The sequence below is a fragment of the Peromyscus maniculatus genome, chromosome 12, assembly GCF_049852395.1.
Source record: "Peromyscus maniculatus bairdii isolate BWxNUB_F1_BW_parent chromosome 12, HU_Pman_BW_mat_3.1, whole genome shotgun sequence".
NCBI classification, from domain to species: Eukaryota; Metazoa; Chordata; class Mammalia; order Rodentia; family Cricetidae; genus Peromyscus; species Peromyscus maniculatus.
Window position 1 is genome coordinate 81860630 of NC_134863.1, and position 113607 is coordinate 81974236.

Consider the following 113607-nt stretch of genomic DNA (forward strand, 5'->3'; position numbering starts at 1 on the left):
TGAGCAGAGAGAGAAGTGATTTTGGAGCCACTTGTAGGAGAAGAAGAAGACTAGAAAGAAATCACAAGGTGGGCTTTAGCTCAGCCTTAAACAAACCCTGCGGATGAATGTTATAGATACCATATGAGAGGAGCAAGTATGTGTGTGTGTGTGTGTGTGTGAGTGTGTGTGTGTGTGTGTGTGAGAGAGAGAGAGAGAGAGAGAGAGAGAGAGAGAGAGAGAGAGAGAGAGAGAGAGAGACTATCTTTATGGAAATGAGTCTGTTCCTGTTGGGAAAACAACAGAAACAACCAAGTCTTGACTTGTTCCGGGTCTACGACGTCTTTTTGGAATCTCGGTTCTGCGCCTTGTGATTACTTATCCCATACGGCAGGGCAGCACCATGGCGGCTCAGAACTTCGCCTCCTGTCACTGATCCACTCGGCTGCCACCTCTGTTTAATCTTGCCTACTATTTAAACAGCTAATCTAGTGATGGCGACTTCTTAACGGCGTACAGGTCACTGAGTGGCTCCGAAGCGACCCGCACGACCTTCATGACTGTTTACTGCTGTTTCTTTAGTGGCCCCTTATAGGACTTGCCCCTTGCTAATAATTAACGCATCTGCTGCAGTAGTCGCCAAAGGGAAGAGGTAAGGATCTCTGTGCCTAGCACATCTCATGACATTGTCTTGCCCCCTACATGGTAAAAATCAATGGAGAAAAGTTGTTTTAAAAACTAGTTCAGATTGATGCATAGGAATCTGAAGACATGTGTGTACTTATTTATTCAACACATTTCTCCCAAGATCCTAACGTGTGTGTGGTTCTGTTCTAGATAATGGTAAATAAGAGTCCCTTGTCGTCATGGCAACAGCATCACTGTGGGGTGAGATAGGCTAGATGTAATAATAGGTGTTATACTGTACATCAGAAGGAGATAACTGCTAAAGGGAATGTAAGATGGAGAAGGATTCCAGGGCACAAGAGTTGTGCTACACCTCTTATCAACACCAATAACAAGACCAGAGCCCAGGAGATAAAGTAGCTTGTATATGCAGGTCAGTCATCCCCAACCAAATGGGCTTTGTTAACCTGGTCTTTCTCCAAGGGCACAGCCAAGACTAACACGAACTCAGTCAGGCAACAGGCTGGCCTGGGCTGTGCCAACCCTACGAACAATTCAACAGTTTCCTGGAGATACTAGCCCTCTTATTACCAGGACATTTGTACCCAGTGGCTTGAGTTAAAGTCTATTAACTACCAACTGACACAGGTGTGGACCCTCACCCCACTGTCCTGTGAAAGGAACGGAGAACACTGGCTCTGTATTAAGAAGCTTTACATGTGCTTAGGCTCACAGCTGTCAAACCAGTGCAAATAAACCTAGCTACAGTTCTCAGCGGCTCATATCCACAATCCCTACTTACACCCAGAAATCCCCCAATGGCTCCAAACACTGCAAGCTTTTGGGGGACACTCACCTGGAAGTGAACCGGTTTGACCAGCATTCATTTGAGGGTGACCTTTAACTGGGTGTGTATCTGAGGTTATGTATAGCTTTTACATTTATTTTTGGTTTTTAGTGTGTGCATATACATTTTGTGGTATGTGTATGTGATGTGGATGTGTGTCATGTAATGTACGTGCATATGTGTGCACGCACACGTGTGTCCACACATGCAGAGGCCAGAGAAGGGTATCACGTGTCCTGCTCTCTCATGCTCCACCTTATTCCCTTGAGACAGGGTCCCACTGAGCCCAAAGCTGGACTGGTGCCCAGCAACTCCCAGGAATTCTTCTCTCTGTGTCGCCCACAGTTCTGGGCTTACAGGGGCATGTGTGGCCACCACACCTGACTTTTTAGGTGGTGCTGGGATCCAAACTCAGGTCCTCATGCTTGCACAGAATGTGCTCCTACATGGTAAGCCATCTTCCCAGCCCCTGATTTTTCTTTTTTAACATTCCTCACATAATGTGCTATTTATCTGTGTCACTGAGAAACTATTTCCACATTTAATCACAGGGCAATGGGTCATATATGTCAAGTAATATATGATGTGAGAAATCATGCAATCATTTCTTTTTTCAGAATTCTCTTCTCCGCAGTACATTTGGTCCTAAATTTTTATGTAAAGGAACATAAACAGATGCCATTGCTGTTAGGATCTCATTTCTGCCTCTGTTCTTCTCTTAGAGACAGACATGAGTGATGGATGCTTTCTTGCTCTGGAGAATGTGTCAGGATTTTCTTTCTAGGTATCTGGAGCCACCTAGGCTCTACTCAGCATGTCCATTTCTCTCACCGGTGTGGGTGACATGCCTTGAGTAGTTGTTTTGTGGCATCTGCTCTAAGCTGTGGCTTCTGTCCTATTTCCTCCTAGGCAGAGTTCACCTTGGAGGAAGGTGATATGAGGTGCATGTCATGGGGCTTCTGTCCTGTTGTCTTTGTTTTGTGCTTCTTTGACGGAAGATCATAGACTGAGTAAGGAATTTCTTACTCACAGTTTTGGGGGCTGGGAATGGCAATATCAAATATGTTAGCCTCTCATAAGTACTTTCTTGACGCATTGTCCTGTGGTAGAAGGTGTTTCTTATCTAGGAAGAAAGGTCAAGAGGGAAAGAAAGGAGAAGAAAAGAGAGACAGACACACACACAAAGAGAGAGAGAGAGACAGAGAGAGACAGAGAGATAGAGAAACACACACACACACACACACACACACACACACACACACACACGAGGTAGGGGGGAGAGTTAGTATATGTCTCTCTTCCTCGTCCTAAAGCCACTAATGCCACCATGAAGTCCTTGACCTCGTGCTCATCTAACTATAAATACTCCCCAAAGGCCGCCTGTAAATAACATTAAATGTGAAGTTCAAGATTAAGTTTTTAACACATGGATTTTTCAGGGACACATTTAAAACACAGCTCTAGCCATCCATCAGTGATGAGCAGTGGGAATTCGGAGGAAGAATTTGGGTGAATGACTAAGTGTACCACTTCAAGATACATCCCAGTCTTGTAAAGACAACAGAATCCTCTGGATGTGATGGCTAAAACCAGTAAGAGCCTGACAAGTCAAACTGGAATCCCCACCGTCCCACTGTTTTTAGGCAGCATCCTCTTGGGTGCTTGCAAGTATGGAAATCTTGGGTTCAGTCTCCCGAATTTTATAAAGACTTGTCAAGATGGTGTCTGTAATCTCAGCAAGGCAGGAGGGTCAGAATTCAAGGTCATACTCAGCTATATAGTGTGCTTGAGGCTAGCCTGGGCTACATGAGACCCTGCCTCAAAACTAACCAACTTCTATTATGTTGAGCTATTATTATCTTTCTGTGTAAAAATGTCAAGGCTTTTATTATGAAGGGATGTTGAATGTTATTAAATGCACTGTCTGCACCTACTGAGACGAAGACATTTTTAAAAAGATTTATTTTATTTTTATTGATTTGTATGTATGTTATGTGTGTGGGTTTGTGCACGTGAGTGCAGGTATCATTTGAAGCCAGAAGAGGGTGTTGGGTCCTCTGGAACTGGAGGAAGTTGTGAGCCACCTGATGTGGGTGCTGGGAATCAAACTCAGATCCTCTGAAAGAGCAGCACCCACTCTATCTCAGAGCCCTCTCCCCAGCCCACATACACTGTTTTAAAATGCATCCATTTTGTTGACATGATGAGTTGCATCTATAAATTTGCATGTGTTGTCTCATAATTGCAACCCTGGAAGGGAACCAACTAATAGTTGTGAATGGTCTTTTTGATATGTTGTTATATTCAAATCCTTATGTTCTGATAAGAATTTTTGCATCTACATTCATCAGGAATATTGGTCTATAGTTGATGTGTCCTTTGATAAGAGGGAAATACTGGCCTCGTAGAATAATTTTGGGAGGGCTCCCTCTCAATTCCGTGGAACAGTTTTGAGAAGAACTGGTGGTTTTCCTTTTAAACCATAACTCCCTTCTCTTTATGGGGAGGTTCTCTGATGGATGATCCTGGGAGATTCCTAGCCCAGAGAATTCCCGAACGCTTCCTTCTTTCACATTCTGAATTTTCTTTTCCCACCTTCAGCTCCAAACAAACCCCTTACCACGAAACTGAGGCCCAAGCACTGGTCATGAGTTAGAAAAGCAGAGTCCGAGGATGCAGATTCTTAGCGTCTTCGGGGGAAGTAAGAGACATAAAGTGAGGAAGTCTTTCCCCTGGTAAGAGCTCAGCTGACCCCCTTTGCTCCTTTCCATAAGCTTCTGGAACCCACGGACACGGGGAGTCAGCAGGCTCACGTCCCTGATCCCTCCCTTTAGGGTTTATACTTTTGCTGTAGAACCAGAGGCACAGGTGGGTCTATTCCACTCAGGACCAGAGGAGTCTCCTCCATGATGAGGTAAGGTGAGGTAAGGTGAGAATTAGGTACTGACGTATGTGATTGTGATTTAAATAGCCCTGAAACTTGAAGCTGTTCCAGAAAAAACGCCAAAGTGGCCAGTAAACTCAGTCTTCTCCTTAAAATCCACAAAAGCCACAGAAAGGCTATATCATTGGCTAGATTCCCAGGCCACCCAAACAGGCTGGGAGGTGGGGAAAAAACCCCGCCCAAGTCCAAGGAGGGTAGAGTTGCCTCTGAGGACTTCTGGTCAACTTCCGAAACCGCAGGGAACCAGGCCATTTCTTCCAAGGATTCAAGAGGCAAGCTGTGGTTCTTTAGCCTTACACCCTAGCCTGTGCATCAGGATTGGGGTCCGGGTGCGAATCTTGGAGAAGCGCGAACACTAGAGGAAGAACACAAAGATCTTAAGCCAGGGGAAAGGACATAGCTCTCGGGCCGGCTGGATTTCGCATCAAGCGAAACCTTCACCTCCAGAGCCCGGAGTGGGGTGTCCTCTCGGAGGGGGCTAGGCAGCCCCTGTCCGTCATCCCCGAGCAGCTTCGAGGAAGGGTGTTTCACCATGGCTGAGGCCGAGGAGCCCAAGGGGGTCGCGGAGGTTGCTCCGGGCCCCCAGGGACAACCTGAAGGTGCGAGGATTGAGGGACGAGGAGAACCTGGGACTGCAGATCTGGAGGGGCGGGAGGCGAGGAAGGGAGCTGCAGAGGCGCCCAGGGACCAGGGGGCGGGCGCAGAGGCGACTGCCTCGGGGAAGGAAGAAGGAGGCTGTGGGCAGGACGGAGGGATCGGGGAAGCGCAGGCGCAGGACCCGCCGACTGGCCCGGGAACCGAGACTCCCAGCAGAGCGCAGGGTGAAGCCGAGGCTGCAGAGCGCGACCCGGAGGGCGCGAAGCGCGACCCCGAGGGCACCGGGGTCCTGCAGGGAGCGGAGGAGGAGCCGGACGCCCAGCAGGTGCTAGAGCCGAGCCCCGGGCTAGGCGCGCAGGGTGAGGTCCCCGAGGTCCCTGGGGACGATCGCCAGGAGCCAGAGGACCCCACAACCTCAGAGGCGCGGGAAGAGGTAGAGTCTAGTCTGGAAGTGCAGGGAGGAAGTGCACCAGGGTTGCAGATCAATACAGAAGCCCAGGGACCTGCAGGGGACAGAATGGACGCAGAAGCACCCGCAGGAGAGGCACACGGGTCAGAGGGTGAGTCCCAGGGTGGAGGGGAAAGCAGCCCTCAGCCCCAGGCTGAGGCGACTGAGGTCGCAGCCGCAGAGATCGGAGGACACGACCCCGGGGAGCTGGCGGGAACTCCAGCCGCAGATGCCGCCGGGGAAGAGGGAGCCTTGGGAAAAGACGGGTCGGTAGAAGCAGCTACAGGGGAGGCGAGGGTAGACGATGGCGAGAATGGGAAGCAGGGCGGGTCCCAGGAAGAGACCGGGGAGGAGGAAGCGAGGCCAGAACCGGGGTTGGAGGGACGCTGTGAGGAGGGCATCCAGGAGAAGCCCCCCGACGGCAGCCCCGATGAAGAGGAGGCCAAATCCACCACCGGGCACGCGGAGTCCCAGGCGGAGCTCAGCAACCACCTGGCTGAGGAGCCCAGCGCCCAGGGCGGAGAAGAATTGGAGCGAGTGAATGGCCGCAGAGAGAACGGCCCGGCATCCGAGGTGGAGGACCCAGGACAGGAGCACGACATCACCCTCTTTGTCAAGGTAAATCTCGCGTCCCCAGGCCCAGGAGTACACTGCCATTCTAATCTAGGCCGGCGGCGCAGAAGCTAAACTGTGCACAAGCGCTTCCATCCACCGGCCGGAAGGGACCCCTAAGGATGCTAGCTAGGGTTGTGGATGCAACTCAGCGGCAGAGCATTCCTAGCATGGGCCACTTTCCATCCCCAACACCGCAATGGTCTGCGGCATGCGCCTGCAGTGTAAGGTCTGGGACTCAGGGGTTTGGGGGTGGAAGTGTCTGGAAGTCAGGTCTAAGGGTGCTACTAGTGACGCCCCACGGTCCCTCGTCCTGAACATCCTAACTGGCCCTTCTAGTCCCAAGGTTATTAAAGAATTAGGAGGAAAACAAAAGGTGATCCGCCTTGTTGGTCTTCAAAGGATTTCTGCCAAAGGAGCCTTTAATCCCCGAAGTGAAAAAAATGTGAGCAGGTAGGTTCAGGGGAAGAATTCTCAGACTTAACTCCCAGAGGCCCAGGGCTGCCCAACATTTTCAGTGGCAGAGCACATAATGTGTGTTCGGGAGCGGGGGGCAGTGGAAAGTCTCTTATGTGCTGTCTCGTTTATTGAACACTCTAAGATGGACTTGAACATCACACTCTGTGTAGTATTCAAGCCTTTACTCAGGAAGAAAACCACGATTTCGTTTTTTGAAAGAGCCCGTAGACACACGAGGAGGAAGTTTTGAGTGTAAACAGGCATTTTTTTTTATAACAAGGCTTCAAAGAATGGACAAAGTCCAGCAGTAGCTCACACCAAAAGCTTTGTTAAAAAAAAAAAAAAACAAAAAAAAAACCCAAACAACAAAAAACAAAGTTCTTCCTGGGACCTTTGGTCAGACCCCAGGAAGCTGGAGATAATAAGATGAAGAATGTGTTCCTTGTAGAACCCTAATCCTTCAGAAATACTTTCAAGCTTGTAGGAGCCACTTAGCTCTAAACCTCCTTGGCTGAGATTTTAATAAGTAAAAAGAAAAATGTTCCCAGGAGATCAACGTCAGGATTTAACCAAGTGTCTGGATGGCTAGGATCTGCGGTGTTTCCAGACAGTGAGGCTGTTTCCCATGCCCAGCACTGTTTTAAAGACCCAGGAGAGTGGGGAAAGTGATGGGGTCCAACATGTGAAGGCCCAGCCCCAGGCTGGCCCTGTAGGGACTGGAGTGCAGGAGCTGGGTGATTACAGTCTGGGGGAGATTCTCCATCGTTCTGGTCACATGGCTGTGTGATTCCAGCCAGCCTGCTTGGGTCGCAGTTACGAAGTGAATGGCAGCTCTGCCTGGGTCCTCTGCTTCACTGCTCCACAGACATAAGCTACACATGTCCTGGTCTCCACCCCCTTTCTCTCCGGCCTTCCCTTAGCATGTGGGTCCCATGCCAGCTGTAGGAAAGCACTACGCACGAGGGGAGAACCATATTCCTGGTCCTCCCAGCCTTGAAAATGGGCACATACTTCTGCCAGAGTGGAGTCTCCCCAGGATGGCTCCGACCTTGCCTCCACTGGGTTGTCAGCTGCACGCAGGAGGTTCCCTGCGGTCCTCATGTCCTCTGTGCCCTTGGCCTCTTCCCTGGACAGACCAAATGCGTCATTACATCTCCAGTGCAGAGGCAGGGGTAGAAGTGATGAGGCTTTGGATGAGGAACTGGCCAGTGGGTCTGGACCGAATCCTGGCGCTGTCACTTTCTTGATACTCGCTGTTTAATTTCACATCACGGTACCTAGGCTCGGAGGTTACTATGCAGTCTGGGAAACAGATCACGTAAAGCCCTTGGAGTTGTGCAAGGCTCTGCACTAGCATGGTGTCAGTGAGTGTGCTCACCCCGCCTTTGCCCCCTTCCCTCCCTCCAGCTTTCTTTGCTAGGGTGCTTTCCGCTCCTGCCATTTTCAAAGGGAACCCCCCTCTAGGTATTGAATTTTTCTTTGCTATGGATTAGAGTGTTATGAACACTCAAACGATGTATCTTTGTGGGTATTGTGGTTGGTGTGGGCAAAGGTTAGGGTTGCACTGAAGGTGGGTAGGTGTACATAGGATATGGGTTGGCTGACTCCAGACTCCCTGTTTGTCTTTACTCTTCTTTAAGAAAACAAAGAGATCACCCAGGCGGTGGTGGCACACATCTTTAGTCCCAGCACTTGGGAGGCAGAGCCAGGCAGATCTCTCTGAGTTCGAGGCCAGTCTGGTCTACAGAGCAAGATCTAGGACAGGCACCAAAACTACACAGAGAAACCCTGTCTCAAAAAAAAAAAAAAAAAAAAAAAAAAAAGAAAAAAGAAAAAAGAAAGAAAGAAAGAAAGAAAACAAATAGATCTCCCAACAGTGAGGGCGGATAGCTTCTGAGGGTCACTTAAGACCTGCCTTGGTTTCTGCTGATCCTACTAATCATTCTCTCTGGAAAAACAAAGAAAGAACAAAGGCACCCAAAGGAAGGACAGCAGAGACCTTTGGTTCAAGATGTCTTCTAGATTGTCACATTGTATTGGGAAAACGCTGAAACTAGGTTAGAATTACATTTTGTTACCAACTCGGGCTTATCTAAGTTCTTCTGGGGCCTCCTTGCAGATGGACTCTGTAGTCCACAGTGACAGGCTGACCAGCTTTGGCAGTGTGTAAAGGCACATGCTCATGGTGGTTCTCCTGGGCCCAGCTGACCTGTAGAGATGCTCTTTGAAGTCTGGCATTCAGCTACAGCAGTATCCTTCCCAACACTACACTTGGCCTGCATTCTGCCCACAACCTTTCCCTTTTACTGTTTTTCTTATTTTTCAACAAAGAAATATATTAGCGATACCACTTTATATATTATATGAAATTTTATTTAAATAGAATTGATTATAATATACACTAGAAGGGGTCCTAATGACATGGACTAGTGATAACCACAGCCTGAAGTCAGCCTATGATTTAGGCCAGCTGGTAGACTGTATTGCTCACCATTGTGAGAGTTACCATGTTAATACCTTGTCATTTGCTCTATGAGTATACAAGGATGTATTCTTGTGAAGGAGCTACGGCCATGGGCATCATGTCAAGGCAGATTCCCTTGAGTTTTGTGTTTCAAAGTAATGGCTAATCATTAATTGCTAATCTTTTTTTTTTCTTCCCTTAAAGAAGAGTTAACTATGTCACCAAGTTATAGGGTGATCCCCAAATATATTAAGTATGAGAGATGTTTTTCTTTCTTTCTTTCTTTTCTTTTCTTTTCTTTTTTTTTTTTTTTGTTTTTTTGTTTTTTTGTTTTTTCGAGACAGGGTTTCTCTGTGCAGCTTTGCACCTTTCCTGGAACTCACTCGGTAGTCCAGGCTGGCCTCGAACTCACAATGATCCACCTGGCTCAAGGCGTGCATGCGCCACCACCGCCTGGCGAGATGTTTTTCTTTTTTACTCAGGACTAGGAAAGAACTTCAGGAGAGCACATGCTGGTGGGGGCAGCAATCAAGAAACTAAATACCCACAGTAGTTTAACAGCCAAGGAAGGCTGGTTCACAGCAGGGTTTCTTCAAACCCAGCCCATGTTCTCTGAAGCAGGGTTAGGGATAGGGGAGTCGGAGATAAGGCTTTTCTGACAAATTTTACATGACGTAAAAAATCCTCCATGTAAGTGGATGACCCTGGGCCAGAGTCTAAGCGTTCTCAGGTTGTATTTTCCACAACTCACATTCAACTAGAACACACAGGTATAATTGAGCCTGTGGGTTTGTCTGGATCATCAGATCTGGATTTTTTTTTTTTTTTAAAGTGAAACTGAAATCTGATGAAAGTGAAGTAAAACTTAAGGAAGATGTAGCTTCTGGCTATGTGGTCAGAAGTGTGAAAAATAAATAAGCTAATTAAAAGGCTGCCACGCACGGCAACACTACATGGCTGGCCAGGACTGTGCTGGGACCTGCTTCTTAAAGACTACTGGTCAACCAGTAGGCTGTTGCTCCCTGTGAACATTCGGCAGAGAACATGTTGAGACCTGTTCTGTGGAGCTTGGTCTCTAGGGAACCTCCAGGGGAGATGTTATTTTCTCAACAATGTGAGTATTATGTGTTCTGAAGGGAAATGAGCAACACAGCACCCCCACATCTTCAGTCTTCTCACTCAGGGGTTTCTGATTTTCTTCTAAAACTGCTTTGAAAATGACAGTGTGGCTTAGCAGTGTGGTTTTGCTCCCCCCCTACAACTGGACACATGGACACTGCGGTGGGGTGGGGGAGATGGGTAGCCACACCCCTCACTAATCTGAATGAGATGGGGCCTCCTGGATTCGACCCTCCAACCTGGCCCTGCAATGGGCTCCTCATTCAGTCCCTCATTCGGTGAGGGTAGGTGAGTGCTCAGGTTTTGATGGTGTCAAGGTGACTAACAGTGAGAAGCAAGGTCTGTAAACAATCCTAGGTCCCCATAATCCCAGCCCAGTGTCTCTTGGAAGAAGAATAAGGCTGAATTCCCTCTGAGGACATCTTGGCCGCAGGGCTATGGATGCTGGGGCTTGGGTTTGAGGCATCTGTTTTTCTGCCCTGCCCTGTGCACACTGCTCCTGTCACTGAGCCTTATGGGAGCAGTTGTGTCTCTCGCCCTTCTGCACAAGCCCCTCCTCCTCACTTGAGGTCTCCTAGGGCCCAGATTTCACACAGCCAGCCTTCCTCGGTGAGGCATGCTCAGCTGCTCTATCTCGGGGAACATCTGCAACAATCAAGACACAATGCACTAGATTCTTTAAGTGGCCCACCCTTGCATTTTAGATACATAGATGTGACCTAAGAATTGAAGGACCCCGAAAAAGCCCAGATTCTGGTCTGTGTTTGGGGGTCAGGTGATATGCAGGGTTTCAGGATAGTCTGTTAACTCAGGATACACAAAGTACTGTATTTGGACACTGGGTTAGCATCAGAGAGCACATTGGTGCATGTTTTAGATGCTATAAAAAAAAAAGACCTGAAGTTGCCATAATAGGATACTGGATGCTGTGTTATTTATAAAGCGTAGATGTTCATTTGGCTCATGGTTCTGGAGGATGGGATCAGGAGCATGGTATTTGTTTCTGGATGGCTGTGTCATGACATGTCAGGGGTGGCACTGGATGGGGCAACAGGTCTAGCTAAGGTCTCTTTCTGCTTTGCCAATGTTGTCGTGAGTAGCTCACCCTCACGACCTCATAACCCTAACCATCTCCTAAAGATCCCACCCCCAAATATACCAACATGCGAATCTGGAGACCAAATTCCAGCACTCAAACTTTGGGGGTCACATTGATACTGGAGCAAAAAAGCAAGACCAGGAAGGTTCTCTCCGAGCTTATGATGGTGCATGGAGGAGGGGATGCTTAGCAAAGCTGTATGCTGTGCAGATGGAAGAGCTCTGCTGGCCTGGAAGCTGAGGTGAAAGACCCAGGAGCTTTTGCTTTCCTGTCTCAGCTCTCAGCGCATCATGCAGCACAGGATGGCACCCAGTGGGTGCTGGTGTGAGGGGAAGGAGGCTTGAGGATGGTGGGTGAGGTGCAGGCGTGCAGTGTACCAGGACCTGAAGACACAGCTGTCCCTACTACAGAGCTACCTATTTAGTTATGTTTGGCGAGACACCATCATTTCCTCTCCACAGATAACAGGAGCCCTGATCATCTCCAGTACAAACCCTTCAAGGTTTTCTAAAGTGGCTGGCCTAGATTTGAGCAGCTGCACCGGGCCAGCAAAGCTTTTCTTGCCAGCAGAGCTGACCCACGGTGACTGATGCTGAGAAGGAGCACCTGGAGAAACGTGCTCGGGGCTCACTTGCAGTTACAGGGGGCAAAAGCAGCTTCCTTTTCTTCTTATACAGGGAATAGGAGGCAGCAGTGGGCAGTGCCAGCAGGAGCAGGGCCTGACGCTCCGCGTCCCTTCTCCCTTTGTTGTGGGCAGACGGCCTCTTCCACCTACATCTGACCTTCAGAGAGGTCTCAGCCTTCTCCTCAGGCCCACTCCTCATTCCTTTGACCTGGAAGTGGATTTCCCCTGTGTCCCGCTGGCTAGAGCCGACTAATAGCCCCTTCTCCTCCAGCCCTTTCCCAGGCACAGGGCGGTGAGGCGGCAAGTTGGTTCTGTATCTGTATATCTGAAACCTAAGACTAGCTATTCACTTCTACATGGCTGAAAGTATCGAAAGAAGAGTATTTTGGGACCATGAGAAGAGGTGAATTGAGGTTTCATCAGAACCCATAAAGGGTTTCAGAGCCAGCTGTGATTATCCCCAAATGACCCGTTTATGACTGCTTTTATTCAGTGACATCAGAATTGAGCAGTTGTGACGGAGACTCTGTATACTTCAAAGTCTAAAGTATTTGCTGTTGGGCCCCTAAGAAAATGTTTGCTGGCCTGTAGGAACACCAGCTCTCGGTTGGTGCCTGAGGCAGACATGTTTTCATCTGCACAAAGCTGGGGTTTGGTTTAGGTGGAGAAAAGGAACCAGACTGTGGAGAATAAAGGACCCAAAGGTTCTACCAGAGTGAGCAGGAAACGTATAGGACACTAAGCATCGTAGGTAGTATGAGAAATGCGTTTTCTGTACAAAGTCTATAGTTTTGATTTCAATAAGGTCAAAATAAAACATAGATTAAATATGTTCATATGCAAATCACAACAGGAGGTGTGTGTAGTTTACATGGCTCTTCTATAAAATGTTCTCTACATTTTTTGAAATGATAAAAATTAGCAAAAAGGAAAAAATGAACATAAAACATATAATATAATGAAAAGTGAGTCTTCTTCCACCTCTGGGTATGAGCTTTCCAGCCTTTCTCCCTAGAGATAACCATTAAAGTTCTTCCCAGAGACATCTGTGCATACCAAACGTGTATGAAAATCCCCTCAGTGGATTGGCTATTAATTGCTTTGTAGAATTATGCCAAGACTTAGAATCCTTGACCTTCAAACAATGACGCTCAGAATTACTCGGGCTCAGGAATTTTGGAGCAGCTTGGATGTGTTGTAGTCAGGATACTGGCTAGCAGGGAAGGATTGAAGGAAGCAGAGAACCCCCTTCTAAGATGGCTGACTCACTTGCTTCCTGGTGGGAGGTTCAGCTCTTCACCACGTGGGACACCATGGTGCAGTGTTCGTGTCTTCCAGCCCACCCTGTGGCTGTCCCTAGAACAGGAATCCAAGGGGAATCCGAGATAAAGCCATAATGCCCTCTCTGGTTTCATTTCAAAGGTTACACAGTGTCGTGGCTGAGACTGTACCTTTTAAAGGGAAAGTCAAAGAATTTGTGGACACATGTTACAAACACCAAATCTAGTTCTATTGATTCTTACAGAAACACATTGCTCGCTTTGTTTCAATATGTCAATGCTTTTTTTAGAAACCGTCCTTTATGCTTGTTAAAAACGTCTTCGTAGTCTCATGGTGGATATTCTCTATGATCGATCCTTCTCGCATATGTAGGTGTTTTTCTTTCTTGATACACTAACCAGCACTGCACTGAACGTCCTTCCGGTCAGGCAACAATACCTGGAAGTTAAGTTGTTAGGCATGGCGTTGCTGGGAGAAAAGGTGTGCATGCCTAGAACGTGATAACCTTTGCTCATTTTCCTCCTCAAAGATGAGTTACGTGAAGTTCCTCTGACGTCCCGTCGGTACTCAACTTTCCCCACGGCGTCCCCACTCCGGTCGTTATCAAACACTTTGAGTCCTAAAGGTGGAAAATGATGGTGTTGTTGTTGAAGTCATGTTTCTGTTTATGATGCAGCCGGGGGAGGCTGAATCTCCCGCCTCCTGCTTCCTGTGGCTGAGTGTGTAGGTCCTTTGTCTGATTTTCAAACAGGCTTTGGTCTTATTCTTTTCTCCTGGAGGAATCGATGTCTGTCTTCCTATGTGCTCCACTTACTTTCATGGGAATGTGTGGACTGTGGACAGGGGTGACCTGATCTCATGGTCATTTCTTGTCATCGGATACTTGGGAATCAGTGTAGGCTACTCCGGCCTGGATGTCTCTCATTTCATTTGCTGCAATATTTAAGTACTCTTTGGTGCGTTATACTCCGTAACTTCTTAAATGCCTAGGGGTTCCCTCTTCCATCCTTGATTTCTCCATTTGGTTCTAATTAGCACCTAATTAGAATATTGGACAAGCAGAGGGGTGGGACTGGGGTGATACCCGGAGCCACCCTGCCGAGTGCTTGATGCTTATGCTTTGCTCTCTTTTTTCGGACACGGGATCCAGCAGCCCAGCAGGGAGAAGTCCACTGTGCCTCTTTACCAGTGTCCTGGGCCTTGTCTCTGGTAGGACCCCTATTGCATCTCAAGCCACAGTAGGATGAGGGGAGGAGATAAGGGGTCAGAGCAGGGTGACCGCTGTTCCCATCCCGGAGTTGAGGCACACACAGTGCTCTGATGTGAATCTGGAGTAATGGGCAAGGTACTGGCTACATCACAGCCATCAGGGGTGTGGGAGCTTCCTGGAACAAAGGCGTGCTTGGTCTGGATATGCAGAAAATTAACACTGTTTCTGGTGCCTTTGGTGTCAGGACCTTGGAGGCCAGTTCAAAGAAACCTGGGAAGATGTGATCTTCCCCCCAACTTTGTTTTCTTTGTTTGAGCTCCAAGCTGAAGGCCTCCTATGCTGTTCCCATGAATAATCAGACTGGATGAAGTCTTAGGTTGCACTCAAGGGCTTCTCGGCAATCATTGAATTCTCCGAGCAGAATTCAACACTTAAGAAAACTCAAAGGCAGCAGCAATCAGATCTGAGGGGCCAGTCTTTGTTCATTGACATTTTAACCAATATATTACGACTCTGAGTTGTAAGCGGTAGCCATGATGGGAGATTTGCTGCAGATCGTGGGGGCTGCTAAGGTGAGAGCTGTGTATGTAGCTCTTCCCATCACTGGATGTGAGAACACAAATCCACCACTCTTCGACATTGCTCTGCTGTGTTCAAATTAGTCAAGGGCTGAGTCTGTGAACTCTTGTAGTGTGGTGGATTAAATATGACTCATTACCTGCCTTTTTCTTTTAGGCTACCAACCAGCTCCCAAATCACGACACAGAGACTTATTAGTTTTGAATGCTCGGCCTAGCTTGGGCTCGTTTCTGGCTAACTCTTTTAACTTAACCTGTTCTCTTTATCTACCTCTTGCTTTAGACTTTTTACCTTTGAAGGCTTTTTACTTTCTTTCCTTCTGTGTATCTGACTTTCACTGCTTCTCACGTCTGGTTGGCTGGCGGCTGCCTGGCTCCTGGCCCCAGGTGTCTCCCTCATTCTCTCCTCTCATTCTTTTTCTACAGAGCCTAGATTGCTCTGACTTTTTCTCTCTGCCCGTCAGCCCCGCCTATCCTTTCTCTGCCTAGCTATTGGCTGTTCAGCTTTTTATTAGACCAATCAGGTGCCTTAGGCAGCAACACATATTTTCATAATTAAACAAATGAAACATAAAGAAATGTAACACGGGGCTGGAGAGACGGCTCAGAGGTTAAGAGCACCGACTGCTCTCCCAGAGGTCCTGAGTTCAATTCCCAGCACCCACATGGTGGCTCACAACCACCTGTGATGAGATCTGGCACCCTCTTCTGTATACATAATAAATAAATAAATTTAAAAAAAAGAAAAGAAATGTAACACATCCTTGCCTAGTTAAATATTCCACAACATGACTCTGTATTCCGCGGTGTGTTGGCTACTGAGAAGTAGGAATTGGTTTACCTCCCTCTGAATCTGACTGGACCCTTTTAACCCACATGGTGACTGGTAGAATATGATGCCTACAATGCTGTCGTTGGCAGTCCAGGTCCAGCCTGGGTGTTTTGTTTTTGTTTTTGTTTTTGTTTTTTGGCTTCTTAAAGGAATTGAAACAAATGCTCAAACAGATTGCAAAAGTAGCCATGAAACTATTACAGTGGACTACATGAGTGAGGGTACGCAAGGGCCATGATTATTGTTGGGGCTTCCTTTTTTGGGGTTCAAGACGATCAAGTGTTTGGTTGCTACGGGGTGTATCATGGGCGGCTCTCTATTTTGATTGATGATCTTAGATTATGTAAACCTTTGCCCACTGTCCCTTCCCATGATGCATCTGATGTCCATACTCTGCACATCCAACTATGCATAAGCGTAAGATAAATAAACATGAGGCCAATAGGAGATTCTCCTAAAAGTTTGCTCAGATAACACAGTTTGTCTTATATACACACCAGTCTAGGCCAGGTTGGCCCAGTGTCTGTAGTTCCCATGTTTGTTTTAGGATGCTTTGAATAGAAATGGGGCATTATCAAGGAGCTGCCAAGGGGGGAGCAACTTACTTCCATTGTGAAAACCAGATATACATGTAGCTCAGTGCAGGTGTAGATCAGTTCAGGCGGGGTCCTCGGTTGCTAAGGGGTTGCTAGGCACATTGTTCACAGAGAGGTATGTGCATTATGTGCAGGTAAGGGTCGAAGGCTGCCAGATGCATTTTTAGGAGGTGGATGTGTGCACAGCCCAAGGCAAGGGTAGCCCCAGGTTGCGGTTCCCGTATCTGACTATCTCAGGGCTAGCTGCTTTGTTACTGTCCAAAGCTGCATCACTTCCGCCCATCCGCTGGCACTCCTGAGGTCACCGCACTGGAGAGGCCCCCTTCAGGCAGTCCACTTGACGGTCCCAGCTGAGCTCAGCCTTACAGCTCCATCCACGGGGCACCGAGCACCCGTGTGGAGCTGCGTCATCTTTCCCACAAGTCGTCCATGCACCCACCCGTTGCCTGCTGAGTGACTGTGTCAATGCCCGGTTGGGTGCAAACGTCACTTGGTCAGCTGCGTCTAAACCACCTAACAGGACTAAGGAGAAGACTCAGAGAGTAAGAAAGCACTTGCTGTGCGAAGCTGGAAACCGGAGCTGGATGTCTGGATCCCACCAGGCGGCAGGGGAGAACTCCAGAGGAACTGTCTCCAGACTTCCGCGTGCATGTGTGCACAGTGCATACACAAGTACTAGTTCTAAACTATCAGGAGATACAGCAAAACAATCACTTTAGACTCCTAATTCTAGGATACTTCGTCACGTGGCAGTTGGTGATGGGTACGTGTAAGCTCACGTCTTCTCTAGGCTGGTCAAATATGAGCAGATAAAGAAGGCCGGGCCCAGATGGGAGGGCTGGCATGGGCAGGGGCAGTGGTGGGGCGGTGTGCAGAGGGGGAGGCTCCCTGCCACAGTCAGCCTTTCTATTTGGTCTCTGCATATTTTCCCCTTGCAGTCAGCCTAGGGATTGAAACACCCTGTCACTCAAGAACTTATAGCAGAGGGTGTGTAACAGCGGGCTGCATTATGAAGCAGGCTTTCAGAACAAGGTGTTCCTTTGTTGAAATAATTCCTTGTGAGAATTTTACAAGGAAATAAGCTTTCCATCTCCATGTAAAAGCTCTGGCTGGTATTGGGCCATATTATTAACTAAGGATTAAAAATAGCCCTGCGTTCTCCGAGCTTAATTCATATAAGGAAAAAAAAATGTCAAGGGACATTTCATTTGTTCGCTTGCTTTTCATGGCTTGGCTTTACTTGCTGTGACAAGGAACCCCAGCATCACTGAGCATTTGAGGGCCGAAAGCTATGTGGTTAGGTGATTAAGCTATGTGGGTCAACTCCTTGATCTCACTAATAATGAATTAATTGTTACAACAGTTGACACGAATAAATACCATACACAGTTTAGAATACATTTAGGATTAGGGGGCTATTTGAAAAGGTAATGTCTGGGTCTCGTAGTCTTGATGTCTAAAGTGTATTTAGGAGTGGAGTAGTGCTGAATGGAACCAGTTCTGAGTTAAATGGGGAGGGGTCTTTTGTCCTAATAGAGCAGAATTCCTGAGTAGCTGCAGACACATTTGACCAATAGTGAATAGATGAGGCACCAGGGTCCCCTACAGGGCTGGTTCACTGTGCAGACTTTTATTTGAGGGGAAAAAACAAAAAACACTACACTTGTTTTTTTTTCCTAAAATAAACCTTGCTTACTTAGGACACTTTTCCCTTTTATGGTCTTAAAAGAAGTATGACCCATAATATTTGTGTCATAGTATTGTCAAACAGGATAGTCCATAATATTTGTGCGGTGGGATCGTCAAACAGGATGGTGAACAATATCGAGGGTGTGGGGTGGATCTGAGGCCACCGCGGCCTTTCCTTCCCCTCCTCCTCGGGTGGCAGGTGCCTGCCCATCCAGCTATTAGCTTCCTCTGTAAGGAGCCTCATTTCTACCTGGGTTTGGTTGGTTGTTGTTGTCCTAGCTGGAGTAGACAAGGGACAGAGGGACACAGAGCCAACCAGGTGGTGTCTGCTGCTGTTAGCCAGGGTCCCATCCGCCCGCCTCTCTAAAGAAGCCAGAGACATTCCAAGGTGTCTGCAGACTTCTTCCTGTGCCATGCCCCCCTTCTCAACTTCAGGGTGGCCTGCTTGGGTCACCCCAGGCGCTCTATCCTGTTCCTGACCGAGGAGGGGATAAGAGAGTGGAAGGTGCTGGTGCAGACTGTGGAGGAAGGTGGAGATGGTGCAGAGCCAAACAAAGCTGTGGTAGAGGGGACCATGCCCGAGAGGAGGGGCCTTGGTGGGGCGCTCTCAGCAGTAAGGCCGTGGAACGGCTGGCCCTCAGTCTGGATGAGACTCACAAACAGGGATTCTAGGACTTGATCTGAGAAATCACATTCTGAGGGCTGATGCCAGCATCTCCCCAGAGCCCTGAATTGATTTCATGGTCCCTGTAAAGGTGTTCTTGTCCCCTCCAGCAATGGTGAGCTTAGTTGGTGAATGTAGACAGTATGTATAAGTTGTTGCTGTGGACCTTGTCAAAGAAGATAATTCTCTACAGCGTTGTCTCCATGAAGAAAGTCAGTACATGAATTCTACTCATTCCACTCATATTGGATTATAGATCCTCTGCTAATGCTTGTCTCCTAAGAGGCATCCATGTACACTTCTGTGTGAGAGTTTAAGCCTGAAGTCCCGATTTTCAGCACTCTAAGCTACAGAGCACCATACTTGGGTGATTAGCTTTTAGATTTGTTAACTATTAATAAAACCTTTGCTGCTTGCACCAATGGTGTCTCAATAAGCAAATGAGAAGAATGATAAACCTTCCTGTTACTATTCAGTTCACTCACAAGGACAAGTTCATAGACTGTGTTTGGCTGTTTCTCGAACATTCTCCACCGTGGGTGGGAGCTCCGGGTGTTCTCAAGGGGACCAGAAACCCGGTCAGGAAAAGAGGAAAGCAAGTTAAATTCCAGAAGCTGATGCTCTTCTGAGTGGGCTTGCCCTCTCTGCAGAAGCCGATGCTCTTCTGAGTGGGCTTGCCCTCTCTGCAGAAGCTGATGCTCTTCTGAGTGGGCTTGCCCTCTCTCCGGAAGCTGGCGCTCATCTGAGTGGGTTTGCCCTCTCTCCGGAAGCTGGCGCTCATCTGAGTGGGCATGACCTCTCTTCCGATGCTGCTGTCACTGTCCCCTTGACCTTGAAGATTCGCTGATAGTGCCCAGTGTCTCTATCCAGAGTCCTCAGAGGCTGGGAAAAGGCATTGAATGGCCAGATCCAGAGTTACAGACACTTGGGAACCTCCATGTCGGTGTTGGGAACTGAAATCTGGTCCTCTGGGAGAGCAGCAAGTGCTCTTAACCACTGAGTCATCCCTTCATCCTCTAAAGCTTTATTTTTAAAAATAACGAGTATTTTTAAAATAATGTGGGTCCAAGGGAAGCGTTGCCTTCACTCTTGTCCTCAAAGCCGCCTTGCTTCCTTTCTTCCTTCCTTCCTTCCTTCCTTCCTTCCTTCCTTCCTTCCTTCCTCCTTCTCCTCCTCCTGCTCCTCCCCCTACTTTGGTTTTTTTTTTTTTTGTTTGTTTGTTGTTTTTTTTTTGAGACAGGGTTTCTCTGTGTAGCCCTGGCTGTCCTGGAACTAACTCTGTAGACCAGCCCCATCCTTGTTTTGTGAGACAGGGTCTCCCCCTGGGACACGTGGCTTTTGGAGCGGGCTAGGGTGGTTAGCCAGTGAACCCCAGGGATTTGCCCCTCTCCACCTCTCCAGCACTGGGTGTGCCACTGTGTCTGGCTCTTGTGTGGCTGTTAGGGTTGAACTAGGGTCCTCACACTTGAGTCTTCAGTACTTGATGGACAGCTGTCACCCTAGATCCGTACCTTATATTTTCTGAGTAAATTTTCTTTCGTTGAACCAGCTTGGGGATGAGACGGGGCAAAACCATGCTCACCTCTGCGCTCCCTTCTTATGATGCCTGTTGGGGGAAGGAGTCCTCTGGGGCAGGTCCTACCGATGACGGTGTTACTGTGGGTTTGGCCAGAGACTGGCTCCAGGCATCCAATGTGCTCAATGGGATCAGAGGATGTACAAGGCCAGGCCGGGCAGGCGGAGGTGTGTAGCCCACTGTAAAGTTACCAGTCCCTAAGACCAACACTCCACCTTGAAATTCCTAGCGAATTCTCATTTTCTGTCTACGTGGATGCCTTTATTTTAGCGACACATTGACGTGAACCCTTCCAGAGGTACACAAACAAGGAATTCACTATTTATTCCAATAGGATCTTCCTTTCCAATAACTCAAGGCTTTCCGTGGGCATTGGGGGTTGGTAAAGTGGGGGCAGTTCTTTTGAGGTTCAGAAGGAGAGTCCAGGGTCCCCTTTGTCTTCTTTGGTCCAGGGAAAGCTCTGACCCCGCCCCCCTCTCCCCCTGGGAGTCTCCTTGGCCCAGGGAAAGCTCCGCCCCCGCCCCCCTCTCCCCCGGGGAGTCCCTTGTTTCCTCTACCTGTCCCTGGGTCTCCCTGTAGGGGGAGGGTAGACTGGGAGGAGGGCATGGACTCGCTGGCTCTCCAGGTCCTTTTTGGTCTCACACAACTCCAGTGTCATAGACCGACTTTTGAAAAGATTCCCCCCACTTCTCTCCACCAAGTCCCTCCCTGACACCCCACCCCCTTCCCCTGGATCCACTCCTCCATTTCTCTTCAGAAAAGAGCAGGCCTCCCAGGGATATCAACCAAACATGGTGTATCACGTTACAGTAAGACTAGGCACATACCCCCATATCAAGGCTGCATGAGGCAACCCAATAAGAGGAAAGGGTCCCCAAAGCAGCTAAAAGAGTCAGAGACACCCCCACTCTCGTGGTTAGGAGATCCCCAAGGACACCAAGCTACACAGCCATAACATATATTCAGAGGACCCAGGTGAGACCCAGGCAGGCTCCCTGATGGTCACTTCAGGCTCTGTGAGCCCCTATGAGCCCTGGTTAGGTGATATTGTGAGGGCCATGTTCTTGTGGTGTCCTTGACCCCTCTGCCTCCTAAGGACAAAGCCTCTCTGATGACCAGTATGCTAGGCCTAGGGCAAAGACACTCTTACAAAGATGGTTCCAGTCCTGAACCCAGCTCCACACACGTTTTTTGACGGGCACCACCCTCATTCACCAGCACAGACTGGCTATGAGCATGCCCTGTGGTGTGCCCCATGGTGGCTGGGGCCTTCTTCTGGGGGCTGTGGCTGCTGGAGATTTTTTCCTCTGTATTTGCTTCTCTAGGTTTGGTGGAGGTTTTCAGATAAGAGCCTGTCCCTGTGTCTCTGTCATTTCCTCGGAGGCCCTGTCATCTCTGATGCCCCCTTTGCACAGCACGAGAGCATTCTCTTCCCTACATCTGCCACACAAACACATCTGACAGCGTTGTGAGCTGTCCAGGGCAGCTCTCGTGGGTTCAGGGAGCATTATGGAGGTGAGACCAATTCAGCTTCCTGGCCCCATTAGAAAAGACTCTTACGTTGTTTTCCAAGCCTGTATCTTGTTGAAGGTCCCAGAAGGAACATCTCCAGGGGTGTCCAACCTTCTGATATTGTCACGTGATGTTGACATTCACCTGTAGCATGAATCTTAAAGAGTCTTGTTAATAAAAAAAAACCTGGGGCCAGGTATTGGGGTGAATGCTGGAAGATCAGAGAAGCAGAACAAGCCACAGCTACCTCACCTTGCCAGTTCCTCAGCTGATCCTGTTTCCTCAGACTGGAAGCTTCTGAGTCCTCATCCCAATGGATCTCAGCTGAACTGATACTGCTCGAAAGCCTGAATGCTTAAAAGCTTCTAGTTTCTGGTCCTCACGCCTTATATATCTTTCTGCTTTCTGTCATCACTCCCTGGGATTAAAGGCTCACTTTCTGGGATTAAAGGCATGAGTCACCATGCCTGGCTGTTTCCAATGTGGCCTTGAACCCACAGAGATTCAGAGGGATTTCTGCCTCTGGAATGCTAGGATTAAAGGTGTGTGCTACCACTGCCTATCCTCTATGTTTAATATTGTGACTGTTCTCTTCTCTGACCCTAGATAAGTTTATTAGCATGCACAATATTTTGGGGAACACAATACCACCACATTCACCAACCTGTTGGCCTGCGTGCATAGCTATCCTGAGATTCCTGGGTACTGAACACCATGGTTGGATGTATATTTTTGCAAACAAAAGATACTTCAGGGGGTTGAGGTTGGCATGAGCTGGGTCCTTTGTTGGCCCAACTCCCAGGCTCTGTGGGTGAGAGTACAGCACTGTACGACACCTGCCTGTGCAGCAGCTTCTTGGGTGGGTGTGCCATCCGATCACAGCCAGGGTTACCCCCACATCCGATCACAGCTGGGGTTACCCCCACATTCCATCACAGCCGGGGTTACCCCCACATCCCATCACAGCCGGGGTTACCCCCACATCCCATCACAGCCGGGGTTACCCCCACATCCCATTTCCCTCTTGGAACAGACTCTGTCTCTCCTATGTGATTATTTTCTGCTACTGTATCTCAAAGTATTTGCAAGTTGTTCTGAGCATGAAGTGAGATTTCCCCCACTTTCTTTAAATTCTAGTTCCCCAAGACTTTTTGATAAAAAAAAAAATACCTGGAAATAATGGTGATTCTTGGGAAGTGGACTCACCCGGGTTGAAACCAGGATATGGAACAGATAGGTCTGGAAAATGGCAGCCCTCACCTCACAGGGTATCCATGTGTCTATTTGCACGTGGAAGTCAAGGTAACTCACTGCCAGACCCTGGGCAGCTGTAACCGCTTCATGGTGCGCAATGAGTTTGAGGCATGGACGCCTAGTATGTCATCCCGCTTGGAAAACATGCATCTTGGCATGGTTTGCTCCATGCCTGGGTTTCAGACAATGATGTCAAGCTGATCCCAGGTCAGGGGAACCCTGAAACAGGGTCAGCCCCTTCCTCCTCTATTCCCAAGGATGAGGGTGGGGATGGAGGGCCTGCCAAAGAAAGCATGTGACATGGAGAAGACTTCCTTCTGGCTCAGCCAGTGTGTGAGCTGGTGTGTGTGTGTGTGAGTCAGTGTGTCAGCCGGTGTGTGTGTGTGTGTGTCAGCCGGCGGGCGTGTGTGTGTGTGTGTGTGTGTCAGCCGGTGTGTGTGTGTGTGTGTGTGTGTGTGTCCGCCGGTGTGTGTGTGTGTGTGTGTGTGTGTGTGTGTGTGTGTGTGTGTGTCAGCCGGCGTGTGTCAGCCGGTGTGTCGGCCTTGGCCAGCTCGCTGTGTTTCTCCTTGTTTAGCACCAGCCGACCCCACTGGGCCTGAGCCAGGCCTTCTCCTGGTGTCGGTCGAGCCAGGCCAGTGGGGGGGGGGCGGCGGAGGAGTGAGCTTCCAGATAATTCTGTATTGTCTGAAGCGTCCTGAAATGCTCCATTTGAACCGTCAACACCTACAGAGTGGTGCTGTCTTGGCTGACAAAGAACTCTGAAGTCTTGTGTATTAGTCATCCTGACCCAGAACCCTTGACTGTACAAGGATTTAACTATTGCAAGAGGTCAAGTGACATTTGACTGTTAAAAGTGGAAAAACACTCCTCTGGGATGGCGTTCTAGCAGCAGTTTGTGGTCGCCCCTGCTCCCAAATACCATACTGTTTTTGTAAAAGTCACGACTGATTTTCTGCTTTGAAAGCTTACCATCACCTTCTGGAATATTCTACCTGACATGATGTCACCCTTGCCAGGTTGACCTCTGCTCCTTCTCACCAGGAGAACCACAGCGGGTTTGTTCCTAAAGCTTGTGAAACCTGGCATTTCGGCTTAGTCAAACGGGCTTCTTTGAAAATCTGAGTGTCAACGGACACAAGGTTGACACAGCCTGGGGTTCTGAAACGTGAAGCTGTAGACAGACGTGACTAAATTACATGGAAACAGAACCCCACCTCCCCCTGATGTCACCAGGCTTGGGGTCACACAGTCACCTCTCTCTTCCTTACCATCATTCTGTTAGCACTCGGAGATGTTCATTTGTTTGGGGGTTTTTGTTTTGTTTTTATTCTGGTCAGAGTTCTTCCATTAAGGAAGACAACTTCAGGATAAATTACCCTATTGACTTGACATAGCTCTTGTTCTAGCCATTGAAACGAAGCAAAACTTGTCAAGGACGACGCCCCTCATGAGCTCCATTAAGAACTTCAATCCATGCCGGGCGGCGGTGGCACACGCCTTTAATCCCAGCACTCGGGAGGCAGAGCCAGGAGGATCTCTGTGAGTTCGAGGCCAGCCTGGGCTACAGAGTGAGATCCAGGACAGGCTTCAAAACAACACGGAGAAACCCTGTCTTAAAAAAAAAAAAAAAAAAAAAAAGAATTTCAATCCAAGGAGCAAATGAGCAAATAACCGCCCGTGCTGCTGAACTTATTTGGTGACCGTCCTTCAGAGTTCCAGTGACCAGCTGCAGTCATTAGCACACGGTTTCGAAATGCTGCGGCACAGTTTGGTCAGGGATCTGGCAAGTGTGTCTCTAGAAAATGGAATTTATGAAGAAGGGACGAGAGTGTCCACCCGTCTTCCCACTCCCTAACACCTGTGATGAGGTGGCCTCTAGGAGGGTGTAGAGGGGTCTTGTTTGCTGCATGTGCGAAGAAACTCACCGAGACTATCCTCTCCCAGGAACATTAGCACCCTTATGTGAGGGGGCCTCCGGAAAGCCACTGCTCGGAAGCATCATTTTTCTTTCTACATAGCTCTCCGAGATTCAGGCTTGCACACCAGGTTAGAGGAACATGTTTTAGGTAGATTCTTCCGAATCTCACAGATTTTTATCATGTCGGTGATCATCGCCTCCTACACAAAGAGTTAACAACAGAGCACTGGTTTCTACCATCTTTTCACACTAAACAGAGAGCATTCCTAAACCCACACAGCCCCAATCCAATCCCTGCCACCTATAACTTCCCTTAAGAACCCTTAAGAGACTTCTGATTTCCTGAGGAACAAAGGTTGCTGTAGATTCGCCAGCTCCCAGCGGACAAGAACTTCATACACTGGCCACTGAAATCAACCCGAGTACCTTGGAGGCCCCTGGTCCTTTTCCTTCTGTTAATAAGAAGCTCTGGGCCTTTCATCTGCATAGAACTTGTAAACATCACAGAGGAAAATGGAGAGAGCAGGATCCCCCCCCCCCCCCCCCCCCCCCCCCCCGCCGACTCCCCGGAGCCGGAAGCTATTCATGTCTGAGGAAATTTGTGAATGAGCAAGGAAGTTCTGACCAAATGGAGAAAGCTGCATTTGAAGACAGAGTTTCTGTCATGTGGTATGCCCTGCCCAGCATATGGCCCGTCCCTCTGTGCTGGTCTATGCTCCGCCCTGTCTCCACCCTCCAATTTCAATGAGAGTCAAGAAATAATGAACAAATCTGGAACTGGTATTTTCTTAACAAACTGTCCACGATCCACCTGCTGGCCTCAAGATATATTTTTAATAGCACACTGTGAGGGCCCAGGTGTGTCTGTGGTGGGGTGTCAACAGCATGGAGGACAGAAAGACTATGTCCCTTTGATAGCTTTCAGCAGAATATTAGAAGGGGTGTTGGGTAGGGAGGGCATTTTATTCTAGTTTTTCTGGACTTTCTGGATTTATTATTTTTTTCCCTATGGGTCTGTGGTATAGACACATGTACCTGTGTGGTGTATGCCCTTGCCCATGGTGCCATGTGTGGTGTGTGCCCTTGCCCATGGTGCCATGTGTGGTGTGCACCCTTGTCCATGGTGACATGTGTGGTATGTACCCTTGCCCGTGGTGATATGTTTGGTGTGTGCCCATGGTGCCATGTGTGGTGGTGACGTGTGGAGGCTGGAGGTGGTCATCAGTTTTCCTCTATTGATCTCCTCTTTATGTTTTGAGAAGTGTATGTGCTCACCGAACTTCGAGCTCACCGATGTGGCTGGCCACCGAGCCCCACATACCCGCTCATCTCTGCCCCCAGCACTGGGGTTTGTGTGTGTGAATGGATTCCAACTTTTCACGTGGGGATTGGGGACCTGAACTCAGGTCTCCATGCTCTCACAGTGAGCCCTTTACTGAATGATCCGTCTCCCCAGCCATACAAGTGATTGTTTAACACTGAAATCCTGCGTAGAAGGACACTCCCCCAAGTTCTGAGGACACCTGGGTGAGCAGCCACCTAAAGGGGTTAAATCCCAGCTACATCTCCGGTCAGGGCCATTTCCTGAGGGCTGTGGTGCAGTCACGAGGTACACATGAAAATATATCTTCTCACCACTAGGGGGCACCAATGCCCTTCCGGAGCTGTCCTGTGGCTAGGTCTCAGGCTGTGAATCCAGCTAGAAAATCCATCTTCTTCCAGAGGGGATGTGGAGGAGCAAACAGGTCTCCTGGGTGGACACCAAAGCAGTTTTGGGAGTTCTGGAGTTCACACAGAAGGGCTGGCCTCTCAGCTTGGGACCAAGGAAGCTTGCTAATCTTCCTTGGCGCCTGTGGCCATTACACAAATCTCTGGAGAGTTTCTAGAAACAGGCTAAGTTCCCTCGCTGTCACGGGTTGCCCTTCTCCCTGACTTACTGTGGCTCACCTGCCAGACTGTCTCTAGCAAAGGTTTGGATTTCCGATCGGACGTTCAGCCCTAGAGCATTCGGCTTCTGTCGTAACAGATTCCCAGGATCCAGAGAGCGTAAGCAAGCCCGGTTTGTTATCTTACCGCTTTGCTGGTCCCAGCATGATGGTGTTTTGTTGTTGGCTGTTTTTTGACTCTTTGTTCTTTGGTCTTTTGGGGGCCCACCACCCAGCTCCCAAATAAATCACACACGGAGGCTTATTGTTTGTTATGAATGCCCGGCCTTGGCTTGGCTTGTTGCTAGCCTGCTTTTCTTAATTATCCTGTCTACTGTTTACCTCTGGGCTTTTCCCATTCTCTTACTTCTGTATATCTTACTTTCACTCTTACTCCGTGGCTGGCTGGGTGGCTGAGTGGCTGGCCCCTGGCGTCCTCCTCTCCTTATTCTCTCCTCCTTCTTCTGCTCTCTTTCTCCTTCTATTTATCCTCTCTGCCTGGCAGCCCCACCTATCCTTTCTCCTACCTCACTATTGGCCATTCAGCTCGTTATTAGACATCAGGTGTTTTAGACAGACAAAGTAACACAACTTCACAGAGTTAAACAAATGCAACATAAAAGAATGCAACACATCTTTGCACCATTAAACAAATGTTCCACAGCACAAACAAATGTAACACATCTTAAACTAATATTCCACAACAGCGTCTGGCTGGCATCAGAAGGGCTGGTTTCCTTCGAGGCTCTAGGGGACATTCCACATTCTTTCTTCTCCAGCTACTGGAGGCCACTGGCTCTCCCGGACTCGTGACCCCTGCTTCAACACGTTAGAGCTAATAATCTCATCTCTGACTCTCCTTCCCTGGTAGAAACTCTCCTCAAACAGCCAGAGGAAGGCTGCACTTGCAGAAACCCACGTGATTAGATTGGACCATCTTAATCACGCAGGATAGCTCCTGCATCTTAAAATTCATCACGTGGGTAGTGTTCACACAGACCTCTCTGCCTAGCAAGGTAATGTGTTCAGAGGTGCTGTGTATTAGGATGCTGGCGTCTTTAAAGGGTCACCCCCCCCCCATCTATTGTACCAGTAGATTGTCTTCCAGCTTATTTTCCCACATTTTTGTCCTTGTCAATCAATGGTAGAAAGAGTGGTGGCCACCTGCTTGGAAAGCCAGTTGGGGAATATTTCCCAGGCTTCTCTTGGAATTGAGGCTGGCAATGGATGCTTTCTCAGATATAAAATGGGAAGGGCAATCTGAAAGGTCTAGGTTAAGGAATGACTTCGTTTAGTACCCAGTACTCTTTCTGTTTCTACTGAACACACTTTTCCCCTCCTGAGACAGGGTTTCTCTGTGTAGTTTTGGTGCCTGTCCTGGATCTTGCTCTGTAGACCAGGCTGGTCTCGAACTCACAGAGGTCCGCCTGGCTCTGCCTCCCGAGTGCTGGAATTAAAGGCGTGCACCACCACCGCCCAGCCTACCGAACACTCTTTATGGCCAGTGGGGCAGTGGTTTTACTTGCTTTAAAAAAACTTCAGACCCAAACTCCTTGGCTGGCCACACGAAGGATGCAGCCCCAGGCTGTGGTGGCCTGGAACGGAGCAGACTCCACGGGTGTCCCTGAGGAGACTGTGTCCTTGCCTGCCCTGTTGGAAACTGAGTGGGGACAGGGGCACAGCTTTTGTAGGGCTCCCTCCTCTTTGCTTGTGGTGCCAACCCTGCAGGGTCAGTTCCCACATGAGAGTGTGGGGGTTCCATGTTAATCAAGCAGGGACACTTGCATCCAGGGGTGGGGGTGGGGTTACAAAGTCGACCTCATTGCCCTTTTCCTGGCTTGTGAAAGTTTCCTGCTGAGGGCAAAGGGGATATATACCATTTATGAGCCCCAAAGTGCCCACCAGGGCTGTCCAGTGTCTCCCTCCCACCGTTTCAGCACACAGGATGGCACAGCTGAGCCCTCTCCAACTGCAGCAACCTCTGAGCATCTCATCTGCTTCTGATATGTTCTCTCTCTCTCTCTCTCTCTCTCTCTCTCTCTCTCTCTCTCTCTCTCTCTCTCTCTCTCTCTCCCCCGAGACAGGGTTTCTCTGTGTACTTTTGGTGCCTGTCCTGGATCTCGCTCTGTAGACCAGGCTGGCCTCGAACTCACAGAGATTCACCTGGCTTTGCCTCCTGAGTGCTGGGATTAAAGGTGTGCGGCCACCACCACCCGCCCGGCTTCTTATTGTCGCTATGACTCTTGCAAGTCACCTCCAATTCTCCAATGACAGGGATGAGGAAAACAATCCAGAAAGCATCACTCATCTCCAGAAGGGCGCTGGTGAGGGCAGAGGAAGGGACAGATGTCTTCCCCATTTGTCTAGCAGCAGGAGATGAACTGCATACCCACTAGCTGGGTCCTTTGATTCAAATCCCGATGCATGGCCCTGGGCAGGTTCCTCTCCCTGCGTCTTAACTTTCTCACCTATAAGTGGAAATAGCAAAAGTACCTGTAGCCACCAAGGTCCTTGTTAGGATCGACTGTTGTGATTTAAGTAGCATGCTTCAGTTAATGGGACAGAATAAGTGCCGCGTATGTCCAAGTCCCTCTCATGGTCACGGTCACTGCCATCACCATCAATATTTCACAGTGTGACTGTTTAGTTCATAATCCCATCGGTAAAAGACAGGGGTGGGGGTGGGCTTCTCAGGGCCTCAGGCTTGTTCGGAGGAGATGCACCTAGCTAGGCACCCTCTTAGGATGGAGGTGAGAGCTATAGCCCAAGGTAACCCGTGTAGCCGACACAGGTCTCCTGAGCCCCAGCTTCCTCAGAGAAGACACCTACCAGGGGGCTGCCTGTCTCTCACCCACTGCCAACAGTGTCAGGAACTCGTGCAAGCTTTTCCTACTTAGTGTGGACAGGGATTCTGGTTTAACTCAGGGAGCCCCCTGGAGGACCAAAGAGAAACGGAGGCCTTTGGGCTTTGAGAAGAGGGCCTCCTTCCCAGCCTGCTTGTGTGGTGGCCACCTGAGGGCTTGCTTCATTGGTCCAGCTCAGCAGAAGACAGGCCCAGAGCATGTGGGGCCGCCCGGAGAGCTGACTTCGGGTGAGCTTCTGTGCAGGCTTTGGCTGTTGTCCAAGCTGTCTGTTAAGGTCCTGCCTCCTTCCTGCACCCCACACAGGTCTCTCTCATTTGTCTGCTCACCCTCCGTGGGAGCTGATGGGTCCTGGCTGTGGAGTCTGGGGCCACCTCCTCAGCATCACCGTCAGCTGTGGAATCTGAGGTGTTCTCCCATGTAGATGTTCTGTGGGGGAGCGTGAAGGCCTGCTTCTGGGTGACCTAGGGGGACCTTAGTCACGCCCTCCCCTCAAAAATGAGAAACTGCCCAGGTGGTTGGGGGGAAGCTGTCCCAGCCTGCCTGGAACTCACAGGGGGGAGACTAATGATAAACTCAGGGCAGTCCTGGGTACACCAGCGAGCTGACTCCTGCTCGGGTTGCCCCGGTACTAACCCAAGTCACGAAGTAGACAAGCCTTTTATGAGCACCGTGTCACATCTTCCCTTGGGCTCATCAGTCCTGCCGTGGTCAAGGTGTGCAGAGCTCTGCACCTGTCCTCAGTGGACCCCGTACCAAAAGGTCAGGGTGACCTCTGACTTGAGTGCCAGCCCAGAGCCCCGCCTCTTGGCTTCCTGGCTAAATATTTACTTGTTTTTTTCTATTAAGGACCTTTGAATTTTCCCCCAGAGTAGGTATAGGATGGGTGACTTGTTCAGAGAGAGAAAAATCCGTTTCCCTAAGGAGGACGTGGGCTGGCATGAAAATCACACTAATTGAGGCTTGTTATGAAGTACCCTAAATTCCATAATTGTCTGTTCTGATGGGCTCAGGTTTGGGAGAAGAACGAGGCTGCTGCTGATAATAGCAGTAATAGCTCTTTATTGGGCCCCAAGATGTTTAAGCATATCAGTGATTTTATCCCTGCCCCCACCCGTGTGTGTGTGTGTGTGTGTGTGTGTGTGTGTGCACATATGAGGTGAGCACATGTGAACGTGTGTATGCATAGGTGTGGAAGCCCGAAGTAAACCTCAGCTGGTGCCTCAGGTGCTGCCTGCCTTGTTTTTTCAGATAGGATTTCTCATTGTTCTGGAACTTTCCAAATAGGCTCTCTGGCCTGCCAGGGAGTCCTAGAGACCTTTTTCTCTCTATTTCACAGAACCAGGATTGCAAGCATGAATTGCATCATGCCTGGCTTCTGAAATATGTGGGATCTAGAGGACCAAACCATGGTCCCTGTGCATTCAAAGCAAGCACTTTCCACACTGACAAAAATCTTTGTTTTTAAAGATGAGAAAATGAGCCAGGCAGCAGTGGCGCACGCCTTTAATCCCAGCACTCAGGAGGCAGAGCCAGGCGGATCTCTGTGAGTTCAAGGCCAGCCTGGTCTACAGAGTGAGATCCAGGACAGGCACCAAAACAACACGGAGAAACCCTGTCTCAAGAGGGGGAGAGAGAGGGAGGGAAAGAGGGAGAAAGAGAGGAGAGAGAGGGGGGAGAGAGAGAGAGAGAGAGAGAGAGAGAGAGAGAGAGAGAGAGAGAGAGAGAGAGAGAGAGAGAGAGAGAGAGAGATGCTCAAGGAACACAAATAAGTTGACCAAGGCTACACAGTCCTCAGCAATAGGGCTAAAATCTTTTGTTCCCCGCTCCGTTCCCTCTTCCCATCACTTTTGATCATATTTCAGAGAAACTTGGTGCTGCTTAGAAATGGAGATGCCAGGCTAGGGAGATGGATGGCTCAGCGGGTAACGAGCTAGCCATGAAAGCAGGAGGACCTGAGTTCGGATCCCCAGCATCCATGTAAAAATATGGGTACCACAGTGCACATCTGGAACATCAGCACTGTGGGATGCAGACAGACAGATCCCAGGGGCTCAATTAGTGAGGGACCCTGTCTCAAGAAACTAATGTGGGAAAGCCATTGAAGGAAGTCAGCCAGCGTCAACTTTTCACTATCACTTGTACACTTGCATGGGCAAGCCCACACACGTGTGTATGTGCACACACACACACACACACACACACACACACACACACACACATACATGGGGGGAGTAAATTAGAAACAAGTAAATTAGGATCACGAAGAGTATTGAAACTGTTTTCAGAATCACAGAACAGTCAAGATGTCTCGGATTCCAACACTGCAGCCATGGCCGTCACCGTTCCACCGGGAGCCGGGGGCTGAGGTGGCTCGGGAGGACCTTTTGACTGTCTCTCAGCCCTTTTGTTTCCTTCCCTCCCACCTCCTAGTCTCCTTCCTCGTGGTAGAGGTGACCCAGCACGCCACAGTTCTCTGCAGTGAACGTGTGTGTGGGTTTACACAGGCCCAGAAACTCACAGCTGTGGATGCGGCAGAAGGATCAGGGAGGCCCCTCGGGGTGCTCCCGGGGGGCACTGGTCCAACCACGTCACTGCCAGCAGTCTCCCAGTCACTGTTAGGAGTCCTCTTTGCTGGCCACTGCTAGTGCCTGTGAGAATGACCAGCACAAGGGACAGACAGGGTCCCTGGCTCCACCAAGGCTTAGAGGGACCTCAGCCCTCCCTGAAAGGCCCAGCGGGACAGTCCCCATGCATCCTGAAAGGCCCCCACCCAGGAGTGGGACCATCTTTAATGTCCCACAGAACAGACACACAGTGGGGTTCAGGGAGGATTCTTGCTCATGTGCTCTGTCTCTCTTGACCCCATAAGTGACGCTATCCAACATGTTCCGATGTAGCAAGAAGGTCCTCGGCAGGGGCTGGCACCTCCACACTGGACTGCTCAGCCTCCGGGACTATGAGAAATGAATGTTTTGACATTCTTCATGACCCAACCTCTGGGATTCCATGACAGCAGCAGAAAACCAACCAACCCAGCTAGTTCCAGCTGGTTTTCCACCTCACTCCCTCTGAGATGACTCCGATCAGCCGTATCAAACTTCCTTCCGACCTGTACCTCTTCTGAACACCCACGGTCTCTATTAAGCCTAAAGTTCCCTTGTCCCCTGGACAAGGAACGACAACCCAGTGTTTCTTATTATCTCTCTTCAGAGGCCTGCAAAGGAGCCATATTTACCCTCTGATCCCTCCACCTCACTCCGAGTCCCTTCTAACCCCTGTAAGGGCCAGGAGACCCCTGCATCCAGGAGACATGTGGCATCTGGGCATCAGAAAAAGAACGAGGAGGACATCAACTCACCAGGTCCTCTGAAAGCAGCAGCTGCCGTCACCGTGGTGGAAAATGGCAGTGTGGCTGCCACCTGTCCTGCTAGGGGAGCGGGTTCTCAACCTGTGGGTCACAAAACCCTTTAAGGGCTGCATATCAGATACGCTGCATATCAAATATTTATGTCATGATTAAAACAGTAGCAAAATTACAGTTATGAGGTAGCAACAAAACAGTTTTGTGGTTGGGGGTCACACCACATGAGGAACTGGATTAAAGGGTCGCAGTGTCAGGGAGGTTGAGGACCAGCGCTCTAGGGCATCAGAGAGGTCATTTGCTTAAAAGAAAAAAAGCTTACAGGGAGCAAACCTCTCTTTCCACAAATTCTGGGTAGAGAAAGTGTGACAGATTAGTGGGGGAGGATCTGGGTTTTGGAGGCTCTGGGGCAGAGAGGATCTGTTCACCGATGCATTGCTGGCTAGATCCTTCCTGCCCACACCTTGGGGTCCCTTGAGTAGATGCAGGCCAGGGACCAGAAGTGCTATTGCATCCCGAAGGCCAGGGCAGACACCATTTGCAAAGGAAGCTCCTGAGAACAGGCCGGAGATGTGCTTGCTCTGCTCCGAGACCTGCCATAGAAGATGCCCCCCCCAGAATGCAACCTGAAAGGCAAACAAGAGGCCGCTCTGGCTTTTCAGTGTCTGAGTCTTTGCTGAAAACGGGGCGGGGGGGGGGGGGGAGAAAAAACCACTCCAATTTCTCAAGCTACTTAATTTGATTTAATCAGAAATGTGGACCTACAAAAACTTCCCCTGCAGGCTGAGAACCCTGCTGAGAAATCTCAGCCCAGAGTGCAATTAGCCAGAGAGAATTACCAACATTGGGAAATAAAACTCCGTATGCTAGAGCCTCCCAATTATGGGGACACTGTCAGTTATTCACTCGGAATATATATGTATTTATCCCATCATCTTGTCGGGTTAATGACACAAGCAAGGCGGTCCACTCCCATTATTGCTCAATAATGGACCACGGAGATGGCGTATCTTCGCCCTTATTTTTGCTGGCACATCCTCGCACTGAAGCGCATTAAAGTAATAAAATTAAGCAAGGCGTCCTTGTCCCTCCCACCATGTTCCCGTAACCCCCTCATTTACAGCAGACTGAGCTAGAAAGAAAGTTTTAGAGCAATTTAAGATGAGGCAACGTTGGATATGTAAATCCTGTTTTATTGGCACTTGGGGCAGCCAGCTAAGATGCCTAGCAGCCTTCAGTTTATGGGCTCCTCTGGGTTGGGATAATCCAATGTCAAGGTCACACGGGGGATCATGGGTAGTTAAGCATTTCTTCATTGTCTTTCCACCATGAGCTTTGTGGCTGTGAGGATCATTCTCTCGCCTTCAGACTGGGTGTTTCGTCAGCTGCAAATCTGTTAGGGAGCCCCCCCAAACTTGAGGGGTTTTAAATTGTGTGTGTGTGTGTGTGTGTACATGCATGTGCAAATGTGTACATGTGTTAGCACCCATGGAAGCCGAAGGTTGACCTTGGTGTCTGCTTGGTGTCTTGCTCTCCACCTTATTTTTCCAAGCAGGAGCGCATGCTGTCCCTGGAGCTCACCATGAGTCCTGGAGATCTCTCTGTCTCCATCTCCTTGGAGTGGGATTACAAGCACTGGCCACTCTGGCTTCCTTTCACACGAGTTCTGCGGATCAAACTCAGGTCCTCACGCATGCACACATAGCAAGCATTTACCAACTGAACTATCTCTGTGATAGTAAAACCCAAAGTTTTTATGAAGTTGAATGACAAAGGCAATTCTTATATTTTTTAGAAATGTACTGTTCCTGGATATTTTATATTTGAATTTCCACCAAAGGCAGCAGCTGCCAGGGTTGAGGAAGAGGTGAGGACAATCCTGAGGGAAACCATGGGCGTGAGTGTGAGAGCACCAGCAAGAGGGGAGAGCAGATCCGCCTGTGTGATCCAGCTCTTCTCCAGGTGCTGTGGTGGGAGACGGTGCGGGCCAGAGAGGATTTAGGAACAGAACACATTGTCCTGTGAGCTTCAGACACACTATAGAACAGGAGGCCCATGGTTCGGCGGGGCTTTGCCTCCTTCACAGTGAGCTATGACCAGGTCCAGGGGCCAAGATTGGAGGAGAACCATCACGCCACGCCACGGAACTTCTAGACGTTATTGAGCTCAGTGGAGCTATTATAAAAATAAGAGGCTTAAAAGCCGGTGAGCAAGTCAGGGCTGGCCAGACGGCACATCCCTGCGCTCTCCTCTCCCTCGTCCTCTGCCTGGTCTGACTGTGCCCAAACCTGCAACAGGAAAGGGAATGGAGAACAGGCTTCCAGGCACCAGGCGCTGGGGATTCTATGCAGCTTATCTGTGCTGCAGAATAGAGAGTGGGGGGCCAGGGCAACAATGTGGTGGGGTCCCTGCAGGGGTGCCCTCAGGTGAGTGAGGCAGGACAGTGTTTCAGGGTCACGTGCCGTGGGATTGTGAAGAATACTGGGGGGGGGGGACTGTATCACAACGGCTGCCTTGTCAGTTACTGGACCATCAAAAAAATGTCACTGACTACCTGGGGGAGCTCCCAGATTCCAGCCTCCTAATAGGCAGAATAGCAAGTAAATGTCAGCTGCAGGAAGGGAGGCCTGGGCTTGGGCGGGCGGGGGGGGGGGGGGGGGGGGAGGGATGGATATAGAACCCAGGCATGGAGCTTAGGGGACTCCAGATTCAGCAGTCTGCGTCAGCTGGCGACTCTTGCTGTGACTTAAGTTCAGCTTGAGTGGCTGGTACCTTTAGAAACAGAACTGTCGTCCCTTTTCCTCTTAACTCGTGGGAATATCCATTCCTGGGTGTTTGCTCCGTAATTTACCATTGATAACCCCTCCAGGTGGTGCACACACAGAGTACTCTTACTTCTCTGGGGTTGTTCGGAGCCATTTTTCCTTTCTTTTCTTCACAACAAACAAGCAGCCGACTTCGCCTCATGCCCTCCATATACACGGCACTGTTTTCTCCTCAGTTTTCTTTCTTTCTTTCTTTCTTTCTTTCTTTCTTTCTTTCTTTCTTTCTTTCTTTCTTTCTTTCTTTCTTTCCTTCCTTCCTTCCTTCCTTCCTTCCTTCTTTTTCTTTCTTCTTTTTATTTATTTATTTATTTATTTTATTTTGGAGACAGGGTTTCTCTGTGTAACAGTCCTAGCTGTCCTGGAACTCACTCTGTAGCCCAGGCTGGCCTCAAACTCATAGGCATCCACCTGCCTCTGCCTCCCAAGTGCTGGGATTAAAGGCATGTGCCACCACTGCCCGTATTCTTCTCAATTTTCTTATGACTCTAGTTGGCAGAAATAGACCTGAGGGGTGGAATATGGCTATTTTTGCCCTTCAAGAGTAATTTCGCCAGGTGGTGGTGGCATATACCTTTAATCCCAGCACTTGGGAGGTAGAGCCATGATCATGAATCCTGGCAATGAGTGTTAGTCTATTTCTGTTGCTATAACAAAATATCTGAGGTTGGAGAGCATATAAAGACTTAACTCACATGCATGACATTGGCTAAAAGAAAAGTCCTCCATGGCTTTGTTACCATCTACTAGGTCCCGGATTTGTTTTTTGTACAAATTTTTAAAACAAGATTTATCTATTTTTATTTTATGTGTGCATTTGTCGGCATGTATATGGACTGTGTGCATGCAGTGCCCACGAGGGCCAGTAGAGAGAGCCTGACCACCTGGAACTGGAGTTATAGATGGTTTCGAGCTGTGTGGATGCTGAGAACTGTGACTGCTGACGTCTGTCATTGTGAGACTGGGTCAGATAAAAATCTCTTTCTTGTGCTCCCAGGCTGGTTACGACGGCGAGAGCATCGGGAACTGCCCGTTTTCTCAGCGTCTCTTTATGATCCTCTGGCTAAAGGGTGTCATATTCAATGTAACAACAGTGGACCTGAAGAGGTGAGACCAGGCTTCTGTGCCATCGAAATAACTGGACCTACTTCCCTGCAAGCAGCAACACACCCTGTCATGCACACACACACACACACACACACACACACACACACACACACACACACGCTGAGAGTCATATAATGGTATGCTCATCCTTAGTCAGGAGCCTGGATGAAGACCGAGCGCTAGCCCAGTGGTATGGTTTATGTGGAACTCGGGGGCTACAGGAAGGAGTAGGCGTTGGGGGCCAGGGAGGGCCTGCTTTTCCTTGTTACCCAGCAGCTGTGTGCCTCCCAGAAGCCTGCCTGAGCACTGTTCCTGACTGATAACACTGGCGAGTTAACTTTCCCACCTCTGCAGCCAGAAAGGGGGTTGCAGAGGGGTGAGTCCACCCATCATTTCTTAGGGCATTCCTTGGCTTTGGTCTTTAGCAAGCCACCTTGTTAATTTGGGGGCCACTTTGAAATCCTCAAGGGTTGTACCTCTTAAATGGTGAGGGCACAACTAAGCCTTGGCCATGACTCTAGATGCCCAAGACCATCCATGCCGACCGCTGTTCCCTTCTACCTAGGAAGCCTGCAGACCTTCAGAACCTGGCTCCTGGGACAAATCCTCCTTTCATGACTTTTGATGGCGAAGTCAAGACGGACGTGAATAAGATTGAGGAGTTCTTAGAGGAGAAGTTAGTCCCCCCAAGGTAGGCCTCCTAGAACGGACCCTCACGACCTTGCTGATGCGTTTCTCCTTGGTCATGCACAGTACACGGTACGTTTCCAGAGGAAACGGCCAGGTTAGACACCTTGAGTTAAGATGGACTCTGCTTCTGGTTTGGCTTCATTCCTGTCTCTGTGATGAAAACATCCTGACCAAAAGCAGCTTAGGGGAGGAAAAGATCTGTTTTCTCACAGTTCCAGGTCGTACTCCGTGATTGCAGGGTAGGATGTAAGCCAGCTAGCCACATCACGTTCACAACCAAGAGCAGAGAGAAGTCCATGCTGATACTTGCCACTATTATTCCTGCCCGACACAGTCCTAGGGAATGGTGCCTCCCACAGTGGACTGGATCTTCTTGTATCAATTAACAATCAAGTCATACTCACAGGCCAATCTGATCTAGACAGCTCCTCAGCTGAGGCTACCCTCTCAGGTGATTCTAGATTGTGGCAAATTGACGCTAAAACCAACCATCACAGCTTCGCCTCTTTGCATCCATAATTTGGCAACCAGGATGGTGTGGCAGAAGTCAGGGAGGGGGTGTTATTGTGGTGTGGGATAACTGTTTCCCATGTCTGACACTAGAAGCGTGTGGACCCTTCAGGAACCTTCTAGTCAAACACCTTTACTAGACCAGGGAGGAAATTAGATCAGGAACATCTGATTGACCCCTGTGTCCTAGGATGGGTCTTCCCAGGGCTAGAGACAAGGCAGTTCTCCAAAATCATGTTTTTACTAAACCTTGAGATTCATTGTTTACTAAACTGTTCCAGGGGAGCTTGTCATTTTAATGTCTGCTCAGAGAAATGTATTTTTGTTCACTGCATTATCCTAATCAGACTTTGCTCTTTTTGTGACCCTCTAATTTTGAACTCTTCAAGGTACCCCAAGCTGGGAACACAACACCCTGAATCCAACTCAGCAGGAAATGATGTTTTTGCCAAATTCTCAGCATTTATTAAAAACACCAAGAAGGATGCAAATGAGAGTGAGTATTCCCGTTCTGGGTTCTGTCCCCACACGGTCTTCCACGTGGCTGTGGAGAGACCCTGGGCATCTGGCTCATTTTAGGGGGTACAGATGGAAGACTGGAATTAAGGAAAATGCCCTCGTCTTTAACTCTGCATATGACTTTGGAGAAACTGTTTCTAGAGTTTGGGAATCCAAACCACAGCACTATGGTGGGGAAACATTTCAACGTCCAGCTGTCCCTACCTGCAATGCGGGAATTGCTTAAATGATGCCTCTGTCACTCACTCTCTGCCTCTCACAGGCTTCTCATACCTAGAGGAGTGGCCGAGTTTGGGCTGGAGGGATGGTGTGGCAGTTCTGAGCACACGCCGCTCCTGAAGTTTGGTTCCCGGTCCTGATACTGGGTGGCTCATAACCACCTGTAACTCCAGATCCAGGGCACCCGAAGCACCTGCGAGGGGGTATACATACACACAGGCACAGACACAGACACAAATAAACACAAAAGTTAGATTTCAAATATCTTAAAAGCAACCAGATGAGTCCCGGAAGCAGCGTAACTGTGTAGATGGTGCAGGGAGATCGAGTTCTCTCCACATCTGTTCGCATCCTTCTGGTCTTGCTGCTGACTGGCCCTGTCCCGGGAAGAAAGTACAGCCCCATCTCTCTCCTCCAAGGTAGAAAAGAAAGAGGCAGCCTCTTGCATGGCCTGTCTCAGACATCTCCTGCCTTTGTGTTTTAGTTTATGAGAAGAACCTGCTACGGGCCCTGAAGAAGCTGGACAGTTACTTAAACAGCCCTCTGCCAGACGAAATAGATGCCTACAGCACGGAGGATGTCACTGTGTCCCGAAGGAAGTTTCTGGATGGGGATGAGCTCACGCTGGCCGACTGTAACCTCTTGCCCAAGCTCCACATCATTAAGGTTTGTCTTTGCTCCCGATGCCTGTGCTGGGCGTATGAAGGAGGCTTTGTGGTCCTTTGGTCTGACTTGTGCTTGGGCTGGACACCGGAGCAGGCCAGGAACACAGACTTGAACTGAAATTTGGCGGTCTCTGTTCAAGGCGGCTGAGCTGCAGTGTTGAGGCACGTGGAACCAGGAACTCCAGGTGTTCTCATGAGATCCCTGTGAGCATGCTCCCTGCCCCACGCCCTCACTGATGTTCTCAGGGAAGCCTCGGCATTTACCGGATGTGGCTTGGAGATGCTGCACTGTTGACAATTGCAGGGATAAACGTTGTTCCAGGGACAATGGAGGAGTGTCCTGTCAGCTATTAATTTCATCCTTCCACTGCTAAGAGCAGTGATACAGCTCCTGGCTTGGCCTATTTTTTATATCTATAGTTGATACCCTGTCTTTCTAGGTAGTTCAATGTGGTAGAAGAGTCAATGGTCACATACACCTAGAATTATTTGAAGGTGTTTTTTTTTTTTTTTAATTTTTTAGATTTTAATTTTTTAATTTCAGTTCTGATGGGTCACCTGACCTAGTAAATCAGAACTTGTAGTGGCAACTCTAGGGATTCCCAGGCAGCCGGCCCCACACTTGGACTTCTGCGTGGCTTCTCTGTCCCCCCCTTCTCTGTCACTTACAGGCATCAGTTGTTAGGATTACGGCCATCACTGCTGTGTGTGTGGTCCTCAGACGTCCAAAGAAGAAGTCTGTGCCATGTATGGGGGCGGGGGGGCGGGGATCTTGATTAGTATTAAATTCTCGCTAGGTCTAGAGCTGGGGCAGGAGTGTAAAGGTGGGAAAAAGGAGACACAGGGAGATACACGCCAATGCCATGTTCTAAGTGTGTGTGCGATTGGCCGGTAAAATCACTCATCTGGTTCCAAGAGTCCATGGTGGGCTACCTGTCACCCTTGGTCACTCCATGTTATAACCTCGCCTTTCTCTTCCTGGACACCTTCTTCCTGCTCTCTCCCTCTCAGGCTCTAGCTGCTTCCTTCTTCCTTCTGTGAGGTGCTTCAGGGAGATCTACTTCACTAGTGATTCTTTGAGTTAATGTCTTCTTTAACAGCTTTGTTAAGGTCCCAGCATCCAAAGTCTAACAAAAGCTTCTCAGTTCTCCAACACCTAAATCGGGAAGTCATTTTCCAATGAGATATGTACGCCACTGTCTTTCGGTTTGGTCCCTTTCAGGAATGGAACTTTAGTCTTTACTGTGAATGATATAGCATCAGACAGGTTTGTGCAGGATGAAGAAAAAATTCTAGTTGCTCTGACAAAATGCTTGAGAAAACCAATGCAAGAGCAGAAAGGTGTTTTTTTTTTTTTTTGGTTTTTTTTTTTTTTTGGCCTGTGGTTTCGGAGGAGGTATAGTCATGATCAGCTGGCTCTGTTGATGTCAGGCCTGTGGTAAACAATATGGCTTGGGAAAGCAGCTCACTCTGTGGAAGCCAGAGAGCACCACAGAGAGGGCCTGGAGACAAGACCCTTCAAAGGCTCCTGGTGACCTAGGCTCCACTTCCTATTACCCAATCAGCTGTAATTAACCAATTGGTGAAACTATCACCAACTGGCGGAGGGTGGCGACCAAACCTTCATTATAAAAGTGTCAAATATTCAAACCACAATAAAGAGCAGGAGAAATGTCACAGCCGCACAGCACTGATCAGTGTGGTTTATTCATATAAAAAAAAGAGGGGGATGGAGCAATGGCTCTGTGGTTAAAAGCATTCGCTGCCCTTGCGGAGGACCAGAGTTTGGTTCTTAGCATTTGTATTAGATAGCCCACAACCACTTGTAACTCCAGCTCCTGGGGATCTAACCCCTTCGTCTGCCCTCTATGAGTCCTTGTGTGTAGGTGAACACATACACGCACACGTATGTGTAAACAGTGGAGAGGGTGAGCTGCAGGGGTGGGAGTGTGTGTGTGTGTGTGGGGGGAGATAAAGCAGTCCATGGTGCTAATATGAGACCTAGAAACAAAATCTTCAAAGCCATTTAGCACTTACGATGCTAAACTATTTAATGATCTTCCAGAACAGAGTACTTCTGAAGGAAATGAGAATCAGTCCAAGGGAATTATGGTAAAATGCAGGAGTAGAGAGATTTATAATTTATTTCCCTTCCTGAAACCCACTGAAAATGATATTAAAAATAGAGTATTGGCTTCATCTTTCACAAGCCTACAAAAGAATGACAGATCACCCACAAATGAAAAGGAATTTAAGAGACGGGCCTAGTGCATGATTTTATATATATATAGTCTTTTACACCCTAAGAAAACTGTCCTTGATCTTTGATTTGAGTCCATTCTTTTTTTTTCTTCCCCAAGACAGTGTTTCTCTGTGTTGCCTTGGCTGTCCTGTAGACTAGGCTGGCCTTGAACTCACAGAGATCCACCTGCATCTGCCTCCAAAGTGCTGGGATTAAAGATGTGTGCCACCCATGCAGCCAGAGGTCTTCAGAAGTAAACAATTCAGTCATGAAATAGGGGAGATCTTTGCTGTGGGGTGTGCCCTGCCAGTGAGGGAGAGATTACAGAGAACACTTCTGGGGTGAATCTCTAAAGAGACAGTTGAAGGAGGACTACACAGAGATGACATCTTTACGGCCCGTGCCCAGCCTGGTGCACTGGGGCATCCTGGAGGGAGGTGGGGTAGGAAGAGAGAAAGGATCTGCCATTATGTGTCACGGCTGCCGAACAGAGGGAAAGAGTGCCCTATTCTAATGCTAACTTCAGTGCTCCAATGCTAACCTCCGCCTCTAACCTAACTCTAGCTCTAAGGTGTCCCTGAGGGAGAGTAGAGGTCAGTGTTTCTCAAGTGAATGCTTGACTGGGAATACTGAGTTTGCTCTCCAATGGTCCTGTCTCACTCTCTTATTGCCCCACATAATTTCTAAGCGAATGGTAGCTCCAATATGTCTGCCTTGATAAACCATGACTAGCAACAAGAAAGAATCCACATGGGCCACCATATAGCTAGAGACAATAAAAGTGGAGGAAAATGATGGGGCTGGATCTGAGGACAAGTCGCCTAAAATCAAATGGACAGGGCCCAGATGTTAATGTTCAGAATGGGGGAAGAGGGGAGAAAAAAATGAAAGACAGGGAGGATGGGGAGGAGGGAGAGGAGAGGAGGGAGAGGGGAGGAGGGGAGGGAGAGAGAGGAGAGGAGGGAGGGGGAGGAGGGGAGGGAAAGAGAAGAGGGGAGAGAGGAAAGGAGGGAGGGAGAGAGAAGAGGGAGGGAGAGGGGGAGGAGGGAGAGGGGGAGGAGGGAGGGAGGATGACATGAGGTCCAAGCAGAGCATTACTGTAATTAAAGGGGAGCCCGGCCTCTGCCTTATCTCGGCTAGCCTGGACTGACTCTTTGTGCAGGAGATGACACCCAGGGACTTGCGCATGTTGGACAACCCCTCTACCACTGAGCCTCGTCTCCAGCCCTTGGTATTCTGAGACAGAGTTTCTCTGTAGTTCAGGCTGGTCTCAGTCTCTACACGAGTCCTAGAGCTACATGCATGCACCATCATATCTGACTGCTTTATGTTTACATTATTATAATTATTATCTGTAGAGGACCAAACCCACGCAAGGGCTGACACATCCCTAGCCCCAAACCTGCTTTCAGGGTCATGTCATGTTCAGGAAACATTCCCAGGAAAGTCAACACAGCGAGGCACCTTTGATACTTCACTGAGCTTCTGTAGCAGAACGGAAGCCTTTAACCACTGTATCCGCCCCTTTTCCATTGCTGTATCAAAACGTTGGAAGCAGGAATAAGCAGAAAACCCTCACAATTTTATCTCACAATATTAGAAGTTCAAGAGCATGAGTCAGCTCTGGTGTGGACCTTATGGCATTCCAATGTAAGTGTATATGGGGAGCTGACCATAGCGGAGACAGGAAGTGACCAAATGGTGAGACAGGAAGTGACCATATGGTGAGACAGGAAGTGACCATATGGTGAGGCAGGAAGTGACCATATGGTGAGACAGGAAGTGACCATATGGTGAGACAGGGAGCATCCAGACTTGCTCTTGTATGGCAGACTTCCCCACAGGATTAACCAGAGTCCTATGAGAACTACTGCAGTCTCTCCTGAGGGCATTGCCTCAGTGATGCCCTGCTTCTTGAAGGTCCTATCACACATTGTCCCATTGAGACCCAAGCTTCCAACACATGACCCTTGAAGGACTGTACTCAAACCACAGCAGTAATGATGACACAGATAAACAATAGAAACCTACGGGGAGAAGTTCACAATGGCCTTAAATATCCTCATGACATCAAAAATCGGAAAGCAGTGGCATTACCTCTAGAGAGGAAAGACTGTCTGGTGTGTTGTGAAAGAGTTTTATACCCCCAGTTATTATCCACCCAGACACCAGTCTCAGTGAAACAAGCACTCCTGAGCAGTGAAATTGCTATATGATGAAATACTCAAGTGATCGTGAAATAAGAACCCGAGACAGATGAGGCGTGTGTTGGAAAAGGCTGTTAAGAAACAGAGACCCTATCTCACCCTAACTTAGAGCACAGATTTGCTCAAAGGACACTGGCTTGCTCACGGACTATCAGAAGAGTGAGAGCCTGGGCTGTGGGCAACCTAACCACCCGGTCCCAACACACACAGCTCTGCTATTTACCTGTTTGGTTTCTCTGTTCTTATTTGTTTGGTGAACACATGCCTCAAGGGCTTAGAGGGAGGGAGGGATGTAATTACATTTTAATTAAAAATCAAATAAATTTATAAAACGATTCTGCAGCTGGACATTCAATAGGCAGGGACATGTTCTTCCCATGAGCTGCTTTGCTTGGAGTTGCAGCCCTTTCTTTGGGGAACCCAAGCTGACCCTAGCACAGAGACCAGACAGCAGCCATAGGCAGAGTAAAGAAAGTCAGGAGGTGGTGAATTGGATGTTGTCCCAGGCACAGGGTGGTGGGAGAGGTGGGAGGAAGGAGAAGAGCCAGAAAGAAGTGGAGACGCAAACATGCCCTCCTTTGTCATCACCAGAAATCAAACTTGATAGCTAATATTAGGGGACTCTCAGAAAGAATTAAACCACAGCCTCTGAGTCACTGAAAGGGAGTGTGTGTGTGTGTGTGTGTGTGTGTGTGTGTGTGTGTGTGTGTACGCACATAGGAATCAAATATTGCATCACCTGGGGTGGGGAGATGGCTCAGTTGGTCAACAGTTTGCTGCTGTACAAGCTTCAAGACCCAAGGCTGATCCCTTAGAACACACATGAAACAAGACAGATGCCGCCAGGCATTGTGGGTATTGTAGTCCAGCATAGGAAGGTGGAGATGGGAGAGCCACAGGGTCACAGGCCAGACAGTTCAGTCACATCTTCAAGTTCCAGGCTCAACAGGAGATCTTGTCTCAAAAATGAGGTAGAGGAAAGGGTACTGGGGTGGCAGCTCAGCAGTTAAGACACTTGTGCTCCTGGCAGAGGCCTCGAGTATGGTTCCCGCCGCTGGCAACCACCTGTGACTCCAGCGGCAGGGACTGCAACACCCTCTTCTGGCATCTAGGGACATCTGCACATATGTGTGCGTGTGCCCATAAGAAATAAATCTTTACTACAATAAGGTGGGTCAGGAGGGATGTGTCAGTGGTTAAGGGCACTTGGTGCTCTTCCAGAAGCCCTGAGTTCACCACCCACGGCCGTCCGCTCACAGTTGCCTGTAACTCTAGGTCCATGGGATCCAACACTCTCTGCGGCCTTCACAGGTACCTGAACTCATGTGCACAGCTCCACCCCTGTACATACATATAATTTTAAAAAGTAAATCTAAAATAAAACTTCAAATGTAGTCAGTGATCAAGAAAGTCACCCCATGTCAATCTGACCTCCACAGAGTGTGTGCACACACGTGCACACCATCATATGCAGATATACAGGCACATGGAGATGTATGCACAGAAAGAGAAATGATAAAAGCAAGAGTCCATGTGGGATAGGTAGTTATTTAGTCAATATCCTCATTAGTATTAAAATATCCAGGCCTGATGGTGCAGGTCTGCAATACCGGCTGCCTGGGAGGCTGATGGGAGTAGATGGCAAGCTCAACCCTGCCTGGGTTACAGAGAGAGTCCAAGGCCTGCCTGGGCGAGTTAACAAGACCTTATATCCAAATAAAGAGTAAAGAGACCTGGGTGCAGTGGTGGAGTGCTTGTGTAGCTTGCGTGAGACTCTAGGTTAAGATTTTTCAAAAAGGTCAAAGGTGAAGCAGGTGAGTGTCAATCCAAAAAGTAAGAGTTCTTGACATGAGCATCCTTAAGTCCGAATTCAGGTGAAGAACGACACACCATGCCAGATGCTTTCTAGATGTTCCTTGGTCCTAATTTGAGGCCACCCTGCTGGCTTCACAGTCCAATGAGTGAATACTAAGATCTGATTTGTGCTGAGTCTCCTGTTCATTCCAACATCCCAGAAGCAGTGGGGTGGGAGGTGACATGGCAGAAATGGCCACTGTAGCTCTGGATCCCTGTGGCGGGTGAAATCATGCTTCTCCCTTTCTTTTCTTTTTTTTTTCTTTCTTTCTTTCTTTCTTTTTTTTTTTTTTAAGATTTATTTATTATGTATACAGTATTCTGCCTGCATGTGTCCCTGCAGGCCAGAAGAGGGCACCAGATCTCATTACAGATGGTTGTGAGCCACCATGTGGTTGCTGGGAATTGAACTCAGGACCTCTGGAAGAGCAGTCAGTGCTCTTAACCACTGAGCCATCTTTCCAGCCCTGCTTCTCCCTTTCCAAGCACGTACGTCACAGTCCTAATCACTACTCCCCCAGGATGGGGCTCATGTGGCATTTGGGTCTTTGCAGACAGTTAAGTTGAAGGTGCAGTAGAGACAGCTGGACTCAACTCTAGTATGACTTGCTGCTGTCTTTGCTAAAAGGGGATTTAAGACAGAGATACACAAACACCTCAAGAAGACCTGAGTTGTCCTCCATAGACAAGAGCTGCGAGAAGTTAGGAGGGCCCGAGATGGATTCTAACTCGGAACCTTCAGTGGAAGCAGAGCCCTGCTGACGTCTTGACCTTAGATTTCTGCTTCTGGGACTATGATAGAATTAGCTTCTTGTTCTCGGTTTTTCAGGTGTGGGGCACTAGCCAAGTCACACACCCCTCATCATTGGACACTGTCCTTAGCGACGGATTCCCCACCTGGCCCTCCCCAGGCCAGGAAAGCATCTCACACTGCCGAGTGTCTTAGAACATCCACCCCACGTGTTACTTTCTTGCTTCCCCTGTCTCCGTGATGATGAGGGGCATGCTGTTCTGTTCATGCATCTGACCTTTGCACATGGTACATTCACGGTTGAGCCATCTGCTTAGGGCTGACTGACGGACTTCTGCAGAAATACCATGCGCAGATATTAGGGGTTGCTGGAGATGAGATTGAGCAAGTAGGAGAAGATACAGCTGATTAGGAGACCCCGATGCAGTCCAAGATGAAGATCTGTCATCTGCCTTCATGTGCCACATAACACAGCAGCTGAAACCTGACAATGCATTGTCACAGACACAGGGAGAAAGTCACTGGCATGCTGCACACATGCACAGTGGATCCCAAGGATCCTTTCTTGGTAACCTGGCGGGCAGGACTGCAGGGATCTCAGATTAGTTGTTATTGTTGTTGTTATTATTATTATTAGCTTTGAGAAAAATACAAGAAAAGAAGCTCAGAGGAGGAAGGTTGATTTCGGCTCACAGTAAACCCCTCACATCAGGAAGGGCATGGAGGCTGGAAGGGCGAGGCATCCGGTCACAGTGCCTCAGCAGTTAGGACACAGAGAGCTGTGGATGCTGGTGCTCGGCTCCCTATGCCATTTTGATTCAACCCAGGCCCCCAACCCATGGAATCATGTCTTCTCCAGTTAGAGTGGCTCTTTCTACCTCAACTGACTCAGTCTAGAGACCCCTCACAGACACGCTCAGGGTCTGTCTCCTGGGTGAGTCTAGATTCTGTCATAGCGCGATTGCACTGCGTCCAGTACTTCTGTCACCTTTCCTGTTCCCAAGGTGCGCTAGCAACGTTAAAGTGCCACCCCGGGCAGCCCACATGACCACAGGATGACATCAGGAGCTCGGCTATGCACCTCTGCAGACCGATTGTCTGATTAGACCCACGTGACCCTTTTGCTCATCATTTCCTCTTCATTTTCAGATTGTGGCCAAGAAATACAGAGATTTTGAGTTTCCTTCTGAAATGACTGGCATTTGGAGGTACCTAAACAATGCTTATGCCCGGGATGAGTTCACTAACACATGTCCAGCTGACCAGGAGATTGAACACGCGTATTCAGACGCAGCGAAAAGGATGAAGTGATGCCGGGTTGCTTCCTGTCTTTTTCTCAGACGAGTGAGCGAAGCCTCCAGGACAGCCTTCTTCGCATCTTCCCAGAAACAGCTTAGGCAGAGTAACTCCGACTCTCTCGATGCCGCCACAGGACACATGGCCTTGCAGTTCGTCTACTCATTCCTGCATCTCATCTAGGCTAATCTACGTCTTTGAGATTCAGGACTCTTGTGATCCGTGTCTAGGGCAATAGAGTTGTGTGCTTTGTTTCAAAGCACATTGGCTTTGACTCTGAGTCCCTCCATTTTAAAGAAGTTAGTCTTTCTTTGATAGTTTTAATAATCACATGTAGCTTGGTTTTCTCATCTTAAATATAAATGAAATGCTGCTTTATACTTACAATGTACTTTGGAACAGCATTAGAGGGTAAGAAGAAGGAAGTAAAAATCACCTAAAACTTATTCTATGTAGCTTCTGAAAACAAATTTGGTGACTATGTCTAGAATCTCCACTCTTTCACGCATGCCTGTGCACACACATGTGTGCACACATATCACATACAATTTCATTCACCTGTGGTGTGGCATTTGTAAGAGGCTGAGGAGGGGACCTCTTGGTGTCTCAATGTTCGTCACAGAAGACTTGTCCCCACTGAGCCACACAGGCACTGTAGGTCCCCCCTGCAGAGCCAAGGACCAGCAGGAACTAGGGTGATGGGGCCAGGGTGTCCCCTTCTGCCTCTGAGTCCAGGAAAGGTGTGGAGGAGAGGGCTCCCCCTCCCCCATGCCTTTGGTCTTAGCTTCCTTCCTGGTTCCTTCACTTCCTTCCTGCAGAGGGACCATACCTTCACGGGGCCTCTTCCTGTTAGCGGCAGCTTGGAGAATCTCCTTGCCTTATGCCTATGACGCCTGCTCATGGTGGTCCTCCAGGGATGAGGATGTGGTTGAGGCTAGCTCATTCACATCTACTTTCTATCTCATTCTGAGGCCAAACAGGAGAACCAAATTCCAGAATAAAACCCAGAAAGTCCGACTCTTGAGGAGTTCTGGAAAATGGCCCTTTAACGAGGAGCCGAGGAGTATCTGGTCTACTGTGGCATTCCCTCCACCACTCCTGTGTGGCCACCTTGCATTATAGCTTGACCCATGGGTGGGCTGCTGGGCTCTGGTCCAGTTGTGGATGAGAAGATGTGAAGTTGCTTAGCTACTCTGCAAGGCTTCTCAGGTGTATGCCTTCACACTCACACATCCTACAGGAAACATCTCTTGGACACTTGGCTGAGGCGTATAGTGGGCACTGGAACCCTCATGCATAGTCTACTCAGTGGGCAATTTGTTTGGGTGAGAGTGAGATACTTTGAAACAGGAAGATCCTCAGAGTGAGTGAAGAGTGTCTTGTAAGGACCCAAGTCCAATATGGAGGCCGCTTTATTTCCTTGTTTCTTGGAAGCACTGGCTTCAACCCAGCAGTCACTTTCTTTCCCACTTGAAGGAAGAAGGTTGTCAGGGTCGTGTCTAGCCCATGTCACCACAGTCCACGTTATTCCACATCTCCTTAGGAGCCAGCTTTTTAAACCTGCTTTTACAATGTGCTATTCATCCTTGGTAAATGGGTAGATGATAAGGTGGTAGTCCTGTTAATTCTGTTCTTTTAGATATTAAGATGATCACCAACTGTGTGCCTTACAAATTAAATACTTTCAATCAGTTTTGTTGTTTTCCTTTAGTTTCTTTTCATGTGTGTGTGTAGTGTGTGTGTGTGTGTGTGTGTGTGTGTGTGTGTGTGTGTGTGTGATGTGCCTGCACGTGTGCCTTTGGGTTTGGATGTGTGTGGCTGCCCGGGTACATGTGGTAAATACATGGGAGGCCTGAGGATAGTGTCAGGAATCTTCCCACCTTATTCTTTTGAGGCAGAGTCTCTCAATCAACCCCAAAGCTCTATATGGCCTGGCTCTCTAGACAGCTTGCTAATTTAGGGGTCCATCTCCACCTCTGAGTCTAGGATTACGGGTGTGCCACCGTGCCTACATGACATTTACCTGTATTCTAAGGGAGCTGAACCCTGGTGCAGCAAACAATTTAGCTGCTGAATCATTCCCCAGTCCTCAATAAAAACTTTTAAGTGAAATCAGTCTCTCTCTCTCTCTCTGCCTTTTTCATTTGGATTTAAAGGAATAAAATGAAGGCTATTGGTGTCTTTAAAAGGGTTGAGATCAAATCTGAACCAGAGGTCACTTGTGTTTGGGTGAGAGATAATCCATATATTACCTATGAACCACAGACATATTAATGGCCCCTCAAAGAGGCCTGAGCACATACATGTGACCTCTATGTCCAGGTGACTGAAATAGACGTTTGGAGGTCATTCCACTTAAACTGGTAGCTATAGGAAAGTGGCTCCTTGGGGCAGTCTTCGCCAGACCTGGTCCTTGTTGCCAGCCAGACTCTCTCCCTGCTCTGCTTCGAGCTCCACCTCCAGCACCACCTCCGGCTCCACCTCCAGCCCCACCCTCAGCCCCACTGCCAGCCACGCCCCCATACCCTAGCTCCACCCCCAGCCCCAGCCTCACCCCCACCTCCACCCTCCGTGATAAAATTCCAGAGAGACTGATTGTAACATTGGGGATGATACAATTCCTTCTCACTCTCAGTTGTTGTTAAGACCTGAGAATTAGAAAACAATTTTGATATTTTTATTAGAAAGCCAACTTTCCTCTGACTACAGACCCTCCAACAACAGGCTGAGCAAGAGCACTGCATGGCTCTCCTCTCTAGATCCTCCCAACAAGTGGGGATGGAATAGAAAATGTCACCCTGACAGCCCTTCACTCCCGACGTGCAGACCCATGGCATACATGCACACTCGCTTGCACACGCGTATGACATATGTTCACCGCACTGTAACACCCTCACACATTCCCACACACATTCACACTCACATGTACATGCACCGCCTCCCCCAACTCCCAGGGCAAGTGGAGCTCAGGGCTCCCTTCAGCATCTGCAGTCATGACTGGTGACTCCCTCCCAGTAGAGACCCAGCCGTCCTTAGTCCTCACTTTCGGTGGTTCAAAGTTATTCTTGAAAATAATTGCCTGAAAAATATTAGAATACCCCGGCCCTTCTTCACTTTTACAGCTAAGAGAACACAAATATGCTTCGTTCTAAGAATGTGTCATCCACAACTCTACAAAATGGACGAATTAAGTGATAAACATTACAAACTGGCAATAGTTTAGCTTTACCTGAAGTCAAACACCTTTCAAAGTTTGACTTTCTGATTAGTCTGTTACCATGCTCTGGGCTGGTCATTTTAGAGTGCCGGGTGGGTAGTTGTGATCCTGGCCACAGGGACGGGCTTATCTGGGACCTGCAGGTCCAGTCTGTCTCTCCCTGTCCTCTGTGTGCTTAGGAGGCCACCAGCGTCGCTGTAGTCTGGCTTGGGCAAGTCTCTCTTCTCACTGCAGAGGGTTCAGCTTGAGGTTTGGACAGCTGTTGTTTTGAGTGAGGCTGTACAGCCAGGGAGCGCCCAAAGCTGCCATTATTGGGTGTGCACTGGTCCAGGTAACGTGGTCAGGTCGTGGTCTAGGGGAAATCATGTTCAGAAGCGGTAAGCTGCACACGTGGATGGCATGAGATTCCGCCTGTCCAGAGAGTTAGGCCTTAGGTCAGCCCGCTAATAAGGTCTTATCCTAGCCACTGTTCGCTTCACTCATAACCATCCACCCGTCCTGGGCCACTCTTGGTGTTTCCAGGGTTTCTGGCTCTTCTGTGGATTTAACCACCCTCTCAGAAAGAAGTCATTTTCCTGAGGGAAATGACTCAGCCAGCTCTCACCTCTTCCTCAACCCTTCCCATCATACTCTTGGTGATGGGGCAAGGACAGTGGCACCAAGGGCTGGCCTGGAATTGTCCACAGTCCATCCGACCAGCTGGCTCTGTTTCCCTGACAGTGTCTTTCCACGTGGCTGCTGTTTGTGAATCCGGGCTAGCCGTCTTTCCAAAGCTTTGAGTTTCTATGTACCAACACCTCCCAGGGCCATGCAAGGATCTTCCAATCTTCCGACGTCTTCAGGCTTCAGAGTAATCTTGTGATAATCCCAACACCCAGAAGTGAGTTTGTCCTTTCTGAGAATGCACCTTGGTTTGAGAACAGGAAATGTTTTCAAATGACGTGAAGGTTTTCACTTGCTTGTTTGATCTTCCCATTCAGGGATTATGTACCGAGAAGTCCAGCCTATCTCCAGCTGCTTTCCCCAGAAAGGCTTTGGAGGCAGTACTGAGAAAACAAAAAACAAACAACAGCCAGACCCCGAGTAGATGTAAGGTCCTAAATATGAGCTGGGCGTGGTGGCTCACCTGAAACCCCCATCCCCCACTGGGGGAGCTGAGGTGGAATGATTCCCTGGAGTTTGGATCTAGCCTGGCCTGCAGACTCAGGCTTTATCTCAAAAAGAAAGTAAAGTTCTCTATAATCTACAACGTATCTGGCTGTAAGTCAATTGCTTTTTTAAAAAATGTACTCTTCGGATTGCCTAGTGCCATAAAATACAAGTTGTCAGAATGGATTGGGTATGGATTCATAAGCCTATAGAAATTTGATCCTTTGTCACAGGTGGGAAGCATCTATACTCCGAATGCTTGGCTCCCTACAGCACAGGGATGTTGGGATGGTGGCCACCCGAGTCTCAGCTGCCCCCTTCGGTCCCTGGGTGACTGGGTGTGCAGAGCTGGCCTAGGGCTTTGTCAGGCACACTGAACTGAGAACCTCCACAGCAGACTGGCAGCTTGACTGGGAAGCTATCTTGACTTGAACACACTGTTTTCAGTTGTCTAATATTTGCAAGAGACTCAAAGAAATGGAAAAGGTGATGAATCAAGAATAATCTCCTAGCCGGGCGGCGGCAGCGGCGGCGGCAGCGGCGGCAGCGGTGGTGGCGGCAGCGGCGGCGCATGCCTTAAACCCAGCACTCGGGAGGCAGAGTCAGGTGGATCTCTGTGAGTTCGAGGCCAGCCTGGTCTACAAAGCGAGTTCCAGGAAAGGAGCAAAGCTACACAGAGAAACCCTGTCTCAGGAAAAAAAAAGTCTCCTGAAAGCCAGAGTCCTAGATGTCCACAAGCCAGGCTCTCCTCACCAGTAGGTGGCGCTTCCTCTCTTCCTGAAACCTCCTCCACCCTCCACTGGGTTGGACTTGAAGTACTAGTTGACCATTCCAGCCTGATGTGGCCATAGATTTGAGATGTCATCTAAATATAGCCCAGGCCTCTGGGTGTCTTCCTAGGTGACTAACCTGTCAAAAGGTGGCCTTACAGGGCCAGAGAACAAAGAGTGAATTTACCCTGTTGGTCCCAGGAAGCCAAACCCCAAATATTGTTTTGTTGTTGTTGTTGTTGTTGTTGTTGTTGTTGGTGGTGGTGGTGGTGTGTGTGTGTGTGTGTGTGTGTGTGTTCGTGCACTGAAGAATGACCAAGGGAGGGGGCATTTTGCTCAGTCCTGTAATTTTCTGCTTTGTCATGGAAGTACCAGGGACAAGAAGCTCTTGGTTATACCTGAAACCAATGCATGTGGGACAGTGGTGTGATGCAATCAAGTGTATGGATGACTGATGGTGTGGCGAGAGATTCAGGGACATTTGAATCCATCTCAGGAACTCAGAGACCCTGCTAGAGACTCATGGGTGTCCCGCTGACAGAAGGGGCCTCATCACCCGACAATGTGCAGTGTCTCATGGTACAAGGGATGTCCCAAGAGTGTCTGCCTACTTACCCCACCCCACCCCACTCTTTCCCCCTACAAAAACAGGTGGATGAGGCAATATCTCATATGCAGCTGGGAGCTGAGATCGTCATCAGGCATTGACTAGATGTCCTCTAAGGTCATCTCTCCTTCAACTCTGATTTCGGAATCCTGAGTTACAGCATCATATGGTGTAGCGATGAATGGTATTGCTGGGGGGGGGGGGACCCTGCAGACGATAAGGGTGGCTGTGGTTAGCTTTGAGTACACACACACACACACACACACACACACACACACACACACACACTCGTGTGTGTGTGTGTGTGTGTGTGTGTGTGTGTGTGTGTGTTTTAAAGTGTTCTCTCAAAATTCCCAGTGACTTAGAGCTGCAGAATGTGACCTTTCAAAAGAGGGTCTTTGTAGATGAAAACAGTTAAATTCTCATGAGGTCCTGTTGGTGAAGCTGGTCCCTAATTCCGGTGTCACTGATGTCATCATACAGGGAAGGGGCTGTGTGCAGGTGGGGTGAGAGTCGGGGAGGGTGCAGCAGAGAGCCTGGGAACTCCAGGGAAGGCTGCCACCACCAGAAGGTGGACGAGGCAAGGAAGCGTCCTTCCCCAGAGTGCTCACCTGGAGCTGGGTTCTGCTGATACTCAAACTGAAAGTTGAGTCTCTGGCCGAGTGAGAAGGTAACAGGTTCTGATGACTTAAGCACCACCCACTGTCTTCATGATACTTTGTTACCGAATCCCCAGGAAAAACTCCGATGCCTGGGCGGCTGTGGGAAAGAGCTGTGTTAGTTACCCTTACTGCTGAGACAGAATCCACTGACCACCGGAGGAGGAGGGGCTTGTTCAGAGTCATGCTCTGGGCAATACTACAGCCCATGCCTGGGGCGGGAAGGCTTGGGCCGGGAGTCACTCCAGGCTGCGGCAGTGGAAACATAGGCCGTGGGTTATGTTGCCGTGGCCGTCAGGAAACAGCTCAGACCAGAAATGGAACCAGCCTCGAACCCCCAGGTCCTACTCGGAGGGCCCTACATCTGCCTTTCAAGTCCTCATGCCGGAAGAAAAGTGGCAAAACAGTGGCGGCAGTTGGGGACCAACCGTACAAACAGAGTCTGTGGGCGACACTTTGTATCTGATACAGCAGCAGCGGATCCTCCCCAGCCTCACTTTCCCTCTCCCGTCAAATGTAGGGATTGCACAGCGTTACCTTCTGTGCCTTTTCAACCTCTTCGGGGCTCAACCCTGACTCGGACTGATGGGCTCAGCCCCAGTGATAATATTTGAGAACAGTCTCCAAGCATAGAAATGCATACTGTCTCTGTTAGCCACTGACTCATCGCTGTGACCAAACAGTTGACAAAGTCACTTAGGGGCCAGGGTTTATTTTGGCTCGCAGCCTGAACGCACAGGGAAGTCATGGCGACAGATCCATGGCAGCTGGCCCTGCCGCCTCCGTGGTCAGGGAGCAAAGCGAGAGAGATGGATGTTAGTGCTCAGCTTTTTATCCAGTCCAAGACCCCAGCCCACCGGGCAGTGACACTCACAGTGAGAGTCTTTCCTCCTCAGTTAGGTCTCCTGGAAACATCCTCAGAGGCATGCCCCGAGGTGTTCTTCCACCACGGTCACCCCCGTCAGGTTGACAGTCACAGTGTCCATCACAGCTCTTACCCCAGGGCAAGTTCTTGGCTTGGGTATTGCTTACCACCTGCTTTAGGAATTTTTGGTAGATATTTTGCTTTCTGAAGGGGCCACTCGCCACGTTCTGGGCATGTATGATATCTATAACTATAGGTGTGATGTCTCCTCACCTGATTCTTCTTAGGAGGTCAGCAGCCATTGCCCTCAGTGAGGTCAGTGGGATTCCTTCCCACAGAACACCTCCCATACTGTCATTACAGCCTTCAATGGTGTAAGCAATAGAAGTGATCCCCATAGGTTCCTAGGGAGCAGCACTGTTAGGTGTGGCCTTAATTGGAGTATGTGTGGCTTTGTTGGAGGAAGTGTGTCACTAGGGGGTAGGCTTTGAGGTCTCAGAAGTTCAAGCCTAAGTAAGCTCAGTGGCTCACAGTCACAGGAAGACCTACTGTTTGTAGAGAACTCTCGGCTCCTTCTCCAGCACCACATCTGCCTGCACACCACCATGCTCCCCACCATGACGACAATGGACTGAACCTCTGAACTGTAAGCCAGCCCCAATTAAATGCTTTCCTTTATAAGAGTTGCTGTGGCCACGGTGTCTCTTCATAGCAACAGGAATTCTAACTAATCCTTCCTCCATCCACACCTCAGCTTGCTTCACCAGTGAGTAACACACATGCTTTGAAAAGAAGTATGTCAGAATACACAGATGTAGAGAAATGCAGGCATGTTTTTCCTCTGTGGTACCTAAGGTGAAGCGTTTGTTTTAGATCATGATGATCAAGGTGATGATAATGGTGTGTGTGTGTGTGTGTGTCTGTGTATGTGTCTGTATGTGTGTATGTGTCTGTGTGTGTATGTGTTTCTGTGTGTGTTGTGTATCTGTCTGTGTGTATGTGTGTGTTTGTGTGTGTGTCTGTGTGTGTATGTGTGTGTGTATGTGTCTGTATGTGTGTCTGTGTGTATATGTGTCTCTGTGTATGTTGTGTATGTGTCTGTGTGTGTGTGTGTGTGTGTATGTGTCTGTATGTGTGTCTGTGTGTATATGTGTCTCTGTGTATGTTGTGTATGTGTCTGTGTGTATGTGTGTGTGTGTGTGTGTGTGTGTGTGTTACATACAGAGGTCAGAGGGAGCCTTCTACTTAGTCTTGAATTAGTTTTCTTCTACACTGTGTAACAAAGGCCACACGTTTATCAGCTTAACACACACAGCAACTGGCCACGGCTCTAAGCCCCTGAAGCTGCACCCCTAAATCTTTCCATTTAAGCTGATTTTTTCCCAGGTGTTTTGTCTTGGTGACAGAAATCTGACTAATCTACAAGAAGTTGTGTGTTCCACATCTGACTGTCTTGTTCAGGGTCACAGAGGCCAAAAGGAAGGTATTAACTGAAGCTGGATCCCCATACAAGGTTTGAGGTCAGCTCCTGGTGTCTAAACCACTTCAGCTCTCTGACTTTCCTCTCTAACTTAGAGTCTTTCATTTCAAGGGATCAGCTGATTAGTCCAGGCCCATCCAGAGGACCCTCCTTTACAAAGAGCTGATCCAATCAAACCTTTACAGAATGGAGCCCCTGCACTCAAATCAATCGCTGAGGGACTTTCATGGTATATTCCAACCCCTTCACCTTTGTCCTGTCATGTGACCCAAACACAAGAATAATACTCTATTTATTCTCAGGTTCTACTCAGCCTCAAGGGTTGGGGCATGTGTACCAGGGCCTGGAAATATCAGGAGCCATCTTAGAATGCCGTTGCCATAGACACGCTCGAGCGTTTGTGATGATCACAGGAAGTTTCCACCAGCGATGCACAGCCCCTGGCTGAGGTCAGCAGAGGTTGCATTGCCAAACCTGTTAGTGTTCCCAAGCCAAGCCGTGGCATCAGATGTCTGCTGCCTATCTTCTTGGCGAACTTCCTCCAGACTCTCTTACTGTTAATCCTCAGGCTCAAACACCGTGGGGCAGGAAGGTCTGACATTCCCTCAAGTCCACTTGACCTGATTCCCAGGTTCCTCTGACAAAGCAAGAGTTTGTTGACCTCTACATCTTGGCACTAAGTGTACTTATTTACTCAGATTTTTTCCCCCAAAGGGTGGGGAGAGAGGGTGGAGCTGAAGGAAGGGTTTTTTTGCAGTTGGTCAATGAAAGGCTTTGTTATGACTTCTCTCCATGCTGAACAGGTGGCCAAGTGTCTCAGTACAAGGTGGACATGATTCTCCTCTAGTCCTCAATTCAGTCAAAGGCAGTTATATAAATTAACAACAGCACTAACACCAACAAAAGCCAAGCCAAGGCTGCTTCTTTAGTCAGAAAAGTTGATTCTAACAGAGTCTGGCAGATACTGTGTATGGACACTGAGAGGAAAAGTCTTCCCTATTCTCTTGGTTTTTAGTTATCAAGATGGTCAGCTTTAACTGTCAACTTGTCACAGTCTTGAGCCACCAAGGAAGACACATTCAAAGAGGGATTGTCGGAACTGTGGACATACATGTGACCTGTGGACATATATGTGACCTGTGGACATACATGTGACCTGTGTGTCTGTAGAGCATTGTGTTGGTTGTACAAAGGCCCAGGCTCAAAGTGGGCAGTACTTGGGTTTGGGTCCTGAATAGTCTAAGAGCAGAGAAAGTGATCAGAGGAGAGGGTGTACACACCCATCCCTGTCTGCTCCATATCATGTGACTAGGGGGTTCAAGTTCCTGCCTTGACTTACACACAGTGACAGGCTGGATCTGTGAGCTGAATAAACCCCCTCTCCCTAAAGGCTGCTTCTGCTGGGGTGTTCTGTCATAGTAGCAGAAAAGTAGAACACACACACACTTGGTACTTCTATGTCAAGCGTGGTTTTGACTGTTGGATTATCCATTCCGGTGGTCACAGTGTCTCAAATGATGCGAGCTGTAAAGGCGATAGGCCGGGTTCTCTTAGTTCTGTTCTAGAATATGGAGAAGTCAGAGGCCTGCAGCACTTAGACCAAAGTGTGGTGATATATTGTGTACCCCAATAAAGCTTACCTGGGGATCAGAGAAGCAGAGCAAGCCAGCCACAAGTTCTTACCTCTACGAAATCCTCAGCCTCAAGAGAGAGAGAGTTCCTGTTTCCTCACACCTTATATAGCTTTCTGTGTCCTGTCACATTACTTCCTGGGATTAAAGGTGTGTGTCACCCACTGCCTGGTTCTATTTCTCTCATGTAGCCCAGTGTGGCCTTGTGCTCACAGAGATCCGGACGGATCTCTGCCTCCCAAGAGGAGTGATAGGATTAAGGGTGTGTGCCACCACTGCCTGACCTCTGTGTCTAATTTAGTGGCTGGCTCTGTCCTCTGATCCTCAGGTAAGCTTTACTGGGGTACACCCTGTATCACCACACCAGAGGGAAGGGCAATCTCTGTCAAAGTGAGAACATGAAGGTGGTGATTGCCTCCTGTGGGTCTGAGAGCCAAGCAAGGCCTGCTTGTGTCATGGCAGGTCACCAGGGCAGATGTGACATGGACAGAAACCTGGTCCTCGGGTTCTGTGTGACACATAATTGCCCACGTGACCTGAGCAGCTGTGTCGTGACCTCCCAACTTTCAGAAGAGCCCCTTCCAAGAAAACGACGTTTGTCACTGGGAGAGACTGAAAGATGGCTGGCCTTAACATTTGGTTGATTTGGTCTCTCTGGGAAATTGCATTCTAGTGAGAGATATCATTATTTGTTTAATTAAGTTGATATTTTAAACAGTATCGCTTACTCTTCTGATTCTTGGGTTTTTATGTCCTGTTTTCCAGGCAAGTTGGTTTTGTTCTCAGACTTCCTTTAGTCGTGTTGGAGGAGACAGCAGTCTCCTAGGTAAGAAATGAATGTGTAGTCTTCCCACAGACTGTCTTCACAGATGACATGCTTGATATCCTTGTCAGGAAGCAGTTTCTGGGGATTCTTGGGCTCCCTGCTAATGTGATTGTTATAAAGACACACTCCCATCTTGTTCTGAAGGCCAGATCCAAATCAATGCTCCTGTGAATTTAAGAGTTAACTTGGCCTCACAAGAACTCTCTAGAAAACAGTGGCTTGCTCTGAAATAGCTGAGTTGGAGGAGGTGTGACATTTACCCCCAGGACATCTTGATAAAGAAACATCTCATCTCTCAGAGACATCTTGGGGTTGCCCTGTCTGCGAGGGCCGATTAGCTTACCGGTTGACCTGGTAGCAGCGATCTCCCTTCTGAGAGAGATTCTTTCTTCGCGGCATTTCAGAGATGGCTGAAGATCCATTTCACTTTTCTAAGAGAAGTGTGAATGGCAAGGTCACTCACAGGTAAAACTTGAAACGCTTTCCACAAGGGCCACCACCTTCGTGCCTTCGCAGAGCCTCTAACATCCTGTTACCGTGACACCCCTGTGCTTTCTGCCTGATAGTCAGGGGCTCAGTGTCACAGCAGTGATTCTCCACCGTAGGAAGTGTGGCCCTCACAGTCTGGGATGCAAAAGGTGTTCCCAGGGTGCTCAGTGGTGGCTGGCCAGTCTCAGGTGTCTCCCAAACTAACAACTGCCAAGTTGCTTAACTCTTATCTAGAACTCAGAACATCATTAATAGTTAATGCCCGAAGCTAATTTTTGTGGAACCATGTATCACAGACAAGATCAGGGGAATGACAGTTCCCAGCAACCCAGGCCTCTCTTCCACTCGCCCCATTCTGTCCTGAGATTTTCTGGGGTCCCTCTGGTGCAAGCACGCGTGTACGGCAAGATCAGTGACGTTACACAGATGCGGCTTCAGATCCACTCTTCATGAGAGGGAGGGAGCAGGAAGTTGATGTAGATGAGAATCAGGGGAGGGGGAGGGGCCGGCCAAGCTAGGAACGAGTGTGATTGCTCAAGACTTGGAGTTTTAATCAAGGGATCTTAGTAACGAACAATATGTCCTTTGTTGGCCACAAAAAGAGAAATGCAAACCAGAAGCCAGCAGAGATTTAGTAAACAGAGCGGTCTATAGGCCCGAAGGGGCATGCGTGCACAATGGTTGTTTCAAACTCTGGTAGAGACAGACTTTGGATCAACGGTCAATGCCGGTCTCCTTTGGCAATGCCTTGCATTGACCCAGGAGTCAATGCAGAACATTTTGGATTAACTTGGGTGATTAACGCTCGCAAACAGTAGGCCTACAGTGCTTATTGTGTTCGCTGAGCTTTACCATAATAAAAAGGCTTATTTGGGATAAAACCTTCCTCCCGGATCCACTCTCAGAGTTGTCATCAGTCTGTTTGGATGAGGGACCTCAGTGTGGTCACCACAGGCACCGGGACTCCCAGACAGTTGTCCACATCCCTTTAAGAACAGCCACCTCTAGATGTTTCGTTTCCCACCGTCACACTGTTGGTCTGTGATTTCTTTCTCTCTGGGATCCAGACAGTTAATTATGACTCAAGATGACTGGGCAAAGGCTGCATAGCCCTGAGCAAGGTATTTAATTTTGTTGAATTTCAATTCGCTCATCTGTAAAAGACTTTTTCCACTCCGCTCTTGGAACTCTGATAAGAATGCTCATGAAAATGCATGAAAACACACAAAGCTGGAAAAGCAGTGGTCAGCTTTCTCCCTGGGTGCTGGGGTAGGTTTTTGTAAATAGCATTTATTTTTGTCAGACACAATGGATAGACACCAAATGCAGAGGGGGGTATGGATTTGGACAACCCTTCAGATGTGAAGAACTAGGCCACAAGAGGCTGACCAGAGCGTGGTGGGAAGTTAGGTCGCTGCTGGTTGAATGTGAAACAAGCCACCTCTCCCCTCCAAGTCATACACCTGTCATTTTGGCTTTGCAAGAAGAAATGGGTGTGAAATCATTTTGACTGTCAACAAAGCAGTATTGTGGATAGCTACACAACTCCAAAATAATTCTGGCATTAACTGCCTCGCTCTGTCCCAGACGCTCTCAGTCCCTCCCCTAAAGAAGCCCCTTTGACCTGCAGCTTGAGAAGAGGTCCCATCTGAGTCCAGATCACCTCAGAAGTTGTAAGTAAGTGCAGGGCTCTCACATCCAGCCTGAGTCACTTCCTCCAGCCGAGAAAACACGTGATGAGCCGAGCAAGGCACAAGCCATAGTTCTGCTGTCCCTGCTTCAGCTGGTTTCTGTCTTATCTTCTAGATAGTGAGCCACCATTAAAGGTGACCACAAATCTGAAGAGAAATCCATCTCTTGAAAGCAGCCAGAATTCTGGGAGACTCTGAAGAGGAAGGACAGAGAAAACGTCCATTATGTTGATGGTTGTCTCCTTAACCACTGATCTTCTAAATTACTTCAATTGAGAAACTTTTAAAAGACCTGGAAAAGAGATGAGAAATGCCTGAGAGACTGAACGACTCCATCCCTGCTTTGTGTCTGGCCACTGGCAGCCCCACCCCTCCACCCCTCGAGGATGGATGCTTCTCACAAAAATCTGTGTTTTTGGTTCTTTGGTCATCAGTGTCCCTACAAGTTCTAAGGCTTGGTCTCGATGGCTGGCAGAGCTGGCGGGTAGGCCTGAGGCTACAACCTGGAAATCCTGAATCATCAGTCAACCGACAAATGAATCTTCTATGAAACATCTAAGTGCCAGTTCCAATAATGCTGAAGTCCCACTTTTTAAAACTTTATTTTTAATTGATATATAATCGTACATACTTTTATGGACACAGTGTGAGGTTTTTGATACATGTTTATATGACATAATAATCACACTAGGGTATTTCACTTACTGATCATACAGTTGTTATTTCTTTCTGATGAGAACGTTCAGAATCGTTTCTTCCAGGTGTTGGCTGTGTTTGATGTGGAAGTTTTAGTCAATCACCCTTGCTGTGCACCAAAGGCCAGAGCGTATTCTCCCTTCCCATTTCTAACTTCATGCAACTGGCTGGTTACCATCCTCTCCCTCCACCCTCCTCAGCCTCTGCTGTCCACCATTCTAGAATCATCTTCTGTGACCTCAGGGTCTTTAGATTGCACACATGAATGAGATCCCAAGGCATCATTTGTCTTCCTGTACCTGGCTTGCTCTTGTCTCATCACCTCCTGAAGATCACCGTGGGGGACATGGAGGTGGCATTCTGTTCTTTGCTCTTTCCCTTGAGATTAGAAAACCAATCTTAGTAAACCTTCCCACTCGAAGGTGCCTGGGAACTGACACCTCCTTGTGAGATCTTATGAAGGGATACCTGCTGCTTTGTGATGCTCTGGGCAAGTATCTGAAGGTATCCCAGAGGCAGGGAAGAACCATGTGGCATTGAGATGGATCTATCGCTGGCATGTACAGAGTCTGACACTGTCACCTTTTAGGGGCTAGTGTCCCTCAGGGGCTGGAACTCAGGAAGTCATCCCAACTCAGAGCCGGCTCCAGTTCCCTGTGAGAATCTGGCCTGGCTTTCTTCAAGTAAACTTTCCATACTGACTGGTATATTGTCTGGCCTCTGTTTCTTCCTCTCTTATTTAGCCCTTTCCTTGGGGGCCAGCATCAACTGGAGTTGACCTCCATGAGTTCAGGATGTGAACACGGGTCACGGTTCTGACTGGATGTGAACAGTGGTCACGGTTCTGACTAGTTCCTTCCTCACCTAAGGTTTCATCATTGAAGATGACCCAAGGGTCTTCTAAGGACGGGAATTACTTGTCCCTATTCCCTTAGCTGGTCACTCACCGTGGATGACCTTGGTCATGGCAGGCATTCTCCACCTGTACTCCTTGGATAGGCAGAGGTGGCACCACATTGACATTTGTTGGAAATAACAATTACCAAGGTGCACTGCAAGCAGGCCAGGTTAGAAACTGCCATCCTCATCTATTTCAACTCCTTGGAGAATTCATCTGCTTGCTAAAGTCTGGGGAGCATTGTCAGTGGCCTATTGGATCAAGTGTTTGGGGGCGGGGCGTGGGGTGGGGATTCATTTTTTCACCATTCGCAGAAGAACTGAACACCGAGCTGTGCTTTTTCTCTCCGTTCCCTCTTTGACTCATTCACACACTCATCCCTGGACACCCGTTCTCAGATGCCATTTGGGACAGGAAGACGCACTAGGTTTAGACTTTCCCTCAAGGAGGTCTCAGGGCATCGGGACATGGGCAGGGCAAGCTCCTGCTCTGAGATGAAAGCCAGCGTGTGATTGGCTCTCTGAATGACGCGGCCGGGAAGGGTGGGCAGGAAGGGCGGCACGTGTTTGAGGACACTGTAGGGGGTAGAGACGAGACTGAGAATGTCATTGGGGAGCACAGGCAGCAGGTCAACGGGAGAAGAAGACTAGTAAGTTCTAAAGAGAGTCAGGAGACAGGTTAGGTTAGAGCAGTGAGTGCCTCTCAGGAGACCTACGAGAAGTTTGGGGATTCCACTGCCCCCAAAGTAGTGGTCTCAGAGACAGAAAGGAATGGACGGTTGTCCCCAGATCACCACACAGTTATTGACTCTGAAAGCCTCTATCTGATGGGGGGAGGAGAAATATTTTCAGGCTGCTCTACGGTACAAGCCTCAAGCAATTTGGCATGAGTCAGGCTGTTGGGAAAGAGCTGGGCTCCTGGGACAGCCTGACATGTCACTCCAGCAGCCTGCTAGGGCCAAGCTGTTCTTTTAAAGGAAAGACTTGGAGCTGATTCTGAATTTGGAAGAGAGTCCGGCAAACAGCAGGCAGCAGCAGAAGCTCGAGTCACATGACCTCATCAACTCTGCTCGGCACGAGGAGCTTGGATGGGCGTCTTCACACCGCAGCGCACAGTTCTCCCTGACCCATCCCGGCCACCACTCATGGGAAAACATGCTGGAAGTGGAGCTAATAGTTTTCCCCTTCCTCGAACTTTCTAAAATGAGCGGGACAATGAAAACACCCCCGAGTGACACCTGTCTGAATGGAGAACTTCTCCCAGAGGACAGAATCTTTGAATGAACTGTGAGGGTCAGTGCATTCACAAGTGTGGGGACTAGGAAACAGATACATTAGGAAACAGATACACTGTTTCTCTCACTGTAGCAAAACATACATCACATAAAATTTACAACCAGTCACCTTCAGTTCATTCAATACCCATGTGACCATGACAACCTCCCAGGTCTAGATGCCCAAGAAGTCTGAAGGGGACTCTGCCTCTCTTGGGTAGTCATTCTCTGTGCCCGCCCCCCCAAGACCCTGGCACCCACGCGCCCATCTCTTTAGACCTGTCTATCCTGGATATTTTCCCATGAGACTGATGTGTTCCTTCATGTGAACTTTCCACCACCCAAAGCACTTCCAAACACAAAAGTCTGCAATGTTTCCCTTTCTTCTAGCCTGTCCCCCATCAGCACAGCTCCCCTCCTGCCTACAGACACCAACCATCTTTGTTTGTAGATTCTTCTAGATAAGGTATAGGACACCTGCCACCGATCTCATCTCCTATTTCACGGCCAGTGACGTTCTGCACACAATATAATGTTCCTTGTTTTCGGTCCCTTACCAAAACAACCCGGAGCTGTGTCCACATCAGCACCAGACAGCTTCCTCATTCCTTCTCATAGTTTGTTGTTCAGCTGCCCCATGCCTTGTTTAACTAAGCTTTTCTTGATGGACGTCTGATTTTATTTCCAACTTCCAGCCCTTGCCAGTGACACTGTGAGGACTTGTCTTGCCCCCACGTCACTTTCAGAACATCTGGTGGCACAGACTCCCGGAAAGTGGTGGGAAGGGTCAAAGGGAATAGGTATTGATTTTTGTGACCCTTCATGTCTACTGTTTGTCAACCTCACCGAAACTCACCAGTCAGCATCTTGTTCACGTTCATTTCTTCTCTAGGTAGACAAGGCTCTCCTCTGTGCAAAGCCTCTCCCCAGTCCTCAGTGTCTTTATTTACTGTTCTCAGAATAGATTGTAACTAGAGTTTTCCTGCCTTGCCCACAGTCAGGATAAATCTTTGTCACCCGCCAGTCCCACAGCTGCTCAGGCCCAACCAAGTAAACACAGAGACTTACATTGCTTACAAACTGTATGGCCGTGGCAAGCTTCTTGCTAACTGTTCTTATATCTTAAATTAATCCATTTCTATAAATCTGTACCTTGCCACGTGGCTCATGGCTTACTGGCATCTTCACAAGCTGCTTGTCATGGCAGCGGCTGGCAGTGACTCCTTCTGCCTTCCTGTTCTTTTTTTTCTCCTCTCTGTTAGTCCCGCCTATACTTCCTGCCTAGCCACCGGCCAATCAGTGTTTTATTTATTGACCATATAATTTGACCATGTAATTTGACATACAGACCATCCCACAGCAATAGATTCTTCCTTGCCACATCTATGCACAGCTCTCAGAAAAAAGCTGTGTCTCAGTTAGGTTTCTATTACTTTTATAAGCACCATGACCAAAAGCAACCCATGGAGGAAAGGGATGTTTATTCTTACAATTTTCAGGTCATAGTTCATCATGGAGGGAAGCTAGGGCATGAACTCAAGGCAGAAACCTGGAGGCAGGAACTGAAGCAGAAGCCATGGAGGGCCTATGCTTACTGGCTTGCTCCTCATGGTTTGCTCCGCCTGCTTTCTTGTACAACTCAGAACCATCTACCCAGGGGTGGTAAGAACCCTCAGTGGGCTGGGCCATCCCACATCAATCAAGAAACTGTCCTATTGATTTTCCTACAGGCCAATCTGATGGAAGCATTTTCTCAACTGAGGTTTATTTTCCCAGGAAACACTAGCATGTGTCAAGTTGACAAAAGAACCCAACTAGGACAGGTTGTGAGGTTGGACCTGCTAATTCCAGCCCTGCAGTAGGCACTATCCAATCCTTCATTCAGTTCACTCCTGGTACCATGCCTGGGCTCCAATAGTTGATTTTAAATTATTATGGAAGCTGGAATTGAAAAATGTGTATGGGTGCAGGGCAGAGCATGGGCTTAAAAATCTAACTGTACTTGTTCATCAACTTGGGGATTGTCCCTGCCCCCCAAGTTTACCTCTTGATGATGATGTGGCATCAACTGGCAAGTTCCACACTCTTGCCTTTTGATTGTTGCCTTTGAAACCTCAAAGGTATTTCAGTCTCTGAAGAATCTTATTTCACCTTAACTGAGTGTCAATTGACTTACTGAAAGGCACCTGCTGTGGAATGTCTTTCTGTACGCTGTGAATGTGTTGCTCTGAGTGGTTGATAAATAAAATGCTGATTGGCCAGGAGCCAGGCAGGAAGTACAGGTGGGGTGAGCAGCCTTGGAGAATGCTGGGAAGGGGAAAGGAGTCAGGAATCGCCATCCAGACACAGAGGAAGCAAGATGACAAGGCAGAACTGAGAAAAGGTACCAAGCCACGTGGCTAAACATAGATAAGAGTTATGGATTCAAAGTGTAAGAGCTAGTCAGTAATAAGCCTGAGCTAATGGCTGAGTAGTCATAATTAATATAAGCCTCTGTGTGTTTACTTGGGGGACCCCCACCCCAGCTTTCTCCCATTTGATAGCATGGCTTTGGTGTGGACATTCCTTTCTTTGCTGGGGTGGAGGAAGTGGCAGATTTTACCTCCTACCAACCTCTCACATTTCTAAATTTATAGAGCTCCTTCTCTGCACACACACACACACACACACACACACACACACCAAGCATAGGTTGGTAAGAGCTTGGGGAACAAGCTGACATTGTACAGGAGGCATGTTCAACATTCAACTACCCAGGAGGGATGGCCACGTGTGTGTGTGTGTGTGTGTGTGTGTGTGTGTGTGTGTGTGTGTGTGTGACACCCCCATTTATCATTTCAAAATCAGGAAAATAGGTTTATCTCTCAGGTGGGGTGCAATACAAGCAAAAGGCAAGCCCTGCTATGGGAAAATCCTTTTCCACACTATGAATATGTATTACTCTCATTCATTAATAAAAAGCTGACAGGCTGGTAGCTGGGCAGGAAGTTAGGCAGGAAAGCCAAACTGAGAATGATGGGAAGAAGGAGGGAGGAGTCACAAGAGATGCCAGCCAGCTGCCCAGGAAGCAGGACATGCTAACGGACAGGTAAAGCCACAAGCTACATAGTAACACACAGATGAATAGAAATGGGTTAATTTAAGTTGTAAGAGCTAGTTAGTAATAAGCCTGAGCTATCAGCTGAGCATTTGTAATTCATGAGTTGGTTATTTGGGCTGGGGAGTCAGGACAGAAGACGTCCGTTTACAAAGCCCCCTGGAGGCTGCCATCTCTGGAGCAGCTTGGAACCCGGGACCCATGCTGCTTCCCATCATGGGAAGGAAGTTTGAGTGACTTTCTGGATGGTCCTTGAGTCAAGTGTAGGTGGGAGGTTTCACACAAGGTGGCTGGGTGGTGTCAATGCCCCATGCTTCTGCATCTGCTGCTAAGTGTGTCCCTTTTATCCTGTAACTGGGAAAGCACTGCCCAGTCTCTCCTCCTCCTCTTCTCCCCTGTATCCAACACTCCTTCTGTCATCCACCCAGGCTAACCTTGGACTTCCGTTCTCTGTATAGGATTCTGGTGATGGAAGAGACTGGAACAGTGTCCTGACCCATCTTCCATTGTCTAACAAAATACCTGAGTCAGTGTGCTTAAAAAATATTTAAATCTTTTAAATTTATTATTTTTGTTGTTATTGTTCTTTAAAAAAAAACTATTATAAAAAAGTTGCCAATAAAAATTCCTCCTTTGAGAGCGGCTCTCTTCACCAGGCCAGACTTGACAAGTCATGACACGTGAGAACAATGGTTAGAGAAAGCATGGCCGCTGGGTTTGGTGGTACTGACTTGCGATCCAGGACTCAGGAGGCTGAGGCAGGAAGGCCACCAGCAAGAGGCCAGCATGGCCTACATCGTAAGCCCTGTCTCAAGAAACAAGACAAACTATGGCTGCGTGGCTTGCGTTGATCACATGTAACCTGTCACTTTGTGTTCCTTCATGCGTTCACAAGACGTCCCAGCTCCAGCCATGAGGTATTTCCAGCTCTTTCCCCAAATCTGACTCGAAGTGGTTCAATCCACACCACACACTGTGACCCAGAGACCAGGCCACGGACTCTGGATTGCAGAGAAGGCGGCTGTAGCTATAACACTCTGCCCTCTCTTCCCATTCTGTGAGGGCAGAAGGATCCTGGGATGGTAAGCTGGACCCATCCCCCAGCTTTGTTCCCAATCTGCTACCTGATCTCAGACAAGTCCTTCCCCTCCTCGGGTTTCATAGCTGTTAAGCAGGAGCCAACCCAAGGATCACTGGGTAAAGATCACCATGTCTCTGGAAGGACTCTACACATCCTTGATGCTTAAAGTCTAGTTTCTATCTTTCTTCTTTCTTTCTTCCTTTTTCTTTCTTTCTTTCTTTCTTTCTTTCTTTCTTTCTTTCTTTCTTTCTTTCTTTCTTTCTTTCTTTCTTTCTTTCTTTCTTTCTCTCTCTCTCTCTCTCTCTCTCTCTCTCTCTCTCTCTCTCTCTTTCTTCCTTCCTTCCTTCCTTCCTTCCTTTCTTTCTCTCTCTCTCTTTTCTTTTCTTCCTTCCTTCCTCCCTCCCTCCCTCCCTCTCTCTTCTTTTTATTTTATTATTTGTGATAATGCAGTTGCTGAGACTGGGTAATTTATATGGAGAAGAACTATATTTAACACGTAGCCATGGAGACTAGAAGTCCCAGACCTGGTGGCCACACCAGCCAGGCTTCGCCGAGGAAGGCTCTGCGCTGTCCCGAGCATGGCAGAAAGGGCACAAGGCGAGGGACATTCAGAAAGCATGAGAAACGGGTGCACATACAACATGGCCAAACCATTCTTTGGAGAGAAGCGTCAATTCCTCCAGGAGAGATTGACCCTGCACTTCCCACTTGCGTCCCAGCGGCGACTCAAGCACCAGCATGAGCTCTGTCTGGCAAGGATGAACACCATCTAAGACGTGAAGCTTCCTTCTCGGCCAGGAGTCATAGAATCAAGACAAACTGAGGCCAAACTGGGTTGTCCGTGATGAGCCTCCCACACCTGCCACTCACACTTCCGAATGATGCGATTCTGCACCAGAAGGAACACTTAGGGTAGATTTACGCTGGGCGTGGATGTAGGGCTCTTGCTGTTTCACTACAGCCCCCTTTTTTTAGCAGGTGTGTGCCCCAGTGCATGCCCATAGATCTTGGGGGGACATTTGGGTGATTTGGGCAAGCAGCTGGAAGCCAAGCTGAGTAACGAGTCTCCAGGTATCACCTTAGCTTCAGGTCTCGCTACACAGAGCCCAAGATAGACCAAACTATTCTGTTCCTCACAACTTCACTTCCTTCAAAGCTCCCCAATAATCAATTAATCAATTTTGATTTTGATTTTGATTGTAACAAGTCACCATGTCTCTAGAAGTCTCCGTCAGTGAACTTGCGGAAGGATCATGATAACGTCAGACAGATACAATGACAACACGAGAGCCCGTGTGTGGAAGCGGCTGGTCGACAGCTCTCTGCAGTCACCACTTTCATGAACACGGACTTCTGTTAGAGCAGTTCTCCTGGGACCTTCCCAGGCGTGAAGGCTGATCTGGTGTCCCAGTGGGGCTAGAGTCCCGCCCTTGGGAAGGCGGGAGCCAGCACTTTTAGGGGTCTCATCTAAAACATAGTCTCTGAGTCCACTATCCCCATGTACCAGCCTGGGATAGAGTCCTGGGTACTGACACCTACCTGATATGGTGTGTTGAGCATCGTTTTAGGAAAGACACATGGACTCGGAATCTAGTCTTAACACCCATGGGAGGTGGTCCAGGGCAAAACCCTCATCTTACAGAAGAAAAAGCCCAGAAAGGAACCTTCTCCATGATGCAGTAGTAGATACTCAGTTACAAGTTAAATCTAGGGCCTGGGAAATAGCTCAGTGGGTGGGACACTTTCCACATACGCACGAGGACCTCCTGTCCTCCACCTCCAGCACCCATCTAAAAACCCAGCAAGGTGGCTTGAGCTTATAGTACCAGCACTCGAGATGTTTGTTGACTGAGTTGGGTCCCTAGTCTTGCTGACCAGCTAGTATACCTTAATTGGTGAGCCCCAGGTTCCAGGGAGAGACCCTGTCTCAAAAACGGGGGGGGGGTCATGTCCTAAAGAATGATGCATGAGGTTGACTTTGGCCCCCATGGGTACAGGTATTCACATATACACCTGTTTACCTTCACACACACACACACACACACACACACACACACACACACACACACCACAAATAATGTGACTCTAGACTCTCTGGGTCTTTGCTCCGCTCTTCAGGACCCCTTAAGTCAACATCTATTAGAAATAGTGAGGGTGTCAAAGAGATCCCAGATGACCTGGCTCATAGGCTGCTCCCCAGAGAAAATCCACTGGGGCTGGGTCTGCTCCACAGGGTACTTGTTTCTTGTGTTCCCTTTAGGGACAATGGTATGTTTACTGCCCGTGGCATGCTTTACCACAGGACACCTGCAAACACCGTTCTCGGGATCCATGTCCAAGCTAACCTAAGGCGGCTTGGCATGCTTTTCATCACTGGAGGTCCAGGGCCAGCCGGCTTGCTAGGCTTTACTGGTTTGTGACAAATGCAGCAAGGAATCAGCACAGACCCAAGTCCAAGAGGAAGGCTTGGGTGGGCTTGATTCCTTCTGAGAGCTGTTAGGGATCTTCTAGGCTCACACGGAAGAGGGAAAGGATGTGGAGCCAAGCGGATGGCTAGCAGTAGAGCTGTACAGATCCTGTGCCAGGTGATGTACACATATCTAGTTTATGTCTCAGCCAGGTCCTCAAGGAAAGTGCTGAAGACCCATCCTCATCATCATATGTGATGTACACATATCTAGTTTATGTCTCAGCCTTTTCCTCAAGGAAAATGCTGAAGACCCGTTCCCATTTTGCAGATGGAAAGACCAGAAGTTGCTTTCCAGATTTCTGTCTGGAAAGGTGTCTGGGAGCGTGTCCAGGGCTGGTGGAGAGGCAGAAGATCCCACAGGGTGATGACTGTGACTCACACTGTGTCTCCTCCCGGCCCATGTCAGGTCACAGGCCAAGCCCACTGGGAACAGGGAATTTGCAACTTTCTCAACTCTGGTACCCTAGTGGGCATCCTCTGGTGCTCTGTGGATGGGCCTAGACTGTTCTGTGGAGCTTAATGCTCTAGTTGTGTTTATATCCCCAACTTTCTCTTCCCCAGTAACCAAATCTGAGTTTCCTCTTGGCCCATAATGGTTAATATTGACTATCAACTTGACAGGCTCTAGAGTTGTCTGGAAGATAAACTTCTGGTCATATGTATTTAAAGGGCTTTCTAGGTTATGTTAATTGAGGAAAGACCCACCTTGAATGTGGGCAGCACTATTCCGTGGACTGAGGTCGTGGATGGAATAAAAAGGAGCTAATGAGCAGAATACCAGTGTTCATCATCCTCCGCTTCCTGACTGTGTACAATGTGATCAGCCACCTCATGCTTCCACCCCAGGATGGACCGTACCCCCATAAACTGTAAGCCAGAATAAACTCTGCCCCCTTAAGTTGCTTCTTGCCAGATATTTCATTACAGAAACAAGGAGAGTAACTAATATACCTCTTTTGATGAAAAGTTAAGAAAAATTGGCCGGGCGGTGGTGGTGCACACCTTTAATTCCAGCACTCGGGAGCCAGGTGGATCTCTGTGAGTTCGAGGCCAGCCTGGGCTACCAAGTGAGTTCCAGGAAAGGCACAAAGCTACACAGAGAAACCCTGTCTCGAAAAACCTAAAAAAAAAAAGAAAAAAAGAAAGAACGAAAAGTTAAGAAAATTTAAATTAGTCTTTTAATATTGCACCTGATATAAGCCTCAGGTAATTCACATTACAGTTGAAAAATAAATAGGCAAAGAGTAAACAATTTTCAATCAAAAACCACTAGACACAGATGACATGGCCAAGAGACCTCTGAGTCCCCTCCATGATCACGCATGACAACCCTGCCCTCCCCCCCAGTGTTCAGCTGCTTTTAGAAGTGGACATGAATGGAGTGAAAAGAGCAAATCTCAAAGACTCTGGACCTCAGAAATGTGCCTCAACCGCGGGGGGAGTGTTAGCCACAGACAGGAAAACAGGACTGATGTCTGAAAGGACAGTGGTTCTCAAGCCCACCCTTCCCCCAGCCTAGGTCTAGAGCTGAGAAGGGAACTGTGGGGGTGACTCGGTGGGAAGGGGGCTGCGGCAAGGAGAGCGTTGCATCAGGAGCCTCTCCCCTCACGGCTATTTCTCCACCCCAGCTGCCTTCCAAAGGGGCTTCTTCTCTCTTACGGTGTGGCCATATTCCCTGGACCCAAGGCCGCTGCTCCTTCCCAAGCCTACGTCCTCTTCCACGGCGCCCTGCTCTTTGAGTGCTCATGACCCAACAGTGAATACACTCCTACATCCCTTGCTCCCAGGGATTGCTCTCTGTGGGGCTGAGCCCGGTGAGCACACCGTGGGCTCAATGAACACCTACCTGTTCTTGGCTTAGACAAAAATGTTTCAAATAAATGAACATTTAAAAGGCACACACACACAGTATTGTGTCTCGAGCTTTGTATATTCTTTTCATTTGACAGAAGTGGAAATGTCTACCCAGGGAAGGCCGGAGTCATAGAAAATAACGTGCCGAGAGTGGGTCTTCAGTGGCCTCTGGCATGAGCTCCCAGCTCCACGGAGCCTCCTCGCCGGTCCTCCCACTTCCCAGGGTGACCACCATCACTTTGCCATGGTCGTTCCCCAAGACCGTCTCCAGATAGCATGCTGGTCATTTTGGCTTTCATCACAACCCTTGCATGTAGAAACGGAGAGACAGACAAATGGGTTCAAACCTGCGCTGCTATTACATTGGGAGCTTAGGTAAGTCACCTGACTGGCGCTGTGCCTCAGTTTCCCCACTTGTAAAACAAAGACTATAATGGTGTCATCCTGTAGTTGTGCATAAATCGACTTCTATCTGAAAAACGTTTGAGCAGCAGCCGGCTGTGGCATGTCACCATCCTCCCAAGGGGGTGGGGACCTCGCTGGGGTCACTGATGACAACGTCTGCTGTGTCCTGTTCTAAGTTTACCTTGGCTTGGCTTGTTTCCATCTTCAGTAGAAAATTGAATTTGGATAGACTGCAGCCGGACTTGGCTGCTCTCTGGGTCTTGGCCAGTGAGCCCTGAGTAACTGCAGACAGGGTGGGGTCACTGGGATTTGGTTATTGTATGCCCCGCCCTCCCCACGCCCCACCCCATGGTTTTGGTTAAGCCTTTTCCAAGACAGCCTGTTATACCATCTTAAAACTGGACTTTCTGGAAGAGTGTTTGGGTCACTCTGGTGTCAGCTGGAAAAAAAGCTGTTCTTAGGGCAATGCCATCATCTGTTTCAGGAGCTGCCTCTCTTGGCTTGGCAGCGTGGCTGATCCACGTCTGGGTGACACCCAGCTCCAATATCCACCGCTTCACAGGGCAACTGGTAGTGGTACTTCCATCTGCTGGGTCCCGACTCCTTCTGCATCATCTTGTTCTTTTCTAGCCCTAAGTACCTTCTCCAGCCCCATGTCTCACTAACCTGAGCTCCCTGGGGAGCAGAGGGAGAGCTCCGGTCCGCCATGTTTGGCTCAGGCCACAGGGTAGATCCTTACCATGCACACCCTTCCACCAGCTCAGGCTTAGCCAGTGTGCCTGCTTCTTGGCTGTTTCCTCACCTCTCTTGGAATACTGTTGACTGACTCTCAGCCCGGGGATCTACTGCAGACCAGCTCTCAGCCCCCGTGACTCCAGGCTGGGCTAGTAGAAAGTTCTGTACATCTACACGTCTGTATGTACAAGAGAGTACATACAGCCTGTACACATCTTGAGTGTGTGTGCCTTTTGAATGTTTGTTTACTTATTTATTTGTCTAAGTCAAGAAGTCCTTAGACATGCCAGCCCGGAACACTGAATCATGAGGACCTCAAAGTAGAACCCAGACTGCTCACAGGCTGGAGATGCCAAGAGTGGGGGTGACCAGGCTATCACCAGTGATGTAGTAATGACACCCTGTCCTGAGCCCTTTGTACCATGCTGGGCCATTGGCGTCAGATGCAAAGGGAGTCGATAATGCTGGAAAAAATCTGCCAGACAATTTACCCCACTGGCACAGAGCCTAGAATTATAATCAGATCTTGACTTCTTCAAAGCCTCTTGCTTTGGATTTTTCCAAATCAAAAATAAATATTGAGGGCAATTACCTTCCTTTCCTCCTCTGATGTATGAAGGGGAGTTTTCACCCATTAATTCAGGAGTCCTCTCATTTTACTCTGAAGGCACTAGCCCTTGGAACTTGTTAACGCGGTATCAACACCGTCTGTCTAGGCTGTGGCTGAAAATAGAGAGGAGTTATTGTGCTCCAGGTTAGTATTTTCCTCTTTTTACGGAGGCTGTGAACGGCCAGACACTTCTTCATAGACGAAACGGCTGTTTGCTTCCTATTACTGGAGGCATTGTTTATGTGGATCCATTTTCTTGCTGTTATCAGAACACCCTCCAGGGGGCAGCAGACCACAACCTCTGCGTGCGCTTCCTCCGCCTTCTTGCCCAGTTTAAACTGGTCTGAAGTGGAGGTCTGAGGGGTTGGACCCTGGCTGTCTTCTCTTGGCTTCCCTGGGCTCCACGAGAAAGCGTGTCTTCTGGAGGAAAAGCAAAACCTCAACAGCCTTATTTTTGGAGCGCTGTGGACATGACCAGACCTATTAATTACTTAATTGAGGCACAGAGCTTTGAAGATGAAAAGTACCGGGTAAGTAAGTGGAGAGAATTCGGTGGCTTCCAGCCCAGGAGCATCTTTTCAAGGTATTGCGTTCACTCTTGGTGACCTTTGCCTGCAAGCACAGACACCCTTACCTCCATTCCACGCCTCCCCCCCCCCCCACAAGCTGGGGACCAAGGGGGCATCTCCTAATCAAAATTTCTTTGATCTCAAGCCACACCCCTTCCCCAGGGCCAGCAACTAATTCTATCATCCCTACATGTGGCATTCACGCATGCCCTGACTCTGTCAAGGTCCCCAAGGTTATGGAGCCAAAGTAAAATGGGTACTCAGGAGCCTCTATAGCTCAGGCACTGGTCACTAGCCAGGCAGGACCTCTGAGCATGAGGCCAACTGTCGGGAAAATTCTTTTATTTGGGAAATGTAAATGATGTCCACTCCCTCCTTATAAAGTCCCAGTAACAAACTCAAGTACAATGTCCCAAATTCAACCGTGGGAATCCATGATTTTATTGAGGTTAATTATAGAGCATGGGTGAGGGGTTTGTTAGTCGTTCTGGGTGGTCTGGTCTTCTCTCAGCATGGATGATGGAGACCCTCTCAGTTAATCCCCTCCAGTTTGTATACTCTGGTACCTCTTGAGAGATCACATAGAGCTGGGGCAGCAGTGCATACAAATGGCTGGAAGGAGTATCCAGACTCTCAAATGAGGATCCATGTCCCTCCCCGCCCCTACCCCCTTCACCAAGGGAACATCGGGGCCAATCCTTGATGGTCTCTTACAAGCAGATGCACCTGACTTGAGGAATGTGATGGCTGTTTGGCTTTGATGACCCTTTGGACAAGACCGACTCTTCCTGGGTGGCGTCTACATCACATTACTGTCTTGGAGAATAAAGGACATGGGGAGATGAGGAGTGGCCCTTGCAAATGGAATCAAGACACAGGTAATAAAGAAAACACATCAAACGCAGGGTGGATGTTCTAGGTTACAAAGAACTTTTCCTCCTGTGTAATCTTCAAGTCCCTCCAGAAGCCTGAGGGTGTGGGAGGAATGGGTACGAGGTGGTATGAGGAGGACACAGGATGGAGTGGGGCGGGGCCGGGGACCGGGGGACCAGACAGGACCAGGTTCCTGTCTAAAAGCCCAGTGTCGATGGTTCCTTCATCATTGGTTTGGGGATTATTAAACAGGCAAAACCCTGAAGGCCAGAAACTCCAGGTGGCAGTCCAACCTACGATCTGAGTAGCTGTTCCTAGCAGTAGAGAGTAACCCTGTGGTTTGATGTCTGCTATGGAAAAGAGAAAGAAAATATCAAGGTAGAGCCAGGCTTTGGATATGCTGTGCTCTTGGTGGGTAATTCTTGGGACATAGTAAGTCTCCTGAGCATCTAGGCTGTAGTGCCAAAGGAGTCACTGAAGAAACTCAGAAGTCTAGACTCACTGTGAAAGGCTCTCAGGGAGAAGAGAAACCCCAGACTCATCCTGGGCCCCAATCACCAGGACATGTTCTTCTTTTCAATCAGGGCACATGGTGTGTGTGTGTGTGTGGTGTGTGTGTGTGTGTGTGTATGTATGTGTGTGTATGTATGTATGTGTGTGTATGTGTGTGTGGTGTGTGTATATGTGTGTGTGGTGTGTGTGTGTATGTGTGTGTATGTGTGTGTGGTGTGTGTATATGTGTGTGTGGTGTGTGTATATATGTATGTGTGTGTATGTATGTGTGTGTATGTGTATGTGTGTGGTGTGTGTATGTAGGTGTGTATGTATGTGTGTGTATGTGTGTGTATGTATGTGTGTGTGTGTATGTGTGTGTGTGTGTGTGTGTGTGTGTGTGTGTGTGTATGTGGAGGCCAGAGGACAACCTCAGCTACTGTTCCTTAGGTGCCACTCACCTTGTCTTCTGAGATCAAATTTTTCATTAGCCTGGAACTTTCCTTGTGGGCTAGGCTGGCCAGTTGCAGGCTCTAGGCACCTGCCTCTCTGTCTACCCAGTGTTAGCATTGTGAGGACATGCTACCAAATCCAACTTTTAAAAACATGAATTCTGGAGAACAAACTCGGGTCTTCGTGCCTGCAATCACTTCACCAACTCAGCCTAGGGCTTTTATCTACCGTGCCTAGCCTTGGACATATGGGTGGGTCCTTATCTACAGTGCCCAGCCTTGAACCTATGGATGGGTCCCTTTCCTTCAGTGTAGGGGTCCAGTGGGTCCAGCTTCCTTGACTGGATTATTGTGATCATAAGGACAAGACTTTCTTCTTCTTCTTTTTCTTCTTCTTCTTTTCTTTTCTTTTCTTCTTCTCCTTCTCCTTCTCCTTCTCCTTCTCCTCCTCCTCCTCCTCCTCCTCCTTCTTCTTCTTCTTCCTCTTCTGCCTTCAGCATGTTCCCACCCACGCTGACAGGGGGAGGATATGCAGGAGGGGGAGGGGGAAGGAGCCAAGTTCACCACACAGCTGGGCAGGGGTGAAGATCTTCTGTGTACAGTCATGAGCACGGACTCCACCTGTGTTTGGTAGCAGTGTAGTTAAGTGGGAGGGGAATGGGAGTCTGGGTTTCACAGGCTCAGAAGAGGCATGGGGCGCTGTCACCCCTTTTGTGCCCTCCTGTAACCCAGCTGTCCCGTGCTTCTGGTCTCACTGATGGTTTCTTCCACACACGTTGCTGCCACAGGCCCTTACCACAGTCCAAACAGATGAAGCCACTCAATCTTAAACTTCTAGCCTTCAAAACTGTGATCTAAATATCAGAATACATTCCCTAACTTTAAACAGCACTCCAGCTCAGTTCCTTTGCCATAAAAAAACAAAGATGTCACCCATGATCTGCCATCCCAAGAGAGAATGATCGATGTTAGTTGATGCCCTTCAGAATCTGTCTGTCTAGCTATCATCTACCCAGGTCCTCTGTCCATCCATATGTCTATATCCACCTTTCATGAAGATATGACTATAAGGAGCATTTTGTGTTATGCCTTGTTTGCTATTTCCTATTCCATTAATTTTTTAACTTTGAAAGTTTATTATTTGATTTTATGTGTGTGTGTTTTACTTGCAAGAATGTCTGTCTGCACACTATGTACATGCCTAATGCCTGAAGAGGCTAGAAGGTACTAGATCCCCTGGAACTGGATTTACAGATGGTTGTAAGCTGCCACTTGGGTGCTGAAAATTGAACCTGGGTCTTCTGCAAGAGCTGCAGGTGTTCATAACCACTGAGCCATCTTGCTGGCTCTTCTTCCCTTACTTTTAATGGGTGTCTAGAACATTCTATCTCACACATGAGGCAAATTTACATAATCTAGCTTTTAATCACTCCCGTGTGCTCAAATTTCCATACTGTTCTAAGCAATTCGGAGTTAGAGAGCTTTGTAAAAGTATTTTTGTGCATCTCTTGGCTTCTTTCACAGGTTAAGTTTCTGTCCATGAAATTGCTGGTGTAAGAGACAGGCATTGTTTGAGTTTTTAGGATTACTCTTTTGAAATATCATTCTATATGTCTCTCACCTGCCCCAAATAAGAGTAACACTCAAATATATTTATAATTTATTTTCCTATTACTGAGGGATTAGATGACATTTTACTATTGGTTTGATATTTTAAGTTTTAAAAAATATTATTTATTCTATTTTTTTTTTTTTGGATACAGGATTTTTGGCCTCCTGCATCTTCCTCTTGAGTGCTGGAACTATAGGCATAAATTTACTTTTTATTGGATCTAATTTATATAAAGTGAACTCATTATGTTTACCACACAGTGGATTTTAATGTATAGAAATGTCCATATAACTACCACCCAAATATAGATTTCCAACTCTTCTAGAAAGTTCTTTGTTAGCCTCTTCTAGATAATTCCCCCCACTTCCCCTCTTAACAGCTTTGCCTGTCCACGACCCTCATATAACTGGGGACACCCAGGACCTATGCTGCGCCTGACTTCCCCCTCCTTTTTTTTCATTCTTTTTTTAAAAAAAAAATTTGAGTCAAGGCTTCTCTGTGTAACCCTGGCTGTTCCAAAACTCTCTCTGTAAAGCAGGGTGGCCTCAAACTCGGAGTACTGCCTGCTTTTGCTTCTCCGGTGCTGGGATTAAAGGCGTGCACCACAGCAGCCCAGTTTGCGCCTGGCTTCTTACACTGTGTGAACTCCTAAGAGGCTAAGAGAATAAGGAGTCAGCAGCCTAGGCCATTGAAGTCACACAGTTGTGGCCAAGGTCAAAGGTCACCAGTTTTCTACTGCTCTGGCTGTCTCCTTTCCCTTCCCTCCCCACATCCCTCTTCCCTCTGTTCCCTTATTCCCTTCCTCTCTCCTCTTCCTCACCCTCCTTCTCTTCTCCCCTCCTTTCTTGCTGTCGGTCAGGAGCAGTGGGTATCCTCAGGCAGGAACTCTGTGTCTGTCAGATCCACCCACACTGGTGACGTCTCACTGTGCATGTTACCCGCGCATGAGCAAACCGCTGTTCACTTACCCATTCTTCTGTGGAAGGGTATCCTGATTGCTTCCAGCTGATTTTGCGATGCCTGGGGGGATGTAGGCGTTCACATCCCAGGCGAGGACGGAGGTGTGGGTCACTCTGTATATTTAGCTGTGGTAGATACTTCCAGATATTTTTCTGAGTGGTTGTATCAACTTACCCCACGAGAAGCACTTGAGAAGTGCAGGTGCCCCATACCCTTGCCAGCCATGTGGTATTTTTAGTTCTTTAAATCCAGTGGTTTTGTTTGTATTTTTATTATTATAAAGTCAGTTGCTTAAGGTCCCACACCCTTTGTTGTTTGGATTTCTATTGTTTCCCTTCCCCTTTATTCCCTTCTTACTTTTCAGGATGGGGTTGAGACAGGGTCTTGTTATGTAGTTCATGCTGGATTTGAACTTGAAATCCTCTTGTCTGTGCCTCCTGAGTGTTGGGGTTACAGATGTACCCCATCACACGCAGCCTGGGTTGCTCCCTTTCTGGACTAGCTTCTTTGAGGGGGCTTCTGTCTTTCTTTTGTAGCAAGGCGGTTGTATTGCTTATTGATTTTCAGGGTTATTATTATAACACTTAACTTTTGCGTCTTGTCTTCACATCTGCTTATCCTTAAACAAAACAAGACCAAGTGTGGATCAATGTAGAACCATTCACATGGGCTGGGAGCTACCTGAGGCCTCTCTAAACAATCCCACCAGCCCTGACATTGGCTGAAGAATCTAAGAACAGATATAAAAGAGCCCGCCATGAGTCTCACTATTCCTGACTATCAGAGGAATTCAGACCTAAGGGGTAGACACCAGAGGGCCAGCTTTCAACCGCGGATGCCCACCATCGGAGTAGGTTCTGATGGATTGTGGAATCTTTTCTGGGACTGTTTTTGAAATGGTGGCTTCACCCTATTGTGCGGGGGTTTCTGTGTGGATTAGGTGGGAGTTCTTATCATGACTCTCCACAGCAGGGGACACCAGGTGACCTAGATTCCTCATGCACTGGATGATGATCTGTGGAGATGCCTTTGGTGGCCACTTACAGGTCCTCACCCAGGCTCATGACCCCACTTCCCCAGTGATGACTCTTCAGTGTTTGCCTCGCCACCTGCTAACACCCTTGCCACCTGGCGGGCTGCGCCGGTGCCGTATCGTGCCCATGGCTTGGGCCTAGGCCCCATCAGCTCAGGCTTTCAGTGTCTGCCGAGCTATGTGGCTTCGGGGATGAGGCTGTTGTTCATCTTTTCAGTGCTGTCTTCCGGGTAGGCCCACTTATGAACACCTGAATTTATCTGATCGTCTTGTACACACACGTGATACATTCTGGTCACTCACACCCATCCCCTCACCCCCTTCTCCTCTTCCCATCCCACCAGGCCCCTCCTCCCACCAAGTCCCCATCTCCCTTTCATGCTTTTGGTCTTGTTTCTAGTCCGGCATGGACCTGGGTGTGATCCTGTCCCACGGAGTGTGAGTAACTCACACTGAAGACACTTCTGGAAACAATGGCTTCCACTCCACCAGCTGCTCTCCGCTACAGTTAATGCACCTGGGAGGGGCTGAGCCCTAAGAGCTCCGCCCAGTCTGTGACTGACTGTTGATCCGCTCAGTCTTACGCAGACCCTGTAGAGACCATCACAGCGGCTGTGAGTTCAGGAGTGCCAGGCCAGGTCAGGCCGTCCGACAGCATTTCACAGGCCTCTACTCTCTCATCCAGCACCTTTTTTTTTTTTCTCTATACACTCTTTCATGATGTTCCTGTGGAGGGGATGATAAGATTTCTACTATCACGGTTGCTCTATTCATCCCAAACATGTCACCCGGTCATTTATACAAGGAGACCACACAACCTTGAAAACCACCCAAGGCCGGGGTCATTGGCATTTCAGTCTGCGGATGAGTACACTGAATCACACAGGTAGACCAGATGTCCCAAGGCCTTAGGGTTCAAACCTAGGTAGGCTGGGTCCAGACTCAGTTCCAGCTACTCCCCCAGGCTAAGAGAATAAGGAGTCAGCAGCCTAGGCCATTGAAGTCACACAGTTGTGGCCAAGGTCAAAGGTCACCAGTTTTCTACTGCTCTGGCTGTCTCCTTTCCCTTCCCTCCCCACATCCCTCTTCCCTCTGTTCCCTTCTTCCCTTCCTCTCTCCTCTTCCTCACCCTCCTTCCCTTCTCCCCTCCTTTCTTGCTGTCGGTCAGGAGCAGTGGGTATCCTCAGGCAGGCCTGTTGGCTTGTCCCCATTTTTCCCATCAGTCCTCATACTTTTTTATGAAATAAATGACTATTCTCACTGGGTGAGTTTGCTAGAGCTGCTGTGACAAACTGCCACAAACCGGGTGGTTTAAAGCAACGGAAGTTATCTTCCCAGATGTCTGGAACCAGCTGTCAGGCGGGCTGGTCACTTTTGTAGGCTGAATCCATGCCATGCTGCTTTCCCAGCACTTGGTGGCAGCTGGGATCTGCCGGTGACCTGTGGCTCAGGGATGCATGACCCTGTCTCTGCTCCCATCCTCACCTCCTCTGGAGGGTCAGATCTCCTCCTCTTTTTAGGACATTAGTCACTGGGCTTAGGATTCACCATAAATCGAGGGTGATCTCATCCCAAGATCCTTAACTTAATCACGTCTACAGTGACCCTTTGTCCAAATAAGGCCATATTCACAGAATAGTGGAAGTTGGGGAAAAATGAAGACTTTTTTTGGTGACACATAGATGCATACCATATACATGTCTATTCAAAAATTCTTCTAAAGAGGTTTCCAAAAGCCCTAGTAAGACTCATTTTTGTGTCTTCCTAGTCACAAAGTATGCAATATTGTTTTCTCCCAACGGCAGTAGTTTAATCCCAATAAGTGTGTGATCCTAATTTCCTTTCCCTTACAGGAAGCTTGTCATGCTTGTACACACTCATCTCTCCTCCTTCAGAAGGAGCTGGCACTTGTGCTGTCCCCAAGAGAGGGACAACCACAGTCCTGCTGCTGTACCCCCTCTTTGTCGGGGGCTCCTTTCTCTGACTCTTCAGGCCCCATGTGGCTGCCTTCCTTCTTTGTTGTGGGCTGGCAGCCTTGCATTCCGTGCCTCCCATCACCCTCTCCATCCCAGGGTCCCTCCCATCAGTGGTCCCTCAGCGACTCTCATTGCTTCCTCCCTGCTGGACACCTCCCCTAAACTGATCCTCAGATCACTCCTAGGTTCATCTCAAAGCATCCGTATCAACATGCCAATCCTCAGAAACTCACTGTAAAGACACTGCGTGGGCTGGAGAGATGACTCCGTGGAGAAAGCGCTCACCATGCACACACAAGGACCTGAGTTTGACTTCCGGGAACCCATGGAAATCTAGGTGCGGCAGCATGCACTTGTGATCCTGCTGCTCCCGCATGAAGACAGGAGGTGGAGGTAGGCCCGTGTGCTTGGTGAACATGGTGGTGATCAATAGACAGACCCTGTCTCAATCAGGGTAGACGGTGAAGGCCAGCATACCTCCAGGAACACCCTGTGGCACTAGTGTTTCCACATGTATACACGGAAACTCATGTGCACACACATATTCATATAACACACAAACACATAATACACATACACACACATAGATGCCATACACACAATGATCTAAAAAGTAGTCTCTAAGTGACACATATGCAAGTATACCTGTGCACACACATATGTTAGTGTCTGTGTATGAGTATGTGTGTGCACACACTGAAACACACCAGCAAGTTAAGAACTGATGATGGTTTCACTGTGGCCATTTGTGTGTGTGTGTGTGTGTGTGTGTGTGTGTGTGTGTGTGTGTGTGAGATCCCTTCCTGTCCCATCCCACTGTCACATCACGGGAGTTCATCTGGAGCTTCATTATGTCATCTCTGGTAGGTTGTACCCATGGTTTGACTCGGGGACTATCAAATCCTTGGTCTGGCTCTCAGAGTTCTCACAAGCCTGCTGTCCACCCTCACCCCACCTCCCCCTTCACCCTCACCCCACCTCCCCCTCCACCCTCACCCCCACCTCCCCCTCCACCCTCACCCCCACCTCCCCCTCCACCCTCACCCCACCTCCCCCTCCACCCTCACCCCACCTCCCCCTTCACCCTCACCCCACCTCCCCCCTCACCCCCACCTCCCCCTCCACCCTCACCCCACCTCCCCCTCCACCCTCACCCCCACCTCCCCCTCCACCCTCACCCCCACCCTCCACCCTCACCCCCACCTCCCCCTCCACCCTCACCCCCACCTCACCCTCCACCCTCACCCCCACCTCACCCTCCACCCTCACCCCCACCCTCCACCCTCACCCCCACCCTCACCCTCACCTCCCCCTCCACCCTCATCCCCACCTCCCCCTCCACCCTCACCCCACCTCCCCCTCCACCCTCATCCCCACCTCCCCCTCCACCCTCACCCCCACCTCCCCCTCCACCCTCATCCTCCTGCCCTGGCCTCCAGTCTCTCCAGCTTCCTCACAGGTTACATTGCCCAAACTTCAGCAATTGACCTTTTCTCCTCAGCTCCTGTCTGTGTGACTCCGCAGCCTGCCCTGTGGGCCATCCCACCCTGATGTCCTTCCCAATGCATCTGTGACAAAGACCGGATTTTTCAGCATCACACCCGTGTGGTGTTGGGATTAGGAGAGATGGACTCTGCATCCAGAATGCCACTTCATCCCTAAGTTACGTGCTGGGACTCTTTCTCTGTTCAAACCATGAGGAGGAGACTGCTTGTCCCAGAGTAGAGTGGTCTCACATGGTTGCTTAGCAAGTGAGGAAGTTACTAGTGGCCTTTAAAATCTGGTCTCCTGCAGCCCCGGTCCTTAAACCACCAACGGTAGGGAATTGAGATTGTTTCCTTAGGGTGTTGAAGCTAGAAGTCATTGCTACTGCTGTAGTAAACAATGTCGTATTGCAAAGGTTCTGTGCATCCTGTGCTTTGAACACTCATGGAGAAGCTGCCTTTTACGAGCCACATGCACACTCAGCCTCGGCTCAGAATATTGCTTGTGTGGGAGAATGCACTTCGTTATGTACGAGTTCTAAACTATAGCATCCAGACAATTCTTGGGACCCTGCCTGCCTGTTATAAGGCGAGTCACTTCCTGTCCTGGGGCATCTCCCCAGCTTTCCATGTGAGCATGGCTTATTTACCCCTCAACTTGGTTATGTTTCTAGTTGCTGTAGGCCTGGGCACGATACTGTCAGGTGAACTCCCACAGCCCTCCAGTGACACCCCACCCTCTTACCTCCTCTTCAGCCTGGCATCCTCAGTGCTGTTGGCATCTCGACTTGTCCCAAATGGGTCCCTATCTATTCTTTAGAGAGCCTTAAGGGCTTCTTGTTAAGACAGAGAAAAGAGGACAATGATAAAAGAAGAATAAGGAAAAGAAGAAAGGAAGAGGCAGAACAGAAAAAAGATAGATGAGAACAGAAGACACACGGTGGGTGGTGGTGAACACAACAAAATACCTCAACAGAAAGACCGAAGGAAAAGAAACCAAGGAATGATTTCTGCTAGTCTCCACAGAAGCCATTTCTCAGCCAAAACGAGCAGAAAGAGGGGAATAAGGAAGAGAATTTGGGTGCTTAGCCTGACCAGGTGATGACTTGGCAGGTGTGTCCCACAGTGGGCAGCTACAGCAAGTCCTCCCAGTCCTCAGCACATGGCGCTGTGCTGGGGTGCATGCTGTGGACAGACCTGAGCTGGGAAGTGTGGCATGTGTCCTAAATGGTCTTAATAAAAACCCAGAGCCAGATATCAGGGTGAATGCTGAAAGATCAGAGAGACAAAGGAACAAGCCACCTCTCACCTCACCAACTCCTCAGCCGAAAAGACTGAGCTCCTGTCTCCCCCCACCTTATATTCCTCTCTCCACCCAGCCAGATCACTTCCTGTCTCAACCTCTCTAGTGCTGGGATTAAAGGTGTGAGATCCCAAGTGCTGGAATTAAAGGTGTGTGCCACCACTGCCTGGCCTCTGTGGCTAACTAGGGGCTAACATTCCCCTCTGGTCTTCAGGCAAGCTTCTTTTGATAGAGCATACACAAAATATGACCATAGAGAAGACCCTTAGAAGCTGGTAGTCTGGAGAGCCCCAGGGGTGGCACCATCCACAGTGGGCGGGGCCTCCCGCATCAATCACTAATCAAGAAAATGCCCTACACTTGGATCTTACAGAGGCATTTTCTCAGTTGAGAGTCCCTTCTCTCAGATGACTATATCCTGCATCAAGCTGACAGAAAACTAGCCAGCACACCATCGCTGCGATGAAACACAACCAAAAGCAACCAGGGGAGGAAAGGATTCATTTGGCTGACTCTTCCACATCACTGTTCACCATCAGAGGGAGTCAAAGTAGGGGCTGAAGCAGGGCAGGAACCTGGAGAAGGAGCTGATGCAGAGGCCATGGAGGGGAGCTGCTGACTGGCCTGCTTCCTACAGCTTGCTCAGCCTGCTTTCTTTTTTTTTTTTTTTTTATCCTTCTTTTTTTGAGACAGGCTTTCTCTGTGTAGTTTGCACCTTTTCTGGAACTTACTCTGTAGCCCAGGCTGGCCTAGAACTCACAGAGATCTGCCTGCTTCTGCCTCCTGAGTGCTGGGATTAAAGACCGCCCGGGCCCCAGCCTGCTTTCTTATAGAACCCAGGGCCACCAGCCCAGGGATAGCACCACCTACAATGGGCTGGGCCCTTCCCCATCAATCACTACTTAAGAAAATGCCCAGCTGAGCAGTGGTGGCGCACACCTTTAATCCCAGGACTGGGGAGGCAGATCTCTGAGTTTAGGGCCAACCTGGTCTACAGAGTGAGTTCAGGACAGTCAGAGCTATATAGAGAAACCCTGTCTTGGGGGAAAGAAAGAAAGAAAGAAAGAAAGAAAGAAAGAAAGAAAGAAAGAAAGAAAGAAAGAAAGAAAGAAGGGAGGGAGGGAGGGAGGGAGGGAGGGAGGGAGGGAGGGAGGGAGGGAGGGAGGGAAGGAAGGAAGGAAGAAGAAAGAAGGAAGGAAGGAAGGAAGGAAGGAAGGAAGGAAGGAAGAAGAAAGAAAGGAAGGAAGGAAGGAAGGGAGGAGAGAGGGAGGGAGGGAAGGAAGGAAGGAAGGAAGGAAGGAAGGAAGGAAGGAAGGAAGGAAGGAAGGAAGGAAGGAAGGAAGGAAGGAAGGAAGCACCCTCCAGGCTTGCCTACATTCTCATCTTCTCAGCTGAGACTCCCTCCTCTCTGATGACTGGACCTTGTGTCAACCTGACGCGAAATTAGCCAGGACATTTTTGTTTGTTTAGCCAGGTCTTTTGTAAATTAAAGTTCTTGGTGAGCACACAAGGTTTCACTGTGGTGTTTCACACATGTCAGCCCTGCTCGCTTTCCTCTCCCACGGCTGCTCCCTTGACCCCTTCCATCTTGCTCCCCCTGGACCCTGCATTGACCCCGCCTACTTAGCTCCCTACTCCGTTCCCATCTCTGTCCCCCGTGACTATCCTTCCCCCTGCCATGCTTTTCTTCCTACCTCACACCCCTCCGCCCATGTCCACACACGTGCTCACATGTGTAACTTCACATCTGCTTCCCGCAGATGAGCGAAGACGTGGTCGTTTGTCTTTCTGTGCCCGGCTTGTTTCTTTTAACACAATGGCTTCCAGCTCTGTCCGTCTTCCTGCAAATGTTGTGATGCCATTTTTTTCTTTGCCACTGCCGACATTCTGCTGTGTACACATGCCACACTTTCCCTGTCTGTTCACCTGTGGGTGGACACATGGGCCGGCGGTTCCATGTCCTGGTTCCTGTGAATTGTATAGCGATAAACACAGCTGTGCAGGTATCTCTCTGGCGTGTTGATTTCCAGTCCTTTGGGTCCACAACCAGGAGCTTTGAGCTGGGTCGCAGGGTGGTTCTGTTTGCAGGCTTTTAAAGAGCCTCCACGCTGAATTCTGCAGTGGCTGCACAGGTTTGCCTCCCCTTCATACAGACACTAACATGTATGTGCCCCGTTTCCCACCATCCTCGTCAGTGTGCCTTGTCCTGGTCCTTGATGACAACCCTTCTGACCGGGGTGAGGTGGAATCGTAGAGCAGTTTGGGGGGGGGGGGCATGAGAAAGGTGCACATGGGTCATGACCTGCATGTGTAGGTCAAAGGTCAAGTTCTTGTATGGGTCCTCATCCTCACCTTCTCTGTGGCAGGGTCTGTCATCACTGTGTGTTCCAGACCAGCTGGCCCGTGAGCTTCTCGGGGTTCTCCTGTCTCCAGTTCCCATCCTGTAGCAGGAGCGCTAGGCTGACAGATGTGCCCCGTTGCATCTGGGCTTTATGTGGGTTTTGGGGACTTTCACTCTAGTCCCCACGCTTTCGCTGCAAGCTCTGTACTGAGCTGTCTCCTCAGCTTTTAAACGGTTTTAATTTGAATTTCTGACTGCTAAAAATGTTGGGCGTTAAAAAAAAAAAAAACACAACCCTGTTAATTCAGATAGTTCTTCTTGACAAAAATTTTGGAAATAATTCTGAGCTGGAAAATTCACTTTTCCAAAATTTGCAAGCCTGGGTCAAAATCCTCTAGCTGCACAGGGTTGGAAAAGTCACAGACTCTGCCAGTCTCTTCTGCAAGTGCAGAATAAGAATCTCCAGTTGGCTGTGAGCATCCAGCTAAGAAGAGGGCGCTGTAGACTGCAGATAATGTGTTTAGCATCTTTCTTAGAGCTTATATCGAATTGTTCACTATGATCCTCCTAAAATAAGACACCACAGATCGGCTCCGTGAGTTTCAGCTTCTGAGCTCAGCAACTGTTTACAAGAGTGTTTGTTACTGAGCACAGTGATGGGTGGCATCTGTGGACATCACCTTCATCCCAGGGACACAGAGAACTGGCCAGGTCACATGAGCCCAGTCATCAGCAGCATGGGGGACACACACAGGGATGTTATGTGTATGTGAAATATGTGCATACACACACACACATAACATGAATATATGTACACATTTACCTTGTATATGGGCATGTGCATGCAAGCATCTAGGTGTATATACACATATGCACTCATGAAACAGTAGATGCACATTTATATGCATATGCATGAAAATATAATACAATAAATACGAATGTTATATATGAATATGCATTGTATATGTGAATGTGTATATATACAGAAATAAAGGTTTACATATTATATATAATATTTACATGAATACACAAGTGTGTAGGAGAGTGTGGTGTATGTATGTTCTTGTGTGGTAGGTGGGTATGTGTGGTTTTTTTTTGTGTGTGTGTGGTGTGGTGTGTATGTATGTGACATGGGGGTATGCATATGTATGTGGTGTGGTGTGTGTGTATATGGTGTGGTATGTATATTGTGTGATGTATGTGTAATGTGTGTATGTGATATGTATATGTGTGGTATATGTGTGTGGTGTGTACAGTGTGTGTGTGTGTATGGATGTGTGTGGTGTGGTTTGTGTGTATGTGACATGGGGGTATGCATATGTATGTGGTGTGGTGTGTGTGTATATGGTGGGGTGTGTATATTGTGTGATATATGTGTAATGTGTGTGTGTTGTGTGTATGTGTAGTATATGTGTGTGGTGTATATATGTGTGTATGTATGTATGTGTGTGTGTGTGTGTGTATGTATGTATATGTGGAATATACTACTTCCCCATTCAGTGAGTTTTAGGCAACACTTAGGAATCTGTAAATCTGAAGGCTCCACACATGGTTCCTATTATCGCCACCCGGGGGCTGACCAGTCCTTGCTTTTCCTTAGGAAGAAACACAAATCCAGGGAGCTGGTGCTTCGGTGAAGGCCACACAGCTGGCTGGGGGCGAGGCTGAGCCCAGCTGCGGTGACCCCAGCTCAGGGGGGATTGTGAGAAGCCATGCATGTAACTTCCCATGCTCTCGCAGCTGGATATCGCACTGTCCTGCAGGCCGTTGGCTGGCCAGGTTCCTTTCCTCGGCCAGCTAACGGCCTGTTGACTCCACAGTGAGAGCAAGTGCTGCGGAGGGCCCTGCCTTCTGCCCCCGGGGGTGGGTTCGATGCCCTCCTTGGTGTGTGCACTCTCTGGGACATGTGCCCCGTCTCCTTCGGATCCTAACCGTGACCTGCAAAGGAGAGGGGCCAGGGCAAGCGAGTTTCCCTTTTCTGAGGTCAGTTTGGTGCGCAGTGGAGGAAGGCAGGCTGAGGAGACGCCACGCACCACACGCTGAGAGGTCTGAGACGCGGCTCCCTCAATGGTCTGGAAATAGCTTGCTTCTGTATCTGAGGCCAAGGGCAAGGGTCTGCATGCCTGGCCTGCTGCTGGTGTTCCAAAGACCCGTGCCAGAAGAGGGGCAAGCGGGCTCACGTGGATCTGAGCACCCAGAACGCCAACTCTGGGTGCCAGCTAACACTGCAGTGTCGCCCCACAAAGATCCTATCTTCTTAATTAGTTAACTGCAGTGAGAAAAGCACCTGGTTTCAGTTATTGTTCCATTTCAAATTTCATCAGTAAAAATGTGTGGAGGTGCCTTTTCTCTTTTGTTCTAGAAGGAATTGTAGCATGTCCTTGGTTTTGCTTTCTGACCTACAACTCCTGACTCCTTCTCTGTGTGCACACGTGTATGTGGAATATGTGAGTGCTTATGTTTATCTGTGTTTGCATGTGCGTATGTGCAGAGGCAAGAGAGTGTCCTCCTGTGTCACTCCCTACCTTATTTATTTATTTATTTATTTATTTATTTATTTTTACTTTTAAATTTTATGTGTATGGGTGTTTCGCCCACATGCATGTCCGTGCACCACAGGTATGCCATGCCAACAGAGAACAGAGGAGGGTGTCCCCTGGAACTGGAGTTATGGGCTGTTTTGAGCCACCCTGTGGGTGTTGGGAATTGAACCCGGGTCCTTTGGGAGAGCAGCCAGGGCTCTTATCTGCTGAGCCGTCTCTCCCGACAGCCTTATTTTTGAGGCAGGGTCTCTCACTGAGCCTGGAGCTCACTGACCCAGCAAGAGCAGCCGTAGCCGTAGCCGAGGCCTGTTGGATCCGCCCGTCTCTGCCCCCCGCCCGCCAGCACTGGGAGTGTGCCTCTACTATACCCGGTGGGTGCTGGAGACCTCCGTTCGGATACGCATGCGCGCACAGCGAGCGAGCGCTTCTGCGACGCCATCTCCCAGGCCCTACTCCTGGCTTCCGCAGAGCAAGGTTACTGACCTCCTCTTGGCTGTGTGTTCCGCCAGCTGGACCGCAGAGCTAAGAGCTGGCAGAACAGAAACCATGACTCATGAGTTGATAGGACTTGAGACCACCTGATCCCCAAGACCTAAGACCTAAAGCGGTCTGGGGACCAATGATCCAAAGGCGTCTGGGGCCACGAAGCTGCCATTATGGTAGAACAGTTCTCTTCGGAGGCCATTCTGGGCCCGATGACCTGCTGTGGGGCAGCAGCCACCTGACCTTAAAGCACAGTGCTACATTCTACAGTTCCCAAGTAACAGTATTCATTGTTCAGTTCTGTAGTCCATAGGTTTCCTGTCCCCCCCCCCCCCCCCATCATGACCATCAGAGCGGCGGCTCATGGTTGGCACCGGGAGTCAGTAGCTTCCCCCTGCTACTCCGCTCATGACCAGCAGGCTGGCTCACAGCTGGCCTTAGAAGTGAATAGCTTTAGAATCTCACCAGGTTTGGGGAACAGGTAAGAACTGGTTCCCCCGCTAGGGGAAAAACAAAACAAATATTTTGGACCGAGCCACGTGTGCCCTATCTTGCTGGAGCTTGCAGGCTCCTTTGGAGGCTCTCAGACGGCTCTTAATTAATTGCTGGAGCCAAGTGGAGCAATCTTGTGAGCGCCTCGCTCTTGCTAATCTGATCCAGCCGAGCAGGGGGAGGGGACAGAGCTGGCCCTGGATTGGGGATACAGATGGAACAGACTAGAGCCTGAGCACTGAATAGCCTGACCCTGAAGTTTGGGACAACGTTTGGAATGGCCAACCTGTTGGCCAAGTACCTGATTCTTCCTCCCAAGCAGAGAAAGGCTTTCTCTTAGATTGGAAAGGAGGGACCCCGACTCAAACTTCAGCTTTGCTCCTACCTAGCACCTTGGATGGATAAACACTTCTAGTGCCATATTTTTATAGGCAAAGCAGACATAAAAATTCTACATCTCAGGATTACCAAGGAAACCAAGTATGACATGGATGGTGATGCTACAGGAGTCCAGGTCCTGCTCCAAAGGATGCTGATCAGTTGGGTATGCTGGCATCCAGAGGCAGTGCTGCCCAGGTCCTGCTCCAAAGGATGCTGATCAGTCGGTTATGCTGGCATCCAGAGGCAGTGCGGACCCTGGGCCATGGGGAAATCAAAGGAGAACTGTAGGCTGGACACACTTTCCTACGGACTGAACAAACTCTGGGTACCAGGGGCCGAGTGAAGCAGGGATGCTGGAGGTCGGAGCTGGGGCTACAAGTGTCAGGGTAGCGCATCCCTAACGCATGTATGATAGTGAGCAAAGCGCCTGCAGAGCCCGGCAGGGCCATGGGTCCCCACAGGCACGGAACCCACCATCAGGCAGCTGAAATACCTCTCTCTTCCTCTTCTGTCTTTTCCTTCATCTTTTCAACCTCAAGTATACAAGCTTGTATTAACCATAATCTTGGTATCATGGCGTCGTCTCGCCTTGACCCTCTTTTATTTAGGGATTTAGAAAAGTGACGAGAATAGTTATTTTATGAACAAAGCCGGACTCTAAAGTGGCCAAGACGGAGTTTCATCAGTAGTGACCATGGCCAGAGGGCAGAGCCCAGGGTGAACGGCGCCTACTTGGAGCCTCATACAGAGGTGGCTGGGCATAAAGAGAGAGTGAGGGGTGGAGAGAGGGCCCAGTGGGGCTCTGTGGGATCTGAGAAGCGAGAAGCTTCAAAGGGTCAGTGTAGTGTGATTAGGCCAGCTGTGCCTGCTAACTGGCAGCTGCTGACGCTGGGCTCTTCCCTCCCACACATGCTGGAGTCGGGGCTCTATCTTCAAGGGTTGCCTGCCACCAGGAGCAAATTTATTGTCAGCCATGAGCCTCCCCAGGCAGGCATTCCGAGGGGCGGGGTCACCTTAAGGATGCGGCCATGAGCTATTAGGACCTAGGTTAGTATTTGCTTGGGCGTTATTGGCCAGAGCTGAGATCTAGCGGAGAAGAGGGCTCCAAGGAGCCTGGCCGGGGTGATGGAAGACAGGGAGAGGGGCTTTGGTATCAAGAACCCTTGGAGACCTCCGTGCATGAGCCCTGCTGTTTTCTTGCGTCCTTAATTGTCTTTCTTCTATTGTCCCTACTCCCAGAGTAAGGACAAGTCCTGATGCTCTTCCGGCTTTGTGGGCGCCGCTTCGGGTTGTCCCTTTTCAGACCTTTTGTGATTTCTCCTCAACTTCCCGTGGTAGCACATTTCAGAGGAACAGATCAGTAAGGCCCACTGGGCTTGGCTGGGGTAGGGTGCAGGCACCGGGGTGAGGCCAGTGCCTAACCACTGGCTGTGTTGGTGGGAGGAGACGTGTGCCTCGAGGCCTGAGTCTGAAGCAGCAGCCAATTTCGCCAGCATAAGCACATCATGGCAAATACTCAATACTGACACCCAGCACTTCACAGAATCCCTGCAAATGTACCAGCGTGAACTGATGCTAACAAGCTTGCCTCTGGGATAGGACCCCAACTTTTTGCACTTGGATTTCCATCCCTTGGTTTGGGCAGACATCACCCAGGCCCCAGGGCAAGGGTGGGCCGGATGCTGAGGTTGTTCCGTTCCTCTGAATGACCTTGATCTGGGACATGTTCAATGGGACCTTTACCCTCAAAAGTATAGCTCTCCTCTTGCAAATTAAAAACCTCTCGACCTCTGAACACATGTGGTGGTACATACCTGTAATTCCAGCACTTGGGAGGTAGAGGAAAGAGGGTCACTAGTTCAAAGTTAGCTTGAGATACATATGGAGATCTTGTCTGAAAAGAACAAAACAAAACTTACCTAAAACCCCAAAAACACATAAAGAAAACAAGCAAACGGACAAAACTCTAAGAAAACAACAATAAAAAAAAATTTGATCCTGTGGTATTGTATTCCCCCAAATATTGTGCATGCTAATAAACTTATCTGGGGTCAGAGGCAGAGCAGCCACAATATTAAACATAAAGGATAGGCAATGGTAGCACACGCCTTTAATCCTAGCATTCCAGAGGCAGAAATCCATGTGTTCAAGGATACAGCCAAGCATGGTGACTCACGCCTTTAATCCCAGAAAGCAAGCCTTTAATCCCAGGGAGTGGTGGTAGAAAGCAGAAAGGTATATAAGGCGTGAGGACCAGAAACTAGAAGCATTTGGCTGGTTAAGCATTCAGGCTTTTGAGCAGCAGTTCAGCTGAGACCCATTCTGGATGAGGACTCAGAGGCCTCCAGTCTGAGGAAACAAGACCAGCTGAGGATCTGGCGAGGTGAGGTAGCTGTGGCTTGTTCTGTCTCTCTGATTTTCCAGTGTCCACCCCAATAACTGGCCTCAGGTTTGATTGTATTAATAAGAACTTTTAAGATTCATGCTACATGATCCATTTTGTATTGCTAGAACAATGTATCAAATACAAAGAAAAGAGGTTTAGTTTGGTTCATGATGCTGGTGGCTGCAATGTCAAGCTGGTATGGTACCAGTGTCCGGGAAGGGTCCAACCGGCTGTACTGTAACATGGTGTAAAAGAAGCAGAAGGGAACGTGGTCAGTCGCATCCAGAAGGGGCCAAAGCATCTGGAGCAGCCTCACTCCATAATGACTCACTCTCAGGAGACTCAACACAGCCTTGTAAGAACTACATTCATCTCTTCTGCAGGCAGAGGCCGCTTGACCTAATGCCCTTCCTCCAGGCTCTACCTTTGAAAGGTTCTATGACCTTGAAACCATCACACTTGAGCTAAAACTTCTCCCACATGAACCTTATGGGGATAGAGCACATCTTGACCCTAACAGCCTGTATGGGCCTTTGTATGAGACCCAAAGGTCTATCTGGGGACCCAGGAGCTGTGAGGATGACTCTACTTTCTGTAGCCTATACTCTGTGTATCCCTTCCCACGACTGTGTGTGTGTGTGTGCACGTGTGCGTGTGTGTGTGTGTGTGTGTGTGTGTGTGTGTGTGTGCACGTGCGTGTGTGTGTGTGTGTGTGTGTGTGTGTGTGTGTGTGTGTCTTTGGGAACAAGGGAAAAGGATTGTGGGGAGCATTGGACAGAACGGGGGAATGCCTCCACCCCAGAAGGAGTCTGAATTTACTTTGTCTTTGTGTTTCTTGGTGGTGGTCTTGGTTTGCTTTCTACTATTGTGATAAAACACCATGACCAAAAGCAACTTCTTCTGGGGTAAAGGGTTTATTTCATCGGGGAAGGCAAGGCAGGGACTCAAGGCAGTGGCTGAGACAGGGATGGTGGGCGATGCCATTACTAGCTTGCTTTCCACACATTGGTCAGCAACCTTTGGTACACAGCCTGCTCTGAGTGGCACTGTCACAGAGGGCTGGGCCCTCCCACATCAAACATAAGTCAAGGAAATGCCCCCACGACTTGCCGATAGGCCAGTCGGACAGAAGCATTTTCTTAACGGAAGTTCTCTCTCCCATATGACCCTGGCTTGTGTCAAGTTGGCAAAAAACAAAACAAAAAACAACCAGCACAGTGGCATGTCATTGGTGTTCCATAAAAATTTGTAGATACGATGCATATCTACAATTTTGTCTTGCTGTTCAAATGAATACAGGGCATAGTCTCAGCCCTGATGCAGCTGACTTTTTGTGTAATGCAGAGAGAATAAAGAGACACCAAGCTGTGGTCCAGACATGAGTTTTGAGTGCTTCCCATAGGAGAGAGAGGATGCCCTGGCTTAGGATGCCGAGAGTGCTCTTGGAGAAGGCGGGATTGGTAGTAAGCCTTGAGGATGCTGCTTCTGGAATAGCCCCAACAACAACTCGCAGGCAACACACAATTCAGCATTGACAGCACACCACGGGCCCACACGGTGCCAGAGGACTTCTTCCTGCTCTGTGCAGAGATGCCACCTGGAAGCAAGCTTGATGGATGAGTTCCCAAGACACCAGCTCTCCCAAGTGATCTGCAGCTCACACTGGAAGGCAAGCCCCTGAACCTGTCCACGAGGAGAGAGATACGGTGCCCACGAGATGTATGCAGACAGGTCGCTGCTCACTGAGAGCTACTGGTGTGACTGGAAGGATCCTGACATGCTCAACCAACAGACACAAGAAGAAGATCGGGAAACGCAAGCTGCCTGGTGCTGATGGTGTTGTGGATCGAGACCTAGAGAGGAAGAACATGAAGGGATTGCTGAGCATTGTCTCCCGGGCGCACCCATCCCACAGCACCCTACTTCCACACGGACAGGACTCCAACCTCCACCGCCCTCCTCACGGATGTCCTACTTTGTTCCTTCCGGGGTTTGATGGTGTAATCCACCACAGGGCTTCTTAGACTTCAGCCATTGGAGATTCTTTTTCATAGGAGGTTTTTTCTTTCTTTTTCTTTTTTGAGACAGGGTCTTACATTGCTCAACATGACCTTGAACTTCTGCTCCCTTGCTTTGACATCCTGAGTGCTGGAATTCCAGGCCTGGACCATTGTGCCTGTGTAGTGGGCAGCCATTCCGGCTTTGATCTGGAAGTTCCAACCCCCACTGAGGCTTAGGTAATGGTCACGCCTACAAGGCGGGGCTGAGAGAGGACCCTGAAGACCCGAGATCTGGATGCGTCTCTTGGTTCCTGGACCCAGGACGCTGGAGGTAGACCAAGCAGCGTTCTTCAGAGAACACCGCCGGACTGCGCTATACCTTTCTCAGACCCTGTAACCTATCCCTTCACTTGTAAGTTACCCCACAAAATAAACCTCACTTTTAACTATGTGGAGTGACCTTAATAATTTCACCAATATGCCTGGTTCACAAAATACTGGAGATTGGACCCAGGGCTTCCAAAATGCTAGGCAAGCACTTTCCCAACTGAGCTGTATCCCTACGCATGACTCCAGGTATATGGGTACATAGAATGAGCATACAAATAAAATAATTACTGATAATAAATCAGAAAGAAGTTTACTTTAAAATAATTCTTTGGTATACATATAATTTTACCATTTGTTAATAACAAAACCAAATTTGCATACTAATATAGTTATGTCTGCTTGCCTAATCCAATCCAAATGTATTAATTTGATAATTACATGCTGAGGAACAATCATAGCAAAAGAATAAATATCTTTGTTTCTCATAATTAGACCTTTGTGATTTCTTTAGGAGTAGAAAACTTTACATGTACAGTAAAAGCATTACAATTTATAAGGCACAACAGTCTTGAATCTGAGTCAAGATGTTTTAGGCTTTTTTTTTTTTTTTTTTTGGCATTGTGTCGAGTGCAGGCATGCACAGGGAGGAGTGTTTTCAGAACCAGGGCTGAAGCGAAGTCACACCATGCCACACTGGCTAGCCAGCACCGCCACAGACACAGCAGTGTCGTGATGTGTTGTTTGATTTTGAACTGAGTCTTGATTATTATGTTTTCCGAAATCGTTAACTAGTGCCATTCTAGGTTTGTGACTCCACGTGGGCTCATGACCCACAGTTTAAGATGTTTTAACCTTTTGAACTGTGCAGATTGGAAATCTTGCTGCCTGCTACATAATATTCAGTCGCCATTTGTTCTTATTCACCTGTGTGTTTACTCACTCGCTGACTCATTTAAGACACGGGAGCTTGCTTCTCAGGGAGGCGGAACAGTGTTACGGATCAAGAGCATGGGCCTGAGAAGACATCACTTTGGTGGGAGCCTTGTGCTGCTCTTCATTAGCTGGGTGACCATGAGCTAGCTGCACAGGCGTTACTTAACTTCTCACAGATTAATATGAAAATAATAGCCATACCTACAAGATGACTGTTTTCAAGGTTAAATGTGATAGATGGTCCACGTAGAATGCTTCATAAAGGACTAGGACAGAACTGGCGCTCAACATGCTTGCTGTTTACTACTGTGATTGCTCATGGCCGGAATGGGAAGTCACGTAGCCCGTGCCTGTCTGATAAACGACAGTCGGGAAGCTGGGCCATTCTCAGTTGCCTCTGCTGTGTTAGATCAGCCCAGATACCCCTCCATACCTACTCCATGACTATTTCTAGGTGGGTGGAGCATAAGCAGGGTAGAGGCTGGGGTGGCTGGGAAGGAAGGATGGACGCCATGTGACTGACTGCCAGTTATTTCAGGCACCAGGCTAGGCATTCCCCAGGATACATACTTTTGCAATAACGCCACGAGACGGGTCTCATTTGTCCCATTCCTCATGAAGGAAGTGACATTTTAGTGCAATGAACTGTACCCAAAGTTCACACAGATGACATATGTATTGAATGGACTCCCTCTGTCCCCAGATTTGATCTGCAAAGCCTTCCCTGTTCCACTCACCATCCCCCAGCCGAGTCATCTGATTTGAAGAAGGGAGAAGAAGAGGGACAGTATGGTCATGTCTCTAAGTTCACTGAGGTGGGCTGGACGAGACCTATTAAAATGGAGGCCAAGGCGAGCCAACAGTTCAACAGCCCGGGCTTGTTTAGCTATCGGCTAACTTGGCTTTGTGCTGATGGCTGCATCTCCTAGAATGAGTCCCTGGTGTTTTCAGGGTCTCATTTTTCTCCCAGGTACAACGAGGGGCGTAATGTTACATACCCGTGTACCCTGAATGACCAAGTAAAGCATGGATGTGCTCTTCACTTATAAAACACTAGGGAAGTTTGGTTTGGTCTGAGTTGGATGATCAAGTCTGGGGTATGGAAGTATCCTCATCCTTGAACCTAGCTCCACTATTCAAATCCATAGAAAAATGCATGTCACACTAGTGGTTTAGCCTGACATTCAGCCTCTGGTGAGGTAAGCCAGTGTATGTAATAAACCCCCTTTATATGCGTGCACAGTTTCTGATTTCTGCTCCACAGAATCCTGGCTACCGATGCAGGCACAATGGCATTCCATCCCTGATAGAAGAGGTGGTCTGGTGCAGGCGTGTACACTCTGTACTGATTTGGCGATCTGGCCAAGTCACTGTTGTGTACATAGTCTGTGGCTGTCCACGCAACTCTGAGGAGAAGCCTATGCACTGAGGAACTGAGCATTCTGTTCACAGCCTCCTGTCCTGAGCGACTTGCCTTGGAAGCCAGTCCTTCATCCTCAGTTAAATATTCCTGAACTGCCGTCCTGATACCTCCACAATGCCACAAGAGATACTAAGCTATTGCTACCCAAGGAAACGTCTGAACTCTCTATCCCAGAACCGGTGGCACACAGAATGTCTTGTTTTAAGCTGCTATGTTTTTGGAGTCATTTATTATAAATAAAAAACGTGTCTAAAACACATTCATTGCCTTATTTAAAAGCACACTCTGTTGCTGTGTTAAAAATTATATATTCTTGAGCTAGAGAGATGGCTCAGTAGTTAAGAGAGGATTCTGCATTTGCAGAGAACCTGAGTTCAGTTCCCAACACCCATGTCAGATGACTTACAACTGCCTGTAACTCCTGAGGATCCAATGCCTCTGGCCTCTGTGGGCCCCTGAAGTCACACACACACACACACACACACACACACACACACACACACACACACTTAAAAATAAAATAAATTAAAAAATAGTTTTTATAAATCCTTTGTAGTTACTCTATATGGCACCATGAATCTTAGTTGTTCAAAGTCAATTAGAAATTTTCTCACTGCTGAGTAATGTAACAAGCACAGACACTTCACCACCATTAACTCCCCGCCCCCTCCCCCCCACGCTTTTAAAGCAATTTTATCATATATTTTCATTTTTTCCTGGTTATTAAGTCCCATGAGGTACTTAATTCTTGACACCACAGCGCTTTCCATTGCCTTTCCTTACTTCTTACACTGTATGTTTCTACATGGAATCATTTTTTTTTAAATCATCAAAGATTATTTTTGTAGATGTTCTTCCTCAAAGATCTTTTGGTGACAAATTCTGTGACTTGCTTGAAATCACTTTTCTTGTGTCTTCATTTAAAACTACATTTCACTGAGTGGAGTCTGTCAGTCATTTTCTGTCCTAACTTTGAAGACAGCATTTTGCTGCTATCTGCCTTCTACTTCCGCTGTTCAGAAATCATCTGTCCATGTTCTGATCATTCCTTCAAGGTGGTATGTTGTTTTTCTCTCTCTGGCTGATTTTAAGAGTTTCTCCTGTTTTTCATTTCATTTTAGTTTTACTATAATATTCATAGGTGTGGCTTCCTTAGTGTTTACCCTGCTTGGTGCTCTTAGCAATTAATAAAGCTATATCTTAACTGCCTTCCATTAATTCCTTAGTAGTTAGCTCTTAGAACATTACCTTCTATTTCCTCTTTTCTTCTCCTGGAGTTTTAATTCCATTTATATAATCCACTATGCTCTTCACTTTACATATCGTATATTCAGTTTCTATATGTAGCATTTTAAATTATAATTTGGTCTATCTATTCTTCTCCTAGTCATAAATTGTCTTCTCAATATTTTATTTTGTTTTTAATGTGTGTGTCTATGTGTGAATGTATGCTGATTATGTGGGTGTCTGAGGAGGCCGGAAGAGGGTATCAGATCCTCCAGGGCTGGAGTTACAGGCAGTTGTGAGTTGCCCAACACGGATGCCAGGAGCAGCAAGTGCCCTCAACCACTGAGACATTTCTCCAGATCCAACTAATTCTTTCAGATGCTTTTTGCTTTCGATTAGCTCTATTTATTAAGTTTGTAATTTCAGTTTAAATCTTTTCAGTTGTAAAACATTGGCTTCTGTGGGTAGGTCCAGGTACTCTGCCAAGTCTCAATAGTTAACTAATTTCTTAGACTTTTTAATCATATCCATTTCACAATTCATGTTGCTAAATCCTGTGAGACCCTTCCTTTTTTGTTTTTTTTTAAACTTGTTTAAATGTCTTGTTTGGGAATTTCATACATACACGTAATGTGTTTTGATCAAATCTACCAGCCGCCTCCTCCTTCCCTTCCTCTCTATCTCCCTCCCTTTCCCTTCCAATATCACGTGTTGTGTTCACTTGTTTTCTAAACCCACTGAGTCCAGTTAGTGCTACCTGTACGTGTGTGGGTGTGACTCTGTCTGAGCGTGGTTGTGCACCCCTGAAGGACACCAACTCTGTCTCCCAGTAGTCATTAATTGCATGTGTGCAGGTGTGAGACCCTTCACCTGAGCATGGTTGTGCACCCCTGAAGGACACCAACTCTCTGTCTCTCATTAGTCATTAATTGCATGTGTGCAGATGTGAGACCCTTCACCTGAGCGTGGTTGTGCACCCCTGAAGGACACCAACTCTCTGTCTCCCAGTGGTTGTCAACTACTAATAGCTCCTCGGATGTTGATGGGACTTCTTGAAGCCCTTGCCCATCCATGCTGAGGTTTCTGCCGGATTGATCTTGTGCAGGTCTTATGCATGCAGTTCCAGCCATGGTGAGTTCATGTGTACCACAGTGTACAATGACCATACCCAGCAAATCCCCAGTACTGGGGAAGCAGAGCCAAAGGATTGTGAGGTCAAAGCCAACCTAAGCTACATAGTGAGAGCCTGCTACAAACAAGTAATAAATGAAAGAATAAATAATAAAAATCTATTTCAAAATTCACCTTTGGATTTAAATACAATTTTTCGGCTAGCTTGGGTTTTTCCTACATGGACCAAGATCACCGTGGAACAAACAGGAAGACAGTGTGGAGAATAAAGAAACCAAGTACAGGAAGCTCTTGGCTTAAACAAGGCACTTACTGAAACCCTAAGTACGATGATTTAGGTTTCCAAAGGCCTTGTTCTAAGACATATCTCAACAAGCCTGTTCTGAAATTAGCTAGTTATACATTTGATCTGTGAAAACTATATTTTATAAGTTTTCTCAGTCCAGAGTTGATGGGCTCCTGTGGTAGAGATCAATACACCTACTAGGACCAATTCCTAAAACCTTCAAAAAGTGTGTGTGTGTGTGTGTGTGTGTGTGTGTGTGTGTGTGTGTGTGTGTGTGCCTCCCCAGTGCTGGGACTACAGGTGTGTAGCATCACCACACCTAGCCAAATGGTGAATTAAAAGATGTTGTCCAAAAGCGAAACCAAACAAAGCCCTGAGGAAACATGCGCAGGCTGTGACCATTACACAGTGAAGCAGGGCAGGTTGGACCCCAGGCTACACATACCTTTGAAGCCATTACATGTGCTTCTAGTCCAGGCAGCTCCTGCAGGAAAAACCATGTTCTGAGGGATCTTGCCTGTGTTCTGACGCTGGATATTTTCTGTTGTCCATGGGACCAAACAATTTTGAATGAAAACTGCAGCACCTTACAAATCACACGTATTCTGACTGACTCAGACTTGTTCTTTTAAAATTCGATTGCATTAAAGAGATGGCCCCCCGGTCTTTTAATATGTTGGAAATGGAGCCGAATAATCTCCATTAAAGGTACTTATTTACCCAACTGCAGGATTCAGTGTGGAGACAGATTTGAAGGGACTAATAGACCCCGCCGAGAGAACCGCCCGTTAAGTGGTAAATACAGTATGTTTTAAACTAGGGACAAATCCACTGGCTGAAATGACTCTTTGATCTTTAAAAGGCTCGTAAACAGGGCAGTGCACTTCAGCCTATATTTATGTATTCAAATATTGGGAGGGAAACGCAAGCAGAGTCTCAGGGCTGCAGGAGTTGGCGGTTTAGACAAAAAGAAGGGCAATTACTTGGTCTTTGTACACACGAAGCAGGCTTTCTCCCTGTCAACCAATGAGCTGGGAGCTGGGGAGGCATTTACTGTTGATGGGACACTTGAACCAATCATTGCACAGATGTAGGATGTTTGTGAAGAGCAAAACAGACAACTGAAAGCAAGAGAAAGAATGCTTTTGTTTCTGAGTTATATCTGTGGTTGGTGTTGCTCTCGTTTGCCTCGATGAAGGGCTTCTGACTGCCTCCGCATCAGTGCCTCCCCCACACACGTACCCCCTACGTTTTCACTGACATCATGATCCACATCTGGACCTTTAATTTATGAATGGCTTGCCTGTGGCCTCTTTCTCATGGAGCCACCAGAGCAGGGGCACGGTGAGGCTTTGAGGGTAGTGGTTGTCAGGGACTCAGATATCTGGGTGACTCCTATCTGTAAATAGTTTCATGACGGTGTTTTATCTTCTTCTAATGCAGAACAATCCAGTCTTTAAGAAGAAATACACTCTCCCTTGAGTGTAAGGGTCACAGATACCAAAACAGAAACCTCAGCAATGATGGCAGAAGCCATGCTACCTTTAGCCGACTGCCACCGTGACCACAGGTGTGTATCAGTCACATGGCTGGCTGGCTTCTGAGGTTCCAAAGGAATTGAGGAGCGGAGAAAATTCAATGGGTCAAAATACAGCTTTTATCCCATTAGCAATTCATTTAAACCACATTCTATGCATTATGATAAATGTGTGAATAACACGTGAGCAGAAAAAATCTCAGCCTGAGATAGGAAGCCAGAACAAGTCCAGCAAAGGACCAGGCTGGCTCTTTTATCAAATTCCTCAGGAGAACTCACGAAGGTCCTAGGAGAAGGACAGTATGTCCGAAGGCAGCACCCCAGTGACCTACTTACTTATCCCTCCTCTAAAGAGTATGGCCCCTCTCCTCACCAACACCCAGGGAAGGTGTGTCAAACAACCCTTTGGAGAACACTCTAAAATGCTGTTCACACTGTAACACTGAGTAGCCTTATCATGACCTCAATTTTATGTCAACACTTATGTGTAGACACCCACAGATATGTTATCTAGTTGTGTTTGTTTTGAGCTTCATATAGATGAAATTATACTCTAGGTATTCTGATTGTTACACACAATGATTATCCATGTTCATCCCTATGTACTATTTCACCACTGGAATGCAACAACATACTTATCCGTTCTTCAGTTGCTTCCAGCTGTTATAAGCACTGAGGCCATATATCTTGGTGCTTGTGAATAGAAACTATGAGTTTTTTTCCTCGTGGTGGAAATATTTGGACTTTGGACAAAGATGTATTCATTTAGAAGTGATGTTACATTGTATCCCAAAGGTGATTCCATCGACTTCTATTCCCAAGTGTGCTGCCTGAGGTGCGGTCATTCCTCATCCTCTGCATTTCTTTATTGTGCTTCTTTTCAGTTTCGTTCACATATTTGTTATTTGTGGCAGACTGATACATAAACCTGTAAAGAGTGATGTTTGTTGCTGTTTTTAAGTCAGGACTCCCAGAAATACATCGACTAGTTAGAGATGACAGATGACAAGTGAGAAGGGGGCGTTGGAAAGAATACAAAAAGAGTGGGGCAATTCCAAACATCGGGGAGAAGGTGGAGGTGCGCGAGCACTGGAGGTACCACGTGGGAGATTCCTGCGATCGCCTACTGCCTCCCCCAGCCATCCTGCCTTCTGTAGATGGCAGTAGTATATAACACCCCGCAAAGCTCGCAGGAAGCTGGAAGGACTCAAAATCCTAGAGAGACCACTTCTCCCCCTGGCCAAAACTCCATGGACGTAGGTGACGGTCGTGACTCATGCATGGGTGGGTCAGCTAGGATTAGGACTCTCTCCAGCGATGGGGAGCCTCATGTATATGAGAGACATTTGGTTAGATGAACAAAGACATTGGCCATCCAGGGCTTGGAGGAAAGCTCTGTACAGACACTGTGCTGGGCTCTTCCTAATGGCACACCATCTTCATTCCTTGGGATGGGATGTTGGTGACCTAACCATCACCCCTTCGTTTTAAGGAGGATCTGGGAAGGGATAAAAGATAAAGAATGGAGCACGTACAGCGGCAACACATTTAAGAGAATTCCTGGAAGCGGCCACACCCTGATGCTTAGATAACACTGGCCAGAAACTTGTCACGGGGAGCAATAAGCCAGAGGGAGGCCAGGACGTTTGGTCTTCCTTCCAAGCAGCCATGTGCCCAAGGGGAGGCTGTTGACTGAGGTAAACAGATATCAGACAACTGGCAGCTGTAGGTCTCTGCGGTCGGCTAACAGAAGAAAGGTGCAGATGTTTTAGCTGCACAGATCCTATTGCTCTGCAAGTTCTAACACGCAGGACATTCTGTCTGACAACCAAGGCCCCGCAGTCTTAGTGAAACCCTCTCTCTGTTCTTGAATATCGGCTAGTATAGGGAGGAGGTGGCGCCAACCCTCAGGCCACTGCTGAGGGTCAGTGTACCCGGGAGATAAGGCCAACGGAAGAGAAATTTTCTCACCTGTTGATATGGAAAGAGGAATACAAGGAGCAGCATTTTGGGTTGCCCTCACAGAACTGACTTGGCACAGAATGAGCCCTAGGTCAGTGGAGGCCTTGTCGTGAGATGGGACAGTTTCCTCATGCGACCCAAGGCATGGCTCTCCATCAGTATTCCCACTGAAGAGTCTTAACACCTCTTGTTGGCTACTGTGATTTCTACCTAGATGCTGGAGCCTCCAGCATTGGATCTGGATGAGCTAGCAAAGAGCATTTAGTTCAGTCTCCCTCCTTCCCTGGACCACTAGCCTGGGGCTGCGAGGTAAACTTGTCTCTCCCCAGACTTCCATCTTAAGTAACAGCCACTTCATCACTCTGGTTGCCCATGCTAAAGATACCCCATTTAATCCATTTAGCTGACCTTCTCTACTTTCAAAGTGAGTTCCGAATCCATCTACTTCTTACCTCCTCTAAGGGCAGCTTCAGACCACAGCAGCCAGGAACACAAAGGGTGGGAATGTGGGAAGGAACGAGGCTCAGAGCACATTCTTCCCTAGAGTCTGCAGAAAGGGTTAACTTGATGGACAGACACCTTGACTTAGACTCCTCATCTCGATAAATAAGTTTCTGTCGTGTGAAGCCCTCTGGAGATACATCTATCCCCTGGCATGCGATGTATTGTCCATCAGTTTACCAGTCTCATCATTAGGAGGGCAAGGGTGTTCGTGACCATCCCTCCTGCGGCGAGTGTGGTGATGGGCAGAGAGTAGACACTACAAATACTTCCCGGAGAAGAGAATAAAAGTTGATTCTGCAGGGCCTGGTGTGGAGGGCTCTCCCTCCCACTAATGCAGATGTTTTCTGTTGCCTCCTATGTCTCCCCTGTCCATAGCGAGCGAGTGACTGTCCCAAGTGTGGGAGCCTGACATCATCCCAGGCTGCTGACAGGTCAGAGCCTCCCCAGGAGATCTTCTTAGGTTCTTTACCTCGGAGGTGTGTTTCCTGTCTCTGGGACTAGACCGAGGGAGGGTGAGAGTTACCCTAGGACATTGTCTGGGATCTGCTCATGTTGGAATACCCCTTTACAGACACAGATCATCCCCTTGGCGGCTGCTGAGTGACTCAGTGGCGTGCTGCTCTCCCTGTGAGAGTATTTCCAACACAGTAGAGCAGGCAAAAGTGCCAACAAGCTCAGGTGCTTCCCTGCAGCCTCACCACCAAGTTACCCCGCTTTCCACCTTTGTAGCTTTGTAAAAGGAGGCACAAAGACGTTTTGTAATTCGCCCGAAGGACCCCAGGGAGGCTGCGGTGGGCTCACGGTTGGATAGGGTGCAGTCTGTCCTGCTTTCCGATTGATCGGTCACCACAGATAAGCAATGCTTAAAGGGCGACTCAGAGGGAATCCACAGGGTGCGGTCAAATGTATCTTTAGGAAGCAAGAAATTCAGGCCGAGTGTTGGAACGGCCCCTCTTCTCTCTCCAGCGCATCTTGCGATTCTTGTTTCCTTTCAACAGACTTACCCTGTGAATTGCATTTGGCATAGTGAACCTGGTCTTGTATTTGCGTTCTCAGGACAGCCTGACTGATGGAGAGAGGTCCTTGGTGACGAAGGAAAGCCAGACAGTCAAGCACCTCAGATTCAGTGGGTGGATAATCTACCCTGAACCCTGGAATTGGGAATGCTGAGATCACACTCCTTCCCAGGGGGCTCTTCTTTGGGAAATCAAACGTGACAAACAGAATACTCACACGCTCGCATCAACTACGTGACACGTACTGTGCTCTTTTCACAAGAGAAGGTGAAGCCCACAGGACTTTAGACAACCAGAGTCTCTGGTGTCCTGCTGTGGCCTTTGTTAGCTAATAGAAAGACACCTCCATTATGCATTCATCTTTGTGCCCTGTTCTCCTTGCCTGCCTGCATTTTGGGCCTCATTTCTCTTCCTCTCCTTCTCCCTGCCCCCCTCTCTCCCTTCCCCCCCCCATAGGATTGGATTAGACAACCACTGTCATCTTTATCATATCTGTAGCATCCTCATTTCCCAGCTGGTCCACACACTGAGGTTCTGGGAGTTAGGACGCCAACATCATGGTTTAAGAGAGAACACGATTCAACCCATCATAGTGATTTGGCTACTTTCTTCCAAATGAACCCAGGGAGACACATCTCTGTGTGTCTCTTGTGGATCATGCCGCCTTGGACTACGGCTGAGGTGGCAACCTGAAGCCAGAATGCAATGTGAGGCCCCGGCATGGACTAGAGCAAAGCCTGGGCTTTGACAGGAATTTAAATCCCGAATTTGTAATTTTAACCTAGCACATTCAATGGCTCACATGACCTTGGTTGTCCTAGTCTGGGGCTCTGAGCAGCTGACCCACGGGCCTGTGTGTGTGTGTGCACACACAAGTATGTGCACATGAATGAAAGATCCCAGCATACTAGCTTAGCCTAACGCCATTTCAAGTAAGGTCTAAAAAGCGCAGGGTGTCTACAGCCGGCCTCCTGGCCCCAGAAAAGGGTACTAAAGGTCAGAAAAACAGCTTGGAGCCAGACAGCAGGCGTGTCAAGCTCGGGGAAAAACCACGAGCTGCCCTGAGTTTGAACCCGTCCTCATTTGAATCGTCCAATCAGAGCCCTGTAAACCATGAGCTGCCCTGAGTTTGAACCCGCCCTCCTCGTGCTCCTGCTGCCCGACCCTATAAAAACCCTCCGCTCCAGCCCGGGGGCGCGCCAGTCTCTTGAGCTTCTTGAGGGACTGTGTTGCCCCGGGTACCCGTGTTCCTGAATAAAGCCTCTTGCTGTTTGCATCTGACTTGTGGTCTCGTGTGATCTCTGGGCGAGGGTCTCTCCAGAGGGAAGACTGCCTTCGGGGGTCTTTCATTTGGGGGCTCGTCCGGGATTAGAGACCCCCCGCCTCGGGACCACCGACCCACTGTCAGGAGGTAAGCCGGCCTTGGTGTATGTCGTTTCTGTCCTGTCAGAGTGTTGTCTGTTTGCGCGCCTGAATCGGTCTGGAGTCAGTGGGGCTGAAGGAGCTGACGAGCTCGGACTTCGCCACTGCGACCCTGGAAGACGTTCCACGGGTCTCTGAAGTCCCCTTCTGGGGCACGGGAAGTCCCCTTCGGGGGCACAGAAAGTGTTGTCGGTTTGTCTGAATGTTAAATGTTATCTGTTTGCGCGCCTGAATCGGTCTGGAGTCAGTGGGGCTGAAGGAGCTGACGAGCTCGGACTTCGCCACTGCGACCCTGGAAGACGTTCCACGGGTCTCTGAAGTCCCCTTCTGGGGCACGGGAAGTCCCCTTCGGGGGCACGGGAACTGTTGTCGGTTTGTCTGAATGTTAAATGTTATCTGTTTGCGCGCCTGAATCGGTCTGGAGTCAGTGGGGCTGAAGGAGCTGACGAGCTCGGACTTCGCCACTGCGACCCTGGAAGACGTTCCACGGGTCTCTGAAGTCCCCTCCTGGGGCACGGGAAGTCCCCTTCGGGGGCACGGGAAGTCCCCTCCTGGGGCACGGGAAGTCCCCTTCGGGGGCACAGAAAGTGTTGTCGGTTTGTCTGAATGTTAAATGTTATCTGTTTGCGCGCCTGAATCGGTCTGGAGTCAGTGGGGCTGAAGGAGCTGACGAGCTCGGACTTCGCCACTGCGACCCTGGAAGACGTTCCACGGGTCTCTGAAGTCCCCTTCTGGGGCACGGGAAGTCCCCTTCGGGGGCACGGGAACTGTTGTCGGTTTGTCTGAATGTTAAATGTTATCTGTTTGCGCGCCTGAATCGGTCTGGAGTCAGTGGGGCTGAAGGAGCTGACGAGCTCGGACTTCGCCACTGCGACCCTGGAAGACGTTCCACGGGTCTCTGAAGTCCCCTCCTGGGGCACGGGAAGTCCCCTTCGGGGGCACGGGAAGTCCCCTCTGGGGCACGGGAAGTCCCCTCTGGGGCACGGTTTTTCGGGGCCACCCCCGTATCAGAAGGATACGTGGTGCTGGCAGGGGGCGGAGAATTCAAACACTCCGTGTCCCCATCTGAGTTTTTGCTTTCGGTTTTACACCGGAGCCGCGCAGCGAAACTGTTTCTTGTTTGTGGTGTCGGTTTGTTTTGCGTTCTTTGTCTAATCCTTCTCCATCCAGGCGCGGCGCCTCCTGTCACGGCGCCAGCCGCGACCACCTCAGCGGCTGCGTTCACGGCGCCTCCTGTAACGGCGCCGGCCGCGATCCCGGCGGCTGCGCTCTCGGCGCCTCCTGTCATAGCGCCGGCCGCGACCACCTCAGCGGCTGCGCTCGCGGCGCCTCCTGTCATGGCGCCGGCCGCGATCCCGGCGGCTGCGCTCTCGGCGCCTCCTGTCATAGCGCCGGCCGCGACCACCTCAGCGGCTGCGCTCGCGGCGCCTCCTGTCATGGCGCCGGCCGCGATCCCGGCGGCTGCGCTCTCGGCGCCTCCTGTCATGGCGCCGGCCGCGACCACCTCAGCGGCTGCGCTCGCGGCGCCTCCTGTCACGGCGCCAGCCACGACCACCTCAGCGACTGCGCTCGCGGCGCCTCCTGTCATGGCGCCAGCCGCGATCCCGGCGGCTGCGCTCGCGGCGCCTCCTGTCACGGCGCCGGCCGCGACCACCTCAGCGGCTGCGCTCGCGGCGCCTCCTGTCATGGCACCAGCCGCGACCACCTCAGCGGCTGCGCTCGCGGCGCCTCCTGTCACGGCGCCGGCCGCGACCTTCCCAGCGGCCGCTCCCCCCATGATGACCCCGCTCGCTGGGGACTCGGAGGAAGAAGAAAAACAGAGAGTTTTCCTGGAGGCCTGGAAGCAGGTTCCGGGCGATGACGGGAGGCCAACCCAACTCCCAAATATCATCGATGCCGCCTTTCCCTTGACCCGCCCAGACTGGAACTTCAATACACCTGAAGGTAGGGAGCATCTACGTCTCTATCGCCAGTTGCTTTTAGCGGGTCTCCGAGCGGCCGCCGGAAGGCCTACCAATTTGGCTCAGGAAAGAAAAAAGAAAAAAAAAAGGAAAGGAAAGGAAAAAAAAAGAAAAGGAAAGGAAAGGAAAGGAAAGGAAAGAAAGAATCACCCGCTGCATTTTTAGAGAAGCTGAAGGAGGCTTATAGGATGTACACTCCGTATGATCCAGATACCAGTCTAGCTCAGATATCCGAACCAAATTGCAGCGGTTGGAAAGTTTGCAAGCGCTAGGTTTGCCAGATTTATTGAAGGAAGCAGAAAAAGTGTTCAGTAAGAGAGAAACTCTTGAGGAGAGTGAGGAAAGGAGATGACAGAAACGTGAGGAAAGGGACAAAAAAACAACATAGGGAGATGAAAAAGGTTTTGGCCACCGTTGTGTCTCAGGGACAGCAGAGAGAGGGAGATAGGTTAAAAGAGCGAAGGAGGCCACCCCTTGATAAAGATCAATATGCTTACTGTAAAAAGAAGGGACCAAGAGTCACAGGTCCTAAAGGAGACCCCCTACAAATCCTTGCCCTCAGTTTAGAGAAAGAATACCGTTTGTTTGAGGCAGAACCCACGGAAAAGTCACCTGAGGAGCTACAGAACTGGCTGAGGGAGTTTCCTCAGGCCTGGGCAGAGACTGGGGGCTTGGGGTTGGCACGCGATCAGCCACCGCTGATGATCTCACTAAAGGCCTCCGCGACTCCCGTTTCAATCAGACAATACTCAATGTCACGGGAAGCTCATGAGGGGATCAAGCTCCATATTCGGAGGCTCCTGGACCAAGGGGTGTTAAAGCCCTGCCAGTTACCTTGGAACACCCCTCTCTTGCCTGTTAAGAAACCGGGGACAGGAGACGATAATCTCCATCCCCCCTCCTCGAAACCCCCACCAAGTTCGAGAATTCCTGGATACGGCTGGGTACTGCCGCCTTTGGATTCCTGGCTTTGCCGAACTGGCAGCCCCATTATACCCCCTCACTAAACCAGGGACCATGTTCCAATGGGAAGAGAAACATCGGAAAGCGTTTCAACAGATCAAAAAGGCCTTACTCGAGGCCCCGGCTCTGGGTCTGCCAGATCTAACCAAGCCCTTTGAGCTGTTTGTGGATGAGAACTCAGGTGTTGCCAAGGGGGTACTGATACAAAGACTGGGACCTTGGAGGAGACCTGTAGCGTACTTGTCCAAGAGATTGGACCCGATGGCTACAGGATGGCCTCCATGCCTCCGCATGGTGGCAGCCATTGCCGTATTACTCAAAGATGCCGGAAAACTGACTCTGGGACAACCATTGACTGTGCTGGCCTCCCATGCAGTGGAGGCCTTGGTCCGACAACCACCGGACAGATGGCTTTCTAACGCCAGAATGACTAACTATCAGGCCTTACTGCTGGACTCAGACCGGGTAAATTTCGGGACCACAGCCTGAGAGAGACCCCGTGCCCTATAGCCCAAAAGACCATGAGCTAGCAAAGAAAATGGGGGCGGACTGGGAACAAAGAAGACAGGCATTGACCCATTTGAGCAAAAACAAGATAAAGACCTTATTAGACAGAGAAAACACCTGGGCAGTGCTGCTGAACCAGGATCAGGTACTCCAGCAGGTAACTTCCACCTGCCCAGCCTGTGCTCAAGTCAATGCAGGAAAGGTTCATCTAAACAAGGGGGCCCGCCAAAGAGGCCATCGTCCTGGTGTTCATTGGGAAATAGACTTTACAGAAGTAAAACCTGGACTCTATCTCCTGGTCTTCGTGGACACCTTTTCTGGATGGATCGAGGCATTTCCAACCAAGAATGAGACGACTAACGTGGTAACAAAGAAACTGTTGAAAGAAATCTTCCCCAGGTATGGGATGCCTCAAATATTGGGGTCGGATAACGGGCCTGCCTTCGTCTCCCAGGTAAGTCAGAAGGTGGCCAAACTATTGGGGGTTGATTGGAAACTCTATTGTGCATACCGCCCCCAGAGCTCAGGACAGGTAGAACGAGCTAATAGGACAATTAAGGAGACTCTAACCAGATTAACGCTTGCAACTGGCACTAGAGATTGGGTGCTCCTACTTCCCTTGGCTCTCTATCAAGCCCGAAATACCTCCGGCCCACACGGCCTAACCCCTTTTGAGATCATATATGGGGCCCCACCTCCTGTTGTAAACTTTCTCCATCTTGATATTTCCTCTCTTGCCACCACCCCTACTTTAGAAGCACATCTTCAAGCCCTCCAGTTGGTGCAGAGGGAGGTCTGGAAGCCCCTGGCCAAGGCTTATCAGGAGCAGCTAGGCAAGCCGGTGGTGCCCCACCCCTTCCAGATCGGGGACTCCGTTTGGGTCCGACGACACCAGACCAAGAGCCTGGAATCACGGTGGAAGGGGCCCTATACTGTCTTGCTGACCACCCCCACTGCACTCAAGGTCGACGGGATTGCTGCATGGATCCACGCCTCTCATGTGAAGGCTGCCAGGGAACCCGACCCAGCAGGATCCAGAAAGTCAACATGGACAGTGCGCCATACACGAAACCCCTTAAAAATAAGGTTGACCCGCGGCTCCTCTTCCTCCCCCTCCTCTTAATCTCTACCTACCCCCAGGGGACTAGGGCGGCAGAGAGCCCGCACCTAGCTAAGAGGCTCACTTGGCAGGTCATCTCACAAACTGGGGAGACGGTCTGGCAAACGACCGCCTTTCACACCCCCTTTACATGGTGGCCTAACTTACATCCAGATCTCTGCCAATTAGCAGCAGGGTCAGAGGACTGGGACATCCCTACCACTGACCCCATGAACCCCAGAGCACCAGACGTCTGTCAGGATGGTAAGGGAACTTGCAAATGTAGTGACGGGAGATACGGATGTGGCCACCCTGAAGCCAGGGCAGCCCTGTCATAACTATCCTTCTACGTCTGCCCCCGGGATGGTAGGGACAGAAAGGTGATTAGCCAATGTGGGGGTTATGAAAGCATGGGGATGTGAAACAACTGGCAATACCTATTAGAAGCCTTCGTCCACTTGGGACCTCATTAGGGTAAAAAGGACTACCCAAGGGGAAAGCCGCACATGGCGCCCACTCACCCGAGCACATTGTTGGGGTTTCCCAGGCGAGCTTAGTACATACTGGGAGGGGGAGGGCCCCTGTATAAACTTCACCTGCAACCCCCTAAACATATCCTTTATCTCGTGGCTCCCAACGGAACTTACTGGGCCTGTAGCACTGGACTTACACCATGCCTCTCCCCCTCAATAGAACTGTACCCCAGGATAGTCTATCATACACCTGAAGATATCTATGCCCGATATGAAACAGGGGTCCCCCGTATAAAAAGAGAGCCAGTCTCACTAACCCTGGCCCTGATACTAGGTGGATTATAGACACAGGTACCACTGCCCTCATGGAAACCAACCAGTTCCGACAACTCCAGGTTGCCATGCATACCGATATCCAGGCACTGGAGGAATCCGTGAGTGCCTTGGAAAAGTCACTCACCTCCCTGTCGGAGGTAGTTCTGCAGAACCGGAGGGGATTAGACCTCCTCTTCCTGCAGGAAGGGGGGTTATGTGCTGCCCTTAGAAAAAAAAATGTTGCTTCTATGCGGATCATACTGGGGTGGTGAGAGATAACATGGCTAAGTTAAGAAAGAGACTAGAACAGAGACAAAAACTCTTTAAAGAACAGCAGGGGTGGTTTAAAGGATGGTTTGGAAGGTCCCCCTGGCTCACCACCCTCATCTCCACCCTTATAGGGCCCCTTCTGATTTTATTGCTCCTTCTGACGCTCGGGCCCTACATCCTAAACAGACTTGTCCAATTTATCAGGGAACGTGTTTCTATTGTTCAGACCTTGGTATTGACCCAACAATACCAACGACTCAACCAGGTGGAAATGGAGCCACATCCCTATTCTTCCCCATGAATGGAGGATTCCATTCCCTGAGATAAGAAAATGGGGGAATGAAAGATCCCAGCATACTAGCTTAGCCTAACGCCATTTCAAGTAAGGTCTAAAAAGCGCAGG

At 48.9% G+C, this 113607-nt stretch overlaps 1 protein-coding gene and 2 long non-coding RNA genes across 6 annotated transcripts; 2 read left to right on the forward strand and 1 right to left on the reverse strand.

Moving 5' to 3' along the window:
• The first annotated feature begins 925 nt into the window (after positions 1-925).
• On the forward strand, positions 926-49653 carry Clic6 (chloride intracellular channel 6). Of its 2 annotated transcripts, none has more exons than XM_042259561.2 (6): positions 926-1039; positions 36900-37009; positions 37575-37700; positions 38599-38705; positions 39432-39613; positions 47816-49653. In XM_042259561.2, exons 1-6 carry the CDS (start codon positions 1034-1036, stop codon positions 47975-47977), a joined length of 693 nt encoding a protein of 230 aa, XP_042115495.1. In that variant the 5' UTR covers positions 926-1033; the 3' UTR covers positions 47978-49653. The 2 variants fall into 2 exon arrangements, with proteins under 2 accessions (XP_042115495.1, XP_076405342.1); XM_076549227.1 differs by lacking the exon at positions 926-1039 and adding an exon at positions 4515-6060.
• A 964-nt stretch (positions 49654-50617) lies between these two features.
• On the reverse strand, positions 50618-62460 carry LOC107402010 (uncharacterized). Of its 2 annotated transcripts, XR_013043877.1 has the most exons (5): positions 62052-62460; positions 59510-61638; positions 59069-59331; positions 54317-54464; positions 50618-52225 (listed from the first exon to the last, which is right to left on the reverse strand). It is a non-coding gene; the product is annotated as an uncharacterized LOC107402010 (long non-coding RNA). The 2 variants fall into 2 exon arrangements; XR_001579012.3 differs by having other exon boundaries at positions 59069-61638.
• Positions 62461-74566: 12106 nt separating this feature from the next.
• LOC121821628 (uncharacterized) lies at positions 74567-84460 on the forward strand. Of its 2 annotated transcripts, none has more exons than XR_013043878.1 (4): positions 74567-74995; positions 75752-75912; positions 82618-82825; positions 83934-84460. It is a non-coding gene; the product is annotated as an uncharacterized LOC121821628 (long non-coding RNA). The 2 variants fall into 2 exon arrangements; XR_006062406.2 differs by having other exon boundaries at positions 75755-75912.
• Positions 84461-113607: the final 29147 nt, after the last annotated feature.

Excerpts from the sequence above, each read along its gene's own strand:
- Clic6 (XM_076549227.1), top strand. The coding sequence starts at position 4,930 with ATGGCTGAGGCCGAGGAGCCCAAGGGGGTCGCGGAGGTTGCTCCGGGC. Across the intron at positions 37,701-38,598 it reads GAGAAGTTAGTCCCCCCAAG|GTACCCCAAGCTGGGAACAC; the intron begins GTAGGCCTCCTA and ends GAACTCTTCAAG. Across the intron at positions 38,706-39,431 it reads CAAGAAGGATGCAAATGAGA|TTTATGAGAAGAACCTGCTA; the intron begins GTGAGTATTCCC and ends TTTGTGTTTTAG.